Source organism: Oreochromis niloticus, linkage group LG15 (assembly GCF_001858045.2).
Source record: "Oreochromis niloticus isolate F11D_XX linkage group LG15, O_niloticus_UMD_NMBU, whole genome shotgun sequence".
NCBI lineage: Eukaryota > Metazoa > Chordata > Actinopteri > Cichliformes > Cichlidae > Oreochromis > Oreochromis niloticus.
Window position 1 is genome coordinate 35,946,718 of NC_031980.2, and position 144,179 is coordinate 36,090,896.

Sequence of the window (144,179 nt, forward strand, 5' to 3'; positions counted from 1 at the left end):
AACATGATAGAGTCGTGAGTCACCTCAGACTATAAATCAGATTCTGCAGTTAAATACAAGATTAGAAGTCAGTGTGGACACGTCTCCCTGTGGAGAAGTAGGGCGACACAGAGACCTAATTTCAGCTAGACAGAGTCATATATTATATGGGTCAGCCTCCCAGCCAGTGTTCACAGTTTGTATCCTTCCAGAAGGCATTGTGATTCCATGTCTCGTGTATTAATGGCTGTAATATGTCTAGGTGTAGCTCTTGAGACAGCCAGTTGAAGTATCCCACTGTCTGCCCATTGTGAGATGCCATATTCCCTGTGGTTTGTGACGCACCTCTCCAATGAATCAATCCCGTTCCCACCCAATCATTCACATGAAACTCAACATAAATATCTGAGAAAGGTAAAGAAACTTTATTATTATCTAAATAAATGTTGCCAAAGTTTGCATGTCTGCCTTCACAAGCATATGAACTTGGTTTAATATGATGTTGGCCCAAAAGCTTCACCTCTTCTGGGAAGGCTTTCCACAAGGTTTAGGAGTGTTTATGAGAATTTATGACCATTCTTCAAACACTGGTTTACAACCTCTGCTCTAATTCATCCCAAAGGTGTCTGTCAGGTTGAGATCAGAACTCTGTGCAGGCCAGTCAAGTTCTTCTACACCAGACTTGCTCATCTATGTCTTTATGGACTTTGCGTTGTGCACTGGTGTGCAGTCATGTTGGAACAGGAAGAGGCCATCCCCAAACTGTTCCCACAAAGTTGGGAACATGAAATCGTCCAAAATGTCTTGGTATGCTGAAGCATTAAGAGTTCCTTTCACTGGAATTAAGGGGCTGAGCCCAGCACCTGAAACACAACTCCACACCATAATCCCCCCTTCACCAAACTTTACACTTGGCACAATCCACTTGATATCGTGTCACAGTACCACAATGGAATTCACTGAGCTCCCGAGAGCAACCCACTCTTTCACAAAAGATTGTAGAAGCAGTCTGCATGACTAGGTGCTTGATTTTATACACCTGCGGCCTTGGAAGTGATTGGAACACCTGAATTCAGTTAATACCTTCGCCAATACAGTGTATATAAAAAGACACACACACATATGTGTGTGTGTTTGCTGTTCTCCTCAGTATTCAGTTCAGCAGTTACCTCAAAGAACTTTATTTTGTGAGTTAAAGAATGAACAACATCAGAGAGAAAACTGCATCAAACAGATAATCCCCTACAAGTGGCCCAATGGTGACAGCAGGAAGAAGGAACTCACTTTTAACAGGAACAGATCTCCAGCAGAAAGTCAGGCTGAATTAGTACAGCCTCTGAAACATACTCATAGTATAAAAATAGTGTCTTCTACCAGGTATTTCTGTACAAATAGAACCTGCCATTTAAAGATAATATTAAATTATTGTTAATACAATTGAATACAAAGTTTATTTCAAATTTCTGATTCTAATATTTCTAATTCTAATGAATGTCCTCAGCTAGTGAGATTCAGCCCCAAGATCAGTTCTAGTGGCACTATGTGGGGAAAGGAATCAATTAGAAATAAGTTAGAATAATTTCTATTGTGAGCGCCAGTAGATTTTGTGTGCTGCTGCTGCTCTGTGGATTTATCCAACTACATTCAACGTGATGTAAGCTAATGTTACACAAGCTATCGTGCACGTGAGAATTCAGTGAGTGAATCTAAGCAGCACCACAATCCAACCCAACCCGGATCATGAACAACACAGTCCCTCTGCACCAGTTAAAGTGCAAACCTGTAAACTTATAAAACCAGTGTGGCCTGCACTAAAACTACCTGGTATTTTCATGCAACCTTTGAATACCAGAAATGTAGTGTACTTGAAGTTGTTTTGCAGGATGTTTCACAATATAAAAAACCAGCAACACATCGTGTAGGCTTTGCATCCAGTATCTGTTTGATCTCAATGAGACTTTTCACCTGGGTAAATAAAGGATGATGAAAAAAAGAGGAAAAAATGAACAAGGGCATTACAGGAATGCTTAAAATTTCCAGTCTAACAAGTTTTGAAATAACTCCTCTTCTTCTTCTCCTGTCTCACATCTTTCTCTGTCTCTGAGTGGCGTTATCTCCTTCTTTTCCCCCTGGGAAATCTATTCCATCAGTGCGTGTCACATAGAACAATAGCTCATCACTTTACTGCATAAAACTTTCTAAAACTGCACAGTTCAAACCTGTTGTTTGGCTAATCTAATCAGCCTCAGTCAACAGCGCTGACAGTCTGTGGCCCAATTTCAGGTCGTGCCATTTGCACTGATGTTTCATCGCTTGTGATTCATGGAGTGATCCTCTGCTGTCATCATAATCTTCCCTCTTGTTTAGAAGTTACAGCTGTTGTGACACTGAGAGGCTGAAAACAGGGCAATCTCCAAAGGCCACAGATGGCGGTGGCGTGTGTGAGTGCATGTTAATTTGTGTACTGCTATGCATATGCAAAAACTTGGGTGCCAAGATCGGAGCATGATGAGAAATTGTAATGGACAGAGAGGGAAAGGAGGACAGGAAAGAAGACCCGAACATTTGCATACAGATCATTGTCCTTTATCACTATTGTTCTTGTCTGAAGCTTTAATCTGTTTCCTGATACTCCACCCATAATTTTTATTTTCCAGCTGGTGGTATTTGACTGTTGGTGTGTTTGTCAGCAAGACTATGGAACACCTACCTACCCTAAACTTTATAAAACACATCCAGACGAACACATTTAATGTTGGTGCTGATCTAGGTTACTTCTTTTAAAGCTGACAAATTAGGTCACTGGTATTAAAGCCTTTCAGGTTTAGTACAGTGTGAAATAGTAAGCCTGTGTTTGGTGACAAATTAGATAATGTGCAAATAGGATTCATGTGCACGTGACAGCTTTTTTATGAGAGAGCAGCTGCACTTAATGTTTTTCATTGATTATATTCACCTTGGGACTGACTATTGTTAGAAATTGTTGAATTGTTTTTCTCTGTCCTCTGAATGAAACACTTTAATGCATATTGACTGACTGTGTCAAGGTTAGACACGTGCTGTTGTGGGAACTCGTACACAGGACCAGTGCATCAAACTACTATTGAACCACACGTGAAATGAATTAGAACACAGCTATTCACCATAATTGTGCTTCGAATATGAAGCGATAGATAGATCTTGAAATTGCTATTAAAAAAACCCCATTTTTTTAACATCACTACATTGTCTTATAACCTGGATTTGTTGGCTTGCAGTGAATTTTAACTTGGTTTTTAGACATAGCAGAACATTTGACAGGTTAAGTGTTATAATTACATCTTTATTGTCATTTCACATGTACAGTGAAATCAGATGTAATCCTGTCAGTGCAAACGTCTGATTCATCCAACCCCATTGAAAGTAAATCTATTTTAAAAAGGCCATAAAAATATACATGTAAGTGTCACATCATATCACACATAAAAGACATTTCAGCTGAAACAATAAAATAATTCATTGTGTTAAAAAGTTCATTAACACAGCTCGAGCAGTGTTAATGAAGTTATTTCTTTTGGATAAAGTCTTTTTGTTAATCTCTTTGTCCTTGCCTGAGGGCAGCTGTTCAAACAGAAGGTGTCTGGGGTTGGATGCTCTGGGCTGTTTTGAGGCAGCGGGGACTGCAAAGTTCCTGCAGAGAGGGGAGAAGGCATCTGATGGTCTTCTGGGCAGTGGTGATGACTATCTGCAGCATTTTCCACTCTGCCACTGTGCAGCTGCTAAACCACACGCTGTTTCCGTATGTCAATATGCTCTCTATGGTAGAAGGACACAAGCAGTTTTTGGGTGTGTTGGTTCTTCCTGGAGATCCTCAGGAAGTGAAGCCTCTGCTGTGCCTGCTTCACTGCTGCTTCTCTGTCTGTGCTCCAGGTCTGGTCCCCTTTGATGTGCACGTCCAAGATCCGGAAGGCTGACACCCTTTCCACGCATTCCCCGCTGATGAAAATGGACCGAATGTCCTTTCTCCTGTTAATCATCAGCTCATTGATGTTGGGGGCGTTAAGGATCAAGTTGTTATCATCCACCCCAGAGCTAGGCCCCAATACGGTGGTGTCATCCACAAGTTTGATGCTGCTGCTACTGGAGTGGGCGAGTATGCAATGGGAAGTAGGGAGGGTGAAGAGTAGGGGATCATCACACAGCCCTGTGGGGAGTCAGAGCTGAGACTGAGGGCTGAGGAGATGTAGTGGCCGTCTCTCACCCTCTGGGAGTGATCAGACAGGAAGGTTTTTATCCAGAGGCAGATGGAGTGAGGCAGTCCCAGGTCTGTCAGTTTGCTCACTGGTTTGGAAGCAAGGATGGTTTTAAATGTTGTGCTAAAGTCCCCAATAATTAAATATTGCACAGATGCACAGCATGTACATAGTGCAACTTTGTATCTATTTCAATATAATGCTCTTCCAGGCTGGCTGCTGTGTGTTCCCTTCAGTCTCGGGTAAAAGAATAAAAACTAAAAATAAAAAATGTTATTGTGCATATTGAGTTCTAAAGACATTTATGGAGTGTGAGTGAGCGACAGTGAGTGCAGAACAAACTGTACAGATGGATGAAGGCCACTTATTCAGATTTTTAGTGGGCAGCCTGCCCGGTCTATGGGTGGGAGAGATACTAGAGAGAAAATAGGTGAGGGAGAGAGAAGGTGGAGGAGCTCTCAGGAAGGTACTGGCCTACATTTTTTTTCCAATTGGAGTGTTGTGCTGTCTACACTCTCATACACACAAACAAACACACACAGGTTAAACACTCCACGTACACATATTTCCACAAGGGTTACGTGGAGCTTCTGTCAGCTGAATGTGTTTCAGAAGCAGCAAAGGCAATATATCTTTGATTCGATATGGTCTGAATGTTCAAATTGGACAGACTGTCAGCAAAGTCTGCTGAATTTCAATTACTTTTCTCTTTCTGCCACAGCAGCTGTCACCATAAGCCAGCAGTTTAAGTGTTCAATTTTAATTACACACGGGCATTTGCCTGAATTTTTAATTATGCCTATCAAGTGCTGGTGGAACATTGACTGAAGAAGAGGTGAAATGAGTGCTCAAGGGGGACGGCTGCTGCTCCCCATCTGACGAGAGGTGAGCGGCAGGCTTAGGGAAAAAAATCCAGCGCAGATAAAAACAACAGATAAGAAACGCTGAAGGTCCACAAATACCGCTTCCTTTTTTGTGCTCGAGCTGGATAGAGGTGTGAAGGAAAACTGCTCCTGTGGTTTTAATCAAAATGAGAAAATCTAGCTTGTTACCAGCCCAGAAAAGGTGAAACAGAGGTGTATTAGTGCATGTAGCACGGACAGCTACAACTGAAAACATCTGGCTGCTCGAAAAGCAAAAAACAAAAATGGAGTACCTGAACCTGTTGCCTACAGCAAACTGAAAGAGAGCAGATATTGTCTCAAAAACAAGTTTCAGTGTAAGCTATGCTGATTTTTTCTACTTTTTTCAATTAAATGTAGGTTTTAAATTTGCCCGTCAGTGTGTTTTTGTTTATTGCTGCGATCTCTGCTGTCATGATTAAACTCTATGAAAAGCAGAAAAGAAACCAGCCTGTCATCTCCTCGCTGATTAACACAACAGGAACAGACCACAATACGCTGCACCCTGCTGTACAAGAAAACACCATTCAAACGATTGCAGATGTTTACAAGGACAAGTGAATGAAGGCTGTCACTGATGACAAAGATAACATCATTACATTCTTGCAAATATTCTGCCTATGGAGCTTTAACTGGGTGCAATGGCAAATTTGAGTGAAAGAAATGGGTCACGCCTGGCTTGCAGTAGAGAAACGAGCACAGACATGGACTGGTGTTATAACATAAGCGAGGTTGATCTGTTCACATATGCGTTTTTATACTTTACGTAAGTAAACGCATCCTTTTCTTGAAGTGTTGGCTGCTTTACCTCCCACACACACACACAAACAATAAGGACAAAGAATGGTATTAACAGCAAGACATTTTATTTAGGAAAGAGAAACACACACAATGTAACAACATTTTAAAGATTTGATAACTCTGCTGCTGTCACGGGAAGACTTTAAATGAAAAGGGCACGTAAAGCTTTCTCATTTGGTTCCGTCAAGTCAAATTTGATCTTTAGACATTAGCATCATCTGCTGAGGGGTTATTAAAGTGAAACATACAGACAGCTGTTGCTTTGGTAAGTACAGTGTTAGTACATCAATGCCATACACACCAGATTATTCACACTCTCCAAGATCTCAGTCAGATTATCAAGGGTGTAGTTGCTTGTCTGTCTGTCTAAGTTTTGTTGTCACTGCTTGACTGCATCTGCACAAACTAATGACAAATTAAAAGCCAATGAGAGCTCAAGGAGGCTCACAAACAGGGACAGACAGATGACGGATGCCTCACCATTGCATAAGTGCATTGGTCATTTAGCCAAATGAGCTAAAAACCCTTTATACAAAGTCTGAGTGTTTGAAGGACACAACAGAAACAACTGACATGGCAATGGATGCATGTAACACAGGAATAAGCACTCCACAATACTGATCGACTGACCAGTGACCCCGTCTGTTTCATGCATATTAGGCACATGGACAGCAGTGCAGACAAACAGTCGCATGCACACTCGCAGACACACGTTAATATGTTGTTACTGTGGAGGCTCTCCACTGTGAGTAAAGACACTAAAGCAAACAGGTAGGGGGAGAACCATGAAAGCGTTCACATCACCATTTAAAGGGAACGTGGCTAAAGCTAAAGCTATCCAGAGCTCAGAGCTAGCCACAAGCTTGGTGTGAGCCTCGGTATGAGCAAAGGACCAAAGCAGTTACAGGAAAGTTGTGGAGTTGAGTGAAAAATAAAAAAGGATCACTGTTCTGTTATTTGGTAAATTTATATGCAAAATAATCTAAGAAACGGACATTAGTTCTGTTTATATAAATAAAGCATTTTATTTTCAATTGTTTCAGTAACAGAAGGTCGTGTAACTCCAAACTGTAATCGTTGCATTAAAGAAAACTTAATTTTTGTATAAACTTTCAGGTGTAGTTCTTAGAAAGAAAATCAGAATTGGCAACAAACAAACAAAAACAACCTGGAATCAAAAATTGCAGTGAGTGAATCTCTAGACGACACACATATAACATTTTTTAGATGATGACACAAATAGGTTTGGATGTGTTAGCAGAGTACCAACAAGAAACTGATACACAAGTTTCTAGATCACACACAAACCATCACATGGATATATTGTATGACACTTACAGTACAGCTGTTGGCAGGGGTCCATAAGACCGAGCTCTTCCACTGATTCTTCTCTGGAACGTTTCATCCTTCCCTTTAATAATCTATCCTTTCTGGTACATGACCGTACTTTAAAAAAAATTGTACATGCTTTCTGATAGATTATCAACATCAAGCATTTTATGTCATTTTAAACAGTGTAATGCACTGAAACTGATAGTGATGTACACTGATAACAGCAATCCCAGTAAAACTAATGTAATCAGCATGTAACCAGTAAAGCCACTGACTCTGTTAGTAGTAAAACAGAAAAAGCTATAAGGTGTTGAGAACTGAAGACATTCTTTTTAGTCTTATTCCACTGTTCTTTTTCTCCTCAGCAGCGTGCTTCAGTGCTACATAAAGCGATTAAGTTTCTGATTAATATTGAGTGTTGACATTTCTTTGAATCTGAGCATGACTTCATTGAGCACAGCAAGAAAACTGAAAAGTAGGTCAGCGTCTGCAGTCACGCTTTTGGCCGCAACGCTCCTTCAGAAACGTGTGTCTGAATGAAGTGGGTCTGTTTGGCCTCGGCTACACTGCAAAGACGGGGCACAAACAACAGCCTTCAGTGCCGTCATTGTTAATCGTTATCTGTCCAATCCCTGTGGCCAGCTTTCTGCTGTCTCTCCCCACCCACTCACTTCTGCTTTCCTACCTGTAAAGACGTGTTTGAAAAGAGCTGTGGCTGACCCACAAAGTCCACGAAGAGCGATCCCTCTGGTTGCAAGAAAGAAAAAATACAAGTAATTGACAGAGATTAGCCCTCACCTGGTACGGTGTGATGTAGGCTGAACTTGGGACACTGAAAACTCGACGTGTTGGAGAAAGCGAGCCGAGGTCGGTCTACGCATTTGCTTTACTGCATTAATATTTCAACATCAGTTAGTTACTGCGTTAAATACTGTACACTACTTGGTGTACTTGATGCTCTTGTTTTTAATTTTTTTAAAAACACAAACTGAAACTGTATATATAAAAAATAAACTTCAATTCAAACTTTAACACTGCAATTTTTTCTCTCCACAGAAATAAAAGATGCTTCTCATGTGACATCATTATTGCACTGCTCAAGAGCTGTCTGCCATATTGGATGCAGTTGCTAGGGAAACATATTCCCCAACGAGTTGGCAGCTGATTCCTGGAAGTTGCTGGCTTTTGCTGGGTGAACTCTGTTTCATAGAAGGAAATACACCAAAAACCTCAGAGTGATTGCTTTGGTTGCTTGCAGATTTCCACAGTTGCTCGTACTTACATTATGCCCATCTGTAAACACTCGCTAACTACTAGCAGAGCTGCAGTAAAATCTGGAAAAGTGTGGCGCACCTTTCATGTTGTCACTGCAGCTCGGAGAGTAGCTAGCTGCTGTTTGTAGACAAATCCATCAGTTCCACACAAACTACAGGCGGCCAATATGCTAGCAGCCAAAGCAATTACAAGGTTTTTGCCAACCAGGAGAGGAATACAGTTTTCCCAAAGGTTCCCAGTCTGTGTGACTCGTGCTTTCGCAATTATTTTATTATTTTTCAAGCAACCACTCACAACTCCTTCACAGCTCCCTCACGACCGCTGGTTGCCACATGGTCACACACCAGTCTCTATGCCTGTGTGGCTGGGGCCTAAGTCACATCCAAACTAGCCAACAAATTTATGCGTCTGCGGAACATGAAAGAGCAGTAAAATCCTTCTGCAGTGACGGGCTAAAGTCCCACATGGACCTGTATACATTACATCATAATCTCATGTGTGTAGTACCTGAAAAAACAACCTCCGGTTAATACACCACTCTGTACGACTGTAATGCAGAGCTGTTTTCAACCATAATGACCACCTATGCTAAAATGACTTCCACAAACACCACATATTGGGTTTTTTTTTTTGGGGGGGGGGGGGGGGGGGGGTCCCCTTGGCCAGCAGGGGGCAGGGTCTCTGACTGCGGTCACAAAAGGGAACTGCCATAAAATGAAAACTCTCTTTCAGTTGTAGTATCAAGCCAGTGTAAATCTCAGTCGTCTGGTATAGGCGTATTACAGTTCCCATGATAGATATAGACCGGGCCATCGCAGCGATAATACAACTGAAATATGTCTCCATATCCGTGATCCCTCCACCAGGTGCACAGCTGCCGGTTCCAGCCACACGCCAAGGAGTAAAACAGTTCAGGATGCTCCATGCCGATCATGGTAAAAAAGTCTTGATCCCCCAGGTGGCCTCTAAAGCGATACTGGTCTGCTAGTTTGGCAACATTGCTGGGCTCCAACAACTTATTGTAAAGAGCCGAGGACCTCATAGCACCTAGGTCCAACAACATCACACCGCTGTTGAAGCCCGGGAGGCCGTCAGGAGGAGGTTCCCCGACTCGGGTCCGAGGCTTCTCCTTCCGGTACTGCCAGAAAGTGTGCCTGAGGAAAAAAGAAGAGGCGCCAGAATAAGAATCGGTCTGCATGTCAAAGTGCATTTGGGCAAAATGTGTGTAATAGTCAAAACACTTAAAAATGTACAGAATAGGTTGAATATGAATGTAGCATCCTCTGTATACCAGCTGAAGGGTTGGAGGTAGGGGAAAGTTGCCTTTTTTCAGACTGATGAATAAACCGATGACTTCATTTGAAGAAGAAACACAAGTAGTCATGACCTTTTGTTTCTTTCCTTCATGCATTTGTCAGGAAAACTATTGCTGTGGTTTAGGCGTCCCTATCAAATTTAGGGAGATCAGGATTTTTATGTGCTGCTTGTACCATTTTTATTTTTAGGGAGTGGGGGTGGGGATGAAGTGTTCGCTTCAAGAAAGTACAAAATGCTCCTTCTGTGTACTGACAGCTGGTGCAAAGATGTTTCGTGCCAACTGAAGACGAGGATGAATGGAAATGTGCTCTTACTTGCTTGCTTGTGCACACGTACACACAGATACAGCTTATTCTTAGTTTGGGCCACAGAGGAGGAAAGCTACAGTAGATGAAATAGTAACGCAGAAACAGAAAACAAAATTAACCACTCATTTAATCTCTGCTCTGCTGACTTTTTGGATAAATAAATGCATGTGGGCGGCAAAAAAATGAAAAAGAATAAATAAAAATCACACACAGTATACATTCGTCTTTCTCTGTGTGTGTGTGCAGTTTGATCAAATCTTGTGGGAGCAGGAGATTCTGAGTCACACTTTCGTATTATTACTGACCTATATTCAGCAGCTGTAGCTTATCCTCACAGTTTTATAGAGTGTGGTGGTTAGTGACTGGGGACTTGGGGCCCCTGTGGAGTATTTATCATTTTAAAGACATTCACTGGGTCTACGTGCACTGAGATGCATCCAGGGTGAACATGGTCAAGTCAGGGAACATTTACTTTTCTGTTCTGCTGCTTTGACAGAAGTATGCACTGAGTAAAATACATTAAGTACAATAAATGGCATTTTCTTCAGCATCATGATGGATGGTAATGTATGACTTCTATCATACTAGTTATAGACATAACAAATAAGGCAACAGGACACCGTCCTTTTTTTGGACAAAAATGCGTTCCAGAGTTTATGTGAACCTAATATTAGTCAAAATGTTCCTGTTCTTAGCTGTCAGCAAAGAACATAACACTGAGGGTAGACAGCAGGGTCAGAAGCTGGCAAACACCATGAAAGCATAGATCCATTCTGCGTTGTGTTAACGATTCAGAGCGGTGGTGGCGGCGTACGCATCTTTTGATGGCTGCTTCCAGCAGAATAACGTGCCACAAGTCACAAAACATCTCAAACTGGTTTCTTGAACGTGACAGTGAGTTCACTGCACTCAAATGACCTCCACAGTCACCAGATCTCAGTCCAGCAGGGTACCTTTGGGATGTGGTGGAACAGGAAATTCGCATCATGGATGTGTAGCCAACCAATCTGCAGGAACTGTGCGATACAATCATGTCAACGTGGGAGAAAGAAAAATCTCTGAGGAATGTTTTTAAGCACCTTGTAAAATCTATGCCACGCAATGTTAATGGAGTCTAACCGGGCACTGGAGAGGTATAGTCCCAAGTTTAAAGAAAAGCCCTTTAAACTTTAATGAAACGGTTCCCTCTAGGTTTGGAGAAGGTTAGAAAACTGAGCAAATAATGGAGAATGGCTCTCCATGCTGTGACACAAAGACTTTCTCTGGCTTTGTACCAGCTCACTCACACCACATTCACTCAAAAGTGAGCAAATAAGCTCACTAGCTCAGATTAGGGCTCATACTCTGTCAGTTCACACCTCCGTCCTCTCCTGCCTTGAATTTTCACTGCCAACCTTTCAAATCAAGTGTCTCTCTCACTTGTGAAAGAATGAAACGCAGTAGCTGGTGACAAGGGCAGTCTGTGCTGCCATCCTTTCCAAATGCATGCTGCAGTTTCTTCAGAATATGAAACAGCCTGGTTTCTGATAACTGCAAAAAATGTGCTCACCGACAGAAGGGAGTCTGGGGTGCGCAAATGAAAAGTCCGGCCCTTTTCGTCTGTAGTTCGGATGCACAAAAACACATTCAAATTCTAGGATGGATGCAAAAGAGACGCTTTAATAGAAGAGACGATAAAGAGCTTAAATTTAGAATAGAGTCATTAAAAAGCATGATTAAAGTCATTTAACACCGTCATGTTAAACAAGGTTTGGCGATTCTGTTGACTGAATGAAGGCATTATGGTAGACACGCTGTTCTTAACGATGATGCTGACCGCCAGATGCAAAATCTAATTTTATTAAGATCAATGACAAAGTGTCTCAGTGTCCGTGCTACCTTAGTCATCATTTCATATTAAGCATTCAGTATCATCTTACAGCAAAAAGGGGAAACATGTGGGATGCATCACACAATGGAGCCTCAAAACACAAAGCTTAAAGAGAGCAATTTCCTCGCTGCTCATTGTGTGCGCCCGTGGCTGTGACACTTATGTAAGTATGTCTCCGGGGTTTTCAAACATTACAAAGACAGCTGCAAGGGAAGAGACATGGGGCATTTCTACCAATAATGAACTTTTCAGGGGCAGGATGTGCTCTCAGTGTGGCTGGTGGGAGGATGCATTCTCCTGCATAATGCTCGGTCCATTAGCACCAAAACGCAGTGTGAGCTGAGAGCCCTCTCTCTGCTCGGCACAGGAAAACACTCGAGTGGAGAGGACGTGCACTCTGCCTCGCTAATAGCAAGTCTCAAAAATTTAAATATTATCAAGTCCATTAGCTAGAGGCCAATTAACAGGGCAGCATGCAGGGATAACAAACCGATAACGGATAGGCTTCTCCAATGTTCACTCAGTCTGGGTTAAATTTAATTAAATAAAAGGCTTCTTTCTTTTGGGGTGCAGAGTCAGTGCTACTTATTTAATCTGGATCATGCATCCTGACATTACACTGGTCATGACCTGTCGCTGCAATTGGAACAAAAAATCCTCAAAACAAAAAAAGAGAAAGAAAAACAATAAAAACATGATTCTCTGTATTTTCTATTGATCTCAGCCAGTGGCTACAGCAATATCCTCCAGAATTTCAGTGACGCAAAAGCTAACCGCTGTCAACACTTTTAAATTTCCTTTAAAAAGGAAAGAGGAGAAAAATCAATTGCAGCTCGGGGAACGTGCTTTTAACCCCTACAAACTGGAAGACCAAATATGCCAGTACAGTGAGTGAGTCACATGTCAGTGCAGAGACAGACACTGAGCTTAATGTGGAAAAACCTAAGTTGATATATGATTTCTTGGTATTCTGCTGCCGAATAAGCCTGTCCAGGCCCACAGGAGGACATCAGCGGGGATTCCCAGTGTTGGTAAACCACTGGGAAGAACAGAGATACCAGATTTACTGATTAGCATGCACACACAAACACTGCTTTTACAGTGATGGCACTTCTCCACCACACATGACAAGCAAGCATCAATCACATCCTGAGAGCAAACAAAGCATTACAAATAGCGTATAGGTTAGGAGCAAAAAATGTGGATGTAGGAACGCTGCGCTAGAGGAATTCCACTTTGGTTGGCGTGAGATATTAGGGGTTAGTCATAAGATTAATGCACATGCAGAGAAGACGATATTAATATCACACTTGTCACATTCAATATCACATGCACTTGAAATCTTAATCTACAACTTCACGTTGACAAGATTTCCTGTACTTTATCATACACAAGCACTCTGTGTACGATGTGTAAGCTATGTCTAAAGAAAAGCCTGAGAAATATCTGGTAAAAACTCAATGAAGAAAAGGGTTTAAAAATAGGGCAAAGAAAGCAAACTTGTGACTTGTTATCCTTATTTGGCTTCTTTCTAAAATTAAACACTTTCCGATTAATTGTTTTATTAGCACACAGTCTTCAAGAGCCCACAGGAAACCACCTGCCCGTGTTTGTACCAGTATAGCAGCTGCTCCTGCATGAAACTTCCCACCTGGCCTTGGCTCATTGAGTCTCACTATCTCACACACACAGACATCGACACACAAACACACACAGTGACGTCCTGTTTTGATGCTGCGCCGGGGTGGAAAACAGTGAAGTAGTCTAAACGGACCTGGTGTGTTTGTTTTATTATCTTGGAGAAAACTGGAAAAAAATCAGCTGAGGAACAAAGAGCCTGAAAATCAGGGCCCTTGTTTACATGTGTATTCACTCAGTCACACACACACACACACACACACACACACACACACAGAGTTAAATCAATGACTAAATCAGTGTACAAAGCTTGATGTGAGCCTTCACAGAAATATAATTACCCTTTGCAGAAACACAGACCTCAACAACTGTGATTGGTCAGTTTGATAGTAATATGCAGTCGTGCAGCAGCAGTAGTGATTAGCACAAGGCTTGTACCTCTGTGAAACAAAGTAATTATAGGCTTGCTTGCTCATTATGCTATGCAACAGCTAGTATTTAGCCAATGTATCCATGCGTTTGTCAAGTTTTCCTATCCCTGACAATCTGTGTATACACTGAAGTCTTCTCTCCTTCATATGTTCCACTAAAAGTAACCATTTTTTAAGATTTATTAGCGTGAAGTTCAGTTTTACTTCTGAGGGTGCAGACACCAGTGCGTACGTTAAATACTGGCAACCCCTCATAAGTATGGCAATGCAGCTACCCATCACCCTCCTAGCAGACACACTTACTGTATCCTATGTTGGTTTGTTCTCAAGTTATCGCATTCACAACAGTTTCAGAAAACTTACTCTGACCTTGAGGTCGAGGTTACTGAGATTCAAACTCATCCAAGGTTTTGAATAGATGCACCTATGAACCTTCCATTCATAAAGTTCAGAAATGCAACGATAAGAAAGCCAATAAAAGAATGCTGAAAAGACTGACCAGACATCTGTTACCACATTCCACTGCTTGTTTTAACGCCTTTGTATGTTAATAAAATATAATGAGCATTTAAGGCAGTTTTTTTAAAACATGTTTGCAGAGCCGAGGATGATGGGAGGAAAGAGATTCAATGTGGAGTGCCACATCAGAGCGCTGGATCCTCATGTCCATAATAATACATTTCCACTGCCTAACGAGGGCACTCAGAGTTTTGTACTGTATGAATCAAACTGGCGTGTTGCTGGATTCTGAGTCTGAGTGATGAACAGTTTGTTTACTCCTGGCAGTTCTGACAGAGAGACAAGAGATAAATATGAATTGTAGGACGAGAGCACTTCTTAACAGGTGACTCATCGTGGTTCCTGCCAAATCCTCAATTATTATTCTGGCATGAGAGACTCAAAATAACATTTTCACCACAGTTGTCATAACTTGGCCTTCTAAGTCTGACCTCATAGTTATGCCACTTGCAGAATCTCATTTTAAGCCAGTTATAAATCTAACTTATAAATCAGAGCAAGTGTAAAGCCACAATCTAGGACGTCTTGATGCATTCTCAATCATCCAGGAAAGTAGATCTCCAAAAGTTGAATCTGTTCATCTGGACGTAGCGTTTTGTGGGAGAAACGTTTCGTCACTCATCCAAGTGACTTCTTCAGTCTCAGCTGACTGCAGGTTTCCCCAAACCTTATAAACAGTATATTTGCATAATGACTGAAACCAGCCCACTGAAGGAACAATGGGCTGTGAGGTCAGTTCCTTAATCATAATTATGCAAATTCCCATGACCATTGATCAACAACCACTGACCAAAACCCACTGATCAAAGACCACTGATCAATAACCAAGAAGGCCCTGAGTAAATGTGGTTTTCCCAGCTGGACTTTTGTCAAAGCTGGAAAGGCGCCTAAAGAAAGCTCCAGCCGATCCAGGAGAGAAGGACAACCGCTGCCCAAGCGAAAACCTGTAGTGATCCTGTATGTGTCAGGAGTATCGGAACAGCTGAGACGCATTTTTTCTCTGTGGCTTTTAAACCCCAAAATACGCTGCGCCAAAAACTGGTCCACCCCAAGGATCGGGTCCCCCAACACAAACAGAGTAACATAGTGCACGCTGTTAAGTGCCAGGAGGATTGCCAGGATTTATACATCGGGGAAACCAAACAACCTCTAGCGAAGCGGATGGCACAACACAGAAGAGCTACCTCGTCAGGCAGGACTCTGCAGTCTATTTACACCTACAGGCCAGTGGACACTCTTTCAATGATGAGGATGTACACATCCTGGACAGGGAGGAACGCTGGTTTGAGCGCGGAGTCAAGGAGGCCATTTACGTGAAAAGGGAAAGACCATCTCTGAATCGAGGAGGGGGCCTAAGGGTACATCTGTCACCATCTTACAATGCTGTGATTGCAGCCATTCCCCAACTCTCTGAATGGGACTCATGGCCATTGATCAGTGTTCTTTGATCAGTGGGTTTTGGTCAGTGATTGTTGATCAATGGTCATGGGAATTTGCATAATTATGATTAAGGAACTGACCTCACAGCCCATTGTTCCTTCAGTGGGCTGGTTTCAGTCATTATGCAAATGTACTGTTTATAAGGTTTGGGGAAACCTGCAGTCAGCTGAGACTGAAGAAGTCACTTGGATGAGTGACGAAACGTTTCTCCCACAAAACGCTACGTCCAGATGAACAGATTCAACTTTTGGAGACACAATCTAGGACATTTCTCTATCAGCAAGCTTGACAACACACCCTGTAACAGTGACATCATCACATATACTTTACAACAAACCAGATTTTAGATCGGACAGAGTATTTAGGGACAGTCTGCCAGACTTTGACTAACTTAGTAAAGGCCTGTTACCACATGTGGAGCCCTTTCCACTTTAAAAACTCAAAAAATTTCCATTTGCATTTCTATATACTGGTTCTTTCAAAAGGACCCTTGCTGGTTTGACTGATTTTTTATTCCCAGTGAAAATCGCTTCTTTCCCCTTCTCCAAAGGTTTTTTTTCCCTTGTATTTGTTTTTTAAATCGTCTTCTGAATCTTAGCTGTGAAATGACAACAATTATTTATGAACTATGTTATTTATTTTCAGTTCAACTGCTGTTTCTTGTGTATCTCATTGGACTGTCAATCAGTGTGTTTAATTTTCAGATTTCAGTGTTGGTGAATTTTCTCCATAGTTGGAGAAAAGACAAATGACAGATTAGTACCAACCCTTGCTGAATGGCAAAACATGCTTCTAGAACCAAATCCGTTAACATGAACCTTTAAATCGAGGTATAGTTAAGACCTGGGTAGCCGGTCAGATTGGTTCAGCTGAGGTAAAGTCCAATACACTCTTAATAAATACCAGTTATGCAACGAGTGCTCGAGGTTCAACTTTCATTTCCATGTCCAGATGACAATATGAAAATAATAAACTAGCAACACTACTTGGAAACGATGCAAATAAGTTAAGCGCACTAGGATGATGCTGGCACGGCAGAGGTGAAATATGAGTCTCTGCAGATATGAGAGCCTCGTTTTACTACATAAACAAAGCATTTCCTCTTAAACCGTGTTTGTCTCCAGTAAATCAAGTTTTTCCATATCTGCCAAACACATAACAGACATGACTTTTTTCCAAAACCCTGAAAAGGATGCAGTTTCATAAATCAAATTCACCTGGTAAATTAATTTCAGATTCTGCAGGAATTTCGCCTTGTGTCAATATTTCACAATCCCAGCGTTTCATTTCACATGAAAATCCTGAAACTGCAATCAGAAAGGCTGCTTAATTTCCTGTTAAAGGCTGCATTGCAACTTTTTCATTTCTGCTTGTATCTGAGAAAGACAGACAGCGTTTAGGTTCCTGTGAATCAGTCTGGACACCAGACTTCTGATGTTCCTTCTCACTTAGCAACTGTGAGAGACGCCAACTGTGGGTATGCATGTGAGGCACAAAAAGGCTGAAATCCATCTGGGGTCAAGAAGAGCGACTGAGATTTGTACAGCGTTTTAACCTGTTATTAATATTTCATTAAAAATGTGGTATGTACACTCACACCACTGTCAAACATGCATGTATGCATGATCCAGATCAATTCAAGGGTTGCTTGTCACCTTCAGGGACTTTATACTTCATTTGACAGAAGAATTACCAGATGAAGATGAACTTCCTGCTTCCTGTCTTCTCTCTCTGCTTTCTATTTCTCTCCCTTTCCCTTACTTTTTGTCAGGCCAGTGGATTAAATCATGTTAATGTCACACTATCGGCCGAAAGGGGTACTGGTGACCAAAACACATATAAAACAGACATTGATATGTATCCATGTGTGTCCACATCTCCTCAGATCTGACATGATCTGCCCACATTCAGGTCCAGTCCGAAAAGGCTAGGCAGCGCCTGTACCACCTCCGACAACTAAGGAAGTTCGTGGTCTCGCCAGTGATCCTCAGGACTTTCTATGCAGGCACTGTGGAGAGCATCCTCACACAGAACATCTCATCCTGGTTTGGGAACAGCTGTGTTAAGGATCAAAAAGCTCTTCAGAGAGTGATCCGTACGGCAGAACGCTGCTGCAGGACTGCTCTCCCCTCCCTTCAGGACATCTACACCAGGAGATGCTGGATAGAGCAGCTCAGATATTGAAGGACCCGTCCCATCCCGGCAACAATCTGTTCCAACTTCTCCAATCAGGCAGAAGGCTCCGCACCATCCAGGCAAGAACAGAGAGACTCAAGAGGAGCTTCTATCCCTGAGCCACCTGGGTCCTAAACCAGAACATGCACCCCCCCCTCTCACAGCATCCATAAGTGACTGAGACGGGACTTACTCCTAACAAATCCCAGCCTGACTCTTCCAGACACTTTAACACCCACTTGCACAATGTACATTTTCAGATTTTCAGTTTAAATTTTCCAGACTGTCTATTTTATTTAATTAATTAAATGTACATAATTCACTTACTTGCTGCATATAATGCTACTTACTGCACATAATGTCCCCCTGTATATATTCATTAAATGTATATAATGTTCTCTCCCTTTTTGCATAGTCGAGGAGCGTGTCAGGACACATTTCACTGCATGTTGTACTCGTATAACTATGCATGTGAGAAATAAAGACTCTTGAATCTTGAATTTGAGTTAAGTAGTGAAGCCTTAGTCACTCACAATAGCACTTGGCATGTGCGGTCACCACTGCTGATGAACAATCATGATTTTTCATGACTATGGCATCAATTTTTAAAATCCCATGTTGCCTCATTCTCAAATTATCACTTTCATAAGATTTCTGACTTATCTAACAAAAAAGCTAAAATGCAGAAGCTAATTATTCACTAGCTTGTAGAACTATGATCAGCAGCAAAAACTGGAAGCAGTTGCTTTCTGTATGACTTTATCAGTGTCTCACATTGTTATAGAAGAGTTTTGGTCCACTCCTCTTGACGGTGCCATTTCAGTTCATTGAGGTTTACCTGCATTCGTTTATGCACTGCTCTCTTTTGGTCCCAACACAGTATTTCAGCTGGGTTCAACTTAACATGAAATAAATAAATAATAGAATAATAAAATAGTTTGGACAACATTCCAATGCATCCCTGGGTTTTTGTCACAGCCGTGCGGCCCGGTTTGTGGCAAGTGGGGGCCCGCCCGGGATTTGAACCCGGGACCTCTCGCAGTCTCATCTATCCAAACGACATTATTCCAGATGTCTTGTGGTTCATTTAGATGCAGCTTTGCAAACCTAAGCCCTGCTGCCGTGTTGTTTTTAAAAAGAAGAAGATTTCTTTTTGCAACCCATCCAAACAAGCCACACTTTTTTTTAAAAATTCGATTTGTACTGTCATGAACATAAAGCATCATCTAACATGCTGAATGAGGCCTGTAGAGTCTGTAGCTCTGGGATTTTTGCAGTTTCATGAGCATTGCGTGGTCTCACCTCGGGGTGAATTTACTGGCACGTCCACTCCTGGGAAGGAGTGTTAAATGCTTTGCACTTGTGAATAGTCATTCTCACTGTAGCATAATGGATGAATTGTTTGGAAATGGCCTTATGACCCTTCCCAGATTGATGAGCAGCAACAATTGCTTCTCTAACATCACTGCTGACGTCTTTCCTCACTGGCACTGTGTTAAAGACACACCTGAACGCTCCAGACCAGAAAACTGGCAAAACTTCTCAATTAATCAAGTGCACTTAGCTGTTTATTACCTTCTCATATGCTCTTTGTTAAATACATAATGACACAATATAGTATATGCTGTGTGCTACTGTAAATCTGAGCTTGTAGTTATCACATTTTTAGACCTGCTAGGAACAGATGAATTTCTTTATTACATCCAGACATATAAAACCTTTGAACTGAAACAGGGTGTAATTTCATTTTGTCAGACTGACACCTGAATTTTACTTTGGCACAATTTAAAAACAAAGTGAGGATGCTTTCTCGCCAAAAGTCAAAGCCCAGCAGTCGAGTCTTTCCTATGACAGATGGCAGCCTTTGATCTAGCCTGAGCCCGAAATTATACTGACGTATTGAGCGAACACTTGAAAGCAAGAGCGCCGAAGTAAAAAGCAGAGTCTCACTTTTATTCATGTGCATGTCAAGATGCAATAGACTGGTGTCAGTCTGAAGCTTCCAACGACTGGCAGGTTCAGGTGTAGGTCTGTACTGCTTACCTGTATACTGGCTGCATCTCTCTGGTGATCCCTATAACTGCTCCTGGAGGAAACCGGTGAAACTCTTGAAAAAGGTCCCTGATGTTGGTCCTGTACTTCAGGTCCAAGTCAAGCTGCACTATGCGCGTCAGACCTGAAATGGAAGCACAGAGGACAAATGCTGATACTAAGTTTAACAGATAATGGAAATAAATCGCCTATTTTAAAAATGATCCCAAGAAAATGTACTTCTGAGTAAAATCTCACTGAAGGATCCATTTCCGTGACCACTAGAACATCATTCAGCTTGGATAACAAGATTTAGTGAGAGAACTGGCCCTTCCAGGAATACCGAGTTAGAGGAAATAGGAGCAGACACTGACAGAGGTTTTGCTCCGAGGTGGCTCGTTTGGCCTCTCTCTGTGCAATGTTAGCACTGACCTAGAAGTAAGAAACACGCACGAGAAGAAAATGTGGAGAGGTATATGACGAAATGTGAACACAGTGGCATAGTATGCAGAGTAAATGCTTAACACTGCACCTTGTGGTCTGGGAAAGAACCTGTAACAACAGTAACCAGGATATTCAAGCCCTCATCAGTTCATTGTTTCAGCTTCCTATATTATTCTGGTTGGCATAGCGATGAAAGGATGGGAAATGCTCAGGAATGAGGCACTGTGGTCACAACATTATTATGAACTGATGAAAACTTAGACTTGTGTCAACTTCGGATGTAAAGTCAACGATGAACACCTACAGGCTGTCGAGTTAACAACATCTAAAGCCGATGGACTGAAAAGATGTGCCGACTTTCTGAGATCCAGGACACTTCAGAACATACTTTTTCTCCTGTTTTTAAATGTCTGGTGATTGCTCCTCAGTCCTACTAATGCGGTCGTACAGTGAAAGACAGTGACCTTTATTATTTAATGTTGCCTAAGTCATTAGAAAATCTCAGCTAGGTCACACATAAACATATTTCAGTGCTTCTGTCTGTTAAAACAAGTGACGTGAAAAGACGACGGCTCAGCAGTGCGGCAGCAACCCGTTTTCTGTGCTCTCCAAACAAGGAAACTGCACATCACAATGGCCGAATGTGCTGTGGCAACACAGAGGGGCTAGGAAGCGTAATCTCTGCGTGGTCAGCGCTGTTTGTTTGTACTAACATGGCTTAACGAGCGGGAATGTAACAGGAAGAGAGCCTTCAGTTCTTACAACATTGCAATGTGGTGGGTTTGATGTTGGACCAATAACTCAACACCAAGTCCTCTGAAGGTGAAAGTGCAGCTGCATGTTTACAAATCAACATTTATTTATTTTTACATTTTTGAGTAATGATAACACAAAGAACCCTGTTGTAGCTCCTACATTGCTATACGTCTTTATATTAATATCTTATATTATTATCTTTAATTATTTATAATTATGCTTTCATCCTGCTTTTAATTAAGCAAAATATGTTCTTGTGCTGATTTGTAATTTCTTGTTTTTCCTCCGTGATTGTTGTAGTGTTTGTTGTCCTCACTTAGGTCAACATCTGTTGTGTTCAAATGTGCTACACAAATAAACTTGACTTGAAAAATGTATTTGTATAGCAAATACGTTTCCTATATTTAAATCTAAATGTATGGTTTAGGATTAAGTCTGTGTTGGTCACAATGGCAGCTCTTGGGAAATAAACTGCCACACCGTCCCCTATATGTTGTTTACCTGCATCTTTATGTTGCTGCATTAGGTTCGATTTTTGTTTTCTCATTAGTAATGTTGGCATACAGTAAATATTAAGCAATTACGGTAAATCAGCCTCATGCTGTAATTGTAGAAAGAAAATCAATTTTGTACTTGTACAGGCCGCACGGGATTTTAAGCCGTATGCGTTTCACTTGTAATATGAGATATTTACACAGAAATATTACACGTGAGGATTTTTAACGTTTAATTTAATCCGTAAGGTAACAAACATGGTAACATAAACGTTATGGTAACAATCAAAAATACATACTGCAAATGCTTTTTTTCCTCGAACAGCGCCTGTAACACGGCTACCTGTAAGTATACGTACGTATCAGTAACACACAAATTACGTTGCTTATGGTTTTTTTTACGGAACAGTGCACAAACAACATTACAACGTCTCTTAACAACCGGTAAAAATACAGACCGTATATATACTACTTAGGGCTGCACGATTAATCGTTAGAAAATCGCGATCTCGATTCATACTTATGTGCGATCTCATTTCCAAATGACAACGATTTAAAAAAAAAAAAAAGACAACGACGATTGTACCGCATTTTGATCCGGGACGTAATCTGCATGAAAACAAGCGCTCACCCTTCCTGCTCAACAAATGACATGGGCGGAGCCTTATACCACGTGATACAGAAGCTGTGCCGTGATGCTCAAATTGGCAGGGAAAAAACAACGGAGAACACGTCAGGGATGACGAGAAAGTAACAGGAGAAAATTTGTGCCGGTCAACCACCCAAACATCAATAACGGGAACCTTATACAGCGCTTCCCTATACACGTCGAACTCCCGCAGGCACAAAGAAATTACGGAGGCTATCACTTATCACCTGACCAAAGATATGGCTCCCATCAACACTGTGCAAAACGAGGGATTTAGGAAAATGATCAACACCCTAGACAAACGCTACACAGTGCCATCCCGCAACTATTTTTCTATTGTTGCACTACCTGCTCTATACACGCAGTGTCGAGCAACGGTGGAGACAGAATTTCAAGCAGTACAACATTTTGCGGCAACCACAAAATGTGAGGCATTTATTGTTTTTATTTTTATTTATTGTTTTTATGTTCAGTTTCAACTGTTACGAAGTTGATGTGCAGTTAATAAGTGCAATAAATATTTATATTGGAAAAGAAAATCGTGAGAGAATCGTGATCTCAATTCTAGGCAAAAAAATCGTGATTCTCATTTTATGCAAAATCGTGCAGCCCTAATACTACTTATCATTTTGATTGGTCTACTGTTACCAGGCAAAATGTTTTTGGCCGCATGGAAAAAATATGCATTAGCCGCACATCAGTATAAGCCGCAGTGTTCACAGTGTGGGAAAAAAGTAGCAGCTTATGACCCGAAAACTACGGTACTTCAAGTCTGAAAGCAGTCAGTGTACACATAAGTCAAACTTCAATCAAACTTTTATGTGCATTTCCTTAGTTTGATTTGGAGATGAGCACGAGATTTGTTTCAATTTTTGTTGAAAACGTCTCTTAATTATTAAATTAATTAATTTCTTAAACTTGTATTTACTAATCTCCAAGCAGACTGAAGGTATCATTTATGAAACATATAAAATTAAACGCACTCATATAGAAAGAGTAGGAAACTTCTATATTGTTCGTTTATTTCAATTACATTTTCTCTACGTATATAATCTTTTGAAAAGAATCCGTCCCTGTGTGATCAAAATACAAAACTCTTTATTTCCCCAAACAGTTAAAGAAAAAATATTGTTACATGGAAAATATGTGAGTTGAGGTCAATCTGGGCCAGGTGCGTGGGTGCTGCATTTACTTATTTACTGCAGGAATAATGTCATTAGCGTGGCCTAGAGCCTGCCTGAGGCTCTGGTCAGATCTGGTCAAACTCAGGCACGGCAACAAAACAACAGAGACACTGTTACCTAACACGATATATATTTATTTATTTTTAAAGTAAGAAAGCGGGTCAACCTCATTAAGCTGTAATAATAGCCTTGATGTGAGCACTTACAGCCTATTTGTATGAGATGCTGTTTTCTGCTTTTACCAAGATTCACTAGGAAATGCCACCAAAAGTACGTTTCCTGATTCAGTATAAACGGTTTACTCCAAACAACGAGGTCCTACAGTCACAAACAGTAAAAATAAAATGGCAAAACAGGACAACAGAAAGCAACTGTACTGCATTCACAAACGTCATTAAGTCTAAGTGACAGTATTTTAGGCTTGCAAACGGCAAAACTGTAGACTTGAAACAAATTCCTGAATGTTACTCTCTGCCAGTATGATGCTAATAAGGTTAACATGTTCGCTAAATTGATGAACTCAAACCTTAACTCGTGCTGAGGACACCTAAGTCAGTTTCTAGAACACAAACTGTAAACAGAGTTTCTGGTGTTGTTCAGTGTGACCGTACGACCAGCTAGGCTCCACCTGTGTTCAATTAAGAGGCCTTCAAGACACCAAACACTTCACTGAAATTAAGCAGCATTATTACAAATCAGAAAACCTGCACACATTCAAATGTGTGATTTCACTGGCAGGTAGGTATACAGACAAAACCTTAACCCTACTAAAACTGTCATCGATATGTGTGACTGTGTCAGGTCTTTGCTAGATTTTTTCCCGTTTCTTAATGACATGACTTTCAGATACTGTTCATCTGGTGTAGGTCGTTTTTCGGGCTTGCCACTTCTTTTATTCTCCACTTGTCCAGTTTCCTCAAATTTTTTAAGGACACATTGTACAACACACTGAGATTTGGCTGAGCTTGTTGGGAGTTATCATGTTGGTGCAAAAATACCAGTTTAAGCCTGTCAAACTGTGTTATCGTTTTCAATTGTTATAGATTCAAATAAAGAAATGGGGAGGAAAAGATGTGTTCTTGCAACAGGCTGCTGCCTAAAACAAAGAAAAACTGGAAAACCATCTCTCAAGACAAATTACATCTGGCTCCTTGGAAGCAAAATATAAGCAAATGAGAGGTGGCTCAAAACCGCTGCTTCTTCCTGGGATTCAGATATCATCTTTGTCACTTTTTCAAAGCGGTTCGCACATTAACAGTGTCACTTTAACCCTGTGTGGAAAACAAAAGACGAGGTCGTAGTAGAGACTCAAGTAGCAGCACGTTTACCTCTCGAGGGGACACAAAAGCACGTAACACCTTTCCCCTAAACAGAACGAGTGTTTAGGAACCTTGTCATTAATTAACAGCTTTCCATTGTGCAATTGTATTTCTCGCCTACTCTCAAAGGACAGAGAATACATAGATCTGTTTTTAAGACATGTAATGACCTGCATGCTACACGTACAAAGGGAACATGCAACATGGTTTTCATGTCCTCATGAAATCTTTATGTTATGCTACTCTACTGTAGCATCAGTGTGGCGTAACCTGCACCTAAATTAATAAAATAACATAAGGACCTCAAAAACATATTGCATTTCTCATATGCGCTGATGAAACATTTTCATATTCAGGCTGTGTACAGGAAAGCGTAATAGAATTCTCTTTTGAAAACAGCAACAAATTTGACAAAACGTCCATCCTTCACACTTGTGCCATTAATCAGAAGCTTCTTTGTCTGCTGCTTATCTCGCCCAGTGATGAGGGCTGTTTTTCAGAGAAACAGTTACATCAAAGACTGGTGCCTAGAAAATAACCCTGCTGTAGCTTTGTGCATCACATACTCTCACCCCCACCTCTCCCAAAACTACCACATTATGCCCTTTCTAGATAAAAGCATTCTTTAAATAGAAATGTGTGACCACTTGGGCACACAGAGCAGACGTGCAACACATGGTTGATCAATAAGCGCTTTAAGGACACGATCTCCAGCGAGATTTTATGTGTTATTTGAATTATTCGCTTTAAACTTTGAGCAGTCTAAAAATTAGACAGTTGGAGCGAACGACATCTCTTAAAATTACTTAAAGGCTCATCTCTTTAAGCTTTCACCGGAACAACTGCCATCACCAACCATCACGCTGAACACGCTTCAGCTTCATCCCTCTTTTTCATGTTAGGATAAATTTAAACTGGAATACGGAGTAACGTTGAAAACATTTGAAAAATGTAAGCTGTTCTCTATTGTTGATCTCTACTGCATGCCCCATGCTGCACACCCATTGAAGTGATCCACAACAGTGCACAACAGAAGAGATCTCTGCCCACAGTCAGCACCCACACAGGAGGCACCGGTATGGACAGTAATGACAGAGCACATCCTTCCTTCCTCACTCCCCAGGGCCTCTGCAGCATGCCACGTGCATGTTCGATACCTGCCCAACCTGCTTTTTTCCAGCTGCGCACCAGCAAATTAAAGAAGTGAGTGACTGAGTTTATTTAAAGCTCGGTACGCCAGAGAACTAACACAGACTTTTCCGACATATCGTCACCCGTCAACAACAGCTTGCAGCTCTATATGTGAAACATGATCTGTTATGTACATTTCTCTCCTCAAGCAAAGGAACAAAGTCATAACTGAGAGGACGGTTGCTGTCAGAAAGGATAAGAACTAAAGGGACTAAATGGGATAAAATGTTCCACGTCTTACTTTCAGGCATGATGTGATGCATAGCTACAGACAGAAAGAAGATGGCGTCGCTGTAATAGGCTCCGGAGCCAGCGCTGAAATGCTTCTGCATGGCTTCCACAATAGGGAAGAGCTTCTGAGTCAGAGCCACGACGTCATGAAACACCACCTGCAGGAATATATGAACAAAATTGAGTCATGAAAGAAAGCTGAGAAAATAATATTGTTTTCAACAACTGGTGCAGCTTGAGGCCACTGTCCGGATTGGACAGGTTTAGTGAGCTCATCATCGTTAACTTCCCCCGCTTACCGTGTCGGTAACCGTCTACTCAAATGTTTATGTCATACTGAAATCCATTTACAGCACACTAAACTATTTGGACTAAATTATGACAAATACTTGAAGCAGTGAGCAATGCTGAGCTACGCACTGTGATAAGGATCAGGGGTGCATGGGATATTTTCTAAACAGAAGATCTGGACTTGAGCTAATGTGAAGTAAAGTAATGAAGAACCTGCCTGTTAGCATGACCCAATGAAGTAACGCTGACTCCACTATGGAAATCCTCTGTAAAGTCAAGGCTCACAAGTTCTGCTGAAATCTTTCCGTTTTGGTGATTTCAGTTCATACGATGGCTGAAAACAGCTGCACCAGTCCACGACCCAAATTCCATTAAGTGCTGCCTTCTTATGTCCAAGTTTCCCTTCATGCTGCCTCTGAGAGCTTCAAATCCCACAACATCTTGTACAGTAGATATCTCTACAGATTAGGGCAAGAGGATTTAAAAAAATACACTAAGTAGTGATTATCATTAAAGTGTTCTTGCAGTAGGAAAAATAAGTAAGTCGATTTGGGCTGGGCTACTTTCTGTTAAGGCCAGACACATGTCAGTGTGGCAAGAAAAAGTCTTAACCCACTGTGATTAGCGAGACTTGTGCATTGATTACTGCAGGGTTAGACGACGTGCATAGAGGTTTTTAAAGTAGAATAGTAAGCAGAGCCTTCAGATATCAGGTCCTTTTTTCTCTCTTTTTAAAAAAATTGAAACGGGCTCCCAGTTTGGATTTAGGAAACATGCACTCTCTTATAAGATTAGACTTAAAATGATCCTCTTTGATAAGGGATATAGTTAGGACTGCATCAGGTGACCCTGAACCATCCCTTAGTTATACTGCAATAGACTTAGGAAGCGAGGGGACTTCCTATGAGGTATTGAGGGCTTTACTCACCTCTTTTCTCTCTCTTTGTGGTTATACTTTTGCATTTTATCATGATTAAGGATTAAATGATTCAATTAGCAATTTTGGCTCTCTCCCATGATGTCCCGTTAGAGGTTTCTTCCTGTTAAAAGGGAGTTTTTACTTCCTATTGTTGCCAATTGCTTGCTCAGAGTCTCCCCTGATCGTTGGGGTTTTCTATTCTTTCTAATATTGTAGGATCTTTACCCTATAATATAAAAAACCTTGAGGCGACTGTTGTTGTGAATTGACGATATAAATAAAACTGAAACCTTAAAGCTTCAGGCAGAACATTTCATCTGTCGATAACTTGCCGTTTTAAAGCTGAACAGAGCAAAACAAGGAAAGGACTGAGCAAATAAATAATACATCCTAAGGTAGCCCTGCCCTAAAGATTCCCCCATCATGATTTACAGTTACATTTACATTGAATACGACGTGAAAGTATTGACTGAGACCTTAAATCTATCAGCATTCACTGAGGTCACAGATTAAAGGAGCCGTATGGTGTTTTTCCCACTAAAGGAATTAAAGGTTTAACTGTTTTCAACATACAGACAATATTTGATGACCTCCCCTGTACCCTTAAAGACGAGCGCTGACACCACAGCATACATCAAAGATGTAATCTTAGTCCATTCGTATAGTTGCTGGGTTTTTTAAAAGGGTAGCTGCATAGAGAGAGACCACCCTCACTAACTTCTGATGCTAACCCAGTCACTTTGTTCTATCAGCAGTCTTGAAATATGAGAGAAGCCACTCAGTTTAGGCTACGTCCACACTAATGCGTTTTCGTTTGAAAACGCATCGTTTTCTCTCCGTTTTGGCCTCCCGTCCACACTGAGACGGCGTTTTCAATTCAATTCAATTCAATTCAATTTTATTTATATAGCGCCAAATCACAACAAAAGTCGCCTCAAGGCGCTTTATATTGTACAGTAGATAGCACAATAATGAATACAGAAAAAAACCCAACAATCATATGACCCCCTATGAGCAAGCACTTTGGCGACAGTGGGAAGGAAAAACTCCCTTTTAACAGGAAGAAACCTCCGGCAGAACCAGGCTCAGGGAGGGGCGGGGCCATCTGCTGCGACCGGTTGGGGTGAAAGAAGAAAAACAGGATAAAGACATGCTGTGGAAGAGAGACAGAGATTAATAACAGATATGATTCGATGCAGAGAGGTCTATTAACACATAGTGAGTGAGAAAGGTGACTGGAAGGGAAAAACTCAATGCATCATGGGAATCCCCGGCAGCCTACGTCTATTGCAGCATAACTAAGGGAGGATTCAGGGTCACCTGGTCCAGCCCTAACTATATGCTTTAGCAAAAAGGAAAGTTTTAAGCCTAATCTTAAAAGTAGAGATAGTGTCTGTCTCCCGAATCCAAACTGGAAGTTGGTTCCACAGAAGAGGGGCCTGAAAACTGAAGGCTCTGCCTCCCATTCTACTTTTAAATACTCTAGGAACAACAAGTAGGCCTGCAGAGCGAGAGCGAAGTGCTCTAATGGGGTGATATGGTACTACAAGGTCATTAAGATAAGATGGGGCCTGATTATTTAAGACCTTGTATGTGAGGAGCAGGATTTTGAATTCAATTCTGGATTTAACAGGAAGCCAATGAAGGGAAGCCAAAACAGGAGAAATATGCTCTCTCTTTCTAGTCCCTGTCAGGACTCTTGCTGCAGCATTTTGGATCAGCTGAAGACTTTTCAGTGAGTTTTTAGGACATCCTGATAATAAAGAATTACAGTAGTCCAGCCTGGAAGTAATAAATGCATGAACTAGTTTTTCAGCGTCACTAAGAGACAAGATATTTCTAATTTTAGAGATGTTGTGCAAATGGAAGAAAGCAGTCTTACATATTTGTTTAATATGTGCATTGAAGGACATGTCCTGGTCAAAAATGACTCCAAGGTTTCTCACAGTGTTACTGGAGGCCAAGGTAATGCCATCCAGAGTAAGAATCTGCTTAGATACCATATTTCTAAGATTTTCAGGGCCGAGTACAATAACCTCAGTTTTATCTGAATTAAGAAGCAGAAAGTTAGCGGCCATCCAGGTCTTTATGTCTTTAACACATTCCTGCAGTTTAACTAATTGGTGTGTGTTACCTGGCTTCATGGATAGATAGAGCTGCGTGTCATCTGCATAGCAGTGAAAATTTATGCTATGTCTTCTAATGATGCTGCCTAAGGGAAGCATGTATAATGTAAATAGAATTGGTCCTAGTACTGAACCCTGTGGAACACCATAATTGACCTTAGTGTGTGAAGAGGACTCTCCATTTACTTGAACAAATTGGAGTCTTTTAGATAGATATGATACAAACCACTGCAGTGCAGTACCTGTAATACCTACAGCGTGTTCTAATCGCTCTAATAGGATATTATGGTCGACAGTATCGAACGCAGCACTAAGGTCTAGCAGGACAAGCACAGAGATGAGTCCACTGTCAGAGGCCATAAGAAGATCATTTGTAACCTTCACTAAAGCTGTTTCTGTGCTGTGATGAGCTCTGAAACCTGACTGAAACTCTTCAAATAAGCCATTCCTCTGCAGATGATCTGTTAGCTGTTTGACAACTACTCTTTCAAGGATGTTTGATATGAAAGGAAGGTTGGAGATTGGCCTATAATTAGCTAAGACTGCTGGGTCTAGAGATGGCTTTTTAAGTAAAGGTTTAACTACAGCCACCTTGAAGGCCTGTGGTACATAGCCGATTATTAGAGATAGATTGATCATATTTAAGATCGAAGCATTAATTAATGGCAGGACTTCTTTGAGCAGTTTTGTAGGAATGGGGTCTAAAAGACACGTTGATGGTTTGGAGGAAGTAATTATTGAAGTTAACTCAGAAAGATCAATTGGAGAAAAAGAGTCTAACTTAACATCGATGGTACTAAGAGTAGCTGTAGATAATATTACATCTGTGGGATGATTATTGGTAATTTTTTCTCTAATGATAAAAATTTTATTTGTGAAGAAGTTCATGAAGTCATTACTAGTTAACGTTAAAGGGATTGTTGGCTCAGTAGAGCTCTGACTTTTTGTCAGCCTGGCTACAGTGCTGAAGAGAAACCTGGGGTTGTTCTTATTTTCTTCAATCAGTGACGAATAGTAAGATGTTCTGGCTTTTGCGGCTTTTTCACTGATGGAAAACGCAGCGTTTTGAAAATGCATACATTTGGAAACGGTGCTTTCACGTCACAGTGTGGACAGCAAAAACGCAGACTTTCTAAAACAATGACACATGTTAGTCATATGATGCAGTCATGTGACCAATTAAACTAAGACAGCGGAGGGCATTATACAGCAAAAAGATTCATATCAGTCTGTAGATGCTCCAGATAGCTTTTCTTCAAATTCTTTAATTCTCACTCGCTTTTGCAACTTTGTACTTTTGTGTTACTCGCAGCAACAACTCCACCTCACTGTTAGTCCATTTAAAAAAACTCGGTGCTTTTCCTCAACATTCTGCCGCGACGTTTCAAAGAGCCGGAAAGTAAATAAGCGGCAGACAGATATGAGGCAGGTCGGATCTTCTTGTGTTTCACGCATGCGCAGTACTGGAACGTAAGCATTTTTTGCCATTTCAATGTGGACGCACAACTCTGTGAAAACGACTGAAAACGCTAGTGTGGACGAGGAAGCGTTTTCAGATGAAAACGCTGTTTTCAAATCTATCCGGGCTCGTGTGGACGTAGCCTTAGAGGGCCGAGAGGCTTTCAGGAGGTAAAGAGTTAAGGGATTAAATGTATTGTTCAGGTGGATTTGTGAAGAAAAGGAAAGAAAAAGGTCATAAAAAGTCCCAGGTAATCTGTATTGGTACAGGGAAACCTTATCAATTCCCAGTGCAGGCTTATGTGAAAGCATTAAAATACTGTGTCCTGGTTTAATGAACAGTAGTTATTTTTGCAACACACCCAGTTCCAACTTTCAAAGCCCCAAAAACTTCACACTGTTGTGCATGTTTATTCTGACACTCGTACTCATAAAATCTTACCTGTGGCACATAAATGGAAAGCCAGAGAGTTTTCACTTTTGTTTGACCGACAAAAACCAGGCAGAGAAACTTGAGCACATCATTCGAGCTCTGATGTTTTAAAATATCAGTTGATCGAGTAATATTAGCAGTGGACTTGAAAGGCTGGACATGTTTGGCAGCCGCCGTGTTGCTTTTGAAGGCGTGCCAGGACTGAGCAAAAGTTCCTTTTTTGACTTCTGTGGCCTGACTTGAGCAGCGCTCCCTTCAGAGAGCAGAGAGTTTGAAAAGATTCAGACTTTGCGCTTACTTAATGAGCAATAACATGTTTTTGAATGAAAAGCTACAGAAATTATGAATATATGTAACCTAAAAATGGAGGATGGATGCTTACAAAGTGGATTTGATAATGTGGACACAAAAGTCTCTGTCAGCATGACATTAACTTCAGGAATCTCCAGGAATATGAGACATTAACCTCGTCCTTGAACCTGAACTTTACAGGATAAATAGAAATCAGTGACCTCAAAAAGCCTTCTTGAGTTTTATTAAATCTATTTTATGCGTTGATCTTGTGTTTCCTAGATCATCCTGAGCGACTTATTGTTGCCTTTTATGCCCTCTTATCAGCTGCAGAATACTCGCACATTGTACGATGGCTCCGACACAAAAACACCGCCATTAGGAAGCAGATATTAACCCAGGAATTATATCACAACACTGCTTAATTCCTGCGAGCTGTTAGCACTGCATGACACACTGCTCAAGTGAGTTCCATGAAATATGGTTAGGGAGTAAAGTGCGTAACCTCTAGGCAGCGTGACTCTGCAGTCTCTCTGTTGCAAATGTCAAGTGGGTCATTTAATGTGCTGCTGCTGGGAAGCAACGTAGCCTAAAATACATACTTATCTAATCCTCGTGCTTCTTAAAGTTAAATCATTAACAGGAATGAGCCTCAAGATGAGCAGACAAAGATGTCAACACTGCCCTTGTCAGACCCCGAGGAGTCTCTGTCCCATCTAAACTGCTGGTATACGTTTCTCTAAGCAGGAGAGACAGCGGCTGTGCTCGCGTCGGTGACGGCAGAAGGCTGTTTTAGGATTCATGATCTAGAAACATGTTTGTTTTTTTTAAAATCGCTGGAATGATATTATGAGACTCATGAAAAAAAAAGACTGAATTTATGGAGCGTGTAACTTAGATTTTAAAAAAAAAACCAACAACAAAAAGCACTGTCAAGATGTGTTTACGTCAGACTAAAGGTGAGGGGGTCTGCAGTACAGAAAGCTGCTGTGGGTCATTTAGCATCTGAGATCATACTGAGAGGAAACCAGGGGAGAGAGGAGCATGAAGCATACGTGGCAAGCCAGAGATGTTTGAGATAATTACAGATTTGGGGAAGAGGTGGCTGGCCTGAAAATCTGTGCACAGCAGATGAACAGTATCTGAAAGTCATGTCTAAAAGGGAAAAAAGACAAAGCAGAAAAGACCTGAAACAGGACCTGAGAGATGGATCTGGTGCTTAGTCGATCCATCTACTGTTTACTAAAGCCTGATCACAAACAGTCTCAGTGGAAGGGTGGCTGTCAAGAAGCCGTTTGTAATGAAGGGAACAGGAGGAAAAGGCTGAAATACGTCAAATTACACAAGAACTGGACTGAAAACCAGGAGGTCAGGAGAGAGGTACAACAGTGGAGCTGCATTTCAAGCAGTGGTTTTGGGGATGTTGTCAAAAAGTGATGAAATCATGAATGCAGAAAACTACAGCCAGACTTTGCTCCACCATTCAAAATCATCTGTGAAGCGTCAGATTGGCAACTTCATTTTTCAACATGACAATGATCCCCAACACACTGCCAATGTAATAAAAGCAAACATGGAGTGAAAAACACATCAGTTGTCGATTGGCCTCCACAGAGCCCGGACCTTAACATTATTGAAGCAGTGTGGGGTCATCTTGACAGAGAACAGAACAAAGAAGAACTTTGAATGTCCTTTAAGAAGCCTGGAGAGCTATTCCTGAAGTCTACTTACAGAAATGGGAAGAAAACTCACCCAAGAGAGTTCAGGCTGTTTTGAAGATCGAACAAATACTGACTTTCAAGCTAATTAGAATTGTTTTTCCCTTCTATGCTGTATTTCCATGTGTGTTTCCACATGTTTCAATGAATCCGTGCACCCATTTTCCTAGCAAAATATAAAGATATGAGTGGTGGCTCAAGACTTTTGCACAGAACTGTATATCTAGAGTAAGAAGGACATAATTGTGACAGAAATAGTAAATGTGAAAGGAAAGAAAATACCCAGAAGTCAGGTTTAGCATTTCCGCACCAACACAGAGGAACTCTTGTCTGACCAAGTCCCTGCTAATGCTTTAAGCAAATATAACCCAAAATGTGTTTTTGACACAACATTTTTTTAATATTCATGCAGCAGTCCTCTGAGGACTTAGCTCTGCATAGTAAAACTTGTCCACTAGAAAGGTCTGAGTACGGTCTGATTGCAAAAGAATCAACTGAACGGGATCGGATCCAACCTGCAGCCACTAAACTGCCAAGATGCCAAGCTGAGCAGATCCCTGACCAATCCCAGCAGGAATGCGATCAGCAAAAGAGCAGTGGAACATCCACAGCAGATGTTTTATAAGATGAGACATTCCTGAGAAAGGAGGCCCTGCCTGTCGAGGAAGATCTGAAAAGGGAGATTGTAGTTTGTAAGCCAGTTTACGACGGTGTGCTCTTCTAGAAATACTAAACAGGAGAAAGTGGGTAAGATATGCATGTAACAGAAAGAGCACAAGAGGGGGGAAATAATCCTGTTTTTTGGCAGGAAAAACACAATAAGGGAGGGATATTCCCATGTGTGAGGCATCAGCTTGGCAGGAAAACACTGCCCCCCTGTGTTTCAACTGTAAATAGCAAGTACAGCCATGTGTTTCTTAAACGGAAGGATTTTTGACTAAAAGGTCAAGTAGCTTCATGGGAAGTACGTATCAAAGGAAAAAGCGCGCCAGCTCTATTCAGTGATTAGTCAAGGTGTTACAAAAGTTAGACACTTCTATCAGAAGCTCCCTTTTTAAAATAAAAATTATCCTTCTCACTCATTCAGTGCAAAAATATAAATACCTTCCCAGAAACTGTGTGTGGATCATGAGCATTTTGGGCTCTAAAAATAGGATCTGTTACCCACAAGAATTTACATAAACATATGTTTTGCCCATCTTATCTCTCCCTATTAGAAATAGAGATATCTTAGAAATATAAATCAAGCTGAACACACTTAGTCTGTCAAGTGTTTAACTGCATAAATCACTTACTCCTTTGTTTTGTTATTAACAAATATGTCAAAATAAATATATACTTGGTAAGAACACTAATAAATAAGTTAACAGCATTTACTGGAGTCAGTGTCAAGAAATACCTCGTATTTAAACGTTGCATCAAGGAAAAGCTCCTGCAGCATCCTCTTGCCCAGTTCTTGGCTGGCCTGGTCACTCACAAAGTGGAGAACCAACACCTCTCCTTCCAAGAAGTGTCCGTGTTTCACCATGGACAGCATGGCCACTCGGAATTTATCCTGCAAGCTCCGGCTCTTGTCCACTTTGGTGAACATCATTAGCACGTGGTACTGTTGGTAACCAGCTTCAGTGTCCGCTTTCCTGGACGTCAAAGCGTCGCCGTCTCCTTCTACACCTCGCTCTTCCCCTCCTTGCTCCTTTGGCTCGTCTGGGTGTGAGAGCCTGGTGTCCATGGTGAGGTCTGCATCGTTTCTGTTGGTGTTGTGACTGGCCTGGGTCTGCTTGATCCTCTTTGTGGTGCTGGAGAAATTCTGCCTCTCTGAGCCAAAGTAGTAAAAAGCTACAACAGCGAGTGCAGCAGCCAGGAGAAGCACCAGCTGATAGGACCTGAATGTACTGATCCTACCCATGATTCTGGCTACTACCCTTAAGAAGCCCATACCTCCCTGCTGGCGTCATGAGAACGGGAGCGTGAGTGGGAAAATTTTCACCATTTCATGTTCTTTGACTTCATAGATTTTCCACATTCTCCTGCAAGAGTAACAAAAACAAACATCTGCTTTAGTTTTAAGCTTTGGTGTGTACCATGAAACTAAATATCAGCCAAATCTAAGTGAAGCATTACGATTGATGATCTATTCTGGCTAAGCCATTAAAAGATGTTACTTCCATGGTCTTATAAATTCATCTTTGAATGTTTTTCCTTTTAATTCAATTCAATTTTTATTTAAATAGCGCCAAATCACAACAACAGTCGCCTCAAGGCGCTTGAGCACTGCTATTCCGATCCTGGGATACGCAACAAGATCCGGAGTAGAGTCCAGGGGCTAGAGGCGTTTGCTTTGGCTGTGTGTTGGGCGGCATTCCTTCCTTTTAATGTTATTGCCATCCTTAGTTGACAAAACAGCTGATTTATTATATTTCAATATTATTAGCCCCCTGAAAAACTCACCATACCACAAACCACTGTTGTGCTTTAACTTTGTAATGCTCAATGCTCAAACTGAGGCTTATCTTCCAATGTGACACAACAGTATGAAAAGTTCAGCAAAGGTTTGAGCTGTCCGTTGAGAAAGCATCACGCCAAAAACAAACAAAATCAGTTTAGAATTTAGAAAAAGAATTGTTTATGCCCACAAAGCAGGAGATGGATACACAAAGTTATTGCAGTGTTTTCAAGTGTGAAGAAACAGAAAAGTGAGAAGTTGCATCAAAAAATTCAAAGAGAGTCACAGAGTACAGAACAAGCCTGGCAGCCTGTGAAAGGTTTCAAAGACTCTGGAAAGAAAACAAGCGAGAGATGTGTCTAAAGACCCCAGAACAACTGCCAAGGCATGAGTGAATGACTTGGCCAGTTGGGAATTGTATTCTCAAAGAAGAAAATCAGCAGAACCCTGCAAAGAAATTGGACTGCAAGGTTGAAGATTAAGAAAAACTTGACTTCGGATGAACAGATATCTTTAAGACAGACTGAAGTGTACTAAGAATAACCGAAGAAGGATTATGCATATTACAAGCATGTCAGATGTGAAGAAACTAGAGCACCGAAGTAAACATTACAGGCTGGTCTGCACAAAGCCTGTGGGTTGAACTGAAGACCAAAGCCCATGCCAAAAGACCACCAAAATCTAGAGATTCACCAAAGAGAAGAATAGGCTGGGATTGTTGAAAACTACAACACACTATTACCACCAAAAAAAGACTATTATCATCAAAGGGGCTATTAATTTTGACCCCGGTAGTTGTTTGTTAAAGTAAGATCATGTAGACATCCCAAATAAAACTAGGATGCTTGGAAAATCTGCTAAAAATTCCTTGTCCTGTTTAACAGCACTTAGGAAAGACTTAAAAAGGCAAAATCTTTCATATAGAGGCTAATAATGATGTGCTCATCTATGAAAGTGTCTTGATTTTAACATGTTATTCTTTGGATCAGTGCATTACATAAAGAAAATAAATCAAATTAAATATTGTTGTTGGGCAAACAGTGATTATATTCAATATAAACACCAACTCTAACCCCAAAGATACAAAACAAAACACAGAAGTGCATCCACTTGCCTGTCTCATGCTCTTGATCTCTGTGGTTCAACCTTATCAGCTTATCCAGGGAGTAAGCTGTCCTGAGATCCCCTCGGTTTATGTAGCAGCTTCTGTCTCATTTACTAAATTTCATCCTCACGTTTTGAAAGATAAAACTAAGACAAACACTACGGAAACCTGTTGACATCCCGCCTAAAACGGATGCTAAGCTAGCCAGCAACGTGCCTAGATGTGGGTCGTTGAGTAGCCCCTACAGCGATGATTATTCAGTACACATATCAAGGGAATTAATCAGGGTTTGCTTGTTAAAAATTTCGCCGTATATGCGCAAATCGCTGTCGTCTGAAAACGATTTGTGTATAATAGCGTCGTTTAGGGTAAGGAGGTAAGAGTATGCACTAACATCAGATGGAGAAGCCACCAGCTAACAGCCTAGCAACAGAATCATGTGACATAACCTTAAACACACCCACCTGGTTTCAGCCGTATTCCGACTCGTGTTGCCTTTATGTGATGTAGGGAAAAAATAGAGCTATTTACTCTCCAGCGCATTTCTCTTGTTTCAGGTTTATGAAACACTATTTCATTTATTTTACAGAACATTAGTCAAATCAAGTTTATTTATATATCACATTAAAGCACAACAGACTTTGAGAATTACCTCAAAATGTTTAATTTCGAGATAGGCATCAATACATTTGTGGGCTCTACATTAGAGTCCACCTTCATAACCAAAGTGCCGGAATTTTATTAGTAACACAGTGCATTCCACTACGATCAATATAATTTTAGCCCATCTCTTGAAAAGATCAAACGTACGGCATATATTTTTGACTGTGTGGATTTGAGAAAATCCAAAATAAATTAAAACTTGTGCACCCCCATTCTGTTTTTTTCTTTTTTTTTGTTATAAAAGGACAGTTCAAATAGGTCATTACAAGCCCAAAAATGATTATGAAATTAATGCCCATGATGAGTGTATATTAACTTGTGACGACTGTACATGGAGGAAAAATTCTTAAGTACGAGTCTACAAACAGTACCTGAACTACCCAAAGCAACCTCACGACAGTTTGGGCAGTGGCATTGTTGTTCCGTGCTCACTGTCGTAGGGCTGTCCGGAGGAAAAAACAAAACAAAAAAACAGCCACCATTTATCTTTGGGGAAGATGCTAGCTTTTGCGGTCGCCTGATGTTTTTGTAGTTGTGAACGTTTACAGTTTTTGTCTTTTCTGTTTAAGATTCGGGGACGCTGCTAGCACATAGCTAGCTCGACTATAGCACTCGCAAAAATGAATTCCAACACGCACGTAATCCAGGTGACAAACGTTTCACCGAGTACGACGTCCGAACAAATGAGGACTCTGTTTGGATTCCTCGGAACCATAGAGGAGCTCAAACTGTTCCCGCCCGAGTGAGTATTGTGAATTATGAACTGGTAAATTGTCCTCTCCTCCATAATCCATGGCGGCTCACGCGGGGCTCTTGCTGAGGCCTACAGCATCGAGCAGGCCTCGCTGCACGGTAGTGCTAATGCTAATGCTCCCGCGTCTTTAGTGAACGTAGCAGCACTTGCTTCTCTCAAATTAGATATGCATGTATTTAAAAATGCTTCAATTCTTCATCCATACGCATCTGCTGATTATCACATTTGTCTATTAAGCAATCAAAAACATTTGGTAATCGTTTGTGTAAGTCGGTTATCTAACACATACACAGTAGGCAGCTATACATCCTGTTTATCGAGTTATCTGTATTCTCTCTGTCAGAAAATAAAGTAATAAAAATATACACGGGAGAAATAAGCATGAATGGCTTAATTTTAATAATCACCAGAGTTGCTCCTAATTATTTTGATTTCAAGTGGGACTTATGTGGCAGCTTTTCGTATAAAATGAGCTGTTGATTAGCATCCTAAACGAGCGACAGTGCAAAAGAGCAACTAATTATGACTCTTAAGGTTAGGGGGAGCAGTGGGAAATTTGGTTGCACGCCTGGTTGAGCTAAATTGGAATATTTCCTTAGGTGCATGCTTTGTTTAGATCCACAGAGGACAATAATGAGCTACAGTACACACTGCACAGTGTTTTCTTACCTTAATTCTCTCTGTGTTGTGTTTTCTCTGTTGAATTACACGTGGCTACTGGACAGGTATGAAATAATCAAGAAGGTGATTTTCCGGGTAGATGTAGTTGTAACTGTTTGAAAGTTTAATCGCCACCAGTTTTATACCAGTATTTAGTCTTATTCTCATACTATGGTGCTAAAGAGTGCAACAAGATCAGAAATGGCTGAAGAAAAAGGTTGTGTGTCACCTCTGGATGATACTGTGTTGTACTATGCAGAGAACAAGAGTCACTTCTGTGCTTATATAATTAGCTTTCTTGTCCCTGTGGACGCAGACAGAGTATGAAGAAGGCATGTTGTCTCTCCTTGTTTGTATTCTTTGCACAACATATCTGTATTTTCTTCCAGTGACTCTCCCTTGCCTGTGACTTCACGTGTCTGTTTTGTAAAATTCCTTGAGGCTGAGTCCGTGGGAGTTTCCCAACACCTGACGAACACAGTCTTCGTGGACAGAGCCTTGATTGTGGTCCCTTTCGCTGAAGGTGGGTGTCTGTTTTATTCCTTTGGCTGTGGTCATCTCTGAACGTACGTCATAATGCGTAGGTGTATTTGTTAGACTTGCAAACACTAGAGACATTGAGGTTTGTCTTTTTCCTACTGCCATGAAAAAGCAGCTAAGCTTTTCAGTGCTTGGCATTTCTAGGTATGTAAAAGGGAAATGTACATTTGTGTCTGTGTCTTACAATCTAGCTGTAAACTTCTCTCTCTGTTATTTGTGTTGTGGTTTTCATAGTGGACAAGTCATTTGCAGAGAGCCCCTTCCTTGCTGGCTGAAAGTGGTCCTCTGATGCCATCAGGAGATTAGAAAAAATAATGGCACCAGGCTCGCAAGCCCCTTCTCTCTCTTGTTCTGCAGTAAAATATTAACTTTATTTTTTTTCCTCTCTGTTCAAGGCATCTTTTCTTGAAAAAAAAAAAGAAAAAAAAAATAGCCTCACAACTGCTTAATCAAATTAGGGGATTTTGGAGGGTACAGGGTGCAGGGAAATCTAATTTCTTCACATGTTGAAAGGATTTTAATATTCTCAGATACAATGTGTGTCATGTAGTAGGCATTCACCAAATAAGGGATACCCCGAGCAAGTAGAATAGTGTCAAGGCAATCCAAACATATCTGAACCATTTCTGATCCTCTGTTTATATTTTAACCTTCTGCGATCTGTCCACCAATGGTCAAAATGTCCAGATGTCCAAATTTGGCAGCAACGTGTCATTAATGTTGTCTGTGAAAACTGTGAAAAGGCTTGTGAAAGCCATCAGATCCACAGTGACGTAGCAGTAAATGCTCTGCACGTACACACAGGTGTTTTGGTTATTGGTTGATTTGACCATGTTTTTAGGATCGGCTTGGTGGGGCTGTGATGGTTGGATCCGCAAACTCCAGGCCAGTAGATGCAAGAAAACCAGGATAAGATTTAGGGTGAAGCTCCTGAAAACTGGTCTGATCAGCCTAATAAGAGAAAACACCTGTGTGGATGTTGAATCTATCCCCTTCAAACACACAAGTCTCCAAACTGAACTGACTTTCTTTTTTTTTTTAAATGTACATTTCTTTAGCTGGAAATTTATCACACAGAAGGAAAAAATGAATAGCGGATCAAGATTTGGGTCTGTTTCCTTTTGTTAACACTGATCAGACTGGAAACCAATAAAAGAAAAAGAAAATGTTCGGGACATCCCTACACCAGCACAAAGCATGCGAAATAGAAGAACTAATCAGCTGTGCATGCTAGACTAGATTTTTGAAGGTGTTTGCCATCATCTGAGTTTTGGCCAGCGGGTGTTGTGGCAGTTAATTCTAATTTGGCTTTTGGTCATAATAAGCACAGAAACTGCCCTCGGCATTTACTTGCTTTATTTCCCAAAGCCTTGTATTATTGTTATTACTATATTATTATTATCATTATTATTATTATTAGTATTATTATTATTATTATTATTACACTGTAAATTTGCATTCCCAAACTTTCACTAACACAAGAGATAATTATGGTATTAAGCCTCTTGATGTTGCCGTAAAAAATGCATTTTTATTAACTTAATTTTTTAAATTGACCCTCTCCAAACATGACTCTGAACGAGTTGAGTGAATCTCACGTTTAACAGTGGTGTTTCTTTTGTTGTTGTGTTTTACAGTTCTTTTTCCTGGTTCAGCCAGCCCTATTTACCAGGCCCTGCTGAAAATGCCACCAACAGTTTTGTCTTCTGCAGCCTTATCCTGTTTCTCAAGTGTCCTTTCTGTTGTGTGGGTGGGTGTGTGTGGGTGCATGTCTCCCCCTCTCTCTCTCTCTCTCTCTCCCTCTCTCCCTCCCTCCCTCTCTCCTCCCTTCATAATGTAAAGAAACATGTCAGATTAAAAAATAGCCTGTTTTCAGATTGCACAGCCATGGATGATCATCTCATGAGATTTTTTTTTTTTCTGTCATTTTTACCGTTTGGTTCTCTTCAGCTTTGGGAATATTTTTCTTATCACTACCTTTGCAATAGCCTGTAATTGTTCAGTGTAGATTATTGTTTATTTATTATATTTTTTTGTGACATACTGCTAAAACCTGTCAGTACTGTATTTGATTAGCAGTACTTTACCTGGTTGTTAAGTGTTTGTTTTTTTTTTTTGTGGTGGGGTTGTACAAAAAAAAAAGAGAGAGAACCCACCAGAAAAAGGCTAGAAAAGGTCAAATGAGTAAGCCTTTTCTGTTTTTTGTATTGGTAATGGTAAGTGATGTTGAAATGTACCCTTGTGTCTACACCCAAATCATGAACTTTGTTTTCTGTATCTCAATGTTTTTGTGTGCTTTATAGCGAAGCAGCCGGCGCGAGTCGCTTGTTCATAAAACATCTAATGAAAGTTGAGAGCACATCCCACGGGACAACTGGCTGTGCTTGCTTACGTTTGGTTCATGACTTAAAAAACAAGTACAGGTGATAAAATCTTGGCAGTGTTGACCACAGTGTGTATTGTGACTTTGAAACTTATAGCTGCTAATCCTACAATCATATTCACAACAAAGCAAAACAGCAACAACAACAACAAAAGTCAGGGATCAAGATTTACAGACAAGACAAAAAAAAGTGGATTTTTGTTTTTCATTTTTTTACTACAGTGTAGTTAGACTGAGGTGGCTTGTCTGCAAGTCTTGTCTGAGTGTTGTCGACGTCGTCTTGGAAGATGTACTGAGATGTTCTTGGTTTTTCCTCCAGGAGTCATTCCCGATGAATCTAAAGCTATGTCGCTGCTGGCTCCAGCCAATGCTGTGGCAGGAATGATGCCTGGTGGAGGCCTTCTCCCGACACCGAATCCTCTGGCATCTGTGAGTTTTTACATTTTCACATAACGTATCATACAATAATATTTAACTGTTATTTAAAAAGTGGAAGAGGGGAAAAAGAGATTTGCAATATTTTAGATGTTGATGATTTTCTAAAACCGCTCCTAAATTCTCTGCAGCCATCAGTCAAAATTTAACTTTGAAATGGGCATGAATCTCCCTTATTGCAATAAAAGGACACACAGCAGACTTTTTTTTTTTTGTTCTTCTTGGTGGGGATATTTGGTAACATTGATGTCTAAAAGCACAGTAATTCATTCAAACTAAAGAAGCTGGTGGTGGTTTAGAGTTAGTAATGCTACTATTTGATCAGATTTACTTAGTGGACCACAGATTTTGACTAGCAGGAGCTTGGAGCCTGCTGAACACACTTTTCTCTGATCCATCACAAAGCCTCAGGCCCATTTGCAAGCACTCCTCTTTCTAAAGCACAATTCTCTGGAAATAATAAAAACGGTACATCTAAAAGTATCCTATTAAAAAATCCCCCCTCCAAAACATTACATAAATAAAGCGTGCTATGCTTTTTACCTCTACAATATATTCTAGTGTCTATGCCCGACATTTCAGATGGGAGCGACACCATTTGGAGGTCTTGGAGCTCCTAGCATTGAGCAGATGGCTGCTATGGGAATGCCCGGACCGAACATGAACCCCCAGGTGAGGATCAGTTACCTTCATAGCAGCGTTTAAGTTCAAGCAAAAAGTTCTTAGTTCTTAAAATAATAGTAATGTCCTCGTCTTCCTTTCTTTCCAGGCTCTTTCCGCAGATTTCCTGAAGCTCATGCAGTCCATGGATCCCAAGTAAGAAAAGTGCAGACACAGACAGGTTGTGCAGTCCAGTCAGCATACATATTTATTTGAGCAGTGTCTAAATAATTGATGCCACTTGCAGATTGAACCTTGCGGCCGGATTGAACTTGAGTCCGGGGCTGAAGGCTGACGCATCGAATAAGGAGATTGAAGAGGCCATGAAGAGAGTCCGAGAGGCCCAGTCTCTTATTTCTGCAGCTATTGAACCAGGAAGTGAGTGCGGTTTCAAAGCACGCTTCAAATAAAACTGTACCAGAAATACTTGCTTCATATAGGTTACGTGTTATCGGAAATTACTTCTCAGTTTACCTGTTTATTGATGTTTAGAGAGCAGTCAGTAAATGTATACTACATGTATAACGGGGTCTTTACTGTTGCAGGTAAGAAAGATGACAAGCGCAAACATTCCCGCTCCCGTTCGCGTTCACGGCGTAGACGAACCAGATCTCGTTCCAGACACAGGTAAAGACGCGTCCATGGCAATGTCGGGACAAGCCTTTTGGTTTCATAATTAGTTTTTTTTAAATATATATTAATTATTTGTAAATGTGCTGCTGCTTATTTTGAGCAGACGTTCGAAGAGCAGATCTCGGCGTAGGTCTCATTCAAGGAGCCGGAGGAGGTCCAAGAGCCCACGGAGGAGGAGGTCCTACTCCCGGGATAGAAGCCGTCGCAGTAGATCTAGGTCAGGAGCGCTGCTGTTATCCTGTTTCATTCAAAGTGTGCTTGGAGACCGGAGGTTGATCATTTCGAAACTGAAATTTGTTCAAAATATTTTTGAGCTTTGTTTTTTTTTTTTTTTATGTTGGCAGTGGGCAGCTCCAAGTTCTGAGACTTTTCAGGCATGAAAATGTTTGGTAATGTTTTTGTTTGCTTTCATCTCGTACAGAGACAGGAGGAAGGAGGAGAAATCCAAGAAAAGATCCAAGACTCCCCCCAAAAGCTACAGCAGCGCCAGGAGGTCTCGGAGCATTACTCGGTGAGGAGTCTTGATAATATGATGAAATGCAGGTCAGCCAGTTTACAGTGTGAAAGACCAGAAGCTGTAACTCTTATATAGACAGCAGAAAATCAAGTAAGTCCTGAATAAATGATGAGGATGTTTTTTATGAACGTTACTTATTTTACTCCTTTGTGTGTCTCAGGAGACACAGGCGAAGTCGCAGTGCTTCTCGCTCCCCTAAGAGAAGGGTCTCCAGGTCTCCGTCCCCCAGACGGTGAGCTTTCTCCATCTGATGTACAATGAAGTTAAGTTCATTTTGAGTGCCACAGTTTAAAAAATGTTTTTGTTAACTTTACAGCCACAAGAAAGAAAAAAAGAAGGACAAGGACCGTGAGAAGGAAAGGGACAGAGACAGGAGGGAGGACAGGGACCGCAGCAGAGACGAACGAGAGCGCTCCAACAGTAAGAAAAAAAAGAGCAAAGACAAAGAACGAGATCGGGACCGCAAGTCCGATAGCGAGAAAGGAGATGTGAAGGTATGTAGAGCAGGGCACTGTTTAGAGACAGGTGGCTGGATGCATTACTCTGCTCGTCATTAACATGATTAAATGTGGCACAGGTGACTCGGGACTACGATGAGGAGGAGCAAGGTTATGACAGCGAAAAAGGAGAGGAGGACGACGAGAGGAAGACCGACTCTGACTCCGTCTCGTCCCCGAAAAGCCAGGAGGAGATGGAGAGATCTGAGGGCCAAATCCCCAAAAAGTCCAAACTGAATGGAGATGATCACCACCAGGAAGACATGGAGATGAGCGACTAACAACGTCCAAACCAGATAGCATCGTCTTTTCACTGTCCTTTTTATATTTTTAATATAGGCCACGATATGTCTGTGCCTGATCGCTCAAAGTTAAACAGATTTTGTCTCAACTGTAGAAACACTGCAAAGGAGGGCAGGCGGTGGGGTGTACGGAGGGGAGGGGGCGGCAGAATTTTTGTAAAGATATAAGAAACAATTACTGAAATATGAAGAACATGAAACTTGGTTTTAAATTGTCATTGCTGTACTTTTTAAAGATTTTGTTATTGTTGGAGTTTTTGTCTTTCTGACAGTAGAATACGCAGCGTTTTCCTCTAAAAACGCAGCATCTGTAAATATTTTACTGGTCAGGACTTCGTCCTCATTCAGTCTGCTCGTTGTTTACCACTCACCGTTTTATTTTTTCCAAACGAACCATTTTGCTTTAACTGTGTAACGCACCCAGCTGTGTTTCATCTCTACTGACCTATTTACAACCCTTTATTGTACATTGTAGATTGAAATGTGTTGTGACAATGAAATATGTTGTCTGCAATAGAATTTCCAAAGGACACAAATAAATTGGGGTAAACTGTCAACTTGCGCCACAAGGGTCCTTTTTTTGAAAAATAGTTTCTACAATGGGATTTATTCTGTGGTTATGTTCTGGGTGCCTGGCAACTGTTAACCTTCACTCAGGTGTTGTCACGTTATGGTTCAGTCCTAATCGCTACATTCATGGAGTTTTCCACTGAAACCTGAGGGTAACTATACACACTTACTGTTGCCATGTACATTGACTTTGCCTGAGAATTAAACAGTTCACTGCATTGTGTGTGAATGGGAAGTTTGCAGAGACGCATCCTTATTTAATGAAGGAAAAAAGTACTAAATTAGAGGCATGCATGCAGTGGTGTGGAGAAGTCAGGAGCCAGCCAGTAAAATATGTTTTCTCTCAACCACTTTGCAGTAGTTAGAACTGTACAGAGGGTGGAGGTGCCACAATTCAGATTTGTAAATCAAGCCCACCTCCTGCACCTATTCTTTATAAGCCCCTCCCACCTCAGGTGCAAGAGCTTGTTTATCAAAAGTAATTTAATTCTTAAACTCTTGAAAGCATACAAAGAGTAATGCTTGAAGCTTTTTCCCTGAACTTGAGGGGTTTCTGACCATTTTAGGCATGCTTACAGAACAAAACAACTGAATGTGCATCAGAAGTTGGTGAGGATGGTCTCTGCCTATGCAGCTCCCCTTCGAAAAACCTGGTAACTGTTCCAATGGTCATCAAACCACATCTTTATTGATATATGTACTGAGGTGTCAACACTCACCATTAAGGGTACAAGGACAGGTCGTCATGTTTTACTTTATGTCAACTTTTTCTTTCCCCTCTTTTTTTCTGCTTTGTTTCAGAAACCACGTGAACAAAAATATTCTGAAAGGCCGCTGCAGATTCTCTTTTCTGCCCAGTCAAGCTAAAAACCAAGCTGCCTATCGCAGCTCCATTTTAGGTGAACAAAAACTGAAATACTGACTATTTGACAGCCATGTCTTGGTCCCACTGTCAAGTAAAGTGCAAAATAAAGACTTCTAAACTCACAAAAGTTTAAAAAAAAAAAAAAAAGTGTAGGATGCCCCAGAACGAGCTCAGAACAAAAGGATACCCAGATGAGGTGTCGTATCCGTGCCATCCATGTTTTAATATGACCAGACCAGAAAACACAAGAGTGCAAACATTATTAGATATGTGGCTTTTTATTTCAGTACATTTTATATGAAAATAGTGTCGCAGACTTATACAACAGTTTTTGCTGTACAACCGACATTTAGACATGGATAAATCATTTCCTACAGAAAACATGTCAAATCCAAGCAGCTGAAGTCGGGAAGGAGCATCAAATAAATGTAAAGCATTATGTCAGTAAAGAGGCACACTTCCACTAACTGCGCTTGCCTGTACTATAGAATGGAATGTGAAAAGTCAAACTGCATTTGGTTATCATACTAAATATGCATATATAAGCACGGTGTTTCAATAATTAGGATGCTGAACAACTCTGAGCCACCAGTACAATAGCAACATCCCACAGAAAGCTGTCTGTATCAACATTAAGAGCTCATGAACCATAGCAGCACCTAGGAAGACTCCTTAAGAGTTAAACCCTTCCTTCCTTTAGCATCCACCTTTTGACTTTTTACAGACTGATTTTGAGCTTTTTCACACAGCTGACAGGTTACTGGTTCCACACATCTCCAGGGAGTAGGAAGAAAAAAAATCTTACAAAACAATTAAGAGATTCTTTTTTTTCTTGTTAAAGCAACATAAGTATGTACAAAAAAGCAACTCCCACCATTTACAAACCAACAGTCTCAAACTGCTACATAAAAAATAAAAAAATTACACAATTCTTCTTTTTGCAGAGGATGTCTGAAACCCATAAACACGTAGGAATAAAAAAAGGAAGTAAAAGACAAATCAATAGCTGAACATGTATTTATATAGTGTGCAGGGGAAAAGCCTGATTTTTGTTAAGTGTAAGAAGAAAAGAAAAAAAAAAAAAAAAAAAAAAGGGCACGAATGCTGTACTTACTGATTCCCAGACACCTACTCACTGTACAATCCCCAGAGTTCCTCTTTTACCAGGACTGTGCGGTTGGTTACACAGTTCAAAAAAACAAACAAACAAAAAAAACAAAACAAAACAATATGATGAAGTAAAAAAACAAAAGGCTGGGTTAGCATAACTTGCACTGCCCTGTTGCTCTGAGACTTTGCAGTACCATTAAAATCTGCAGCATCGCTACCACTGCCGCCATTAAAAGTTAATATTTCAAATGCAGGTTTAAAGATTCAGTTTCACAACATGAGAGTCTAAGAAGTCAGCTGGAAGGCGAGTAGGTGTAGTGGATCCAAATAGTGCCTCAAACATTCACCAACTCTGTGCCAGTAAAAATCATCACACACACACACACACACACACACACACACACACTTTAAAAATGTGCACAGTTAAAGTGGAATTCTACAGAAAACTGATTTTTTTTAAGGATTTTGATCTACAAAAAGCACTCAGCCTTATACAAAACAAACTTCTCAAAGGATTATAAAGGCCACATTAAGAAAAAACTAATTAAATTAACCTCGCATCCCAAGAATATTGTTGTCAAATGTCGAGCTTATTCTTGGCATTTCAAACTTACTTCCAAATTAAAATAACAGACCCTTCACTTTCTTGTTTACTTAACATGGCCGTTATAATCCAATGTAGATGTACATATTTTTTTAAGTAACACTTTTTTAGTAATAATTCGACCCTTTTGGACATTTACATTTCATCCTTAATCATTAAATAGGAATAGTCTAGTGTGTTCTTTGATAGAGTTCTTACACAGGCCTGTAACACAGATTAGGACATAAATTATTATATGTAATTTAATAAATGTAAGATCATAAAATAAAAAAAGGCTGATGTTTTTTCACAAGTGTTTTTTTTTTTAGTAAGAAGGAAAAGTGAAAAATTGATCTCAAAATCAATTTCAAGTGGAATTCCTCTCCAGCGTCTCACAGTCACTCAGTGCTTTAACTACACATCAGTTTAAAAGTCCCTTTATGAACATTACTTACATACTTAAATACAAAGCATCAGCTGAGCTGCTGTTTTTCGTACTCGTACTCAATATACAGAAAATTCACCTGCTGTGTTTCTCATATTAACTCCAATGCCCCTTCACTGATGAGATTCTCACAGTTACCTGCACTTCCTGCCTTGGACGCTGCATCGAATCAAATCTAAAAGGTAAAGTTCAAACCTGCGACACGAGGAGATGTCGAACAACCCGCTACCTCGGATTTAAATTTAGGTGTGTTAGGCCGTCTGGTCGCCGTCTGTATTCAGAGTCGGGGTGGGCGAGGGGTAGTCGCAAAACACAGTTTTTATTCCTCATGTTTTTTAAATTCAAAAAGTACCCTCTGTAGCATAATGTTGCCTCGTTGCTTGTTTGCGGTTCAGTGTCCAGTGTGTGAGGTTAAAGGTCGGGGAAGCGGCTAGGGTCTTCTTTATAATCATTGGGAATGCTAAAAATGGATTCATCAAACTCATCGTAGCGAAACTCCTGAAACGTCACCGTGGCCGTGATCGTAGGAAACACGGGGATGTCTGCGGGGAGCCGAGAGCACAATGATATGAATGAAATGAAGAACACATCACATGAAAAAAGTTATGAACGTCAATCAGCAGACTACTGTTTGCAACACCATATAAAACTCTGCTTACCGAGCTTGACGGGAAAGCCAGGGGGGAGCTTCATCTGAACAAACTCCCTGAGTTTATTAAAGTGCTTGAAGGGTGCAATCACTTCCAGAACATTCAGTAACCTGAGGAACACGAGAACCCAAATCAACAAACAAAAACAAAGTCTATTTTACTAAAGCATTTAGGTCTCAACGAATGAATAATTTCCCCCTTTATCACCACTAAACAAACCCACCATTAGAAAATGATGCTGCCTGCTTTTTAATCACCACCTGGAGGGCAGCTTAAATGAAGACTTACGATTCGATGCTCAGAGGGAAGTCTTGACTCATGGCTATTGTGGCTTTGAAGTTTTTCTTGCTCTCCTTGCACACCAGCTCTCTTCCTAGATGAGGAGCTCTGAGACAGAAAATTTTATTCCACGATGAAGGCAGTTCAGTCGGGAAGAGCTCACAGCTCATTAATGCAGACACGGAAATCTACCAGTGTTTTTCCAGTTACTAAAACATGTCAACCTATGTGAATATTGCATTTGGCACACGTAAAATTCCTACGTTATTTATTCCCAAACACTTCAGACACCTACTTTCCATTTTCAGCCGTGATGTATTCTTCCCAGGATATAGTGTTGGGTGACGGGGGAGTTAGAGATTGCCTTCTTGCTGGCTAAAAGTCAGAAATAAGAATAAAAAGGTCATGGTTAGGCTAAAGTGTAAAATACTGAAAGGTCTCACTTAAAAACAGCAAGTGAAACTAACAGAAAAATGTTAAAACTGATCTAAGTTATGACATACAGATGTTTTTTGTCATTACTTTTATATCAACATTAGTGTTTACCCATACACCTTTAATTTTTCCCCACAGAGCAGTGACATACACAGCACAAGCCACTAGAGGGCCCCAACGCATCACTAAGCAGTATACTTTTATTGTGACATAATTAACAGCCATCCAACACCAGCAAAGTAACTCTATATAAAAAGCTAAATTTTAGCATAATATTAAAGCTAAATCAGTAATGACTAAAAGCAGGAATCAACCAAACTTAATCTAGAAAGTCCTAATTCAGTTTCACGTCATGACATTTTAAATCTTTAGTTAATTCAGCAGGTGAGCGTCACGAACGGTCACAGAGAAGGAGGAGGAGAAGGAGGAGGAGGAGGAGGAGGAGGAGGAGAAGAGTTGTTGCTGATGCTGTTGTGCCGGCCTTGAAATTAGATCCTATGTTTTTGTTCATTGTTGATAACAACTGTGTGAACCAGTGATCTTAACTGATAAACCGAGCTGTACAGTAAACAGCCTTCAAATGTTAAGCCTTCATCCTGTAATGCTGCCGTATCAGATTCATTCACCAGATCATTTTATCAGCTGAAGTGAGTTAATCTTCCCACGAGCAACGAAGGATCAAAGAGAACTTTCTTCAAAAGAAAGATTAAAAAAATAAAATAAAAATTGGAAACGTTTGGCGCTTGGCCTTCTTGATTTAATGTTCTTCTTCGGTGTCAGTTCATATTAAGATTGGACGATCTGTTCTGGCTGACTCTGAACTATGAGGTGCTTTGACAGTCTGCTGTTCCTAAAAATTAGCTCCCTGCTCCTGCCAGAGTTCAGATTTTTTTTTTTTTAAATCACTATTAAACCAGCCGATCTCTCTTTGTAAGCTGTGGTTGAGTACGACAACTAGGGCAGAAGAATCTGAAAACAGGTTCTGGATGATGAGACACCTCTGTGTGAAGAGATGGCTGACATAAGGTGTGCAGCTTTATTATGTGCTCTCTCACACTGTGTACCAGGCCTGGCACATTGTTGTGACGAGGACAGAGTACACACAGGCTGTGGAGACCCTGATCTGCTGGTATGCCAGACCTGCTCCCCCATCATTCCACGGCACCGGGGGGGTTTTAGCTTTCATCCGTGTGATCAATAGTGTCCAGCTCTGTTCCAAAGCCTCCCGCGCTCTGCCTGTGTCCACAGACTGACTTGTTCTCTCCTGCTGTAGTAAACACAGTTGCGTCACAGCAGCTGCTTATCTCATCCACTTCCCATGTGTCATTTTCCACAGGTGTGGAGGCGAGACTACTTTCACATCAAAACTAAAACAAAAAATGATATTCCTTCAAACTGTTTTCCCCCACTTTAAACAAGAGCAGGCACCAATTCACATCAGCACAAAGGTTTGACAGACAACAGAGGACACTTTGATGAAACGAAGTCCAACACAGAACACAGGACGGTCAAAAACAAAACAAAAAGCAGTGAGCGTCCATTGTGCGTCGAGAGGCTTTATGTTCACAGAGTGGTTGTCTTTATGCTCAGTGTTCAGGGCTTCCTCTCGAACATACTATAGTGAGGGGATGGTGGGTGAGCGGTGAACAGCTTAGTAGCTTTCACCACTGGGGGGCAGTGGTAGAATTTCAATCCATGCAGAGTGGCTCAGGGGGCATTTGTTCATTCTGTCTGCAAACAAATAAAACCATCAGAGGAACATCAGTGGGGATCCAGTCAGGAATTTTTCAATAAACCATACAAAGTGGCTCGACGGGGTCCGTTTCTGTAGGATTTATCTTTGTATGGATACGGGGGTGAGGAGTACTGTGAGGTTTATTTTGTCTGAGAGACTCGTGTCCTACCCCAATGTTCCAGCGGGACAGGACAGTTTCAGGATTGGAGTGGTGGTTACGCTGCAGGTATAAGTAAAGACAACGTTTATCGACAAAGTGCTCCGACTGGTCACCTAAATGAGAACTTTTGCTGGAGGTGTACAGGTGCACTCGATACACTGTTCTGTTGCTCCCAGAGAAAACTACCAAAACTTTCCCAAAGACAAGGATTCATGCTAGAACAAATCGACCCAAGTTAAAGGAATAAACTGTAACACAAATTTAACTACTTTAACTTCACTGCTGAATAAGAACCTGTAGGAAAATGAACTAAAGGAGAAATGTAAATTAAGTACATTGCAGTGCCTATCAAACCTTCAGCACTGTCTCTCACTGTAGACATAAAAATGGTTAAAAGGATGGTGACAAACACATAGTGATAAAAACTGCATTTCCTGGCCCAAAACCGAGTCACCCTTCACAGATTCAGATGTTAAGCACCTAAATTTAGTTTACTACCAAAAACCTTTGGTCTCCACATCACTTTTCATAAGCGAGAGGTCTTTGTTAAAATGTACTTAACTCACCTATTTAAATCTTATTAGAACCTAAAGTTTGAATTATTGGGAGCACGGCCACTTTGACGGATGCCTGGATGCCGCTACAGGCAGCTGCAGCTGGTAGCTGTCTGCTAGACTTCATGTCTCCAAATTCAAGTCACTGAGCTGGACCTCCCGACTATGATTGTAGTGTTTGTGTATTTTGGCTTGATGTGTGGTTAACTTTACAGTCTGTCCTAGAAGTCTGCTGGATTCTAGCAGGATACTAGTTCATTTGATGACTGTTATTGTGTACTGCTGCAATATAAATAAAATTGAACTGAAATGTTGCATAGCGCTCCATAACTCTGTGTCTGATAATACAGTCACAATTTATGGATGCAGATAGCTAACCAGCTTTTTGGCCATAGCTCATAACTTATTAATCCAACCTCACGTCTAAATATGCTGAAGTTTAGTTCTAAAGAATCGACAAGGTGATGCGATAATGCTAAAGTTAAAGCTTTAAAACAGGACTTCAGCTGCACATAAAATAGGCATAGCCACAGGAAGATGGTTTTTGTTTTTTGGTTTGTGAAGTTATCAAACAAAGACACATAAATCCCAATCCTAAAAATACAAATCAAGTGAAAAAGTATAATAAAAATGATTAAAGTGATTAGAAATCCTTAAATGTACAGAACTACTGTCTGTGAGATGTCATGGGGCACTGCGGGACTTGGTAAAGTTTAACTGAAAGGATTCTAAGTTGTAAACCACATGTACTGCTTTTTACACGTTCATAGAAGACGTGAAGCTTTGAGCACAAGTCCTTCAGCTTTATAGCCTTTCTTCTGTTTAAAAACATCATTCTGCTGAAATTATTCATGTCAGTGATGCATGACTCACCTCAAAGTTCTGCTCTATGAGGTTCCCTCCTTTGCTCAGACTCTCCATGATGGCTTTGTTCCTCAAGATGTCCTCCTCGCTCAGATGCTCTCTCCTCTTCCTGGACTCGAGCACCAGGCCGTTCACAGAGTAGAAATCGGCCAGAAAGTTTCCCACGCGCTCCTGGAGATTAATAAACAGATAAGTCCCCCCTTGCCACAGACTGACCAATTTCCCTTTCAAACAGAAGTCAAAAGGACAAAGGATTAAGAGGGCAAAAAGCAATACTGTCTTATTTCAGTCACTAACTCCACACGGCCAGATCTGTCTGTGTTGTTTTTAACCCCAATCCTGTTACCTGAGCTCCCTTCCTGGGGTCATCACTGCCTCCCTGATTTATTTACCGCCTTTCCTTCCTGGTGTGGGGGTTACAACAGGAAACATGACTAGCTGAGAGGGGGGACTATATCACATAAAAATTATAATAAAACAGAGAAAGGCCTCAATATGAAGATGGTATGTAAACACTGAGAAGCTCTGCTACATATTTACAGCATACAGCTAATATCTGATATAACCGTTTTCCTCTATTTGATGTATTTCTAGCACATCATCAAGAACCTGATTAAATGTAACCAGCCACAATATCCACCCTGCCAATAAATCAGTAGTAGCCAATATCACACGTTTCTGATATGTTGGCACTGGAATAAATAAAAATGATGAAGCTAAAGAAGAAAAACACCTTTGTTATGAATTAACACTGAATAGTTTTCCGCCAAACACTGCTCAAATTTCCCCGTCAGCAAAACAAGACCATCTTTAAACTGCATCGTCTTATTATTTTAGTAAGGACTCATAAATACACACAATTAACAAATGTTAGCAAAATCTGTTTAGGGTTCATGTGTCTGAGAGCAAAAAAACAAACAAAACGGTTTTGTATCAGTCCATATATCTGATCATCATCAAATATATGGTATCGGTCTTAAAATCTCATATCGGTCAGGCTTCAGATCCAGTTCTTTTAAAGGCTGCTGATGTTCTTTTCATGTTTTCTTTTGAAGAAAACAGCCAAAAAAACAAAAACCAAAACCAACCTAAAAATCAGATGTTGCAATGTCAATGTCACGTTACACACTGATACATCTGTGAAACAAACCATAAGTTTAATTTCATCAACTTTCCCATTCATCCCAGCCAGCTCAGTTATAAAGTACAAGAATTGGGTTCAAAAACTGACTATAGTTGTTATGTCTTAAACATGTAAAAATCCCTGAAGGTCCACAGTCAGGTACCCTCTCAACCAGAGCAGAGTTTCTAAAAGCTGGCAAATGACACCTACCGTCTTGTCTTCCCTGAAAAGCCAACCAGTCTGCGCCCTAGAGAACGTGATGGACTTGGTGGACAGTGTGGCGGAGTACACGTCGCTGCTCATCAGAATATCCACTTCTTCTTCCGTTTCCATCTCTGACTCCTTAAAATGTACAATAAATAAATAAATATAGCTCATTATTATGCATAGTGAACACCGAACAGCCACGTCCTAGTGCTGGAAACAATGAGGTCGGTTGGTTCCTCCAACTCTTTCTGCAGATCGCACAAAATGTTGAACTGTTGTAGTTTCCCCAGAGGGTTACTTCTGTTAACATTTAGATGCCCCGACCTTTTGTCTAGTGCTGTCATCAGGTCAAATATTCCAGCTAAACATAAGAAACACCAAAATATGTAGGGACACTGTTATATAGTTTACTTAAACACATTAATGCTTAGCAGGTGAAAGACTACCTTAGATTTAGTTGTCTTCACTGTAGAATCACAAACCTTGCATTTTTCAAGTCACTGACAAAACTTTAAATACGCTGCTTTGTTCTTAACAGACATCGCAAATTCAAGGGTTTCACACACCTCGTGGTGTATCCGCTGGTAGACTTTCTGTTCATTATCCAGCACAACAAAAGACTCGGAGGGAATAGCATTGCCGTTAAAGATGAAACTGAGGTCACCCCGCTGGCATTTCATGTCAGTGAAGTCTATCAGGGTTGTATCCAATCTGCATAAACACATCGTGAACATACATAGAGGAGACAAAAATCAGGATTATTGTGAGCTCGAGTTAACTTTTCAGGCCAGCAGCACAACAGTGTCAAAACTGTGAGCGAAGACAAAACTGTGCTCGATGCTACACTTTTGAAAGGTCGGAGACAATGTGTATGGTAATCACTGCCACGGGAGTCCAACAGCACTTTTCAAAATTGTCTTTGTGTTGTCAGAGTGGGTAGTCCTGAAATAAAGCGTGACGGCAAAGAGAATAAGTGATCTGCTTGTGAAGACTGCGCACAAAGCGGTAGGTGCTACGGGTAGGTACGATAGGCCTGACACACCGCCGAGCTGGTATGTAAATGAACTTGCTGTGACAGTTTTTTTTTTCCTTTCACCCGCTCCGTCTCTCGCTCTCCCTTTTTCTCCCTACAACTTCGGCATAATAAGAGGGCATTTTGAATACCAAATTAGACAGCCAGGAGCAGTTTCACAGAATAATGACAAGCTCCACATCAAGGTTACCTCATAAGGAAGAATGAAGACACGCACGCACGCACTTTCAATCCTCAAATAGATTGTGTTGATATAAACCCAAATGTAGAGGCATCGGTTTACGTGCGTGATAAAGGGGTGGCATGATTTGTCATATATGTATGAAAATCTATGTGCATATGCTGCAAATGTGGAAGCCAGCCCTCAAGCCTGCATAGCGTTAGATTTTTGCCTGAAAGGCGCTGGAGCACAGCGGCATATACTCCTACTGTAGATTCACTGTTGAGACTGTGTCAGCATGTGTCAGGGTGTGATGAATTTCTGCTGATGCTCTTTGTAGGCGAGCTACTCAGCACAGTAGACTGTACAGTAGCTTCATCTATGAGACTGTGATTTAAAGTGAAACACAGAAGGACGAGTTGTGCGCACAGAGGGATTGCTGTTCGGCTTCCTCGTACTGCTCATACTGCAGGCGCCGATTTCACACTCTAGTTAACAAAACAGAGAAACTGGAAGTAGAGAAAAGAAAGACGAGAGGATGCTGTGTACAGCAGCAGTTACAAATAAATCAGTAAGCCTTAAAAACAACAAACTGCACGAATAGCAGGCTTTCTCTGGGAAATGTTTAATATGGCAGGGCTTGCATCTTCTGGTTTACTTTAACAGGCAGCTTTAGAAGTGAGTCTTAGTTTTGAAATGTCAGAATGTTATTTAAATGAACATTTGTTGACAGGCCTTGCCTGATGTTGATGCCTTGTTTGTAGATCTTGCAGGCATCTGAAGGCAGGATTCTGGAGAGCAAAGGCACTGCAACATGAAAAGATACAGTAAGGATGTGTAAAATGTCTAAATTTAGAAAGCACATTTGAGAGAAAAAAAACTACAGATTTCAAAGTTTTGGTGGCATATAAACCTGGAAACTAGAGTCCCACATACCAGAAGTAGTTCAACAGCTAAATATTTAATAACTCACAGTCCCTATCGTATTAAGTAACTGAAGGCATGATACTCAACTTGCTGCTCCAAAGTACAGAAGAATAGTTGTGCATTTAAAACAAAACAAAACAAAACAAAAAAACAGAAAATAAAGACAGATATTAAGCACATAAGCAAGATGTACATGTGACACAAGTCTGTGTTGTTCTCTGAGCACACAAACCTTAAAAATATAATTTTCACATTAACTTTCACTATTACACCATCTCCACTGGCAAAGATATATCCTTATGCAACTATTTTACATTTTGTTACCATCATGTGTGTATTACATAACGCTATTCACCTTGTCAATAATTCACAAAGATACACTGAGTACACAGAAATCAGCCCAGGCCTACAGTCCTGGGTTTGGTCTGCAAGCCAAGCGAATGCTGATGCTTGAGCTCTATCGCCACACACTGTGCTCCATCTGTGAGGTCCGGTCTTATGATGTTTTACCTGATGAATCTTTGCTATTAGATCATTAAAGGTGAGACATGCATTTTAAAGAATGGCGTATTGGCTCAATCCAAACAGGCACTGTCATTTTCAGCTTGACGTCACTTAAAGTCCCTCATGATACACAGTAATCCATCAGTAACCACGTGAACACTGACTAAATCTGTTCTTCTCCCTCAGACTCCTTAGTGTTAGTTTTTCAGAACGATGACACGTGGTTCATTTCCACAGTGGGTAAATCCTGAGAAACTGTCAAAGGACAGCAGACAGAGAAACTTGACTCACCCCAACTTTGGAAGTCCCAGTGAAGCTCCAAGTAAAAGTCTCCAAGCTGTGAACACAGATAAAGAAAAATCAATAAGGAGTAAGGCTACGTGTTTCTACTGCTGATTATTTTTCCACAGATCTGATGAAAAGGCCAAAAACCCACAATGTCAGAGTCTGTCTCTCAACACTCTCCGACTTCCCTACCCTCTGTGTGCCTCACAGCCACCAGATTGAAAATAAATAAATTATTAAAAATACTCCTACTGAGTTACACCACAAGGACGATGGTCTTGATAATGACAGAACAATTCACCCACTGTAACACTGAGGCTTTCAATAGTGACATAGCGAGCTCTATGCAACAGAAAAATAAATAAAACCACAGACTTGGACACCATATTTGGTTTTATTTAAACTTTTTATGAGATTTTAGGAGCAGCAAGCCAGCGTTTCACTTTACATGAACCTGAGTATAACCGAGCCTCTGCTTCTTTACATAGCAAATCCCACCTCAGTACAGTCTAATTATCCTGTAAGGCTTGGATCACCGCCACAACCGGTGGTCTCAATCCACACGTCAGTAATGATGTCAGGCTGGCCGAGGATCATCGCTTCCCAGAGCTTTATAATCTCAGAGAGATGATGACACAGGGAAATCGCCGGTCTCATCATTTCAGGGAAAATACAGGCTTCGAGGCCTGTCAAGTACTCGAGACTTTAACACTTTTACAGTGAGGGAGGAAGGTCAGGTGAAGTGGCATAACCTCTTTAAACACGATAAAACGCAGAGTTTTATTTGCTCGTGTCCTGTTCTTGATTTCCTCGGCTTTACTGCACAGCTGACCTCGAGGCCAAAATCTCTAAATGATTAACGCCTACAGTTTGGCTACATAACTTCATGTTTAGCAATAACACCACAACAATGTTGAAAAAGGTTCTCACTCTGATAAACATGTATGTCAGTCTGTCTCCGTCTAAACATTTACAGCATGGATTTAAAAGTGATATAAAAAGGCACAAGAGACCAACAAAGCTAAAGGGATCATTTCACCCTGATCAACATGTCTGTGAATAGTTACATGTTTACAGTTTGTACATATGATGTCATACCACGCGGTCACAAGAGCGTCAAGATCTTCCACTCTCACCATTTGATAATTTGCGTGTATGCGTCCTTCCTGGCTCTGCATTGTAATGACAGTAATTTGTGAATGACAAACTTGAATGAGGTCTGCAAAGGCTGTGCTTACAGAATAGATCCCAGTGAAAGGAGAAAAGAAAAACAGGACTGAATTGAATGAGAGCACACTGAGAGGTAAAAAGATCTGATGACCATAAAACAAGATACCCCATGAAAGGGTCAGGAGCAGCAAGGACTATCAGAGACATTATAAAAGAGAGAAATGGTACTCGAAAAAACCTGTGGTTTAACTGACACAAATGCAAAGCAGAGACTCGCTGCAATTTCAGCTGTGTGGTGGCAGGCATATCTACTTGTTACAATAAAATGAGGCTGGTTTTATTGGTTTACTGAATTAATTAGCATGACATTAGTGCTCTGGTGAGAGTCATCGATGGTGTCAGCACTCTGGAATTAGCCATTAATGAAGCTGTAGAAGTATAACTTGAAGGTAAAAAGACTTTTTAAAACTTAATTTGAGTAAATGTATTTTTTTTAATATCCCATTGAGCATTTAAAATAAAGTTACGGCTCTAACTCAGTTCGTCTCGGGCAGAGGCTTCAAAGTAGCGGCCAAAAAACAAACAAACAAACAAACAAACAAACAAACAAAAAGAACCTGCCTTCAAGCATTTCAAAGCTGGGTGCAGAGTTGCACAACTGGCTTCTAGCAGGACTTTAGGACTACGTTACCTCTTTGAGGGCTTTCAGCAGTTTGGGCCTCTTGTCCTCCACGCTCTCTCTGGACTGTTGCTTCAGCTTCCTCAGCAGCGCTGTGACTGAGAGTGCGCACAGAAAGATGAGAAGAAAAACAGAAGAGAAAAAAGTGATACACCAGCTTTTTCAATACAAAAACATATTAAAGTGGATGGCACATAATTTTTTGCCATGAATATTTTTTATAACCTTCTGTTTTACTGGATCTGATCCCACTGCTAAACTTAATAAATATTCTACTGTGAGTTAATCAACCATGTTTAAAAAAAAAGTTTCACAACCATGTTTTGGCAACTTTGACCATTTTCTCCACACGCCCTGAAAGACCGGCTGTCCTTAATCACGATTACTTGGAACATTTCTAAAATTAAGGGTGCTGGGCTTCACTTCCATATGGGCATCTTTCAAGATTTCCCACAATCTGAGCGCCTTGGAGAACATCATCAGTTTTATTTTAACATACAGGTGTGGTGAAGGGACAGACAGATACTGTGCTTCTTTCATCCCCCAAAGCTAAAGTCAGGCTAAAATGTCATAACATCTGTTTGTATGCTGCACAGCAAAGGGCAGGCCTACATTATTAGTAAGGTTAAAGTTTAGGGCAAGCCGTTTTTAACGTACAGGAAATACTGTGTGCTTAACGGTTTCTCTAAGTGAATCATGTCAACAATGAAAAAAGTGCTACAGGCTACAGCAATTTTTACTGAGATTTACCAGCTTCCTGGAGCCAAATGGGGCACTCCCAGCATCATCCAACCAACCCTGGTGCGTAGCCTGCAGGGATCAAACCGTTCCAGGGAGTTCAAAGGGAGCAGCAATGGCAGATACAGAGATGCCTGTTAATGAGCTACTTCTTTAACCTCCTTAACGAACTAGGGGAGAGGAACGCTCACAGGGGGCTTTTAGCCATGATGGGTCACATTAACAAGCATTCTGCAGCACTGGCTGCAGGAGACTTTTGCAAAGGAAAACGCAAACGCAAATTTACAACAATTATTTAAATGTTATGTGATGCTTATTAGGGAGTGGGAGCATCAGTTGCTCACTGACATAACTGTGGTGCTTTTGATGAAGCCAGGAAGGGAATAAATGACAACACAACTATTCCAGTGATTAAGTCATGGAAGCAGTTATTTAAAAAAAAAAGGAAAAAAAAATATGTTTGGCCACTGAGAACCCGCCCGTCCTACATTTTAATAGGACTAAAAGCAGCAGTGCCCATATGGCATAGTCATTAGCCTGACCATCTCCTGTGCTCTCCTCCATGTCCACGTGGCGAGTCAACATACACAAACATGTTGTTCATATTGTCTAACTGGTGCTCCCCATGCAGCAGCACAGAGGGGCAGAGGGCTCAACGGTAAAACTAGGCCAAATGAGAGCACAGGCACGCACATGCGCCAGCCGGCACAGACACAACTACAGGATGAGGGTGTCTTTGTGGCCTGGCTGCCTAATGAGTGTAGACAAGCTCTGGATGGGGCTCCTCCTGATCCTCACTGCCTCGCAGCAGGACAAGGAAGGGAGTAAAATCTCACCATCTGGCCACAGACCACCCAGCCAACACAGACTGAGAAACCGATGCGGGCAGTTTCAACACTAAACCCAACTGACTCTCCACGCTGGCACTAATTCACTGAGATACTGATCGGGGCACTTTGCTGGCACTAATTAGTCGAGTGATCTCAGCAGTTTCACCTCCATGCTAATAAAAAGAGACAGAGTCAAGACAAAAATTTGCTTTTACATTACCACAAAGGGCATCTATTTAACAAGCACGTGGAGGGCTGCTGCTGGCAGGTCTCCAAGAATGTGGGGAAAGTTCAAAATGACACAGGCCAGAATATTAAATGGATGCAAAAACTTGCTGAGGTCGATGAATTTTGCGAGCTAACTCAAACGGCCGAGTTAACTGAAGATGACATATCACATGTAGGGAGCTTGATTCAATTTAGTTTCATTTAAACAGCTCTGAATCATATCAGGAAAATGTAATTTTTAGACATAACAAATAATTATAAGCTGAAACAGAACTCAGTTGTGCTTTACCATTGGTCATATTTTTATATGCACAATAATTTTGTTCTACATTAATTTGTCATTGAGGTTGTTACTATAAATACGGCTATAAACAAACCTTTGTTTGCAAATAAATGCAGAAGAATTCACTAGTTACAAGCTAAAATCAAACCATGACAGCTTTTAATTAATAAATAAGAAAATGAAATTTAAGAATCCTTGTGCTTTGCTGTGGCCTTAAATAAATAAATAATTGGTCGAGAACAAATCTAATGAGATAAGCTGTGCCGTCTTAAGGGAAACCCGGTCATCGATGATTTTATCCTGATGTTGAACTTATGCCCTCAGGGTGATATAATAGTAACGGATCATTTCAGCCAAAAGCAATTAGTATAAAGAAAAACAAGACACTGATGTATTTCTATAGTTTGAAATTTTATGTACATGTATGTATGAATACTGCTGATCGTTGGCACTCTCTCTATAATGAAGTGATCCGTGACTTGATGAATCATGACTTATTCTAATTCTAATCTATTCTAATGCCTTAATCATGGTTATTTATAAATTACTCCTAATAGCTCTGTAATTTGTGAATACAGGAAGAAACCATGTGAGAAAAACCTAAACTCAAGCTTATTAAAAAGACACAGAAAGAGAAAAGGGTCTTCTTAAGCCAAACTTTTCCAACTTAAACTTTTCTTGCCAAGTCTGGTTGTTTATTCAGGCTAGTGAGACCATTACTGCCTGACACCCACATGAAAAAGCAGCTCCCTGCCTAACATACAGTAATATGACTGAAACTCTCTTTGAACAAGTCCCTGAAGCTGACAACACAGCTGTGTGGCAGAAAGGCGAGCGAGGACTGAAATAGCTCTTTCTGAACCAAACACATGACAAAAACTATTTCTGAGCCACATTTTGTCTCCTCATTCAAACAGAAAGCCACACACCCGGGTGACAAACGCACTGTGTCGCAACAACCGCACAACAGACGTCAACAGTAATTTGTCACTTCATCAGCTAAAAATAACAATTAATCACATTCAACCAAATGTTTGCTTAGAAAAGAAAGAATTTATGTCATACAACTTATGAAAAACTACTAAAAACCAGATTTCAGAAAGAAAAAATGTTATCCTGTTCTCAGCACTATCCAGACCTTGATGTTTGCCTCACTGCAAAACAAACAAAAGTTCCCAGGTCTCCACTTCCTTCTCAAAGTCCTGACAAACGCTGAGTCAGCTCACACTGAACAGAGCTTTGCTAAGCCTGTGAAAAACATTTATTGCACTGTACAGAGAAAAAAATATAGAAGTTCCCTTCAGCACCTTTCTCCACTATATCATCATGACAGCAAAGTAAAGTTTTAGATATCACATTCCAAGTGGGAATTTTTTAATATATATTTTTTTATTGTGTGTGGAGTCAGCCTTTTGTAGCTGTCACAGCAGTGGCCAATGCCCTGCACTTTTGGATTAGCAATAAAAGACCTCAGGCAGGCAGAGTTAAACAGTCCTCAGTGGCTACATTATTTTGATTCAGTGTGAAAGAAGCTGAAGTCTCTCTCTGCTCTCCACACCTGTCAGTTGATTCAGGTGATCAGCACGCTGACCTGACCCAGGAGTTTAAAATCCTGCCGAGTTTTGTGTTTCCCTGAGTGCTGTTCTATAGAGAGTTGGGCCAAAGCCTCGCTGCACGTGTACAGGGAAAATGAATGTTAACTGCACCAGCAGAAAAAAGGAGTAGAGAATAGAGAGCTACACCCTTCTTGAAAACCTTACTGCAACATGTACCTGCATGGTCACCTGCACAAGAAACCTGTCAGCTGTAAGATGAAATGTCATTAGAGTTCATTAGAGGCTTCAGTCAACACACATACTTGGAGTCAGTTCATTAGAGGAAGCAGTCGATGGAGGAACTTAAAGCTGCCTCTGTTTATGACGTAACATTGGTGCGAAGTGGCTGTGTGGATACATGAATGAAAGATCAAGCTCTTTCATTCATGTATCAACATGTACTAAGTCATTTTTTAACTGGAACTTATTAACTTATATGTAAAATCCGAATGCTCTACTTGAGATGTTCCAATAGCTGAGAATAAAGTAGGCCCTAACCTGGCAGTTCTGTAGCAGTAGTGAAGGGTTGTAAAATAGTTTTAATACATTCACCACAGCTACAGACCCCACCACACTGAACAAACCTCAAGCCTTCCTGTTTCTGGCATCAAAAGCTCTAAATAGATTGCAGCTGAAATTCTCACTAGCAGAACACTACTAGCAAAACTGTAACAGCTCTCATTCAATCCATTGTCCCCCAGTCATTACAAAAATCTAACGTGACGTTTTGTACAGTGCCACGGGTACTCGTGACAGCGAAATAATACAAAACATTCTTACCGTTTCAAAACAAACTTTTGGGCCATTATGAAACGTGGGAGGAAAACACGTATGATATGGGCTTGAGCATAATCAGCCTATCAGGATTGAGGGAAATATCTAATGAATTGCTTTTCACTGGAATACAAAAGCCAGAGGGCCCTGAGGAATGCCCCCCTCTCTGAGGGACAAAAGAGCCAGGCCGGTGTGGTGGCCTCACTGCGAGGCGGCCGCGTGGAAGAATGTGCAGTGCCGTTTGTTGATTTGTATCTGTTGATGAAAACTTCTCTCTCTCGCCCTCTCCCACTGGTGCAAGCCTGATCCTCCGTTAAACGAGTTCACTGACCAACATCAGTTTCAAACCTCTGCGTGAGTGTTTTATCGAGCAATGCCAGCTACTCAGCGAGTCAGAGATACTTACTCATCTGTCGGTCTCCGTAGCTAATGGCCTCGGCGAGAGGGCTCCATCCCTGAGCGTTCTTCACCTTCACTGGTGCATTGTGGGCCAGCAGCAGATGGGCACACTCTGCGAGGAGGACAGTTAATCACTAAACACCAAAAGACAAACAGAAGGACAAACTGAAAACCCAAAAAGCCATACGGTATGTGCCTAACAAACATGACTCGTGAGCGCTACCGCAGCAAAGACCCAATAGTTTTCAGGCTGGCATCTTGAATTGACAACGAGCTGAAGGATGATTTCCTGACCAGAAATAATCTCAAAATGTGACAGCACCCAAATTTCATAGTCATAGATATTAGGAAATTAATGTTCCAGTAACTAATGATAAAAATACACAGAAGTAAAAGGTGCTTTGGGGTATGTTTTGTTTTTTTTATGCATCTTCATTTGACATCCTATTACTATGAAGCAAACACATAATACAATATATGCTGAAAACAAAACCATAAAAACTAAAAAAAAAACTACATTGATATTTTTATGGTGACTGGTTAATACACAGGAGAAAAACCCTGCGTCCAGCTCTCTAATTATGTGTTCGATTTTCAAACCACAGAGGAACTGAACAAAAATGAGATGCAAAGTTAAACAGCTTTACTTCTCCTGTTCTGCATGTTTTATCGGATGTGTTTACCTTAAACTGGCTACTCTGCAGTACAGGTGTCATCTGTTACATAGAACACATCTCTCACGACGTATCCAGGGTGTCCAGAGGGCTAGTTTGTGTATAGAACTGAGATGAGAGCTTACACTTTAACCAACAAGCCATATGGGACCTACAATTATGCAACACTTGGAATCTTTCCCCTTTTTTTTTCCTTTTTTTAAATTTTTTTTTTTTTTATCCTGCATTGCTTTAAATTAACGAAGGATTCTTAGAAACTAAATTTTGAGCAACAGGAAAAGACATCCCTTGGTACTGTGTCGTCACCCTCCGAGCTGTGCTTGAATTCTAACACCTGGAAAACAGCCAACGAGCTTCGTCTCTTTTCTATGGTGAGATCAGCAGTAAGTGCAGCACAAAATCCCTCCGCTCTCCGGGCAGCGTGTCAACAAACTACAGCCAGCCAAAACTGAAGCCTGTTGTTCCGGCTCAGCTGTCAGTTTTGTTGTGACATCACTCATTATAATGTTGGCATCTGTACAGCTCTGTCCCAGCACTGGTCCGAAAAAGTCACAGTCCTACAAATGCTAAGCAGGAGCTAAGTGCTAATGGTCCACTGCTGAGTGCATACGTGGGGCCTTTGCTGGTTGGAGCCGGAAGTTATAGTTGGTCGACCGGACCGGTCTTTTTAGTCATGGCTGTATCACGTGAACTCATTCAAATCCTCCTGACTTGTTTTTCTGCATAGATAATAACAGCTACCAAATACATCACAATATCACATCCATCATATACATACTCCCCATGTTTCATTAATGAGAAAGAGGCCAGGGTATCACACAGTCTAAATGGCGGAGGGGAATACAATCTGAAACTCTTCATATTAGACACATTAACCACACAACAAAGAGAAGCACGCTTCCCCCAGGAGTGTAGTTACAGAAATAAAAAGGGCACGATGTGACAGCAACCTAAGCAGTTAGGCTACATTCTCCTTATAAGCAGTTAACGGCAACACCAGTTGTGTCTAGTACAGCAGACATCAAGATGGAAGCTTGGCAAAGAAAATCGAGATGAACACAGACGCGGCGCTGGGAAGTCATTATGGTCACACCAGTGATGCAGAGTTTCAAAGACTTGGCTCATTACTAGCTTTAATGGATTTTCTTGGTAAATTTCTGCTTGATGCCGAGTGCTGTCCGAAAGCTGACCACTTCAAAAAGATTGACTAATACCGTTCATATCGCATGCTTGAATTAAATAAAATAGCTGCATTGGCAACAGGAAGACAGCTGAAAAGTGAATGAATAATGCAACAACAGCCAACATCACAGCAAACCCCAGTCTTTACGCATTAGTTCAAACTGTCACTCAGCTCCGGCACTCAGTCGCTGATAACAGAAGTTGATATGGAGGCAACACAGGCAAACAAACGGACAAGCGCCTGCTTTCTGATGTAAGCTTTGCATTCCCTCAAGCCTTTGACCTATATATCCCTCTGCTAAATCCAACGATTGTGTAATGATAACGACAACATTTAGCAGATATGCATTATATAACCACGAAGAGAACAGCCAGGCCGTGTGTCCTGAGCTGCACACCTTCAAGCTCCTGGTCTGAGTTTTGTGCTTCAGATGCAATAAGCAGTGTATAGTGTGGCATCATGGATAACCTTTTGTTTTAAAGGCACACAACACTTTAGTTCTATATCAGTTGTCTATGATGTGAATTAAATGCAGGAACTAAGTTAATCACCCCGAATTTTAGAATAAAAATTACAAACAGTTGCTATTTGAGGATCAACTCTAATACATTTCCATTACCTGTGAGGTAAACGGGACATCACAGCATGATTGTAGGTACATCATGTTGAGATAATGAAGGCTTTTTGTATCAAATGTGATGGGATACAACAGTAACAACAAAGACATGTGGCTATTCCACTGACTAAAGTGTTTGTTTAAACTTGAACATCCAGGCAAACATTTGTAATTCCAGGTTCAAGCATTTGTCTCCTGTTTGCTCTTATTGGTGAAATAATAGCATTGGTGACAGATTCAAGTTGTTACCAACAGAGGTATGATATTGAGCCATGGCTGTAGATGAAATGGCTTCAAACAGCAGCAAATGAGGATCTGTTTAAAAGCAGGTCAGGATGAAGGTACATAGACCTGTTTGTGGCAGGGCACCATTTGGTTCCAAGGACAGTTTCATAATCAACCTTCAAACATTTTCTGAGAAAGATACACACAGCAACATGGCGGTTACATCCACAGAGGCACTTTCAGAGATATCAAAGACTTGCATTTCTCTCAGGAATAAGTAACAATGTCAAACTGTTGGAACAGCCAAGAGTTCTGTTTTCTTATCGTAACAAAGTAACATGCAGGACCTTTTTAGTCAATTTACACTTTACCATGGACATGGTGCTCATGTGGAGACAAACAAATACTGTTTTATCTTTCACTGGTCACTACAGAGTCAAGGACACACACACAGACCTCTTTTTATAAATCTCCTATTCCTTTGGCTCTCTCCAAAAGTATCTTACCTGATAATTCTGTGACCTGAGCATCATATTTTTCCACAAGATTCCTAACAAATTAAATTTTCATACAATAATGTTTTGATTAGTATTTAGTTATCAGAAGTTGTTTAACCAAATTACCCAAATAAATCAAATTATCCTTTGTTTTCTGTCCATCATTCAAGAATGTTCACTTCTGAATTCATTTTTATCAGAGTGTCCTGAAAAACTCTCTGAAAAACCTGCAGTTGATCCAAAATGCTGCAGTAGAAATAGAAATAGAAATAGAAAGGATATTTGACCCATACAGCTTCTCTTCATAGGCTCCCTCTTAAATCCAGAATCAAATTTAAAATCCTTCTAACTAGATACAAGGTCTTGAATAATCAGGCACTATCCTATCTTAAAAGCCTCACAGCACCATACCCACCCAATCATGCACTTTGCTCAAAGACTGCTGGTTTACTTGGTTGGTGGTTCCTAGGATATTTAAAAGCAGAGCATTTAGCTTTCAGGCCCCTCTCAAATGGTAAATGGTAAACTCTGAGCACTCAAAGCACTTTATACAACTTAATTCATTCACCCATTCATACAAGCACTTTTTCCCTATGCTTTTTCTATGTAAGTGCTTTCTATCTAACATTCACACATATTCATACTCCGATTAATGCATCGGAGTGCAATATGGAGCTAGTATCTTGCCGAAGGATATTTGGTATGCAGACTGGAGCAGCCAAGGATCAAACCACCAGCCTTCCGATTAGCAGGTGACCTGCTCTCTCCCCTAAGCTACAGCCTCCCCTATGGAACCATCTCCCAGTTTGGATTAAAGACACAGAAACTCTCTCTACTTTTAAGATTAGGCTTAAAACTTTCCTTTTTGATAAAGCATAGAGTTAGGACTGGATCAGGTGACCCTGAATCCTCCCTGAGTTATGCTGCAATAGGCCTAAGGTGCTGTGGGCTTCCCATGATGGCTGTTTCTTCTACAGTTACTATGAGTTTACACACACCACTTTGCATTTCATCATTAGTTATTGTTATCTCTGGATCTCCTCCACATTCTGTTTTTGTCCTGTCTTCCTCCCATCACTCCCAACCTACTGGTTCTGCTGGAGGGTTCTTCCCATTTCTCCTTCCACTGTCGCCAAGTACTTGCTCAAAAGACGTTGTTTGACTGTAAGGGTTTTCTCTGTATTACAGTCTCTACCTTAGAATATAAGCATCTTACCATCTTGAGGTGACTGCTGTTGTAATTTGGCGCTATATAAATAAAATGATATTGAATTTTATACAGCCACGATCAAATCACGACAAATTTGGGATCACTTATCCCAATTTGGGCGGCATAGCTTCTATACAAAACAACTATAATGTACTGCTGTGTGTATATTTAGTGTTTTAAATATAAAGAAAGTTAGTTGACTGGATACAATGACATTTAAGCTGCTTGTTATTAGCCACCGTTTGCTGTCTTGTTCAATCTAATATGCACTTGTGTGAGCATCGATGAAGGAAAACTCCCTGTGGGCTGCTGGGCTGATTGCTCGTGCATCAGCTGCACAGACGTCCTGCTCAAGTCGCATTCAACTCATGAGTGAGGGAGCAGGATGGTGATGTAAAGCACTTATCTAACGCTACTCTCTGTGCACTGGCTACAGATGGGGCTTTTGGCGAGAGGATCTGATTGCTGTTAAAGCTCCCTACCTTCACCCTCCAGTTCTGATTAAGTCTGAGTACATTTTAAATGTTGATCTGGCTTTTTTTTTTTTTTTTTTTTTTTTTTTTAAAACCATTATTTACATACTCAGCAACAGTTTCAATAGTTTATTTGAGTCAAACAGGAAAAGAAAATTTCCTGTTTGACTCAAATGCACTATTTTAATCAAAAATAGGCTATCTTAAAATACTCCATGAAATGTGCATGTGTGTGCCACTTTAGAGTATATTTTCCAGCCAGGGTGGCCCACTAATGTCAAACGCTCAGTGGAAGTGTCTTGTATCTTTCAAAGCCATTTTTAGAATCTCACCATTTTATCTTTCAATTACACCCATTGGACAAATGAAACAACAAAAGAACGAAACAAAAAAAGAAACAAGAGTTTCCTTTCAAGGCACATGACAGGAAGCAGAATCCAGACAAAACTGTCTTACTCCTCTGACAATGACGTCAGCTTTCAGAAGTGCATTATGCTCTGCTTTGGATTTTCTTCGTCTTTCACGTGAGATATTCCACCTGTGCAACTGTTCCGGTCATGCAAACGAGCAGACAGTAGACTGCTGATATGCACAACTGTCATTACCACAATGGCGGACATATATGCAGAAAAGCCAGAAACAAAGAGAGCCTTGTCCTCTGCATCCCAACAGGCCAGCCACACCCAGGCTGTGATCTCATGCTGTAGCCTTCAGCCCGTCTGGCCTGAGCATCCCTAGAGGACCAGGCAGCAGCTCAGGCAAGAGACAGGCAACCTCATTAGCAAAATCAATTCCATGGCGTCCCGTCCACGACAACACTTCGGTACTCTGCTATCTGAATTACCAGTAGGTAGTGGCAGAGCCATCACACTGACAGAAATTGAGCTGTGCGAATGTGAAATCAATCGAAACGAATGCTTCAGTGACAAACACCACAAATGACAATGTGCAGCACGGGTAACCCTATGCCTGAATTGTTGATCAGGAGCTGACTGCAAAAAAGGCTAAATTAATTTTTCAGAAGCATGTTCTGATGTTTCCTTGTCATATTAAAATGCAGGCATTGAGTCTCGAAGGGACAGCGCTTTAATGTTTTATGTGGATGCTTTCAGTCCAGCCAGAGCAATTCATTCTAAAAACAAACTCGTGTAAGATTCCTACATTGCCTTGATGCATCATGACATATTCATTATATACTCTTAACTCACAGTTATTCTAAGACACCCTACACTAATGTGCAATGTGTTATATGTTCACCATTCTGAGAAAATACACATTGTTGTAGCCTCTGAAACACGTTCACCTCTTTTTCACAACCCAATTCGAACCGATCACAAAACCAAAGTAACCTCTTTGGTGCGAGAGACACTGGCAGATAACTAAAAATAACAGACTAAGCAAATATTATGGGCACTGAAAATTACATCGCTTATCTCAACTAATTACCTCCTGTGCCAGCTTCAAAGTTAAAGTATTTCGAGCCGGCAGTGTTACATCAATCAGAATGAGACTTTAACTACTGAGAGGGGCCTAATTCTTGCACTATCATCATTATCCAGTACTCACTGATTAAATATGATCTAATAATCCTTTGTGAATCTATAAAGTTGGGGAGAAAAGAAAAATCGCTCTTAAAAGATAAAGAAGGAAAGGTCTCTTGTTCCATTGTGATTTTGACCAGGCGAAAATACATTAACACAACCTCTTTATTCATGCATGAGCATCTTGCCTTCTGGGATCTATGTGGTGATCTGTGACAAATGTCTGGTGGTGCTTAGCCTGGCAAATGCACACACAAAGGGAGGGAAATAAAGTGAGACACACACAAACAAAAGATGTACGGGCCTACAGAGAGGCATGTTTAAAAAGCCACGGAGACAGAGACAAGGAGAGAAACCAAAATAAAGCATGTGGAGGTGAATGTTTCAACACGACTCACCTTTATGTCCCATCATGACAGCAAGATGCAGCGGTGTGTTTCCTGAAGAAGGGGAAAAAAAGAAAACAGAATTTGTGTACTGCACTTAAGAATAACAAAAACGAGCGAGAGACTTCGAAGAGCATTTTGCCTTTAGGGCTGTCACAGCTGGAGTGAATTAGATGTTTAATCTGGGAGGCAGCCTTTGCTAAACTCCAAATGATATGGTAAGTCTGTGCTTACTGTGCCTTCTCCTACCATGATGGCAATACCACTGATTACTACCCAACTGCACCACAAAGCAAGCTACATTTCAGAGGCAGGGACATGGCCCGCTAACAGACACAATGCATGTGGTACATGGTAAGCATTCAAGAGAGAAATGATATTTGTGGCAGGTGTGCAAAAGCCTCTACCCACTATCCGGCCAAACTGCAGGACCAACTCCTTCCGGCTTTCTCTTACAGAGGAAGACAGAGGTAGGCAAGCATCCAAAAACAACGTGGGGTAAATATGGGGAAGCGTGCCAAAGCTGGGGTTCAGCTAAAACTCACAAGGGATGCTGTGAGGAACAGCAAAGATTTGTGTACTGTGTATATGAGGATGTGAGGTCTGAGTTCACTTACAGCCACTGCTTGTGGCACCTTTCCATGTAGACAGTTTCAAATAAACCATTGATATTTTTTTAAAGCACCAATCCAAATTCAGCTGAAATGAATGAAGTTTAATCTGTAAACAAGTTGCATTTTAACTCGTCAACAATGCAGTGTTACGAAATTATTGTCTGGATTCAGTGGGACTATTCCCTCCCTCCCACAAGCAAGTGGAAAACAATTGTTTAAAGGTATTTCTTTAAGCAACTAAAAGAAATGTCTTCCTTAAAAGTTTTCTGAAAAAAAATCATAACAAAACAGCAAAGTGAATGGATGAAATGTAATAGTGTTAATATACATATCAAACAAAGCCTGCCTGACTTCAGTGATTTGATGGTCCAGCTTCAACTTATATCCACTAGAAGCTAAAATATTATGGGAATAAAGCCATGAATTCAAGATACTGAGCCCAGGTAACCATCATCGAGAAGGCAAAAAGGCTTAACAAGTTCAGATTCTTCAACATCACCAGAGTAAATGCCCTCCCCGTCTGCTACGTTGTTTCATTACAGCATGTCAGTGTTTTGAAGACAGAACACATTCCAGAGCTGACAGTAAGCACAGCCCATCCTTTTTTCTTTACATGGGAACCGGAACAAACCGACGCTGTAGATCTGTCAGTTAAGAATGCGTTGATTTGGAAAATGTGGCGTTATCTGAACAGACTTTGCCCTGCAGATGAGTTGCAGTCAAGTCTGGGAATCCCAAAGTTTCGCACAACACGCCTTGATGCGTCAGCCATAGGGCCCTGAACCAACTTATTATCCAGTGTTTAAAGATGACTCATGTCACAAGGAATACGTGATAAATTTGAAATGTGGACTGAAAGGCCGCTGGGACCTTTCCTTATGCAGGCTTGAAAGAAGTGAATTTGAAGAAATTACAGGGTATGACATTAAATTCAATTCAATTCAATTCAATTCAATTCAATTTTATTTATATAGCGCCAAATCACAACAAAAGTCGCCTCAAGGCGCTTTAAACTGTCCTCAATTTGGATATCAGTTATCCGGGCCTTGGCAATAAGAAACCTCGCCTACATCTAATGCTGCCGGAGAATGATGGCCTATTAGCTAAAACTAAGCTCCACTGGACCTTGAAATTGGCAGTTCATTGTGGGCTTTTTAAAGCAGCTGAGATGAGCAGTTGTTAAACTCACCATGGACGTCTTTCTGGGCGATATTCTGCGTCCGTATGAGCGAAGACAGTCGTCGGACATCTCCTTTAAATACACATTCGTGCACCGGAAAGTCCTGCCCAGTACGGATAATGGGGTTTTTGTTGTTGTCATCGATAACATCGGATGTTGACAGTGTGTTGGTGTTAGCATTAATCTGGGACTGTTGGTTCTGCTGCTGCTGTTGCTGTTGCTGTTGTTGTTGTTGTGTGGATGAAGACTTGATTAACTTGTGGTTGCTGAAGATTTTACTCGCTCTGCTCTTGTTGTTCGTCCTGGAGGCTGTAAACGTCCCGGTCGCAGCCTCTTCGTCCGGCTCCAGTAAGTCCTCGTCTTTGCTCGGCCTGTGGTCCTTGCGCAGGGAGCGGATCTTCTCTCCGGTCATTTTCTAAACGGTCGACGCTGACGGAGCAGAGGGTGTCGTCGCTGACGATGACCCTCCGGGCGAACTGATGCGATTCGCCAGTTGGAAGTCTTCGCGCAAACACTGGAAACTGCACAACATGAAAACACTTACTTCTCCCACGGACACGCAAAAACCACAGTTTGCTCGAGGACGAACAAGTAGCACCCCCCTCGTGCCGGTTTCTTATGAAAACAAATAGTCTACTCTCCTCCTACCGCCCCAAACTGTCGACGGCTGCAGTACAACATAAGCGGCTCCAGTTGTACGAACGCTTCGGCTGATATCTTCCGGCTCGTATTATCGCGAGAGTTTGGGAAAGGTTATTACCGGCCACTCACTGAAGCCGCTCCTATTTTATCAAAACACAGCCTACAGTAGTGTAAAATAAACACGTTTTCTATTATTTTACTCACGTATTTGAGTTGAGTCCAAATTTAAGAGCCATATATTTTACATTTTAATCTAAAATTACATCTAATGTAGCTACACGAACACTGAAATCCAACTCCCACACACATCAACTACCCATCAGCTTTGGCCTTGTAACTTAAAGCGTTCAGACTCGCGAGTAACCAAATTCCTCAAAAAAGGAAAAAAAATCACCAAAAAACTACAATTAATTCTCTCCTGCAAAGTCTTTCCTCGCTCCTCTTTCATTTTTTAAAATTACTTTTAATTTAATTTTGCTTTTTCCAGGCTGTTAATTCTGCCGAACTGGAGGTCGCAACTTATTTAAATTCTAAACATATTTTATTTTTATTATGTACTGTGCATGAAGGCACTGCATTCAAAAATATATCACCAAGGGAGTTACACTTTCTATGATTTTTTAAAACTTACATGACACATGGGAAACAGCCAGCAACCCCCCTTGCAGCTAACATAGTGTTTTCTCGTTTATCCCAACAATAATTAAATATATTTTTTATGTATATAGTAAAAACTGTCTGCTCATAGGGGCTTGTCTTGTTTTATATTTTCATAAAAGCTGTGTGTACAGTACAGTACTTACCACCTCTTTATGCTAAATCACTTTAAAATATTAGTCTGCTCTCTTGTTCTCTTTTGTTTTTACAGAAAACAAAAACTTGGATGAAGGACAAAACTTTGTAAAGTAATAATTTAACGCTGTGGAACTGCTATTTTTATTTAACACTGCACTGTTTGTTTGTAGAGTTACAAGAGTTACAGGCATGCTTGTTATTCATAAAAAGGAGCCTATTGCACTCATTATTGGATTTTAAATTTTTATACTGCATTACTGTGTCTTCTGCATTTTACTAAGGTCTTTTACCTGTGTGTAATCTGCCAACGTGATCTGCAATATATACTGAATAATAAATTCAACATAAAATATTATTTATTCAGTAAAATGTTAAGGTACTTTAATTTTTTAAAGGTCAGAATCATACTACAAAATACATCAATGTACATTGATGACAATAAAAGTTCTACATTTTAATGACCACATAGTACATCAGCTGAATGTTTTTATATGGAAGTGTTAATTTCAGCCACAGCCCTCAGCTTTAAAACTTTAACAGTTTAGTGCTGGAGATGGAAATCTTACATGTAGCATACTCTCTGTGGATCATCTGCATTGAATAGCTCAAATAAATAACCAGGAATACCAACTTTCAAATGAATCTATAGTGGAAGATCTATACTAAGAAGAACAGAAATAAACATGTACTTAAAATTGCACCCAGATACCTCAGTGAATGCATTTCGTTATCACCACTGTAAGTAATTATTTTATCATCTATTTCATGTTATTATTTAGAATGAAGTGTATGGCCAAAAGCCTGAATGAACAATGAACATCAATTCTTTATGACAATGATGGGTGCTTCAGGAAAAAAGAAAGGTATTTAAAATACAAGAAATATGACAGATTCCATTTCATAAATAGTCATAAATTTATTTAGAAAAAAGCAAAACAAAACACGACGGTCTCTAAGCCCTTATTTACAGAATTTTTGTTCAAACTGTAGTGCGTACTTTGCCAAAAAAAAGGCCATAGCAGCAGCAGCTTGATTTGTTTGGATACATGCAAAAGCATGAAATGTCCACAGTTTCCTAAAACAAAGGTGATATCTTGTTTACAGTAGTCACAGTCACGTGAAGTTTTCATGTGACTGTGCATTCAAACTAAATACACCCTTTCTGCTTCCACAGGAATTATGCGAGTAAGTAGCAGCCAGATACTAATCAAATGGACTTGATTTACTGATTATCTGGAAGTGTAAAAGCAGAAGTTTTCACAGTTTGTGTTAAAACGGGGCAATCGTGGCTTAAGAGTTGGGAGTTCGCCTTGTAATCGCAAGGTTGCAGGTTCGAGCCCCGGCTCGGACAGTCTCGGTCGTTGTGTCCTTGGGCAAGACACTTCACCCGTTGCCTACTGGTGGTGGTCAGAGGGCCCGGTGGCGCCAGTGTCCGGCAGCCTCGCCTCTGTCAGTGCGCCCCAGGGTGGCTGTGGCTACAACGTAGCTTGCCATCACCAGTGTGTGAATGGGTGAATGACTGGATATGTAAAGCACTTTGGGGTCCTTAGGGACTAGAAAAGCGCTATATAAATACAGGCCATTTACCAAAACAATGCAACAGTCTTTCCAAGAGTGGATTCCCAGTTCAGACCGTGCAATGCTCAGAGAAACTGCAAAAAGCCCAAGACCTACTCTTCAGATTCTGCAGACTTCGGTTAACAAATTCAATGTTTAAGTTCATGACAGTACAATTAGAAGAAGACTGAACAAGTATAACTCGTTTGGAAGTATTAACTTATGAATAAGAACTTCAGCACTCACAATTTCATGTATAAAATCTTTAATATTACTAGACAATAAGAAAAAAATAAATGCATTTTAGCACAAGGCTTTCCTCAGCAGTTCTAATGCACATGCGCAGCCATCCACAAAACACTACCGGGACCTAATCCCTAATAGGCACAGGTGGTAACAATTAATAGTTTGTCAGCATGCAACACTGGCAGTGCACTCCAACCACAGACCTAAATCATTGAAACGTGTACAAAACAACACGCTCCATTAACACTGTCTGAAACACACAGCTCCCATTAAATGGTTTTTTGGGGTTGCAGTTGAGCCTGTTGGTTTTCTAATTTGCAAAGGCTGCCAGGAGAAAGCCTCTTCTCTGTAAAAAGGTCATGGCAGCACAGCTTAGGCATTTAAATAAACCACAAAACTTTTTGAACAATGTCCTTTGGACACACGACACCAAAGTGGAGATGTTATAATTTAATAATGCACACACAAGCATATCAGGACAAACACCTCATACCAACAATGGCAGAGGGGTGATGAATTGGACTTATTTTCACCTGGACATCACCTTCATGGGTACCTTGCATTCATCGCATCGACCATGAACTTCTCTGTAAACCAAAGTATTTTAGAGTCAAATACGAGTCCAGCTTGATCCCAAGCACAGCAGTAAATCTACAGCCGAATAGCTGGAAAAGAAAAGAATCAAGGTGGTTCAAGGGCCCAAAGTTGACTAAATACTGTATCAGGAACTTAAGAAAACTGTGCACAAACAAGTGCACACAGAACTCAATGAAGTGAAGCAACGCTGTAAAGAGGAGTGGAACAAAATTCCTCCACAACAATGTGAGAGACTGATAAAGTCACACGGAAAACGATTACTTCAAGTTACTGCTGCAAAAGGTGCTTCTTTAAGCTACTAAATCACAGACTGCACAGAGTCCTCTGTTTTTCCACAGATCGTTCCATACCAGAGCACACCCACTGTCTACGTGCTAAGTCATTGCCATACATAAAAGAATTAATGAAAAACAACAACAAATACTTAAATCTGCATCAAAAACACCTCTATCGTGTTACCACTGTCTCACTGTCACCAAAATGTTGTGACTACACCAAAAAAGATAGTTCTGATAGAAAGATTACATTTGTTGTTTTCATGAAAGAAAAAAGCAAATAGCCAGAAATTTTCCTATATTTATTTGATGTTGTTTCCACTTTGAGACCACACTAACTCCACGCGATTGTGTGAATTTGCTCAACAAACTGCACACAATAAAGCAAAGCGGACTGTTCTCGTTCAGAAGTCATTACAGAGCACTTCCTCCCCCTGTGGTTCACCCCTGGAAACACAGCTTCAGATACAAAAATGTTTTTAAAGAGGAAAAGAAAATAGCGCTAATAAAAATATGATTGGATAAAAAAAATGCACCAGATTCTGTGAATTGTGCCACCAACACAAGAACTTTTATTGCGGTTGCTGAAAAATCGAGTATCCCCCCCCAAGTCTGTGTTATTGTAAAGTGACTCTGTTGCTTTTATAAATCACTGTCTCTGGGTAAATATCTGAATCCTAAACCCAGAAGGAAACAACGTGCAGTAGTACATTCGTGTTAAAAAGTAGCCACCGTGTTGGAAAAAGAGGCGCGGACCCTGACTTAAAAAGCAGGAAACATTGCATCACGACGAACAGCGTAAACAACGTGCATGGCCACGTGGCCTGGACGCCCACTAACCCCCAGCAAATCAGCGCCACTCCGCGGTTTGTGTCGAGCGCTGATTGGCTCCGAGCGACAAGCGCAGCGCACGGCTCCATTAAATGTCTTTTACCATTACCGGGCACGGGTAATGCCTACTCATCTTCAGCCCGCTGTGGTCATTTTTGGAGCGCACTGCCATGAGTAACACGAACAAAAAAGAAGAACAAAGCGATTTGTTCGCCGGTTTCCACACGGCTTATAAATCCTTTGCAACAGATGCCATCCACGTCGGTCAGGAGCCGGAGCAATGGAAATCTATGGCTGTAGTACCGCCGATTTCCCTTTCTACCACGTTCAAGCAGCACTCTCCAGGAAAGCACGCTGTAAGTACCCAGTTACTTTAGGCCAGGTTAGGATCAGACTCGTTGCAGTGTTAGGGACGATATGAAGCCCGATGGTTTCTAAATGTTTGTATATTTTTAGGTTATTCTTATTCTTATTATACTATTATTATGTTTTAGCTCTGTATGGAGGCGTGTCTTGTATTATTTTAAGAATGCCTCTTTAGGTAAGTAAAGTTAACGTAAAATCTGTGATTTCAAGTGTTTTTAACCCACTTCATGTGACTGACTGCGCACTCTGTTAAATAAGAAACTACCCTCAGTCAAAATATGAAGCTCGACTTGTATTGTAATTCCTTCCTGCGTGTGATAACCAGCCCATGGCCATCCATTACTGAGAGTCTAGACTAGAATCCGCCTGTGTTAGATAAATAATGTTTTGTTTCCGCTCTAACATCATTATCTCCTTTGTTTCAGATTGTTAAAGTCGTTTTTTCCTTCTCATTGCTTCTGGCATTGATTGGCTAACAGATGACAGATTTCTAGCACTACACTGACAAAAAGAGGCAGGACATTACACAGGAACGAAATTCTCGAGGGCAGAGGTCACTAGTGTCAGTTTTCATTGCTTAATGTTTCACAGTTGTAAGACTCCTCATATGTAATGCGTTACCAGTTAAACATTTGTTTTTAGAGTTTTTGCACTCAGGTCTAACATCTGGTTATTTCCTAATCAGCTCATTTCTCCGATTTGAACCAGTAAATGATCAATGGAATCTAAACATAAACGTGCAGTAGGTGGGAGCAGGGCGTGATATGGAAACGATGGCTTTCTTCACACAAACCACTTAAACGCTTTGTTTAAAGCATTCGTTTGATTTCACAGGGAATTAATTATCCCAACATGTCCTTTTAATTATGTGTTTTGGAAATTACAAAGCACAAAGACACAGCTTCTATGATTTTAAAATCATCATAATCATCATTACAAAGACTTTGGTTTTCTTAATTAGCCCCACATCACCTCCATTAGAAGTGGTAATTTTTTTTCTCTCCAAATATTAAAAAACTTATTTTTTTCATTTCATTTACATCTTTCTGATCGTAGCAAAGCAAGCAGTGTTTTTCAAAATCAAGGAAAAAGAAGGAAAAACCCGACTATGTTTTAGACAAAAAGGGTGTAGGCAGAAGCAACAGCTTGTATGTACCTGCACCATATATATAATCCAACCACAAAGTATTTTATAATAACATTAATAATAATAAGTCAAATATCTATATCTGTGGGGTTTTTTTTTTAATACCTAAACTTAACAAAAGTGCCACATACCAAGTCATCACTGACCACTAAATAACTGCATCCCCTTACTGTCTGAACAGGTGCACGCAAGTATTATAAATGTTGACCGTGGTGATGGAAATGTAAAAACCTTGTGTTGATGTAGGGCTTCGAGTATAGCCGGAGTGGAAATCCTACCAGAAACTGCCTTGAAAAAGCCGTCGCTGCACTGGACGGAGCAAAGTACTGTACGTCAGCCAATCATATTTCGCAGCAGTGAATTTAAACAGCATGTCATCATTTTACTTAATGTTTAATGCTTCAAAAATGACAGTCTTCCAATTTTAGTCTTCTCTGACATGATGATGAAAATAATTCCTGCTCTGACAACTTCTCACACCTTTTCCCTGCAGGCCTTGCTCTCGCTTCAGGACTAGCGGCCACAGTGACGATCACTCACATGCTCAAGGCAGGCGATGGAATCGTCAGCATGGATGACGTGTATGGAGGTGAGAAACCACTTTGCAACTTGGCCAAATGTGTAAAACAAACTCGTTGAGCTATGAGACGTTACCTTGTTTCCTAGATTACTTATTTATGATGTGGTTTAGTGATATTAACAGCGATTTTTTTATTTTTTTAATCACAAGGCACAAACCGCTACTTTCAAAGAATCGCAGCTGAAGTCGGCCTGGATGTGTCTTTTGCTGACTGCACAAAACCCCAATTGCTCAAGGCTGCCTTGAAGCCAAATACTAAGGTATGTCAAAGCAAAAATTACATTTCAGAAGATTTCAGAACATGTGTTGTTTGTTTTGTTGTGTTTGGGCGCACCTTTTAGGAGACTTTTCCATTTTATCCGCAAAATAAACACATGCTGTTGTACTAGTGTCTGGTTTAACTTGTATGTTGCATAATAGGGCGTGTCTTTTTTGCTTTAAGCTAACTGAAACGGTCATTGTGAATCAGCAGTTCAAGTGATTGGATGATTTTTCTTTTTCTTCTGGAAGTTACCCCCATCCCTCCGCCCCCATGTTTGGTTTGACTTATACAGTAAAATCATCTCTTTGCTTACGTAGCTGGTGTGGATTGAAACACCCACCAACCCCATGATGAAGGTGGTGGACATCAAGGCCTGCTCCGACTTGGTCCATGAGCACAACAAAGACATAGTGGTGGTCGTGGACAACACCTTCATGTCGGCGTATTTCCAGGTGAAACTTGACCCACGGTGCATTTTGTGCGCTGTTGATTATGTAACAACAGTTCGATAACGTTCTGCAATCAAATTCCAGTTCATGCTGGAATAATTCAGGAAATGATTTACTCTTGTTTCTCTTGTGCACCTTTAGCGCCCCTTGGCTTTGGGAGCTGATATCTGCATGTACTCAGCCACCAAATACATGAACGGTAGGTCCGATTTTACTAACCTAACATTTGCATTAGAAGTCGATGCAAACATTTTGTGATCTTAGTCATCTAGAATCTGTTGCACGCTAGAATGGATTAATTACTTTAGTTCTAAAATGTCTCCAAAGTGTAACACTGAAATGGGTAAAATAAGATCTTAAGCTTAAATGAATAATAATTGTAAAGCATTGCTAAGATGCTAGAATGTCCACGTTGCCCATCTCTACGATTAAAACAGAGCAACACATGCAGTGATCACCAGTGAAATTAGAACTTTTGTCAAGGTGTTTGAATTTGATGCTCACCCAGTTATAGTTTTGCCCCACCACCATCACACAGATACAAAAGAGCAACAAAGTCAACTCCAGTATAAACTCTGTGTTTTGGACTTCTCTTTATTGTTGTGTAATTTGTTTGGCAGGCCACAGCGATGTGGTGATGGGTCTCGTCTCCATGAACAGGGAGGATCTGTACGAGCGACTGAAGTTCCTGCAAAATGGTGATTAAATACAAAGAGTGCATGAAGTGTGATTAATTTTTTTTTTTATTTTTATTTTTTTTTTTAATGGAAATATACAATAAACCTCTTTATATGCCTCCATGCCACACACTGTATTTGGAGGCTAAAGTTCTGACCAGTTTAAATTCTCTTCAGTAGGAAAGTATTTGTTGATCTGGATTTTGGGAGGCTTTGTAACCTCTTTGGATTTTCCTTTTCTTCATGTGATCCCGCCTCTGCGTCAGCACTGGGTAGTGTGCCGTCTCCTTTTGACTGTTTCCTGTGTAACCGTGGATTGAAGACCCTTCACCTGAGGATGGAGCGGCACTTTAAGAACGCCCTGGCTGTTGCCAAGTTTCTGGAGGCTGATCCGAGGGTGGAGCACGTCCTCTACCCAGGTGATTTGCTGTAAACATTTTAAAATCACACATACCACAGACTTGTCAAAACATGCCTGTCATTATCTCCAATCTCAGTCTTTACAAGGAAACTCTTGCTGATTTAGCTTTAAGCCTTTTTGGAGGAGCCTGCAAAAACCAAGTTGCACAGTTTGTTGCACGTTGTCTTTTTAGGTCATTTGAGTTCACATTGACCAATGGTGACCTTCCCCAATGAAACACTGTCTTTTTTTTCTTCTCGCAACTCTGGTGGTCCTGCAGTTAAACTATAAAGGTCTGACCTTTCCTGGTTTCATCTCTTTATGCTTTGTTTGCCAGTTAGTAGATCAGTTAGACCATGTTTTAATTTATATATTTTTAAAAACCTCCTACATTTGTAGGAGTTTTCCTTTATTGTTGTTTTCACTGACACGACAACATTGAACCAAAGAACCATTGTTCTTTAAACCATTGTCACTGTCGGTCATTTGAGTTCACGTTGCTGAGCGGTGACGCGTCGCACACTTTTTCTTTTTTTTTTTTTGGTTTTCTAGCAAAATGCAATCCCTGCCTTGGTAATGCGTTGCCCTCTATTTCTACGAAGTAAATATATAAATAATTTTGTATTAAAAGTAGCCAACCGAACGTGTCTCATCCACAAATATTTTGTCCCTCCTCTGTGCTAATTTTTAACTAAGCAAACTGATTATTCTGCACTTTACCTCCAACTTACTTTGGTGTTCATGGGTAAATAACTAACTTTCATCTTGTTGTGCCGTTTTTGCCAATTTCTAAAAGCTGATTGTTTTCACCTGGACAGCGTTTTCAGTGGGAGAAACATTTCATCACTCATCCAGGTGACTTCTCCAGTCTCAGCTGACTGCAGGTTTCCCCAATTAAAAAGAGAGTTTGGGAATGGCTGCAATCACAGCATTGTAAGATGGCGAAAGACGTACCCTTAGGCCCCCTCCTTGATTCAGAGATGGTCTTTCGCTTTTCACATAAATGGCCTCCTTGACTCCGCGCTCAAACCAGCGTTCCTCCCTGTCCAGGATGTGTACACGTCCTGGACATCAACTTTTGGAGATTTACTTACCTGGATGTTTGAGAATGCATCAAGACGTTTTTGCCAATTATTTACAGCTTTTGCCTATAAAATATAATTTAGCCAGTTTTCTTATTTAAATTAAGCCGTACTTTACCAACTTTTTCTTTAAAATTATATTTGAAATTTTGAAATATGTCCTCCCTCTTTTGACACAGGCCTGCCGTCTCACCCCCAGTACGAAGTGATGAAGAGACAGTGTACTGGGTGTCCAGGGATGATTGCCTTCGACATTAAAGGGAAACTTGAGCATGCTACTACCTTCCTCAGTAACCTCAAAGTAATTTGGCTCAAAGTTTTTATTTATTCTGGTCTGTTTGATTTTGCATTTAATAAGCAGGTTGCTGGGCTTTAGGAAAATTGTGTGCGATGTAGTGCTGTGAAAAAATAAATACACCCTTACTGTGTTTGTAGGGATTACAAAGAAATGGTTTAGTCGAGCTACTGTCTCTTCTGGCTTCCTGTTTGGACCTCAGACACTATAATTTCACTTTTATAGTATACAACCATTATTTTGCACAAGATTAAAATGTTTACCACAACAGCTGTCGGGCATGGTGGTGCGTGGGTGACGATTTGGACTGAGCATCTTGCACGCACCAAGTCGACCATGAACTCGTGTATATATACCAAAGTATTATGGAGTCTAATGTGAGGCTATCTGTCACACAGCTAAACTGGGGCATGCAACAGGACAATGATCCTAAGCACAGCAGCAAATCAACAACAGACCAAAGAGAGAAACAAGGTGTCGCAATGGTCCAAAGTCCAGACCCCAACCCGACTGAAATACTGTGGTGCATGAATGAATGCCTGCAGACCTCAATGTAAAGAAGCCATTTGAAAAAACGATTACTTCAAGTTGTTGCTTTAAAGGTTCTATAACTACTGAGTCATGGGGTGTACTTAGTTTTTCATGGACTGCATAGAGTCTGTATCAGGATCAGATTCCTTCACTGACCGGACCGACACGCACACAGACACAGTGACATTTGTTTTTCTACAAGACACATTACAAACTTTCCAAGTTGATAATATTTCACTACATTATAATAGCCATAATTAACATGTAACATTAGTTTATACTTGCTGCCAAATTCATCACATTTTGTTCACACTGGAAAAACATTTGTTTCATGTTAATTTGACCAGTTTTATTGTAGTATTGGTTACAAGTGGACCATTGTGAAGCAGCATGATCCAAGAAGGACAGATTGTGGATTTCACTGTGTATGAAAGGCCTACGTAAGCTTGCTGTTAATGTCTGAAAATGATCCAGACCACAAATAACAGCGAAGAGTGCTGCCTTGGCTTGTTTCTGTTGTGGGTTACTAATTGTCTTGTTCATTTGTTGTAATTCCCTTGAAACTTTTGTGCTCGACTGTATACATTAGGTCCTGTGCTGTGTTTCACTTCATCTTCATGTCCTTTGTGGTCTTATTTCAGATGTTTGCGATTGCAGAAAGCCTCGGTGGATATGAAAGTTTAGCAGAACACCCGTAAGTGTCACTGTAGTGTTTTTATTCTTGGTAGTGTTAAAAGTACACTCCTCTGTAAATGGTTTACTGTAAGCTATGCTGCAGTCTAACACAGACCACCACAAGGGGGCAGCAGAGACCAATAGATGAGCCCTATCAGACTCTCTCAAACTAATTGCAACACTTTATGTCCATTATAAAGTCACTGTCTATGCTCTCCATTAGAATCTCAGCATGTTTTTCTGCACACAGCTCATATGTAATCCTTCTCTATCATACCATTCAGGGCGATCATGACCCATGCATCAGTGCCAGAAAATGAGAGGAATGTGCTGGGCATCAGCGACACCCTGATCCGGCTCTCCGTTGGCCTGGAAGACGAAGCTGACATCATCGAAGACCTGGATCAGGCACTGGCTGCTGCTGTAAGGATCAGACATTAAGCTTTTGTTTTCTTTCTGTGTTGTGGTGGCATCAAGTTTGCGGGAGACTTAAGTTGACTTCCTGAGAAGGTTAACTTCACGTGTTGGGCACTAACCAGTTTAAACATTTTCAGGGAGTTTATTAAATTATGACTTGGACAGAATAAACTAGAGCATAACAACATGTAAGTTTATTTAGATATGTCTTCTGTCCTTTTTCTGTTTCTTTTCCCGAAACAAATATCCAGTGGAAATATAAACCAACTGAAAATGTCAAGTTTTCATCCTTTGTTTTGTGGCTGCACCTTTTATGTAGATTATTTGAGGGCAGACATTCAGAAGCGTAACTAAGGGTTTACTTCTCAGGATTTTTCCTGTCTCAGAATATGTGGGTAGTCAAGCTAGTGCTTTAATGAATAAAATATTCCCTTTTTTTTTCTACCAAAAACCTCTTTTGGATACCCTCTCCTCAAATGGATATTTGCCTTTTCTCAGTATATACAGTGGAAATGTTATTTTTAACTTGTGCATTGGTCCAGCAGAAACATTGCCGTGTTCCCAGAATTCATTTTCAAGTTCATTACTCAGTTTTAAGCTGTCTCACCGCAGCGCTGTAGTCTATTGCTCTCAGACCTAGCAAGCTGTGTCCAGACATCTGCATCTTTATCACATCTCGTCCTCTGGCGGCTGCTGTCGACGTCTGATGTTTTAGTACACCTCTCTCACTGTCTCTGGCCTGGCACAGTGGCTGAGAGCTTATTAAATGTGCTTTTCTCTGATTCATCGTTGTTCTGGTTGGCGTGGATAGTTTAGGGATGTGAGTTCTGGTGTATTTTATGAATGGATGCAAAACAAAACACCAACAACTCGTTCTGATTTACGTTCACCCAAATTGGACTTGATTCTGCTGCATTAAAACTCTGAGCTCTAGCGCGCTGGTTCGGGATGATTCACCGCTAATTCCCATCCACTAACTACGCTGTCATCAGCAATGCATTTGAATTTCCTAAAATCTTGTTACGACCTCGTTTAGTTGTACCCTACATGGCACTCTGTACCTCCTGTCCTCAGCATTCAGATAATGCTGCTGCATCCTTCTGCTGCCCATCTGAAGAAAATGGATATTAAATGGAGACAAATATCTCTAATGACTGTCTGTGGTCCCAGGAAAAGGCACCTCTGATTTGTGAAACGTTTAATTGGATAGGATGGCAGGTCAGATGGGGGCAGACGGGTAAATTTCCAGTCGAGTTTTATCAGGAGAAAGTTGACTGTGGACATCGGTTGGTCAATTAGTGATGTAGTTTATGATGATATTTCTCTAAGATCCTGGGTTTGGATTAGTGACAGGTTTTGTCTTTGGCCTATATTAATCTAATTCGGGCTTGTCTTTATTGCAGTCATTTTGGCATCCCGTCTTAGCTCATCAGAGAGTGACCTTTTTATTCTTAGGAAAAAAAAAAAGAGAGAACCTGGATGTGGATTGTACATTTTATTGATGTAATTTATGTAATAAATAAAATGTTTTCTGTTCTCTTTAATAGCATCCAAAGAAGTGAAATGTCTTCAGAGGGTGGAGGAGTCAAATTTGGGATGGAAGACCCGAGTTTCCAACATGTGGGACCTCAGCTCAGTGATGTCGCCTGTCAGGGAAGCTCATCCTTGGGGGGGTGCTGATTTTTAGACTGGTTTTACTTTGTTTTCATGTTTGTTCTGTGCTTTGTTTTTAATTAGGATTTTTCGAAGGCTTTAATCAGGCAAAGTCCTGCTCAGTTAAGATTGATGAAGCACGAGTTACTGCTGGAACAATGTCATACAGACATTTTTCTGAATAACCTTGCTGTGAAACTGTGTCTTCAGGTTGATTCCTGGTATCGATGTGCAGATTTTCTGATTTTTTTGTATATGCACTTCCAACTCACAACGTAAATCATCCACCTCAGGGCACTATAGGTGGCAAGATAAGACTTCACAAGATCATCTGCAACCTACTGACCAAATGTTAGAAGTGATAGTGGCTCTCACAGTTTTGGACAGAGATTTTTTTTGCCATGCAGAACAGTTGTTTTACTTAAACAAGAAGGTGAACAAAAAATACTGCATGCCCTTTTTGTTTGGCCAAAACTTTGATATAAATAAACTGTCACTAAGAGAGGAGGCAGCTCCAGATATCTGCTAGTAAACGTGGGAGGGTTTGGTATGCACAAGTGAAGAAGTTCCCAGCAGTGACTCCAGTTGAGGTCTGTGTAGAAACAGCTGAATGTTGTTACAGGAACATCTCTGAGAATTAAGCTTGATAAAGAGCTTTGTGTGTTTTTTAAACAAGAGGTTGAGACATGTCAGAACTCTTTTGGGGTTTGTCTGTGCGACAACACACACGCCATTTGTGCAATCCACTGTACTCCCACATCACAGCTCATCATTTACTGTAATCGAAAAAATCCATTAAAATCAGTCCAAGTCCAAATCTGTGCCCGTCTCACTTCCTCTCAACCATCCTGCTGTACAAGCACAAGTCTTGTTGTGAGTGCAGCATCAGCAGTGGGGTGGGGGTGCATGGTGGGGTTTTAGCTGATGAGGTAGTTGGCATCCTAAAAAACAAACTATTAATGCAATTTCCAACTTAAGGTGTCAGATCTTCTGCAGAAGACTGATCATTACCCACACGTGCAGTCAGTAATTTTATGTAATTATTAAATGGAAAAAAATGTATCGTGTTCATCTGTATACAAAGATTAGTGTGTGTGACTATGTCTTCCAACAAATCGTCGCTTTCTGATGAACCTGTAATTTATCCATTACACAGAATGAATATACACAGAAAAATACACAGAAATAGGGAAGTGGTTTGTGGAAACCACCATATTTGAAAGCAGTGGGTGGAAGCACCTCTCCTTTCCGACTGGCCACATACGTGAGCGGCCGGAGGGACATTTCACTTCATGCCTGCACCTTCAGACTCATCATATGAGAGTTTATTCACTGTCAGAGTAACAGTGTTTCACTAACAGCAGCAAAAACAGTGACAGAAAAAGTTCAGCATATCCTCAACAACTCACTTCAGTATTGCTGTCATTGTTCAGAAGAGAAGTCGTTTACCTAGTTTTATTCCAGACTAAATAAATGTGGATGCTTCTCACTCCCACTGACAGCTGAGGTAAGCGGTGGACTAACAGCCCTCCACAGACGGGGATAAACTCTGGGATCTGTCTAGTTTCAGTCCAAAGTAGCAGAAACATGCTGGGCAGCCTCGGCCATTATGGGGAACAATGTGTGTATTTAATGTTTTTGATCTCTTTTGGCTAACAAAAACACGTTAGTCCCATAGCAGCTGTAACTACGATTATGAACTTGAATTGAGAGGGACAAGAAGGGGAACTCAGTGGACCAATCTACAGACCTCTAGTGGTGAAAGCTTTACACACTGTAAGGTTTTTTTTTTTGAGTCTGAGAATATTATTTCTGCAGCAACCATTTGCCAAAGTATTTAAAATTTGCTGAAATCTTTAACTTAACAATTATCCTCACACAGAAGCCTCACAGAACTCGTTTAACCTGGCATGTCCCATTAGCTGTACCCGTGTGAACTCAGGGCTAAAATGGAAACGGGACTGGAAAACAGGCTTTGGATTAAAAGTAGAAGGGCTACTGAAGTGTTTGAAATTCAGCTCTCAGCCCTTTTATCCATGACTTGGCTTGAATCTGTCACTCAGTGAGTGGTTAAAATGGAAAACGTAAGTACACATCTGAGGTTTTCAGCTTCATTTCCCCTCATTTAGACAGAGCCTTTTTTGGGGCAATGCTTATCACATTCACCTTAACCTTCAATAACAAGCCTGGACTACTGTGGAAACGTCATTTCTGTGTGTGGCTCTTGGTGTTTATTTAACAAATATGACTAATGGATTAGATTTCCTGCTAAATATAGCATGTGCTGTCATCATTTTAAACAAATCGGGACTGAAAATGTGGACAAAGTCTTCACTGTAAGCACTGAAAAAACGACTGCTCTGACCCTTCCATTGTGTGCTTTCAATCTGTTGCACCACTTACTTGCCTTCACTGGAGGGTCTCTGCTCTTCATCATGTCTGACCAACAGTACTTTCGTGTACACAAATCTGAGAGTAAAATACTTGGAGTTCAGATGTCAGCTTGCTCTGTTTTGAAATATCAACTCCAGTTCCCAGAAATTGACTACAAACTGCTCATACGTGTGTTCCAGTGTGGGCAGCGCTGTGTTACGGAAAGGTATCAAAAAATGATAGAAGCAGAAAGACACAAGAACTGTTTATTTTTCTTTAGAAAAATTCTATATTTTCTGATCTTTGATGGATTCTTTTCACCTCCAGTAACCAGTAGCCTTTGAGCCATTTAAACTTGGACCATTAAATGAACAGCAGCATGGAGAGTAGTGATCTTCAGTGTCTTGTCAGTCAAAAGGAACATGCTACTGTTAGCCAGGAAACAAACCAACACAAATCCTCCATATAAATGGAAACTGTTAGTCTTACACTTTGGAATTGTTACAAACAAGATGTGCTGTCATGAGTTTTAGAGGCGCTGGAACATCAAACTTACGATAGAAGAAGAAGCACTCCAAGAGCACAAACCTTCGGCAAGGCAGCTCACTCTCTGGGCTGTATTTAGCTTTAAGGGAATATTGTTATATTTTGTATATATTCAATTGGTTTTCTTTGTTGTAAGCCAAATTTTAATGGACTGTTAAAATGATCCCGTTTTACACTCGTGGAAGATTTTATCAGAATTTGTTCAAAACCTTACAGCTATTGTGTTTACAGACAGAAAGAATGACATGCACGGAAACATTACAAAAAACATCACATCTTTTGTAGAAATCTTGGCTCTGTCCTCATTCAGAGTCCAACTGTTGTTAGATTCTTCTTACTGTAGCTCGTCAAACTCTGCACAGAACATAAATATAACCTGCCACCTCCTCAGCCTTACAGAAAGACCCTTTGTTCAAAGTTCACATTAACAAATTAAGTCTAGCAAGCCCAAAGTAAGTCTGATGTGTTTAGTCAAAAAGCATCTGGTTTCAAATTTGACTTTATTTGACTGAAAAGCAGAATTTAATTACACGTTAGCATGGTCATTAAAATGCTGTTAGAGAAGGGTTTAAAGCAACCAAGTCACTGTTCTGCTCAGGCTGCTGCTGAGACAAAACACAGTAGTAGCTTTAAGCCAGACGTCCAGATGCCTTTTGACCTGCCTATCGCCCTATTAATGTGTGCATAATGATGATGAGGCTCACTTGGCATGCACTTTAAAAACTTTCTAGACCACATGGCCAACCAGAATCCAGTCTGTTTGGTCTCTGTCTGGTCTAACATTAAGACATACTGTAACTCCGAACTGAACCAGTTTGTTTGTATGATGCATGTGCCGTGTTTCTGTGCTGCCCATTTGAATTACTCTGCGTAAATGAGCTTGTTGGTAAAAACTGCTTTGTGGTTGATTAAAGCTCCATCTGTTTCCAATGTCAGCCAAGAGCTCTAGTGGAGAATAACTGCAGTCAGCTCTGGCATTTTTCACACTGAGAAACTATAAACAGTCTCACACAAGACAAATTCTAGGCAAGTAAAGCCGGGTAGGACATTGGAATAATTTCCACACAGTCTTCAGCACTGAAAACAAGAATGACTGTTTACAGTGAGTTTGGATAGATTCTGGGAAAGCTTAAATATCCACATTTTTAAACAGCACAAACAATGACTTTAGTTACAATTCTTTTTAGGTCTAATGCAACTAAAAGAATAAACTGAAGCGATATTGACAGTGTCTTTGAAAAGGAATAATTACATGTCTGAAGGGTTTGTTGTCGCCATTTATTTCTCAACCTCTATGTTAGGCAGGCAAAGAATATAATTACTCCTGTATTGATTTTAAATAATGTCAATGGCGTTGCTGTTGTGGCAAAACCAGAAGCTGCAGCAACTGCTGTTGTTGTTGTTGTGCCAACAATGGAACTGGAGCCAAGATCTAAGGAAAAATAAATAAAAAGTCAAGTACAGTCTGGTCGGTCTGAGTAAAAACAGGCAGAAATTGAAATTATTCTGGCAGGAAGCCAACAGAATAGTGCTGATGCATGCATCATTTGGCTGAAACTTCTGTCTGTTGTTGTTCAGAGACTTCATAAATTTATGCTCAGACAATTTCAAAAGCCAGCAGCAGACAAATTAAAGTATATTGCCTTCTTTTTTTAAAGAAACTGATTTTCTTTATTTCGCACTCACGCAGATTGTAAAAACTAAATAGGAACAACCAACTTCAATATTATTGATCATTTTATTAAAAAGTAAATACATTTGTTTCTTTTTTTAAAAATACACAGACACAAACTAACAAACATGTAAGCATAGCTGTTACACAGACGCCAAAAACTTCAACATGAACATGTAGGGATGCAGTGTAGAAAAACACAAGAACTAGAGCACAAGTTTGTATTTATTTGGCATTTTCTCTAATCCACACAGGGTCAAATGTGTAAATATATCCCTAATATAATGTCCCTTAGCAAACTGCCCCTCAGCCAGACCTTTTTGGTGGCCAAGCTTCTGTCTGGATATTTGACCACTCTTGTCAGATTAGGTAGAGTTATCTAAATTGGTTAATTTCCTGGCATAGACCTGGATTTAAGCGCAGTGCAGAAATTTTCAATAGGTTGAGGTCGGGTGAAGGTCATTCTTGATGCTTAATATTAGCCTGCTTGATCCATTTGAAAAACCAAGCTTAAATTGTTTATGGTCTATGAACATATTTATTTTCTCTGTGAAGTTGTATAAAATAAATTTTATACATTTTTATACAACAAGTATACATTTTGGTTTGTAGGAAATGTTTCACTTTTAGAGGCAATCTCAAGTAGCCATTCCATTAACTGAAATAACCACTGGGATAAAACATGAAAGCAATTTCATTTGTTCGTTTGAACAAGACTCTTCCATTTATGTCATAGCTGAAAAGCCAGACATAAAACCGGAGTGAAAATTGAGCCATCATTGAGCAGCGAGATGTGATGACCTTTATCAGTAAATACAGTCATTTCTGGAAGGTATTAATAGCACTGCATTCACTTGCTCAAATTACAGAAATAGAAATATACATAAGCTATAAGTTCACACTGTGGTTTCTTTCTCTCCGTGGCAACAACTGCCCACTTTCTGTGTAAATCGAATGGAAATGTCAGCTTATCAGTTTGCAAAAGGTAAGAGGATGACCTCTTCAGCTAAAGGTTAGAAGGATGTGGGGGAAGAAATTATTCTACTGCCCAACAGTCAATTGAATTTTAGAAAACCAACCTAGTGCCAAAATTATAGCTTCCAAATATCAGTGCATGTCATAAACAGCTTTGCAATGTTCTTTGAACAGACAGGACCAAAGAGGAGACATTTGGCTACAATGCACAGCGCCATGTTTGGTGAAAACCTGACAGAGCAGACCGGTGTAAACACTTCATACCAACTGTAAGCATGGTGGTGGAGGGGTGATGATTTGGGCTTGTTTTACAACCACAGGACCCGAGCTTCTTGCAGCTGACTGTGAAGGCATCTGCTGAAGTCAAACTGGGTCATGCAGCAGGATAACAAGCACGAGCAAATCTGCAAGAGAATGGCTGAAAAAGAGAAGACTCAAAATGTTACAAACCTCAGTCTGACTCAAATGCTCTGGTAGATAAGATAAGATAACTTTTATTAGTCCCACACATGGGAAATTTGTTTTGTTACAGCAGGAAGTGGACAGTGCAAGTTACATTACATTAATAGAATAAAATAGAATACAAATACTATATACAACTGAGTAAAATACAGCGTTGTCAGAAAAAGAGTATTGCACTTAGTGTTACTGCTATTGCACATGTGTGGATGTGTGTGTTTGAGTTGTGAAGTCTTTGTTGTGGAGTCTGACAGCAGTGGAGGAGCTGCTCAGTGCTGTCAGAGTCTCCTGCATGGGGTGGGAGATGTTGTCCAAATGGGATGACAGCTTAGCTATCATTCTCCTGTCACTCACCACCTCCACTGCGTCCAGAGGGCATCCTAGAGCAGAGCTGGCCCTCTTAAGGCCCTCTGGACCTTGAGAGTGAGACTGATGCATAAACGAATATCCATAAATTTCAATGAACTGAAGCAAAGCTATAAAGAAGCGTGGGCCAAAATTTCTCCACATTAACTTGAGAGATGAAAAGTTGTGCTGAAAATAACTACTTAAAGTTATTGCTACTAAAGGTGTTTGTATAAACCACAACGTCGTGGTTTATACTTTCTTTTTCACTTGACTGTTTATGGCACTGAGGCGTTACCTTGCAAGGTCAGTGCATGGGGTTACATCACTTGAGGCTAAAATCTATACCAGCATAGCATGACTTCTTGTCATCTACACACCTCGCAATAGATCAAGCAGAAAATTGCCTCGTTTTTTATAATTACACTCCATCTGTTGGTTATTGAGACTTTATATGTTTTCATAAGGAGCCATCATTATATTGATGTTTGTGTTGTCTCTCCAAAGAGAACCTGGTTCAGCAGGAGCACATCACGTCACAGAATAGTTACTCCTATAGAGTCATTCCCGAGCAAGGAAATGAGTTGTCAGTGTTAACATGGAGGAGACGGTTGCATTGGTGGGCTGAGATGGAGGGAGTTGTTTCCCCTCTCCTGACCTTGTCACAGGGAGGTATCCCATCAATTATTCACACTCAGCGGTGTGTTGTGTTCTGTTTTTGAGTGAACAGAACAGCTTATTTCTCTGGATCTGGTTCGATGTGATGCAACACCTGCAACACCTCGACCGCCCGGGAACTTATGCCAGGATCCTGTTTGTGGACTTTAGTTCGGCTTTTAACACCATCGTGCCTGAACTTCTCTCTTCCAAACTCTCCCAGCTCAGCGTGTCTCCAGCTACCTGTCAGTGGATCACCAGCTTCCTGACAGACAGAAAGCAACAAGTGAGGCTGGGGGAGATCACCTCTGAAACTCGGACCCTCAGTATTGGTGCCCCTCAAGGATGTGTCCTCTCACCACTACTGTTCTCCCTCTACACTAATGACTGCACCTCCAAGAACTCTGCTGTTAAACTCCTAAAGTTTGCAGATGACACCACCGTCATTGGCCTCATTCAGGATGGTGATGAGTCTGCATACCGGCAGGAAGTTGAGCGGCTGGTACTCTGGTGCAGTCAGCACAATCTGGAGCTGAACACTCTTAAAACTGTAGAGATGACAGTGGACTTCAGGAGACATCCCCCAACTCTGCCCCCCCTCATCATGTCAGACAGCCCTGTGTCGACTGTGAAGATCTTCAAGTTCCTGGGTACCACCATCTCCCAGGACCTGAAGTGGGAGACCAACATCAACTCCATCCTCAAAAAGACCCAGCAGAGGATGTACTTCCTGAGACAACTGGGGAAGTACAGTCTTCCACAGGAGCTGCTGACCCAGTTCTACACTGCAGTCATTGAGTCTGTCCTGTGCTCCTCCATCACAGTCTGGTATGGTGCAGCCACTAAACAGGACAGGAGCAGACTGCAGCGGACTGTACGGGCAGCAGAAAGGATCATCGGTGCCCCCCTGCCCTCCATCCAGGATCTGTACCTCTCAAGAACCAGGAAACGGGCAGGGAAAATCATCACAGACCCCTCACACCCTGGACACAGACTTTTTGACCTGCTGCCCTCTGGCAGACGGTACAGAAGCCTGCAAACCAAGACCACCCGACACAGGAACAGTTTCTTTCCCCTCGCCATCTCCCTCCTAAACAGTTGACCTGTCACACTGCTCCCCACTGCCAGACTGCAACTGCACCTTATGTACATTCTGTAGTATTCATTCCACCTCATTTCATTTCTGTATTTTATGTACATAAGTTTAGTTATTTATAGTTGGTTTACACAGCTTTGTGTATGTATGTGTATGCATGTGTAATGTATATATAGACGTGTGTGTGTGTGTGTGTGTGTGTGTGTGTGTGTGTGTTTTACATTGCTGTGCTTGATAGCCACCATCTACCGGAACCAAATTCCTTGTATTTGTCTGCACATATACTTGGCCAATAAACACGATTCTGATTCTGATTCTGATTCTGATGTGATGTTCTATTTGTTTCCCAGAGGTCCTTGCCTGTGCTGCTAGAAATTCATCATCTTGTAAAAAGAAAAAGTAGTTTGAGTAAAGTGCACCCGTCTCTCTCCTCAAAGATGAGTCTTACCTCACTTATTTCTCCTGCCTGTCAGATTTTTACACTGTGCAATATTTGCAATATTTGTTTTTGTTTTTGTTTTTTTTCTTATATTTGTTTTTTTTTCTTATATTCGACTGTGCAATAATCACTGTGCAATATACTCACTCAAATGAGCAATCCTATTTATCCATATTGTATATTCTGTATCTATATATGTGTATATGTGTATATATGGTGTATTTATGCTTATATCCTTACTCTCATTCCCCTTAATGTATCTGTAACATGCAACTTCTTTCAGTGCTTTGCTACTGGAAACTGAATTTCCCGGAGGAACCCACCCGAGGGATTAATAAAGTTTCATCTAATCTAATCTAATCTAATCTAATCTAATCTAATCTAATCTAATTTATTCTCACTTTACTACAACTTTAAACGAGCCATGAAAAAGTATTCGTCCCCTTCTTAATTTCTTATTTTGTTGTTTTGCTGTCATGCTTACATTTTTTAGATCATTAAACAAATTTTAATATTAGATATTAGACAGCTTTAAAAAAAGAGGCAAAGCAGATAAAGCTGGATTAGAAGCACCAAATATCCTTTATTTAGTGAAGCAGATTCAGCAAAGTAACTCATGGACAGCTTAAACAATTTGATTCAGTTTCATTTATATAGCGCCAAATCACAACAACAGTTGCCTCAAGCCGCTTTATATTGTAAAATGCTGAAAATTTTCTTTTAATATTTTTTTTTAGTGAATTCGTTCTTTCCACCTTGAACTTTAGCCAAAAGTTTCTTTGTTGAAAGAAAATCTTTCTACAGAATCACTCCCAACAACTATTTTTGGTTCCAGCCAGCACCTTTATGTTTACCACAGTTCATGGGGACAGCAAAGCGTTGCACATCTCGATACTTTCCATAAAAACATATGTTATTCTTGGCTCAGACATACAGAAATGGGCACCGACAGCAAAACTTACATAACAAATAACACCGACTGTATATTTCCTTAAAATCAAATTTATCCAGGACATTTCTGTCTCTCCCACATCTGATATGTGGATGGATATCTTTAAAAAACACATTTACATGACAGTAAATGCAAAATCCCTTAAAACAACAAAGGTCAAATAGGATTAGTTGACACAGACGTTTGCTTTCAGTATGCTATAGGCCTCAGAGACATTTACCTTCATGTCCACCAGTTCAGGTGTTTTGGGTGACAGTCACACTCACTCATCATCGCTCTCTGCTTGGCTGGATTCATGTACAAGATCAATACAAGGGGAGTTTGCTGCTTTCTCCAATGCTTGCCAAGAAAACAGTCCTTCTTCCTCTTATCAGTCTCCCATCTCTCTTTAATGTTTTTCCTTATATTGTTGGACAGTCATGACTTTATTTCCAGTGTACTTTGTCCAATACCTCATAAATTAGATAGACTTAGTATAGGCTTAAGAATTTTTACTCCCTCTAGCAGATCGCTACATGGAGAAACCTTTTGAATACAAGCGCGCTCATCCACAAAGGTGTGCACACAGACACAAACTACACCTTTCTTGGCTGCTACCTCAAAGCACACTGTGTGCTGTCGTTCTTGCGTGCTACACAATAACATTCAATATTTAGTATTTACTGTCATTTACACTTAGCCAGATTATTGCAGTGGTGCTGTGTGTATTATGTTGCTCTCTCTTTTGCTTGTTTTCACTTTTTTCTTTTTTCTTCTCTCAACAGGTGATCCAGGAGATTTTTTTTCATTTAAAGTGCCCTTTCTCACTGTCCCCCTTCCCCCTGTGTTTCTTTCCCTCCCTCTCTTTCTTTCTCTCTCCCTTTCCTATCCCCCAGTCATGTCTGTCCTGTCTGTAACAACTGAAAATAAAATACAGTATAATAAAATAATAATAACAAAGGTCAACCAAATGGACCAATACGGCAAGGACTTGATGATCCACTTGGCAAAGTAAATCTGTTGGGCATCTTTCTTGGCCTTCAGACAGTAATTCTGATGGCTAAAGAACCAAATGGGACAGGCAGAAAAAAAAAAAAGGAAAAAAAAAAAGATCTTTTTTTTACTACTTTTCTAAGTTGTACCAAGTTTTTTAGTTTCTGGGGCTGTGGTGATTTTTCCTCTTCATGTGGTCACTGGATTGCAGGCAGTTGTGGCATGAACAGTGATGGGAATAACGGCGTTACAAGTAACGGCGTTACTAACGGCGTTACTTTTTTCAGTAACGAGTAATCTAACTAATTACTGTTCGTTACAACGCCGTTACTGTTACTACCAAGAAAATGCGGTGCGGTCGCGTTACTATTTTTCAACAGAGGGTTGAAGCTGTGTTCAGCTTACCGCATCTTATATCAGTGGCATGGAAGTAGCTGTCTACATAAGTAATCTGGGCGCTACAGCTTTAAGCAGCTGCGCGCGCTCGGTCCCGCGGACGGCAAACACATTTTGGCACAACACCTGGAGCTAAGGGGCAAAACAGTAACTTCAAACTGCTATTACATAAATGAAACTGAATTGAATTGAAATGAACAGAACAAAATAAACGATCATGTTGTTTATTTATTCACCGTGCACAAGACTTCCTGATTTACTTTTTACTACTAATGTTACCAAAGAGCAGCTGTCAGATGCCTGTCAGAGCTATCAGAGCCACGTGTGTCCTGGCATGAGGCTTGTATACACGATGTTCCCGTTCATGAAAGGACTTTTCTCTTGTACTCTCAGGCACTCAAGGGGAACATTCACTCCTTTGGCGATGGTGTTGTGAAGAGGAAAAGGTTCGTGATGCTGAGCTTTAATGTACAAATAATGAAATCCCTAACGACGTGATTTGTACCACTTCTGAGCTGTAGCAGAAACCCAGAGAAAGAGCATGCCTGTTTTTTTTTGCCACAAGCAAAGTGGTGGATATGTTCCTGAGGGAGCCCATTATAGCATCTGGAGCTGCAGATGAAAGGCTTGCAGGGGATGTGATCGCTGCGTGTGGGTTGTTACCTGCTGGTTACCTAAGATTTTGTCATTTATCTCAGTCTGTTTTACTATTTGATTTGTTTGTCACAAAAGGTCGACGATAACAGTGTTTTATTAATGGAGCAACTGAAGATGTAACTTCAGGCAGTTGAAGTCACAGAGTGTGCCCTAAAAAAATTCTCCCAGTGACCCGAAGCAATCAACACTGATGATGCCAAACAGCAGGCTCTCTTTTCAGTTTGAACTTAAGGAACTGTTGCACTCCTTTGGTGAAGCGTCGATAAGTTAAGGACACAAAACAGATTCAGAGCTTTGTTTGTCCCTAGCTCATACAGCATACACATCGAAATCTCAAGCCTGACCTATGAGGGAGTCTGGGAGTCGATGGCAAGGCCAGTGTTTAGAAATACTGATTTATCGGTGGCTGTGCCAATATTGATTGATAATACTGTCAGAATGATTTGTGAGTCCCAGTCTAACCAAATCCTGAAAATGCTCTTGAGACTTTTCTAAAAATGACAAATTAGGTATGTGACCACATTATGAAGCACATTATAAAATAAAAGTGATACATACGAGCTGTGACTCATACTGAAATATACTGAATTTCATGAGTCACCGAGACTGTGGGATAGTCCACTGTGTTCAGTTGACTCTGTGGATTCTTTTAAAAAGCAGTTAAAACATTTTGGTCTAAACAGGGTTTCTGATGAGAATTTTTATTGAATTATTTATTTATTTTTTAAACTAAATGTATTTTTGTTTTTATATGTCTTATTGTGTCTTTTTAATAGGCTGTCGTGGCACTTAATGTTCTTATTTATTTCACTCTTTCTGTGTGTGTGTGTGTGTGTGCAGCACTTTGTGACTGTTTGTCTGTGAGAAGCACTTAAAAAATAAATTTTACTTAATTGCTTTGCTTTACTTACGCTTGCACCAGGTACATTGCTCGGGTCCTGTGTCAGCTCTTCACTGTTTTTTTTTCTTCCTGTTTCTCAGATATTGTTCACTTGCTGTAGTAGTTTTGTTTTCTTAGGCCTGCCACTTCTTCTTCTGCTATCCACTTATCCAGTTTCCTCCAATTTTATAAGCAGTTTGTCAGCTTTCTATGCCAATGTTCTTGGCTGATGGCACTTGGAGTAAAAATATTGTTTTATGCCTGTCAAAATGTGTCATATTTGGCATTTTTCATAGATTTAGTTTAAAAAAAAGAACCACATTATATGTTTTTGTGACAGGCTGCTAACAACAAAGTACTTATGTGTAGAAGGAACATTAGTTTATTGCTTGAGTTCCCGGTCTTTTTTATGCTTGAATGATTCATAGGTCAGTGTTAAGTGGCTTAACAAACAAATAAAAGAACAAACAACTCCAAAAAGCCTGAAGAGCTATTGCTCAAGAGCACTTTAAAAATGACTCCTGGCATCGGGCTCCGTGGAAACAAATTATAAAAGATATAAGAAATGGTTCAAGACTTTTGCACATTACTTTTTTGTACACTTTATTGTAGATTTTCTGTTTTTGCGTTGTGACATAATGTTCTGGTCAGCCAGCAAGGAAGTGTAGGTCAGTGCATTGGATCCATGTTTTCACTTATATGCAGCATTGTCAGATTACCCAAACCTCAGCACCATTTTCAGCACTACCTGTAGGTTCTCTGGTCTTTTTTTCCTCCAACCGTATTAACAGTGGTTTGGTGGTCAGTATCTTGATGCTGAAGACTTTCATTATTATATGAAAAATGTCATAATGGATGGTAAAATTTAAAAACCTGGCAAACTTCTAGATGTTGGATAATAATACATTAATTATCATAGGAATGCATGTGCTAATCCAGTTGTTTCTTTATGATATTATTATTTATAAACAGCAGCCTCAGATTTGCCATGACCTTTGGAAAAACCATCAATAACCATGTTAACGCTGCAGTTCAGTGTTCCTGGAAAAATCTTGGATAAATATGGTAAATGCAGTAAAGTGGGTCTATAAAGAGTTCTAAAGGCCAGGGGATGGCTTATTGAGTAGGAAAAATATGTTAATCATAGGCTATGGCCTTCAGTCAAATGAACAAGTGGGAAATTCAAAGCACTTAATGGAGGAATATTGTTTGAAATAATGGCTTTCTTCTCTGCAGTGGAGTGCACCAAAGAGCAACATACATATTTATGCAGATTTTTATTGTATCTTGGCACTCATTCTTAACCCCTGTGTAACATACCACATACCACATTTCAATCTGCAAATACAAACTTGCACTCATGTCAGTGTGCTTTTCTATCTACTGAGGCAGACGGTCAGCTTACAGGACAGTTGAAGATTGATTTTTTTCTGCTTCATGATTTTAAAAATATATGTGTATTAAAGTTTTAGGCTAGGCTGAAGCCCACATTGACATTCAAGCCTTCAGGATGAAAAGGGCAGGTCTAATAGCGTCGTTCTTTCATGACATTTCGCTGATGTGGACTTTTCTGCAAACACTGAACAGACTTGTTTAAAATTTAGCAGGAGCCACAGACCCACAGCAGACATGTTGACTTGTCACAGTAGATGAAGCACTATGAAAAAATGACTTTAATTGCTGTAGTTGTTAATGTTTAAAGGAACAACTGTGATTCTTCTGCCGTGACAAGTCGAGATGACTGCTTTGAAACATCTGATGCAGTAGGCAGTCATTAAATTACGCTGCACTAAATATTGAAGATTACAGTAAATGTTACACATTTACAAACAGATACAAAACTGTTTCCAAAACAGCTGGGACCTGGCAAGAAATTTAATGATTTGAAAACCTAGAGACAAAACAATGAATATTTAAATTCAAAAAACACTTTATTTATCCCCAAGAGGGCAAATAAAAGAGAATGGAGAGCTTCACATGAGACACAGAACACCAAACAAACACAAACATCAAAATAAATCATTCTGTAAATAAACACAAAAAGTCAATATAAATGCAATCTACAATAACCAGTCATAGTTCAGGAACAGTGTGCTGTTCATTTATAAAAGAAGTAACTTGAGAGGGATGTTGTCACAGATCACCCCTGAGACTCGACTCCACCCACTCAACCCTGTCTGCACACTCTTCAGTCCTCTTGTGCATTGTCTGTTGCTTTGGTTGACCCCAGGTATTTAAACTTATCTAGCTTCAACACGCCTTCTCCTTACAGCTTCACTGTTACACCTGTAACTCTCTCATTCACACATGTATTCCCTGTTGTTTTTTACTGACTTCATTCTTCTTCCCCCTGCAGCACTTCCTTCACTTCTCCAGGTTTTTTTCCACCTGCTCCCTGTTCTCACTACAGATCACAATGTCATCGACAAGCAACATAGTCCAAAAGATACACCCTGTTTATTTTTGTATATATGGGTCATTTTGGATGCTACAGACTGGCAACCTGTCCAGGGTGTACCCTCCCTCCCTCCATCCCTGGACGGATGGGTCATTTTGGACAATGAAACTTTTTTTGTTTTGAAAGAACAGCTTTAATTTGAGAATTTATGCATCAGCTGTTTAGGAATTAGAGCTACTATTATATATAATCCCCCTTTTTGAGAAGTGCTTATTCTGAGCATCCGAAATCCTAAATCATGAAAGGAATGATTGGCTTTTAAAACAAGAGTCTCCTGTTTTTTAGAAGGTGTGATGCAATACAGCAGTAAGATGCACCTTTTGAATGGCATTACTTGTTGCTCTGCTAAACACCCAACACATTTTAGTCTGAAACCCAACGTTTAGTCGAGTGAGTTGATTTTCTTTACTGGTGATTTTCAAAATTAGTCGCAATGGATCTGAGTAACATTTGCATTCAAAGATGCAATCTACTTTGGTACTGAAATTAAACATGTGTTTGCAGATGAGTGCTGTACAAGATAAGACCAGACACAAACCAGCTGTCGCACACTCAGGCCTGTCACACTTCCACTGGCTGATGAGCAGCGTTGCAGATTTATTGTGTCATGTCCTCCAAACTCTCCTATGATGGGTTATTGGTCCATAAAAATGTGCCTGCATAAACGAAGACGTCAACACGATTTACGTTCAAGAGAGCTGAAACACTTGATGTTGGAGTGGGCAAGGGTCAAAAACCAAAAACATCAAAGAGAATAAAAATGAATCAAATGGTAGAAAAAATAAAAAATAAAAACAAGAAAAAAAGGCTTTGACAAAATGTGGAGACACCTTCCAGCCTCAAACATTTGATTATAAATAAATAAATAAATAATTAAACTCATCCAAGGAAAAAAAAGAGTTAATAGCCTGAATGAAAAACCAATAATGGAGGAGAAATTATTAACTGCATTTTGCAGTGGAACAGGTGGAGGTGGGTATGGTGTCACTGTGGGTGTTGATACTAAAGCAAATACTGCCAAACTCATAGAGTTTTAGCAAAAGAAGAACAAATTAAACTGCAGCCTCTGGTGACGTCATAATTTACGGTCATTTTGAAGTTTGATGAACACAAATGAGAGTTCCTGACTTTCATGCAGAAAACATGTTTCCAATAATCTACACAATGATTTGCATAAAATATGGACATATAATACAGCAATAAAGTCTAGCTGTCACTAAAAAATAGTGCAAAAAAGTAATGAAAGGTGTGCTGATATTGTGCTGTACCAGGTTGTTCTGCTATGAAACTTTCCTTTTCACAGCTTGCAACCCAAATCTTAAATCACAACTTCAAGCAGAGAGTTGGAGAAAGGAAGCAGGTGTGAAGAGTCAGGAACATAAAGTCGAGCACTTGGACCTACAGGGCAAATTTCAGTTATAGGGTTCTTTACCAAACAGACAGAGCTGCAGTGCTGTTCAGTTTGATGCCTGAGAACTCTTTACCCCATGAAAGCATACTAGACCCTTGATGCTCTTTTCTGAACTGAATGGTTTCTGTCACATTTCAGCTCTGCTTATAGAACAAAGTGACTGGGTTTGAATCAGATGTTAGTGAGAGTGGCCTCTGCCTGTACATCTAACCTTGAAAAGCCTGGAAAATATTCCAATGGTCATCAAACCACATCTTTATTGATATATACTGAGGTGTCAAAACTCATTATTAAAGGTAGAGGTCGTCATTATGAGGGAAAGAGTTAAAAGAGTTAGAAACCATGACATGTTTTAGTCACAAAGGTCACAGAAGCCATCAACTGGCATCATCTGGAGTCTGGTGTTTTTCCGCTGTCATCCTGTATGTCCACCTTGTGGGCGGAGCCTTAGTTCCTCACCTGTTCTGCTCACCCACCATCCATTAACAGCAATGAGTGAGGCAATACTCAAGGCCAACGCAGTAACTCACTCTCCGTCAGTTCGTCAGCTACCTCTGGTGGTAACCAGGCCTTATGTCTATGCTCTGTACTTACCTTGATTTCCTTGTGCTTCCAGTTTTAGTCACGACGCCATTTACTCACCTGCAGCTCAAGACTCTGAACACTGGTCACTTTAGCAAAATTCACTGCATTGCTCCATAACCTGCCTCTCAGAAACTAAGCTTCTCACTGCTCTCACCTGCCTGTCACTCTTGGATTCCTGGAAAAATAAGGTTGCAACTCGTCTCGGAAGCTCACCCTCCTACCCTCTCGAGCGCCCCACGCTCTCCTCCTGCAAGTAAGCCTGCAAATTCAGTATTCACCTTTTCCCCAGTAATTTCTCTGCCCACTCAGCATCTAATCTCACTCTCCCTCTGTTTCAGTGCCTTCATGTCAGAGCTCCTGCTACATTCCCAGGTCTTGTTATCTTGCATCTCTGTTTGTTAAAAACTTATCACTGTCCGACTTGTGTCTGCATTTGGGTCCACTCCCACGTACTGGCCACCGGCCCAGCTTGAAATCAGTAGAAGCAAAACTCTTCTACAGCCTGCATCTCGATCTTCATTTTGACTATTATCACACAACTGTACGGTTTTGTGGCTATGTTGGTCGATTGGTCCTGATACAGACATTAGAGGTGATTTCCATGACACACATATACACACACATACACACAGACACACTGCTGTTGTGGCTGATTATGACTTTAATGGCTGGACTGATGTAGTTTCAGGTTGTTATTTAGTAAAAGCTCCACATCATGGTTTGATAAATAGGAACAAAAATTGCTAAGTGAGTATGAAAGCCGATATGTTGTCATATCGTCGGTGTCTACATACAAAGCAACGCAGTTTGGAGGATGAAGACTTGCGTGACAAATGTTTTATGTGATGTCTTTTTCACATTAACCTTGTGACGCTTAAGATCTTGATTAATTTCTGTACTGCAAGGAGCTCTTTGCTCTGTGGGCATAATGTTGAAAAAGGGCTGTTTTACAAAGATGGAAGACACAGACCATTAATGCTGAATTTGCATTCTTCATAGTCTTTGACAGCACCAATTTACTGCCTGTGACAGTGCCGCTTAGACTCCTAGACCATGCAGAAGTGGAGCAGAGAGGAGAGCTTATCACAGCTTTTTCCATTACACTATATGGGTAAGATAAATTACCAGCATGTTCTGCTTTTCAATTTACTTTGTTAGGGGACAAAATAAAAATTTTTGTGCCGTAGATCATAAAACACCGGGTGCATTAAGCCAGACCTCATTGCATTAAAGCATTCTAAAGCTTCAGAGTCCAAATATGGACTACTAAGATTTATATTTGGCTCTTAAGCTGCTTGGTCTCCCTTTTTGTTTTCACTTTTGTAGATAAAATAATTTAAATGTGTCTGGCCAAGTTAAAATTGACAAAAAATTACAGGTGCACATTATATAGTGTGTAAAAGACGGACAGAGCAACTGTGATTCATTTCATTTAATAAAACTTTATAAATTCCATCAGTGGAAATTTATCAGTGGTGGTCAGCTGCTCACAGACTCATTACTGTCCATCCCATCCTTAAAGTCCATCGGGTCACTCACTTCCTCCGCCCCCCTCCTTCCTCCCTCTCCTCCAGAGTTTCCGTGCAGTCTAATTACCTGGCGGCAAAAGACTTTCTTAGTCTATCTGTGCAGCAGCTCTGAGACAGCAGGCTGTTGCTGTATATACTCTCCCACTGTGTGAAGGCAGAGTGCAGAGGGTGGATAGTAACCCCCATGACTGACTTAAACCTGAACCATGCTCTCTGCTCTTGCTCTGACCTCCACAGGGTCCATCTTCAGCCCAACAACCTGATTATTCTACTCATTCTATGTTCTTCTTGTTGGTACCACTGCATAGAGAATCCAGCTAGCAAACACCAACCGAACTCTGTAGCAGCTTTGTGCAGAAAAAAAAGATGCTAATCTTCATAGGAGGCAAAGATTGGTGTTCAGTTTGCAGTTGAGTAGGAGCCATAGGTACTTACAGGACGTGAGTCTCAACGCCCTCGAGAAGACTGGCTGAGAAAGGGGCCTTTCATGGGTATATTCAGCTGCAGATGGTTCCTCCCACACCACTGCTCAAAGTTACTCACCTCTTTCCTGTATTCCTCCTCCTCATTTACCATGATGCATGCAACTATGCCTGATTCATCTGAATATTTCTGCTAATATGACAGAACTTGGAATTGTATTGGAAGTCATAAGAGGGCTGGGGACACTCATCACCATTTTGGTTTGCAAAACCTGACATGAGGACTAAGGGCATGTTCTGCTAGAGGAAAAGACTCATCATACTTTGTTTAATTACCTATTTACATAAATTAGGACCATCATTTACAAAATGAACACATTTTGTATTAAATTAGACTTGAAATTAGCAAATAAAATCATAAAGTCATTAGGAAAATCACTACTGAGGTCATAGATCAAGTGAGCTTTCTCATCGATCTCTATGCATTTGAACATGGGCTATTTTTACAGCCAGAGGAGTCACCTCATGTCGGCCATTGAAACAAGGCATTTTAAGGCACTTCAGATTAACTTTCCAGAGGTTTGCCTATTCTATATGCAGTGCAATGAAAAAGAATTTGCCTTCTTCCTGATTTATTTTTTAGCTTATTTGTCAAGCTTAGATGTTTCAGATCATTAGACAAATACCAGTTCAATAAGCAGAGATCATTAGAAAGAATGAACATGATTTATTGATGAACAGAATTTCGATATAGGTTTTTGGCAGTTAGACCTGTCTCAGTGGAACAAAACCGCAGCTGTGAAAGGCATTAGAGCAGGATCCCCCCAGAGACGAAGGTGGCTTGAATAGAGCCTGAGTGAAGAAAGGCAGTGATGGGGAGGAGGTGGGTTGCACGCAGGCGTCTGCATAGGAGAATGACAGATGCACAGTTAGATTAAAAGTATGTGGCATGAATGTTGATTGGCCTGGAGAAGGCCAGGAGAAGGTGATTGGACCAGACCAGTGATGACATGATAAATGGTGTGATAAAGCTTAGATGTAGACAAAGATAATAAAAGCATCATTTCAAAAGTGAATTTTGTATTCACTCTGTTTTCTTTGTCTAATATTAAAATGTATTTGATGATCTAAAACATGCAGCTGGGATAAGGACAGATGGACATTAACTCCAAAACAAAGCAAATGCCTGCTGTATCTCAGACTGACAGGGGCTTTGCTGTAAGCTGCAGATATTTTACATCCATGAAACACAGATATGCATTATAGTGGAAAATTCAAAGATATTTATATAAATAAACAGAGCAAGACACGATCTGCTGTCAGACAGCATAACATAGACTGAGACTCTAACCCAGTGATGAAAGTAGTAATAAAACCTTTGTCAGTGCAAACCAAGCATTTTCTACTGCTACAGCTTTACATTAAAAGGGTTTAAGAAGTCACAGACAATAAGTTTGTCAGTGAATGTAACACTCAAAGTAAACAGTTAAGTCCATAAGTTATTGTACAATGACACTTGGATACCACCTTAGTGGATTTCAAGTCAAACAATCATGATATGATTTAAGAGCAGACTTTCACTTTTTATTATGGTGGAAGTGGATGAAGTGGATGATGACGGTATTATTTCCATGGTTAGGAAAAACAACTTCTAACCAAGTCAAGAACACTCTCGAGGATTTATGGATTTCAAGAGACGTCTTCCTGAGTGTAAATGCAGAGGGTTTAAAAACAAAGTTTTTAAACCCTCTGCACATTTATACCTTACGAATCCTGAATAAAATCACTATGATGTGTAGCTTCTAGAGTATTGTAAAAAAAACAGACCCCTTTGAGTTTACAGCTTCTGTTTAAAGGATTTCCTGTGTGGGTATTTGAATAAAGTCTGACTTTACCCAGGGGCCTAACATCATGTTAAGCTTTTATGCGCATTCATATTTTTTTGTGCTTCTAAATAATGGTCATATTTACAGATAAACAAATAAATCTTTAAACTGTCTGTTAAATGTGGATGTCTGCTATGCCACAGGGTTATAATGACCTGTTGAGTTTTCCCACAATGCCACAGCTATACACTCATGGTCACTTTATTAGGTACACTGTGTTAGTACTGACTTGGTACTTTGCTTCACGTAGTTGCTGCAGATTTGTTGGTTGCAGATACAAAATGATACAAAATAGATACAAGATGTGAAGCACATCACAAAGTTGCTGCTTTAATATCTGGTGACTCTGGAGTTCATTTCAGAACAGGGAACTCACTGTCATGTTCAAGAAATCAGTTAGAGATGACTTTTTCACATAGTGTGTTATTATGCTGGAAGCAGCCATCAGAAGATGGGCACATTAGAGCCATAAAGGGATGGACATGCTCAGCAGCAATGCTCAGGGAGGATGGAGTGTTTAAATGCTCAGTTGCTACTAAAGGGCCCAACGTGTGCCAAGAAAATATCCCACAGTGTGAACGAGGCAGGGTGGATCCATGCTTTCATGTTGTTCATACCAATATCTCATGACTAATTAAAAAAATGGGAATGTGAGTAATTAATTCACAGAAAACGATCAGCTGTTTCAATGCCAGCCTCCCAAATACTATCACGTGAATTACCATATTTGGTTTTTCCTTTTGTGTTTGCGCTGGATCTTTCCCTTAGAGTGAACTGTAATAACTTTTGGAAAATACTTTGTCACAACATAAAAAAATATTTGCATTATGGAAAATTCAAAGATGTTCATTTAAACACATTAAGTCACTGTCTGTTGTCAGTTGGCACAAACAAAAAATATGCAAAAATGAAATCAGATAGGGGGCAAATAGTTTTTCACAGCACTGTAACTGCTGATGATAAAACATCTAAGAAAATTCCCTCTAATGACGTTCGCACATAGATATTAACATTCAACTTAAGACCTTTAAGTGCGGCTGATGAAGACCTGAGAAACTTTATTCCATTAAAGTCAATTAAATTAAACAAATAAATATTATTATGTATTTTTTTACAGGGCACTATTTGAATTAGAAATAAATTGCTTAAGTGATTCTTGACATTATTCTTGACTGAAATCAAACTGAAACTCTGGTGAAGATAAGAGAGGGGAGCTTTTATTATGAAATACAACTGCTCTTGATATCAGATTAAAACGCGTTTAACTCCATTATCTTTCACCTCATCAGGACTCCTTTCAGATTTTTCTGTTTCCTTCTGTTCTAAGTCACTTGAACAGACAATTCCCTCCTGCAGCCTCTTGACAGCAGGTAGAACTTCCACCACCATCTGAAGTAGCTCAAGGATCACTCCTCAGTCGTACTCCCCCAGGTGTCACTGACTAATCAGCATGCTCTTTCAGCTCCCAGAAACTGCAGCACAGTTTCTCCTCCTGAGGATGATGAATATGCTGCCAGCATCCAGATGCATCCATCCAACTGTGTGAGGTTCCCATGATCATATGAAAAAAAAAAAGGATGCTGTTGATGATGAAGAAAAATAGGTTTGTTTTTATGCATTATACGGATGTGACTGTATTCTACTTTACTAAAGTTCATTTAACTTTTTAATGAAAAATGCTAATAAAAGTGATGTTAATGAGTAATGCCAAATCAGTGTTACTCATTAACAAAAATGAAAATATGATGCACAAACAGCTGTATATCGCACACAGGCTCTCACCGTGTCCTTATTTTCCATGCCAGCTTCATTTGATCCAAGCTGAGCTGAAAATAAACAGAATTTTATGGACCACTGTTCTTTGTGTTCAGTGAGTCAGTGAGAATTTAGTTTATGACTTCAATGAAGTTTTAATCTGACCCGGGCGTCGTAAATAGCTACCATCTTCTGTCTCCTGCTGACACAGGTTTCTGAGAAGATGAAACTTTTTATGTAGAATACGTTTTAACAGTGCCTGTGCAGCCTGTGCAGTGACTGCATCAACCTGCAATGAGCTGTAGTGAGCGAGGGATGCTGGTTTATGCTACTGCAGAGACTCATTTAGATCAATCATTGAGCATTTCTGAAAGAAAAACTGCATCCCACCCCCATTAGATAAAGAGTGTTTCCACTTCCAGAGCACACTCATATACCACCTTTATTCCTATAATTAATTACTGACTAATACAAAGTCTTCTGTAAGCCAGCAATAGAATCATAGAAAAGAGGGGGTGTGTAATGTTGAGACACACATGTTCAGTACCTTGAACTTGCAATGCTTGTTTTTATTTGGTAAACTTATTCTGTCCAGGGGTGTCTCCAGAATCTTTTCATCGGGGTGGCAATACGAGGGCCTCGGTGGCGCTCCTGATTCTGACTCATGCTTCAATTCCTGTATTGTTTGGAGTTTAAATACCTTGTTTAAATGTATCCTTCATGCTATTTTAACTATACATACTTTTCACATTCTTTGTTGCTTGTAAGGTTTCCCTTGAAAAAAACAAACATGCAAAAAATCCCCCAAATCGATTCTGAGACAGTCTGCTGAAAGCAAGCAAAGGTGCAGAAATCCATTTGCTGCGATGGATGGAGGCATTCAGTTACCTGCGATTCCTCTCCATCAGCTTTGACCTTTTCCATAATTTCTCTTCTTGCAAGTAACACGGACACAGTCAGCCGTCACTATCAAAACTATAACTCAGACGCCACAAGAGGCCATTGTAGGCACCACCACCATCAGTCACTATATTGATACATGCTAGTGTCAACACTACGTTATGTATTGAGTCATAAAGTCATCTGGCTGGAGATGTCGTATGCAAAGCGAATATTCTTTGGATTTAAAATATAAAACAACAGCAGCTATCACATCCCGTGTATTTCCTGAACACCTGTTCTCAACCTGCTTCAAAATTGCATCCCAAGCTTATCATCTTGGTTTTTACTATATTGTTGTTACATGGGCTTTATTGCTGTGTATACTGTACGATTTACATAATTTTCCCAGCTCCTCCATGGTAACGGTATCATGATATCCTCTATAAAAGAGAAACACAGCAGCATCTCATGACCCTTAATGTTAATTATAACCTGTTATCTAAGGCTCTCGGTGAAAGCCTGAAGTTTTAAATGGTTTGGCGCACTTTAACAACAGATGTGAATCATTTGTGAATCAATCTATCATTTTTTTATATTAATGTGTGTTTTTATTTAAAAGGCCTATTTGTTATACAGATATTTAATAATTACTCTCTTAGATTTACTTCTTATTTATTCATTTATTCACAAATAGTGGTGGTTAGCAGAAAGGAGTGCAGGTGTTTAGACCATTAAACTGTCATGATAGGCTAAATTTGGGCAAATGTGAGGAGGGTCTGTGACAGGATCTAAAAGTCTTGTGGTTTGTTCCTTGTATGACGTGGTTAGTATTTGCCAAAAGTTGTACAAAAACTGGCAATATTGTCGTCGGTCCCAAAAGCTTGATGAGCTAGCTATTGTGGTCTGTCCCCACAGGTCAACAACTAAAGCCCAAATTGCTGAAGCAGCCTATGCAAACCTCCATCCACCACCAACCATAACCTACAATCCACATCAAACGTAAGCAATGGAAGAAAATGGTCTGATGTGATGAACTGTGGTTTCTTTTATTTCATGTTTGTTTATTGTTTAGTTGTGGAGAAGTGAGCATCAGCATGCACAGTGGGAAGAAGGCAAATGGACTGTGTGGTGCTCTGGGCAATGTTCCGCTAAGAAGTCTTGGGACCTTTGGGACATACCACCCACTAACATACTGCACATATGCCCTTTCATGGAAATGATGTTTCCAGATGGTAGTGGGTTCTTTCAATAAGAGTGGCCTGATGAACAAACTGCAAAGATTCTTCAGGAATGGTGGGAGCTGAGAGTTTGTGGACTATTGCATGTCATTTTGATACTTATATGTGAAATATAAAGCACAGAGACATCAGAATCAGAATCAGAAAGACTTTATTTATCCCCAAGGGGCAAATAAGATACAACAGAGCAGCATGACGTTGAAGATAAGGACAGGGCATAAACAGGCAATAAGAATGAGATTGTGAAGTGGCAGTGTATTTATCCATGCACATGTAAATCTGTTTGCTTACAATCTTAAAGTTTAGAGAAATCTTTGCTTTTATAGCTTTAAGTACAATCTAAACATGGCCCTTTCAGTAAGCAACAACACCCATTAGTTAGGCTAATAGATCTCATTCATCGGGTCCTGCCCTACCTGACTGCAGCCATATGGTAGAAAATACAGACCAGGTCAGGCACAGGAACATTGATATGGATGATTTTATGAACACGTCTGTGCAACCAGCAGTCAAATATTCAAGGTTTTCCCTTTGGCTAATTTGTTTAAACAGGAGCTCGAGCTCCCTTGGGCAGTATCACCATCTGTTGTGGAGGCAGGTTTTGTCTCGGGGCAAAGGCACTAATCACCACAACATTCACAGTTGTTAGAGTCAAAACTGATTATAGGTGTGCAGCACGTGTCCCTGTGCAGCGTGACTTTAACTGAGCAGTTACTACACAACATGGGGGTTCGTGTATGTACAGCATATAGTTAAGACAGAGTGGGAGACATGCTGATTTAGTGTTTGCAACATTGAGGTCAACAGAGACTCAGCTGGAGGTTTGGTTCAGTTACACAAAATATGTGACAAACTGAGGATATCTTTTATTTATTTATTGTCTGGATTTCTGACAGTTGAACCACAGAGAACACTCTCTGTTTGAAGAGGTTTATTTTTTTGTTTATTTATAGTTTTTCCCAGGTTATTGGCGGCCTTTCACTAATTTTTCAGGTTTTTGTAGCTGATTTAACTCAAGGGATGAACCACTGTTGTGACTCACATAGCAAACAACTTAGCAAGGAATCAATTTAATTTTAAATTGTATCTTTTGGCACTTTGCTGCTAACAGCCTGTCATAAAACACATCATTTGTTCCTGTTTCTTTATTTTAACTTTTGAAAAATGCCAAAGATAACACAGTTTGACAGGCATAAAATTGTATTTTGGCACCAACGCGATGATTCAAAAAGAGCTATTAGATGAAAAATTGTCAGAAAAGTGCCAAAACCAAAATGTATTCAATATACAATACCATCTGGAAAGCATATGATTGGTAACAGATTCATTTTCAGCATGAAACTGATCCCAAACTCACACCTAGTGCAGTAAAAAACATACCTGGATAGAAAAGCACACAGTGGAGAACTATCAGCCATGGATCGGCCTCCCCAGAGCCCGGACCTCAACATTACTGAGGCAACATACCTCATCATCTTTACAGAGCAATCAGCAAAAGGAAGTCAACATCCAAAGATCTTTGATTGCTGTTCAAGAAGCCTGGAGAACTATTCCTGAAGACTGCTTAAAGAAAACAGAAGGAACCTGATCTAAGAGAGTTCAGGCTGTGTTGAAGAATAAAGATCATCATACCGAATATTGTATGTTTTTCCTCATATACTTTATTTCCACATCTGTTTGTACATGTTTCAATAAGGAAAATATGGAAAAAATAATGGAAAAAAACATTTTGGGGGATTCAGTGTTCAGACCACGTGTGAAAAATTGGACTTCACTACGCTACGTTAAATTAGCTATGATTTGTTGCTGTCAGAGGAAATTTAGAGTATATTAAAACTTCAAACTCTCAGTTTTTATATACAAAAAAGAGAAAATAAGTTTGTGGGGATAGGTTAATTGATTAATCTAAATTGCCTATAGGTGTGAATGGGGGAGTGAATGTGAGTGTGAATGGTTGCCTGTCTCTGTGTGTTAGCCCTGCGACAGACTGGCGACCTGTCCAGGGTGTACCCACCTCTCGCCCCATGACAGCCGGGATAGGCTCCAGCGACCCTGAAAGGATAAGCAGAAGCAAATGGATGGATGGAAAAAAGAGAAATTATTTCAGGGCAAGAAAGAATATTTTCTGAATATATAAATATCAGTTAAAGAGACAAGTTTTTTTGTCCAAGAAATACTAAAGTCAAATGCATTTAAGTTAGCAAGACACAATGGTACTAAATTATTATTATTTTTTTCTTAGCAGAAAATGTGTTATATGTTGTATTGTCATAGTTCTCACAAACCCTGCAGAACTACAAAAATATATTGATTGTCACTTGCAGCTTTCAGCATGACCATTCGCAGACTAGAAAATCAGATTCACTCATCAAAACATGCTTTTATCACACAGCAGAGCATCTGACATGTGCAAGCTGAAGCAATTAGCATCCATTTGGTCCTGTGTAGGCCCAGTGTAATTCATTTAGGAAGAGACCCTTTACTGAAAAACTGTAAACACAGACAGAAACAAGTGAAATGAAATATCAAGGGTTATGGAAAGATCTCCTATTTATTTGAAATGTGCTGTGTGAGTCAAAACTGAGCTGACATCTTTATTCCTAAGTGCCACTAAATCCCAGTTATATAAAATATATCGTACCAAGTGTGATTATTGTTGTGCCACTCGCTTATTTTCTGTTTTATTTATTTATTTATGAAATGTGGACTTGCTTGGTATTGATTTTTAGCTTTCATACAACTACAGTGACAGGCTCTCATGAGATTGCTTGAGCAGCAGTGGTCTACCACTAATGGTAACACAATAACCAAAGTCAATGGCCTCCATGCACGAAGTCAGCCATCCATTTCAAGGTAATAGGTTTATGATTTATTGAAAGATACGTTACTAATACTCATATGCCTAACACTCTGTGATCGAAAGCCCTGCCCTCTGTTTAGCACAATGGTCTCCAGCGCTGACCGTTGTGCCTTTTTTATTAAAAACTGTGAGCACAGTTTCTAATCTGACCTTTACTGATTTATCGCTGTAGCTGCTCCATTAAATTCCAATTCCACCTGAAAAGCTGGCTCACATGTCCATGTGCCTGGGTAAGATGTAACATGCTGAGTGTCTCAAAGGCTGAACTGTGTCCTCATAACAATGGTTGCCAGGCCAAACAGAGTTGCTACGCAGGGCTTAAGTCCAGGAAAGTGCATGCACCCCCTTCTATTCATGCCACGTCCTGAAACGCTTTGGATGATACAGCGATAGTGCTTGTTTTTCCTGCAGTGAATGAGAGGATTCACGGTTAAATTTTACTGATTACATATTCTGATTTTTTTCCCCTTCATAACAGCTGAAAGAGAAAAAGGGCCTGTGGTTTTAATTCGGACATTAGGAAGCCCTTCTCACAGTGGCAAATTCATACCATAGTGAGGCTCAAAACATATAATCCAAAGCCACAGCTGATCTATCAGAAATACCCATGGCGTTCAATGAAGTCATCCTCTAAATTCCATAGAAACAAGAGCACAACAAGTACTTTAGCAGTTTAACCAAACCCATTAGCTAGCAAGAACTGAGCTTGAGTCAGGATCCTGCTGACAATGGGCCATGACTTTCCTTCATGTGGAGCAATTAGACATCAGCCAATCACATTGTGACATGAGTGCATTAGTGACATTTATGCATGTCCACGTCCAACCAGAAGTTCACGCTCTGTAAAACTATTTGATCACTTTACTGAACCACCTGCACAGAGACCTCACATTTTCCAGTGTCTGAGTACGAAATGCAGATTTGAATGTTCTGTTTCCACTTGTATGCTTAATGATATTAGCCTCTTCTAGCTACAGGACCACTCATGATGTCAGTCATGTTTGCTATAAAAGTGAATGAGTAACACTTCATTACTGCAAAACAACAGCGTCTGAATTTCCCCGAGTCAGGCTTCTTGTTCTGAGCAGCTCTCACTGGTGTGTTGCTGTTTAAATATTAAATGCTGCTTTTCTGAGAAACTAAAGGTCAGCACACTGGGTCTCATGGAAAAATAAGGATTATATGGTCTTTTCTTGATGCTAGAACAGAAAAACTTGTGGTTTCCCTGCTCAGACAGCCATGATAGTTTCAGGATTTCAGTGTTGTAATTTTTTCTTTTAATGTAGAAAGAAAATCTGACACACAAGACAAAAAGAAACATTTTAACAGACTGAAATGAAAATATTGTAGTTTCTAAAACATGGAAAAAGATCAAAATCAATAGGTGTTATTTAATCAATTTCAATATTAGAAATAGTGAGTGTATGTGTGTATGCACGAGTAGGGGAAAATAGTTATTAAAGCTTGTTTTCAATGTATAACACAAAAGTTTTCCAGGTGTTCTCGCATTTATCAGATGAGTCATGAGAGTGAATCTCATTTTCTCAAGTCTGACATCCAGGTTGAGGTTAATGCTGTTTGCAATCTAATCCAGTAACACAATTTGTGTCACACAGATTAACTCTTAAATGGAAATTTGTCTATATGACAGAAGCCAGGGATAACAGGTGGTGTTGAGGTTGGACGGGGTAAATTTTAATGGATTGCTATGATTCCCATCCCTCCGTTATACTGTTTTGTTTTAACACAGTGTGCTAGCTTTAAAGTGAACATGTGAATATTCAGACATTGGCACTGGCACTCTGATCAGAGCCTGTCACTGTAATAAGAGCAAGTACTAAACATTCAGGGAGCAGGTTCAGTTATTAGCCTGTACCCACTGACACTTTCACCAGTTAAATTACACACATTACACACTGCGCTGTTTATGGGACAGGCCAATAAAGCTAATGTTTGCTTGGCAATATCGTATCTAATTAGAGTGGGTAAAAAATATTGTAGTATATATAATATAATGTATCTGACATCACACTCGATCAAACGAATGCTTTAAAAATAACAACACATATCTCAAAAACACGAGGTTACGCAACAAACATTTATGACAAAATGGACGCTATTAGGTTAGCCAATCAGATTGCTCACAGTCACCCTATTCATGTCATGGTCCTGGGTCATATGACCCCGCGTTTTGTGTTTATTATTATTATGTATTCTGGTTAAGACTTTCTAGTTCTTTGGTTTTGGTTTCTGTGCTTCCTTGGTTTAGTATCTAGTCATCCCTGCCCGTGTCTTCCTCTGTTCTGTCAGTATTTCCTGTTTTACTTTGAAGGTCCGTGTCTGGTGTCAGTGTATTCAGTTTGCATCTTCCCTGTCTCGTCATGTTAATTGGGTTCAGCCATGTCTCCCTTCTGTGTGCAGTTTCCTCGTTTCCCTGTGTATTTATAGTGTGTGTCCTCTTGTGCTCGTCAGTGGTCCGTCTGAGTTTCCTCGGTGTGTTTCTCCCTGCTTGTCGTTCCCCATGTTACCCTCTGCTCTAAGTCCCCTCGCTCTTTAGGTTTGTTAGTTCTGGTTCCTTGTTTCTTAGTTTTCCCAGTGTAGGTTTTCCTTAGTTTCCGTCCATGCCTTCTCCGTTTCTGTTTGTATCCTTACCTTATTAATAAAGCTCACTCGCATCACAGCCGTGTCTGCATTTTCGGTCCTTCTCTCATAAACTCCACACAGCTGTTGCTGCAGCCGTGAGACATTCATACATGTGTAAGGATACAATCATGCACACTGACTTCCTGTTATTAGAAAATGTTGAAAATATCAACATGTAGAATATCTTCCTTCTCTCGAAGCTGCTGCTCTCGAGAGTAGACGTTACCCCTGGAACGACTATGACTAGCTTTTTAAGCTCTTTTCTAAACTGAATGGTTTCTGTCATACTTCAGGCCTGCTTATGGTACAAAATGAACCTCTGCACCAGAGGTTACCTATGATGCTACTCATGGAAAACCTGGAAACTATTATCATGGTCGTCAAAGAAGGTCTTTATTGATACGTACTGAGGTGTCAAAGCTCATCATTACAGGTGGAGGGGAGGTCATGAAATGTTATTTTTATGGACTAAAGAGCTAAAAAGGATTCATCTGCAAATGTTCTGGCCCGTTTTCAGCAGAGCTTTTGAAGCATGGTTGCTAAGTGGTTAGCACTGTCACCTCACAGCAAAAGCAGGGCCTTTCTGTCTGGAGTTTGCATGTCTGGGAAATCTAGTTTCTCCCATCATCCAAAGCAGACACTGCCAGATTAATTCTCCTGTCACTGTGCCTTTTATCAAGGGACGGGCCTCTGGCTGGGGCGGGTCCCTCCCGTGCTCCAAGGGGATGGTTTGAATGCAGAAAATGCATTTCCCTAAGGTGATCATTTAAGAACACCATGTTAAAAAACATTCGAGCATGCCAGCATGCCAAGAATGAGACTTAGCAAAGCAAAGCTACACTGTGACGAAGCAGCTGGTGGCTGCTTCAAGAGGATGCTTGGAATAAGTCATTTAACAGCTTAATAGTGAGAAGCCTCAGGTTATAACATATGGGCTGCACATTAATATATATACTGTGCCAGTTAATATCACTGGCTGTTACTCACAACAGAGGAGTGAAAAACCAAAGACTGTGACTCATATGAAAAAACTGCTAAATCATTCAGCCCAACTTCTGTGCCCTGCCTGACCCAACAGAATGCGTCAGTCCTCATTATACACCACACATTTTAATGTATCACTTTAACGATGGCACCTAATTTACAAAATCATTAATAATTCAGGAAAGACTTGAAATGACAAATTTTGTTATGCACGATTGGGGCTATTTGAATAGTGAACAGTGTATTCCAGGAAGGAATATTTATTTATTTATTTTATTTACTGGTTATGTTTGTCATGAACATCGTGGCCACCATGCAACATTTCAATCTGCGCTGCGTGTTTCTCCATGTTTTTCTTCCTGAGAGCCGTCGTTCTCAGCTGCCGGTTCAGAGAACATTGCATTTGCGTTTTTTTCTTCTTTTTTTCATTTCAGGCTTCACAGGGTTGTCAGGAGAGGACACGTACTGTGCACAGTAGTAACCCATTGTTTGAACAATTGCCAACATTCTTCCATGACAGCTCAGTGGCAGGAAAGCAGTTTAGCACTGCTTCAGTAAGATGAGCATCCATCCCATTTTCTTCTTTCATCTGATCCAGTTCAGGGTCACAGTGGGGCTGGAGAACACCATGGATGGGTGGACAGTGTGACGCAGAGCTAACAAAGAGACACAGGTAGCCGTTCACACTCATGGCTAATATGGAACCACCACACCCTGCAGAGTTTGAGACCCACGCTGGCAAATTCTGCCCTCTTCAGGTGAGCTACCTGAGCAAGAGTTCACTCAGAGTCATACTGAGCTGTCCAAACATACTTTTGACTTACATTTTCTGTTTTAGGAGACGGCCAGATGCTGACAACGGTAACATCTGTGGTTAAATACTTTCTAAAGTTAGTTATGTTCACATTTACAAGCTTCTGTGCGTCTTATTAATGGTTTGTTAGAACCCCCCCCAAATATTCATCCATTTATTAGATATTTTATATCATGAGTAAATGTTGGCATTTTTTCAGTTATAAATCTGACGACATATACGTTAACTGCATTTATGAAGCAGTGTATAATGTGAACGGTAGAAAATAAGAAATAACACAGTGAGACAAAAAAATGAAAAGGCTCTAGAAGCACGAGCAAGTTTCTGAAAAACTGTAAAAGCTTTCAGAGGATAGTTATTACAACTGGAGATATTTCATGTATGAACGTCTCATATTCTCGAGCTGTGTAGAAAATACAAACTATATACAATGCTGCTTTGTATGTATATATGTGCTTGTGCTGTGTAATCGTGTTAACTCTCTTAATGTAATTATTGCTTTCTACCATGGAGCTGTCCAAGGTACTGACCCTGGTTCAATTACTCAGTAACAGCAACGGCAGCTGGAAATGTTTAAGCAAATAACGGTCAGTGTAATGTGTAGACTGGCTGTCTGTGAATGTACTATGAATATGTTTGTACGTATATGTTAAACTTTCGAATTCTACTATATAATAGACATTACTACATGTCATTAGATACAGATAATCTTCACTGATCATAATAAGGACAGGACAGAAATTTAGCTAAGATGTTCACTTAAGACACCTAAGATGTTGAAATTAATGAAATAATGAAAGCTTCAGTACACACACACACACACACACACACACACACACACACACACACACACACACACACACACACACACACACAGTCTATGAAACAAAATTACAAAATTGTTTGCACTGATGTTAGTGGCTATGGGAGGAGCTACCACAAGGACTTCACAGTTGATTAACACATCCACTCAGCACATTATGTCCCCCATAATTTTATCTTCTTAAAAGCTACCCTACCTTATGTAGCTCACTGTAATCACAACCTAGTCCAAGAGCTCAAAAGGCAGCTTTCATTTAGTTTTGTCATTAAAATGATGGGATGGAAAAAATCTTTTTTGCTTTTATAAAGCAGGACATGTCTGCAGCACATGCTGTGTCAGCTGGTATTCCCTTTTGGCTTATAAAGCTGCCACTAAATTGAACCACAGAGATGACATATGGGTCTGGTTTGTGTCACTGCTGACCCTTGCTGACGGCTTCTTGGCTCTTTCACTTCACTCCGTGACAATCGGCACACACATGAAGTGATAATAAGCTGCAGGCCACTTCTGCTGCCTGAATTTCACAAAGAGCCATTGACCTCATAACATGGGTGGACAGCAACAGAGGCTTTTCTCCCTCATTTCTCCCTCAGTGTCTCACCTGCTCCGGGGTGAGACATTCCTGGAGGGATTAAAGGAGTCCCTGCTGTACAGTGAAGCAAAGGAGATTTCCTTTTATAGTCTATCAGACATGAAAAAGTAGAGCATTAAAAAAATGCTCTCGGTAGAGCACAAACTTTTTCCAACCCTAAGCAAATTTTTAAGCTTTAGAAGCAAAAGCCCCTAAAATAGCTGCATGATTTATCACCTTTCAAGTTATGGCTCATAATAACTATTAAGTTCAGCTATAGTAGTCCCAGACACGAAACAGAATATGATAAAATTAAGAAACCAATTACATTAGCAGATGGAAATGGTGGATACATGCATAGAGGAATAACACCGAAAAAAGGTTAAGAGTCACAAACTACGCTCGAAGCTTCAAAGAACCGTACTCTTGACGTTTCACAGGAATCAGAGGCATCATCGCTTGAATTGTACTAGACTGCAACTAACCAATATTTCACTATTATCTCCATCCCACTCTGACAAATTAGTACTTTCTACAGAGATAATTATGGCAGATCCAGATGGTTTTGAGGAACAGGAGGGCTCCAAGGAGACTGTGGCAGTTGCCATGGCTCTGTGCCATTTGGGTCCATCATCCTCAGAGTTATTGCAGACTGAAAATGCATTCTCATCTATTTCACTGTAACATCTTGCTAATGGATCCAAAGACTTATGATTACCCAGGAAAGCACCAGAGCAGCCACAAACACATACACACCCACACACACATTCAATAATGGTTTTACAACATTCAGATTTAAAGACGTTGGAGGTGTGAGTCTTCTTTTCTGCTAATGATAATCCACAGACTTTACAGCAGGTGCTGATTGGCTGTGGAAGGACTTTTTCTTTTTAATTATTGAACTTGGACCAAAAAAGGAAGAAACCGATTATTGTTGGTCATTCAGGACAAATACTTTCAAGCTTTTGTGTGTTTGAGCTGCATCAGTGAAAGTGAAACTGAACTGAATCTGGTGTATAAGTAAACACACTAGGTTGATGAGACATACTAAAAACAAATGAGCTTAAAGTTTGCTTCAGAGAAGCCATAGAAAACACAGAGCAGGTTAAAACTCCACTTAGCAGCAACACTAAAATGCCCTCCATCCTAAGCAGCAGATGCCTGCCTTTTATAACCTTGAGCTAGATGTCCTGAATATATATAGTGTTCATGCCCCTGACTAAATAAATAACTATAAACTGGATAAGGACTGGAAATCATTTACAGTATATCCCTTTAAAAGGGGCAAAGGTGGATCTTACTGTACTTGAATCCATGTTTCACTTACTCCCCTCTAAACAGAAGCAGGAAGGTAAATCACTGGTGAATTAGAGGGAAAAAAACAGCATGAACAGTTACTGCAAGAGCCTCTTTTGTCTTGCAAAGGCAGCCCTGTAAAGTTTTTCCTCTCCTTGATTTATTACTTCTTCAAACTCTTTTGTATCTCAAAGAGACACACAAAGTGTACTGCTGCTAAAAACTGTGTGATGCAATATCATTTTGGTAAGATGTGTTTTTTCTCTCTTATTGCAGCTCTGCACCTGCTCGCTGAATGAAAAGGAAATTAAGATGCTCACTTAATCATTACATTAACTGAAACTGTGCAACTTCTGTCAAACAATGATAAATTGGAACCTCAATATCTCCAACAAATATCGGAAAGTGTAAGAAGGATCTACAATACACAACAACAGAAAGGTGTTTTGCTCTTGTAGGGTGTGTATGGCTGCAGCTTTCATAATACTGTAAGATTCTTTGCATCATTGCCTCAACTGTCACTCAGACAGAAGTTCAGCACAGTTCCTTCCTGTGGAGCTTCAAGAAATTCTTCAGCTTTTTTTCTGTATTTTAATACATTTACTGAGCATTGATGATGATTTAAATGTAAGTTACAGTAGTGCAAATGCAAGATTATTTTCTTGCAATTATTCTCATTTATTCTCATTCTCATTCCAGCTGAATGAAAAAAAAATTCTGCATGACAGAAATGCAGCAGGAAGCACCCGTGTGATGCATGGTTCAGTTACACTGTTCATTAACTAGAGAAGTCACAACACAGCTGAAAAATTTAAATTAGCCACATGAATCTGAATCATCCACATCCCACAGCTGAAGAAGACAAAGCTCAACCTCTCTGTCACACACTCCTTTAAATTCTACTTAACATGTGCTTAAGTTTTGTTTCATATTCTGACTTCTGGTGAATATTTATGCACTTTTCATGCACTTATTATGGAATGAAGGAAGCTGATGAAACCAAAGATTAATGTCTCTGATCTAATATCCAAGCAAACATGTGAAACATGGTCCTGTTCTGTCCTTCTGAAAAGTTACTTTTTTATAAATGTCAGTTTGTTCATAAAGTTACAATTAAGAAGAAACGTAAAGAAATGAAAATGAGCAAAGAGGAAGGGACAAAAATGTGAAGAAATGTTTCTTCTGGAGCCAAAACAAAAACCTTAAACTGCAGGATCTGACAACAACTACAAAGCCTAATTTGGTAGGAAAAACTTGTAGTTTTATAATTTAAAAAGCAGAAAAGAAGATTCACCTTTTTTTAAAAACAAACAAACAAACAAACAAACAAACAAACAAACAAACAAATCATTAACTCATAACATGCACCTAACCCAGAGAAACAGCTCTTGGTGCTGGGACTTATAATGAAACTCCACTAATGAGTCAGATCTGCACCACACACAAAGAGAATCAGCTCTCATAGTGGCCTTAATACTACTGCATGTGTCCAGTGTCGTGGTTATTGTAGGGTGACTTTCTAAACCAGATAATGAAAACATTATTTAAGCCACAAATCAAGCATATGCAAATTTGAAAAGACTTGGATGAAGGGCTGTCAAGATAAGTGAAAAAAAGAGATATTAAAAAACAAACAAAATCAACAACAATGATGGCATTGTGCACTATTCAGTAAAAATGTTTAATTTTAACTTCTCTTACTTGGCTTCCAGGCAAATAATCGAGCTAATTCTTGAGAATAATTGTTCACTCAAACAGGTTTACAGCAGGTTTACATTCCTTATTTAAAGTTTTCAAAATGTAAAAGTTCAGGATTTATTTATTTGTTATTTGTTATTGTTTACAGGGAAGGCAACACGTGCTTAAATGAGCTTTTAATTGTTATACTTTATATGTGAACATAATGTAAAATACAAAAAAATAATCCAGTTTTACTTTGTATTAAAAAAATCTTTCTGTACCAGCTGTTTTACAATGTTGTTCACACTGTGCACGTATACTCATTGGACATTTTGTTAGGTACACCTGTTCACTTGTTCATCAATGCAAATATCTAAACAGCCAGAAGAGCAGCTTCAGCATGAAGCATCACTCTGTTAGCTAAGAACAGGAAACTGAGGCTGCAATTCCCACGGGCTCACCAAAACTGGACAAGAGAAGACTGGAAAAATGTTGGCTGGTCTGATGAGTCTCCATTTCTGCAAGGATAACACAGCACAATCAAGGTTTAGCAAATAAAGTGTCAGGTGGGTGTAGGTGATTTAATTTTCATTAATCTAAATGCATAAAGAACCTTACACTAAATAAAAATGATCTCCTGTGAATTTAGAAAGGCTACAGTAAACTGCTTGCATTGATTGACTTGGTTAGAGGCTAAAATCAATGCAGTTTTACACATTATACTTGACTTTCTGCTCTTAGAACTATTAATATTTTATCTAAAAGTTGCATCTTTAACAAACGGTTATGGATGTAAATCTTTGACCTGCCACCTTTCATTCATTTTCATATATCTTGCCTGGCTTGTCTTATTGTAATAAACATGTTGACAGCTTTTGTTTTAATTAACAAACTGCCCACGTTTGTCTTTAAACCATTGCGCTTTTAGTCTTAAAGTATGTGTTTTATTTTGTTCTAAATACTCAAATGACATTTCTTGTCATAATTTACTGTCTTGTAATCAGTTTTTGCTCATTTCACTTGTGCACGGCCGTTTTAGTGTCTGTATTACTGGTTGGTTCTACTGATCAAGAAATGAATAATCACAGAGAACTAGTGAGAAAGAGCTCTGTAGTAACAACAGATCACTAACAATCACTAAGAATGCACCGACCTTGTGAGGTAACTGCTTTAGATCAATAATCGTGTCAATGCTCAATAGAAATATTTCATCCTTTTTGTCAGAAAAACATGTTTGTAATTCTCCAAGTTCTCAAACAGGCTTGCTGTGTAACACATGTAACAAGCTATCTGCTCTGACATATGGAGAACACAATTTTTAATGGGAATTGACTGAAAAGGCTAACAAATATGAAGTGAGTCGTCACCTTGCCTCAGTTTAGCCTTCAAATGTCGGTGTGCTTCTACTGTACTTCAGCCCGTAGGATAAAAACAACTGACCTGCAAGAATTCAACTGGATACGTTATTTGAGATTTTAGAGTTTTTGAACTGTGACCTGCAATAAAAGCTCCTCTCAAACTCACATTTAAAATTCAATGACACAATCCTCCCATAAAATGAGTCAGCATACTCTGCTACGTTTGCTTTAATAACAGCCAAGACAGTTTCAGGAATAAATGCTCTTGGGAGCCACTAGACACTCTTGGCAGGGGTAATAGGATGGACGTGACTTTGATGCAGACTGCCAGACCAAGCGATAAGTTCGTGGCTTGAGATTAGATTCTTACATCTTGTACTTGAAAGGAATAAAAATGCACTGCTGATGTTTGAGGGCATGGTTCGGAAATCGTAAAAAGGGAAAACTCGTCGGCATCATTTTGTGCAAGTGAAAAAACAAAAGGACAGATGTGACAGTTTTGTGGACATGAAGCCAAGACACGTGTTGTGTTTACAAGTTTACATAGACCGAAACTGAATGTTTATGTGCATCTATGATAGCTATTACTCCTTCAGGCCAGAGGAGCCCCTGTGGAAGAGTGTGAGCAGTTTTGCTGAAAACAAAGTTCCAAAAAACGAGCCACCGTCACCAACATGCAACTTCCTTTGTATAAGTGAACACAGATAGTGACTGTTATGTATTTAGTCAAAGCAATATATTGTTTAGTGGGACTACTTTCTGTTATAAGCAAGAGAACACCAAGTGTGGTGTATATGCGCATTGATATGCCTGTGCCCTTCCACAAAATGTTTAATAAATTTCAGAAGATTCTGGGTCATTACAATACAATACAACTTTATTTAGAGAGCACATTTAAAAACCAACGGTATACCAAAGTGCTTCATAAAAAGACCGAAAATAAAACATAAATTTTGTAAATATTATAGGACATTACTGCCAAATCAGCACATTTTTAGAACATTTTCTTCTCGACAGTTTCTGATTTGCATAAAAATGAGTGCTGTTAAAATGACGTTAACGCCATAACCGCATTAACGGGGCAAATCTTTGTTAGCGAGTTAACACTGATCACCCCGTGCAAGGGGCTGCATGGCGCTAATGCGTTAACAAGCTAATTGCGCTAATGCATTAACAAGCTAACCACACTAACGCGTTAATGCATTGTTGCCATTGAACTCACTGATTCATAAATGAATCAGCATCGGTAATTCAGTAATCTCTGAATGTTAGCTACTTAAAATATGAAAAAAGTCCAGCACTCAATCAAAAGACTGCAAAAGAACTTATCAAGGTTTGGCTGTGTGGCAGACAGGATGTAGGACCCAAATGCAGGACTCACAGACAACGAAAGAATGAGTGGAAGCTGGAAGCTGGGCTTAAATACACCATTGGGTTAACAAGGGAATGGAAAACAGGAGGGAAGCACAGCTGAGGAAAATCTGACATAAGGAGACAAAAGAAGGAAAACAGGGCACACTGACATAGGACAAGGACTATCAAAGTAAAACAGGAAGCACGACACATAGACAAAGACAGACTCAAAGAAACCATCTTAACACTGCGATATGACTGACTCTGGAACAGAGGGAACATAGCGACACGACTAACAAGACATGAGATGTGGGACCAGGACAGGCACAGAGAAAACATGGGAACAGAGACTAAACAAAGACTAAGAAACATCCAAAGGAAGGAAGAATTAAGATCACTAAGCACAAATAAAAGAAGAAACGGTTAAGAAAGAATATTAAATACTGGGTCGCAGACTCAGTACCGTGTCACAACTAGTGAAAGTTCTGGATGCCACATAGTTGAATTTCACAATACTGCAGAATAACGCATGTAGAAATTCTTAGTCAAAAAAATGAAGATAATAACATTTTAATTAAGTTTATAACTCAAAAAATAACTTAAATATGTGAATATTGTTTCATTATAAAAATGGGCTCATTAATCAGCAATTTTTCACAGTATTTTCTTTATGAAGTTTTTATGCAAATCAGACAGTTGAGCAGAAGGCCCGTGTTTATTGGAGAGGGAATGATGTTTCATTGTATTTCTCTTCATCTACTTGATTTTGCATCTTTAAATGACATTGTGTCCTGTGTGTATTTACTGCTGAGCTAAAGCTATAGACGAACATCACTCTTCAGTAGAAGATGAAGTTTTGATCAGATTGTCAGTGCACATCTGTTGTTTTTTCCCCATCCTGTTTTACCACCTTACAAACATCTGTATGGCAAAAATCCCCCACTGAATCTGAATTCATGATGAAGAGCCATTAAATAAGAGATGAGTGAATTATTTATCCAGCAGGTAAATCGAATGCAACAGTACGACACAACACCAGAACAGCCTGGTGAAACTGGTCAAGCTTGACAGAAATTCAGTGTGTCACTCTTTTGAAGCTGGCTGGCTTTGTGTTGCCCTGCAGCAACAGCACACAACAGCTGTTCCACTTAAGCAGCTGTTTTTTATGTATCATTTTAATATAAAAAATAAATGAATAGGTGAAAACATTTTAAATAAACACGTCTACATTGCATTTTCTCTTGTGCCATGTTGTGTTTAGGGAGACGCTCACAGATGTTGTTTGGATTTGTGAAACAGCATTCAGTTTCTGACTGTGTGCTTCTCAGGATGTTTGTTTTGTTGAAGGAAGACAGAAGTTTAAAAACTAAGTAAACATCGTCCACATGAAAACATTTGAGACGCTTGACCCAAAAACTGAACTTTGTGCAAATCTGTTCTTGTTGTTGTGAAATCAAGTACAGGCCTTTTATTATCTGTTTCAACCCATGAAATTATGAGTTATTAATTGCAATCCTTTTTTTCTTTACTTGCTCATTGTTTTAGCTTTGCATTTACAGTTTGCAGTGTAAAATCTAATGTGCACACTGACCAGAACATGGCTTATGAGTCTGGGCTGCTGAGCCAACGAGGTTCTGTCTCGATTGATTCATTTCAAAAGTCATTAAGTTACTCAAACCATCCATGACACTTTGCAGTCTAGCCTAGCTGTTGAAAAAGCATCTTACATGCAGATGAATATGCTGATTAGCACTTCTAATCACTACATGAAATAACACTGACAACACAATGCAGTACTTTACTGTTGCATGATAGCGGTGTCTCCTCCTCACAGGAAGTCGCTGCTAAGCTACATGTAATGTGTTCAGGTTGGGATTCCCTTCACTCTAGAACTGTGGCTTCATTTGACCTAGTCTCTGCACCAGCGGTGCTAATGCATGCGGCATAGAGGTGAGCTTCATCTAACATTCACAGATGGTGTGATGATGGTGTTTGAGGAAACTCAGGTGGGGACATGTGTACCTAAGTAAATCCACTGCTGCTCCAGGCAGGACAGTGTTTGCTTAAATGAATCCTGGTGAAGTGACCCATTTGCTGCAGCTCCAGTGCAAAATGTTCCAGACTGTATCAGGACCTGAGATATTAGCATTTTGTATTTTCAAATGAGGCGTATTTGCATTTCATTTTGAGATTCTGTTTTTATTTCAGTGCAGGGTCGGCGAGATCACAGTGGGGATTTTAATGAGTGACTTTAGTTTATATTATTCATAAATATTTAGCTTGGATTTAGTGTGCATTAGTTTTTGTGTTAGCTGTACTTTTATTAACTATTATAATATGGAGAGTATTTGTCAGGGGAAACATTTAAGAATTGATATTGCAATAAAAACACAGCACTTAACTAAAATGAAAAACATTTCCTGCATAATTTATTTTATTCCAAAAATATTTTCAAAAGTCTAGTTTTTATTTTTATTTTCAGTTAACTAAGATGTATTTTTACTTTAGTTTTAGTTGACTATAATAATCTTGATCAGAACAGAAGAGACGCGTTACAAGAGAGCGCTAGTCGAGCACATTAATAGTTCAGCGCACTAAGTGACAATCTCACAGCAGTGATAATATTAAAACACTTCATCACCAAAGCTTGGTAATTGTTTTCTATCAGCCTGCTTCTTGTTTCAACCAGTGTCATTATGTCATTGCATCTCTTTTCAAACCTCGTTCCAATCATGGTGGTGCTGAGGAGGAATTATACAGACTTGCCACACATCTACATGTCCGCTTGTCCAGTTCAGGGTCTCTGGAGGCTGAAGCCTATAGCTGGGATAAGCTGTGATAGATGAGACAGACAAAGAGACAGACAAACATTTATGCTTACATTCACACCCAGTGCACCACGGTGCTGACCAGTAAACCAGTGTTGCCTCTTTCTACCTGAAATTGAAGAATTTTCTGTCTGTGTAGAGATACATGCACTAGACTAATGCAGAAGGTTTAGTGCACTATATAAATATTAGAAGCCAGGTTCTTAATGAACTGATTAACTCATAGACAGATGGAGCTTACTGCACCTCAGCAACAGTTTTTCACTTTAAATTAAAACATTACCATAACGAGAGACTGTTAATGTCTTTTCTCTGCTTCTCTAATTCTCAGCAATGGCTCAGTGAGTTCAATGGAAATGACTTTCCAGAGGAAATCTGTAAGTAGCTCATTTCTATTCCTAACTTAGTTTCAGGATATTGTATTAGGCTCTGGTGTAAAACAGCCATTATGAAATAAATAAGTTGGGACTCTGATGATAATTTGTCAGATTTTTGTCCCCAAAATGCACAAGACGCATGCAAAGCTCTCATTTCAAAAGCCTGCCAAACTGGCTCCAGCTGATGTTTTTGTGACCCCAGACAGTGACCTTGTTCCAGTGAAGACACAATAAATGACAGTAAATTCAGTGATAATGTGATATGTGGGATTGAGGATGGCTGAAAAAACCACAGGAGGACAGAGCAGATTCCAAAGACTAATAACTGTGAATAGAACATCGGATGTCTCTAAAAACATTACTGCCTTTATTATCCACCCACTCTCAGGGATTTGTCTGAGAGAATGAAGCCTTCCTGTGACCTCTTTGAGTTTTGGAAAAATGCCTTTCACTTGACTTTATTTGTGTGGCCTCGGTCTGAGTGTCTTTGCTGCAACACAACCACAGCAAATAAAAAATCTTGTTGGGAAACAAATAATTTAAAATATGTGAATGTGTCAGAATGTGTGTTCTTTTTCTGAGGGATCAAAGCAGAGATTTTACTGGGTGGAGCCCTCCCCAAGTCTCCGATTGACATTATTGTTTTTGCCTGTTACCAATCTGGAGTCTTCTTCTGGATTCACTGAGCTCTCTTAACTGGACAAATATGTAAATCATGTGTTTCAGCCTTATGAAAGCCAGATGTTTTTCAAGAGATGTGATCATTACCAAGGCCAACGCTGCATAATCGTGGTGTATCACTAACCTGTTCTGCTCTTCTTTCCCCTTTTTTGTAATTTCATTACCATAAGGAATACCATCCATCTATCCATCCTTCCATTTATCGTACTGTCCAGGAGCTTATCCCAGCTGTCACTGGGTGTGAGACAGGGTACGCCTGAGCCACATCACCAATCCATCAAAGACAGACAACCATTTACACTCATTCACACTTATTAAGAATCATCAATTAACCTAACATATAATGTCTGTGGGCTGTGGGTGAAACTGTCAGAGGCACAGCGAGAACTGGGGCAAAGAAATGTCCTGGACTTCTTGCTGTGAGCTGTGGTGACCAGTACAATGAAAAACATGAATTCCACATGGCAGGAACTCAAGTCCTGCAGTCAAATGTTGCTGCAGAGCAAAATGAGGCAAATCTGAAATGAACTGGGGCATCTACAATAACCCTTTTCCACTAATATCGACTCAGCTGGAGATACAAACGATCTGAGTCAATCCAAAATTGGCTAACCACTCGATGAGTCATGAGGGCAGATGAAAAGCACCATTTTGAAACCTGGCAATGAGGGAAACGGCTACACAAAAACCAACTCTGTCGTCCTGGAGTTTGACCAAAAGTCGAACACTGAGGGTCAGTTATACCAACTCAATGTCCATATATCCATATAACCATATTTTCACAATTATTAAATGCAAAGCTGAGGTTTTCCAATAGCTTTGATCAGTGGCACCCAAGTGAAGCTTCTCAGACTGACATGAGTCAGCAAAAGTGGCCAGTTCTAATTGCTTCTTCACCAAGTGCATTGCATAACAGACTAACTATCATGCAATGCACTCAGTCCATACTCGCAATTAAATGGCAAAACAGCAAGAATCTAATAGAACTAAGTCAGCAGTGCTCATTATCCCTACAGCAAAATCCATCAAACACCTCCTGATCAAGCAGAATGTAAACTTTCCTTTTCCCCATAGACCGAGCTCATGCTTACACACTTGTGCTTATCATATTTAGTTTAGCCATGTATCTAAAATGTAGCTAGATTTTGGTTAGCCTCTTTTGCAAATGCCATGCACTTCTCTACTTCATACCATCCAAGGGATAAATAAATGCACAATGAATGGAGGGTTCCAAAGTTCAGTCCTGAGGTTCTGCGAGCAATGGGAAGAGGGAGGGTGAGGATTATAGAGTGTTATAGTCACAATCCAGGATGAAACAAGGAGCTTCCACAAATACTTGGGAAAGATGCTTCCAGAGGATCTGTTACAGCACTGCCTCAGGCAGCTGACAAAATGTGATGAGTAAGAGAAGTAGGAAATATTGTGGAAGAGCATACCCCTCCATAAGAGATAGAAGAAGTGGCTCAAATCAAGAAATTCTACCAATGGATTGAAAAGTCTCAGAGGCTGTGATCATGGCAGCACATGAGCTGACAAGAGCTATAGGCACCAGATCCATCGAGGCACAGCTGACAGGACTAAGTGGCAGGATTTGCAGAGGTGCTCCTGATGTAGTCCAGTGCAGAGCAGCAGGATGTAAGTTGCAAGCTGGGATGGTGTACTGTGTTAAACTGCCTGGGACAGTGAATAGAAGCACTTGTCACACATATGGAGAGGAGAAGTTGAGAAGAAACAGCTAAGATCCTGTCAGATTTCATGTCCCAGACAGACAAACAGCTGCCGGCCAACTAACCTGACATGGTGATGGGTAACAAGAAGCAGAATCCTACTGCGCTGCATTGTTCCAGCGCGATTTGTGTGGAAGGTGGTCCACAGTCAAATTGACCAGACAATACTAACCTGCACATGCATTTGGAAAGACAGAGAGATTTATCTGTGGCTGTATAAATCTGGAAATTCAGACTCTTCTTTACACTGGATATTAGTGTTTAACCAAAATTAATCCGATTTAAATGTCACTTTTCTGATGTCTTTCCACTGTGACCAGAAACTGAAGCAGTTTTCCATTTGTTCAAAAATATTACAGCCTTGATCCTTTCAGTTGCAAGTAAACCACAAAGGCAGTTGTAGCCTGATTAGAGCAAGACAGGAATCTGATAGAAACTCAATAAGTGACCTTGTACTGTGGCACAAACTGGCAGCATGCTGAACACTCATAAACGTTGAGGGCTACATCAGAGTTAAAATGCATATGAGGCTAAACTGTAGTCTTTATACACCCTTGACCTTCCCTTTAAAAGCATCCTGTCCATGCACGGGGATCTTTTAGAGTCACAGACGCACAAAAAAACACTGGACTGAGGATATTATTCCATAACTTCCATTAGAGTTTATCTTATTTGCATTCATTATTTTCTTTTTTTCAGGAATATTTTGATTTACATTCAGTGTAGCTTAACAATGGGTTCATTTACTTTCTGCTTTAGATCCATTACCTGGTCGATTAAATACTCACATTCATTAAGCGCCAATGCTAATGAATCCCTTATTGAGCAGCTCAAACTGTACACCGGGCTTTTCGTTGTATATCAAAGCCATCCGGACAGGTAAGTCTTTGCAGTAAGACAGTAAAACTTTATTATGTAGCGCGTGGATCAACCTAGACATTTACTTAGACCACCGATCTTGGTAACTTAGCATGTCGCACTCATGTCACATTACAGACATGAACACCAAGAAACTGAAGACACTTGTCTTGTCATTTTGTTCAACTCAGCTCTTTTCTTAAATCTCAGTTTTTAACTAGATATTTACAAAAACAGATTTTTATTAAGAGTTATATAACAAATTTAAAAAATCCAGAGCTGCTTCTATGGTTTGGATTTTGTTTGGACTGTTTTTTCTGTGATACATTAATCTGCATGTTGCTAAAAACACTTCCTTCAAGTTGTAAAAAAAAAGAAAGAAAAAACTAAAAACTCCATATTGCAGTCAAATGCTTAAATAGTACTTATACTTTTAAAGCACTATGGTAGCTAATGTTACATTTTCTGCAAGTACTCTCAAATTGATAATGATGCCACGTTTGATATTGATTCAATTATTCTATCAGAACAAAGCTTGCACATCCTGTTCTCTTTGTCACTATGGGGAGAAATTAAGCATCAGACCTCACATCACATTCACTGCAGGGCAGATGAGAAATGAATAATAAGAAGAACTGTAGCTGAAAAACAAATAAGGCTCCACTGTTGTGAAACAATGAGACTGAATCCCAAATGATTTCTGCCTGTGGAACTAAATACGAAATGGAGAAAAAAGGTCCTCTAAAGACAAGAAAAGCCATATTCGTTGTTTCTTTACAAAGAAAAAGACAAGAACAAATTGTTTTACAAAGAACGAGATGGTGTGTCCTCAACCTGTGTTACAGCAAGTGTGTTGGTGCGTGGGTGTAAGTTTGCTCACACCCACTGGGGCGATGGGTTGTGTTTGGCTACTTATGTCTCAGGGTGAATTTCTGCCACCGTTTAATCTGCCTCATTTAGCTCCTCTCACTCATTTTCTCCTTTATTTGCTCATTTTCAAAGTGTGGGGCTGATGTTGCCTTTTAGACAGAGCTGCTTGCCAAGCAGACAATTTTTTTGTCTACCCAAGCTTTCACCTCACCTTCCCCAAACTCCTCAGGGGGTTAGACAAATTTGGATACTTTGTATTTCACTTCCTTGTGCTTGACAGCTGTGAGATTGTGACATGGCCACAGCTGAAAGGATTCACTAATTTACTTTCCCTGATGAGATGAGATGACAAAAGAAAAAAAGAGCTTTCAAGCAGGTAAACCCCAAAAATGCAAATGGCAGGATGTTATTTGTCATTTGTGACAGAAAACACAATATCTTCAGGTTTTTAATTGTCTTTTAGCCAAAATAGTATCACTGTAGGCTGAAACTGGTCTCAACACTTCTAACGCTGACGTCTCTGACCACTGTAAAGCCTAAAGCCAAAAAGTAAAAGCAGTCATTAACCGATTTACATCCTGACTCCTACCACGTGATCTTTAACGTTTGGAGGGTTTATTAATGGCAGGTTGTAACAAGGCAATGCAGCCTTTGAAACTACTATCTCTGTGCACATGAAAGGATATCGAGCATTTGCATGAAGTCCTAGTTTTGAGAAAGAAACAGTGCACCTTGCTTTGGGATCATTTTTCGGAACAGAACTTACAATAATTTTTTTTAAATCATAAAGCTGGTTTTAAAATGTTACATTTCAGTACTGGGCTTATTAAAATTACTGTAGTATCAAAGTCAGTTGTGATATATGCTTCACTGGGTAAGCACAATGGTGCTGTGGTTAGGCGTTTCACCCCACAGAAAGAAGGTCCTGGGTTTGAACCCACGGGCTGGCTTGTCTGTGTGGCTGCTTTCTAGGTACACTGGCTTCCTCCCATAGTCCAAACACATGTTGTTCCATTAACCTGTGTAAATCTAATTGTAAATGAGTCTTTGTTAGACCTGCGATCGACTGGATAGATATTAGGATATATCCTAACTCTCATGACAGCTAGGATGGGTCCCAGCCTCCCCAGGAATTAGATAAGCCGCTATGAGTGTCTGATGTTACCTTACTGGCTGGAAATATCATGACAAGTACAAAAAACAGACTTACTCTCTGCCCGAGGCTGCAACAAATAGCTAATAATTGACTGTTTTCACCACTGACTGATTAACCATTGTATGTTAAAAATAGGAGTAATAGACAAAAGTACCTGTACATCTAAAAAAGACGATTGCTGTATAGGCACAGATAGAAAACATGTGTAATAATGATCTGTGTTATGCCACAGAGCTTTTGGAAAACAACATGATCTTTTGCTATTCAGCCAACCTTTGCCCAGGGATGTGATTTTATTGCATGGCAGAATAACACTGTGCTACTGTGACCAAAAATATGAGACAAGACACATTAATCCATAATGCAGAAACCATCAGAGTTAAATTAAAGGCTCAGCCATTATATTTAGCTTCACAACACAAGATGAGCCCTCTTGCATATTGCTGCAAGAGGGCTCATCTTACGATGCACTCTCATAATTGCATTAGCATCAGATGTGTAACTTATAGCTGCTGTTTAATTTTCAGTCCTCAGTGGCCTGTGGTGTGTTTACTGACACATTAAGTTTAAAGTTGAGTGATAAAAACACACCTTAGATTAGAAAGTCTGATTTAATAACCCTACAGACAATTTACTTTTATTCCTGCACACTTAAGCTACAAGCTCTTAATCTCCTGTTTAAAGCCACACATTTCCAGGTCTCATTAGGACAATACCTCTCAGTTAGAAGTGAATTCGTTTGAGAAATTACAGGCTAAATGAGTCTGTGTTGTTAAGCTCCCAGGTTAATGAAACAGGAGGAAAAGCCAATGAGGTGACGCTCTGAAAAAGATGCAGAAAAAGAAGCGTCCATTAGTTAGACAGCTACAGCGTACTTTACTGTCACCACAGCTTTCACTTGGGTCATGAACCAATAATTAGTTGATGAAATCAATTTACTGGTGCAGTCATTTAATGAGGTTTCTTGTAGCTTAGCTTTAAACTTTGATGCCGTTTCACGTGGTTGATACTTGTTTCGCAGCACTGTCGTCAGAGAAGAATATCTGAAAACCTACTGTGCACTATTTGCTCTGCACTGAACAGCAGGCAGAAGCAGTTAAGGCTGTTTAGTGAACACAACAGAGACAGACATATCACTGCACAGAGACCTGAAATGGATCCATAAGATGACAAACACTTGGCATTCATTCATCAGAAGCTCATAAATGTGTCCAAAGTAATGAAGTTGCATTCCAACTAGTTTCCTTTGACCACTGATTTTAATTAATTCTATTTATATCATATACTTGTTTCAGCAACATCTTCTTGCAATGTATTTTACTCTTCCGAAGTACTCTTCTTCTTTGTGGTTGTCTTCCCCCCCCCCGATTAGTGCCTTTGACCCCACAACCGTGAACTAGATAAGCCGAAGAAGATGGATGTATGAATGGATACTTTCCTTTCAATATGCAGGCCAACCCCTAGTGCTCTGGGTCATTCCTTCCCCCATGTGCAACCTAAATGTTCCGAAGGCTGAGTGTGTGCAGGTCCCTGAATCTGATCAGTGCTTGGTCTTTGGGACCTGTGCTATCAAGGAAACTCACCATAACCAGGATACTTACCACTATCTGCCTTACAGATAAGTGAAGATTTAGCAGTCACATGAAGGGGGATTATCAACGTGATAAGGGGTGGCACTGCCTGCATCTGATTGGTCAGATGCAGGCAGTGCCACCCCTTATCACATTTGATTGCAGCAGAGTGTGTGATTTTATAAATAAGATGAAACTATATTATTATAAAAATATTAAGCAGTTAAACATAATTTATGATGAAAGTAAGGGTGTAACGCTCTGTATGAATTGTGTGTGCACTCAATTATTTTGGCCAAAAAGATTTGCAGTATAAAATGAAGCGACTGGGTAAGTAAAACCACTTACCAGTATTACAACTCTACTATTAAACATGGGAAAATCTCATGGATTAAAATTATTAAATTAATGTTTAGACAGTTTTTATTCTTTCAGCCTTGGCGTCAGCAGTGTTTAATCTGAAAGCAAGCAAATGAAAAAAGGTGCTTTTGGCTGCTCCCTTGTCATAAGGTGTTAGCACAACAATTAGCTCCACATGTTTGATTTGGCAGACTTTTTAAACCAGATGTCCTTCGTGACACAAATCCCTCGTAGAGGTGTGTCACAAAGGGCACTGAACAAGCGAGCATTCTCTTGCCAAGCAAACATGAAAACCTCTACAGTACTGAGCCACAATGAAAGCAGGCAAAAAATAAATATAACAACAGAATTCCAATATAGGCCTAGTCTGCAAATTTAAATATAAATTATTGTAAAATGATTTGCAGCCAGTAGGAAAACATTGGAGAAGAGCTGTATCTCATCAGGGTAAAACAAAGACTTGAGATTCCATTAAAAACCTTTTTAGACCCTCTTACTGTCTGTGCACCGAGATCCAAGAGATCTTCTGGGAATGATGGTCCTATTTTCCGGAGAATTGATTGATCAGTAGTTGTGATTTGATTCCTATTGATGTCTAATCTCGAGTAAAAGCTGCCGTGGCGATATACCCCAGTTACAAACGAACTGCCTCGGTAATAAGGAAAACCCAAGACTAACCCTGAAGTTACCTGGATAAGCTCAAATCCTGCTTCATAATGTAGACGTTTGCTTTCCTCACATGTCTCCTCCTCTTGTGTCCTCCTCCTGCTGCCAGCTCTGACAGGACCAGAGCCCTGGGCTCCTGCACAAAGCAGAGCACGGCTAATAATGTCAGATTCATTGGGCCTGGGATTGATTTATTTTAATTAATTGGAACAGTCGGGCATTTCTCCTACACTTCTGTTAGATGTTGCTTTCTGTTTCATTTATTCCTTTGTGTTGAGTAGCATCTACCCACACACACTCTTGTCAATGTTATGGTTTGTCCTTAATTTCCTCTCCTACTTGCATCTTGTGTTATTGTTAAAGTTTCACTAAAGTTTTCTTTTGTTTGCCGTCCCCACCTGGCATGTGTCTTAATTTGTGTCTTTTATGTGAAATAAATGGAGCAGCCATTTTTAACTGCACACTTAGTGTCACCTTCCTCTTGTGTTGAAACTGTGTTTCTTCTAATTGGTTTAGAGAAAAAACTTGTGAAAAAACAGAGATAAATTCAATTTTTTTTTCTGTGCACTTGCAGCTTAACAGGCATATAAATGCTCAGATGTGCACACAGGTTTTTGTGGATAAAAACCAGTAACCAACAAGGCCTGTATCAAATGCTTTGGTATTTTTTCAGAGAAGCTAACCGAGTAAAGGCTCGATCCGCAAGACTTTATGTTTCGTCGCACCCAGACTTGCTTGAGAAGTAGATTTTGTGAGGTTTTGAAGCTTGAAGTGAGTGGTCTGGTAGCATTTTCACACTACAGCCACTGCTCTTACTGCGAGCAACTTATTTTACATCAGCGGCCTGATGATAGTGATAACTGGTCAGTGTGAAATCTTCAACACTGCTTCAAATAGTAGGTAGAAAGCAGGGTGTTGAGAAAGTTCTAGTTTCTCCTTAACCCAGATTAAACCATGATTGTTCTCCGGTTTGTACTTGCACTTTACACTTCACTGGATTTACTGAAACATTGCCACAGGGTTCTGAGGATGACTGTGTTTTTGGTTTTTTTTGCTTTAGTAAGAACAAAGAAACTCATGTTATCCTACTCCAGGCATTTATAGGAAGACCAGAAATGCATTTGGTGCAGAGACAATGTAATTTACTACTAAAACTCATTAACTCCCAAACTCCCATGGGGAAAAACCAGTGCTGCTGTTGCTGTTTGGGCAGGTTTTTTTTCTTCTGGTAAGACTGTGTTAGTGATATTGGGAAACCCATCACTTCTTGAAGAGAAGTCAGTTATTGAGGCGATTACAGAAGCAAAAACCTTTTTAAAATGAAATTCATGAGTTACTTGGTCTGCAGGCCTCAATCTAAAGAGCCACAAGTCGATAACATATGGATTTGTGTCGTTCACCTTGTCATTGGGTCTGTCACTCTGTTTTGAGAGTAAAATCTCATAAGCCAAAATTTCCATTAAACTGATTTGTACTGTTTAAACAAGGTGTGGTATACCTGAAAATCACATTAAAATCCATCAGCGTACCTTAATATGATGCACAAACCTCTCCTGGACCATTAGGAGTTTAACAATCAAATTTAGCACACAAGTACATCTTAGGCCCCTGGAGGCTCTTATCTGTAAAATGTTGCCATGTTACACAGAAACCACCTACTCAATGGCTGATGACCCATTTTTAACATTTATACCATTATAACAACTTGTAAAAGCACTTATCATTTTAATTTTATGATAGTAACAAAACACCTACGAAGACAATAAAACAATAAAAGTTGTTGGGAACAGGTGTGGCACATTAGTGCAAGGCTGGGAGTGTTAATGAAGCAGTGCTATAATGCATACTGTTTAATGAAGCGAATATTCATAGACGCAGTTCTTTATACTCTCTTACTGTGAGAGCGACACACACAGTGTTCCAGGAAAAAAACAAAGTAATGTAGAGTATACCAGCAGGTGAGCACGGGACCACGGTTAACCTCCCTCACATACATATACAGACAACTGCTGACGAGGTAAAACAGGATTAAACAATAATAGTTGCCCTGATCAACCTTACTTAAACCTTATTTATAGTTATAATGTAATGAACTGGTGTGTTTAGATGACTCTCAAAACTAAGCCTCTGTAAACTTCACTGGATTTAAATGTTTTACATAGCACTAAATCAACAGCTAACTGTCACCTCTAGGCACTTTGTCTTTACCTTAAAATACAAAGGCCCCCCCCCCACAGCAGCCATCTGTGCAACTGGGTGGGAGTGGGGAGGGGAGACAGGACAAAAGACAAGAACCAGAAATAATAATAAATGATTAAATGCAGAGTGGTGTGTAAATACTGACTGAACAACTGATAAAGGGACACGCCACTGATGAAGCATCATGGGAAGCCCCAGAGCAGATTATTCTACTATGTCACGTTTTGGGGAATACGGCAAAGTTGTAGGCGAGGCCAAGGCACGCAGGTTGCTGGAAATTTGTACAAATGCATAGCACAGAACTCAAGACAACCATTGTGCCTATTCTTTATCAGAAAAAAATCCCAATGATGGTCAAGAAAAGGTAAGTTTGTGACATTTAAGCTTTGATACTTGTCCTTCTGTCAGAAAAGAGTGAAAAATGTAGTAAGGGCCAGCAATGCAGAGTGCTGTTATATAGATGGACGCCTAGATATGACTTGTTAGTGATCTGTGCAGACTGGAGGATGTGACGCACATCATATCTTCCCTACAGACATTCTCAAGGCACATAACTGCACTCAGCCAAATGCCTCAATGCTATGACTTCAGGGCAGCCAGTTTAAGCAGACTAAAAAAGGGGGCATATTTTCACTAGTAGCAGGACTGGATGTGTCAATATGGCAAAACAAGCTGCCTACAATCCTCATTCCCAAAGTGAGCAAAATAAAAAAAAGAAAGTAATGTAGAAGTCAGTGATATTTGTCTTGCACTTACATTACTGCCTTTATTGCATTCTTCCCCCGAAGAATATGGCGGCAGTAAAATTTAGCCATGATTACTGTGTTATGTTGACTCTTTATTTTACTGCGTTTGTGTATAATAGTCAACAGGGAACTATTGCCATAGTGTTACCAAGATTTACTATTTTTTATTACCAAATACAAATAAGGTCTCTGCCATGTGTAAACAGCAGTCACAGCTGCTACATCCTTCAACATTTTGCATTGTATTTGCATGCATCCAGGAACTGCGCCATCACGAAAATGCAAATTAAGTTCAGTGTGGCTTATTGACCACAAGCAGAGTCAAGCCCTTAAATCAATCAAGACGAGGTCACTGATTATTGATGACTTGATCTCATTAATATACGGTAGGTGTGTGGTCAGTCAGAAAGCAGTGAGCCATGCTCGTGTTTAAAGAGTGCTCGCATTCAGTTCAGTTCTGTTCTATTTACACAGATACATATTACAACAACAGTCTCTTTAAGGCACTTCATATAGTGAGAGACCCAGAGTTATTTATCATTATCTCTGATTCGTGACACAACTCCATTTATCCAAGCTTTGGAATGGCACACAGCATTATTCTGCCACCATAGGGATTAATGTCAACTCTCCTTAAGTATACAGCATGTTGTCATGACAACACAGGTAGCACACACCATAATGATAATGCATGATGGTTTCAGACATTTTACGCACATTTCATACACTAGGAAGGGGTTTTAGGAGAACCTCAGCAATTATTTTAGAGAAGCAGTTGTTGTTGCCATTAACTCTAGGAAAGGTTATAAAGCTGTCTCCAAACAATATGTCATGGCAAGTCATTCTAGAAAATTGGAACCAAAACCCAAGAGCCACATCTTAGATTCTATAGGCCTCAGCTAGCATGTTAAATACTTAAATTCATGACTCTACAATTAGAAAGAGACTGAATAAGTAGCCAATGAAGTGTTTGGGGGAGGTTTCCAGGAGAAAACCTGTTCTCACAAATTGACCATGACAGCACAGGGTACATTTACAAAGCTGCATCTGAGCAGCTCTGGCAACCATCTGACTACAAGACGAACTGCCAACTCTTGAGCCACGATCGCCCTAAATGTTTGATGTAAAAAAAGTTTATTAGAATCATTTTATATATTTTTCCATAGCATTACATTTGAATTTAACAGTTCAATCTTTCAAATAACGGACAAATATTTATGAAATTATGATACATTTGTGAATGTATTTTAACAATCTAAATATGCATATGTACAGACAGATACATTTAAAAAACAAGAAAATTATGTTTTATTACAGTTACAGTGATTTTATATTATTTTACATTTGAAATGTGAAATCACAGTCTATTTATGTAAATTTCATGATATTCTAGAAAAACAGTACAAAACTGTAAAATACACAGTACAATACTTTTATATTACAATTTTTTTTTTACAGTGCAGAGGGAGCTTTCCCACCAAACCATGATTTGGCAAGGAGGCAGGGGAAATCAAAACACTGAAAGTAGAAACCTATTTCAGTTTGAAGGTTTCACGGATCAGAAGATGATTAAAAACCAAAGAGGGTTCTTTTTTACCATTTGATAAAAGCACCACAAAAGTACCTGTTGTACTAAGACAGTACTTCCCCTCCTGTATATATGCTCTATTTTGTATACATGCTCAAAATAAATGCTCATTTGTAATACACACCTGCCAGTGTGTGTATTTTCTGACTGTGGACTGTCATCAGGATGAAGAGGTGGCTTGTGAGCTACTCCACTTTCTGTTTGTGCTGCTGTTGGCCCATTAGCTTAATTGAGAAGACCAAAGTTATAATACACCAAGAGGTTCTTTTTGCACTGAAGTGAAACTAAGTGTTTAAAACAATGGAAAGTAACCACTGCAGCCATTTTCTGTGCTTTGCATGCTCCTTTTTCTCGTTAATATTTCATGTCCCTTAACTGCTTAAGCTACTTTCCCATCGGCATTCTGCATTTGCACAGTCATCAGGCTACGCTGCATCACTTTTCTGGAGTTTTACACACAATCACATCTGAGTTGTTGCATAAGTTGCATATCCCAAATTTTCTTTTTTGCATAGTAAAATATGCAAACTGACACCAACACAGTACTATTCCACTTTCCACTAGAATTTCACTTTAGCCTACAGCCAGCAGTGTGTATTTGCACTTCCAGTGGCTAAAGCCTTAACAGCTCTGGTCTTCATCTTGTGAGTGGTGTCTCGAGATTAGACATAATAAAAAATATTATAAATCCATAGCGTGTGTCTCTGTGTGTATGGCTGCAAAAGAGCCCTTAACACAACTTTTGTTAACAAAAAACAAACAAAAAATACAAACATAGAGATGTTTAAAATGAGACATTTTGTTGTTTCATTACAAACATTAGGTCATTTTAAATTTGATGACAGCACCTTAAGCAAAAAAGTTGGGACTGGCCAAGAAAAGGCAAGACGAACATTTAGCAACTCACCTGTTTAATTGGCAACAGGTCAGTGACATAGTTGGGTATAAAAAGAGCATCCTACAGATGCAGAAATTTTTGGAAGTAAAGAAAACTGTGTCTACAAATTGTGGAAAAAATTCATAATAATGTAAAATTCCAAAGACTTTGAATATCTCTTAATATACAGTTCATGATATCATCAAAAGAATCTGGAGAAATTTCTGTGTGCAAAGAAAAACATAATCCACGAATGCTGTTTCTTCTGTGGGCCAAAGCTCATTTAAAATGGGCTGAGCAGAAAAGTGGAAAACTGTTCTGTGGACAGACAAATTGGAATTAGATTATTTATTTATTTTGGAAAACATGGACGCTGCATCCTCCAGACTAAAGAGCAGAGTTCAAAACTCTAAATCCCTCATGGTATGGGAATGCATCAGTGCTTATAAAACTGGCAGCTTTGACCTGTGAAAAGGCAACATCAGTGTTGAAAGGTATATACAGGTTTCAGAGCAACATATGCTCTCATCCAAATGACGTCTTTTTCTGGAAAGGCCATGCACATTTCAGAAGACTGTGCTAAACCAAATACTGCAGCTATTCTCCAAAGGTTGATTCTGTTCATCTGGACATAGACAGATGTTTCGTCACTCATCCAAGTGACTTCTTCAGTCTCAGCTGACTGCAGGTTTCCCCAGTCTTATAAACAGTACATTTGCATAATGACTAAAACCAGCCCACTGAAGGAAGAATGGGCTGGGAGGTCAGTTCCTTCAGAGAAAGACCATCTCTGAATCGAGGAGGGGGCTTAAGGGTACATCTTTCGCCATCTTACAATGCTGTGATTGCAGCCATTCCCCAACTCTCTGTGACTGGGACTCATGGCCATTGATCAGTGGTCATGAGAATTTGCATAATTATAATTAAGGACCTGACCTCCCAGCCCATTGTTCCTTCAGTGGGCTGGTTTCAGACAAAACATCTGTCCCACTGAAAATTCTATTTTCAGATGAACAGAATCAACTTTAGGAGATTTACTTACCTGGATGATTGAGCATGCATCAAGACGAACTGCAGCTATTATAACAGCTTGACTTCAGAAGAGTCCAGATGCTGAACTGATCTGCCTGTAGTCCAGATGTTTTACTACTTGAAAACATTCTTCGGGTCGTAGAACAGGAAGACAAGAATGGCACAAACATACCTCTGTCCCAAATTTCTTAAAAAAGGACCTTGTTAATTTCTTGAAATGGTGCATTTTCTCAGCTTGATTTTCTATTTTTAATAAATATGGATTATGAGATTTTTAGATTATTCTTTTTACATTTTTTATTTACATAAGACATAGCATTCTAACTTTTTTTAGAATTGGGTTTGTAAGTTTAAAACATAGAACTCTGTGCAGAAAAAAGGTGATTCTTGGTACATTTGTTACGTTGTAGCTGTGTTTGTAGAAATACTTCTGTATCTGCCCAGTCAGGAAATGTCTTTCCATGAACCATCTTTGTCAACAAACACAAAAGGAATTCCTATCTTTTGTTGTCCTGAAGTGCTTCATTAAGCTCAACAGCTCTCACAAGGTGTAGTAAAGGTAATGAACAATCTCAGATAAAAGCTTTGTGTCAGCCAGCATAATATTTGAAGCTGTGTAACAGATATTAATTTGGGCAATAATGGCCTGCGCCTCCACAGACCTCTCCCCACTGCAGGTATGCTGTCCATCACATTATAGCAGACAAATTAGCTGCAGTACCAGCATCCTCATATTGTGTCATTAGGCATCTGAGGCTCTCTGCTATTTTGCAGTGAACAACATAGGCTATAGCTTCTCTGGCAAAAGCTGAAACATGCTATCAAAAACCAAAAAAACGCCTTAAGATCAGTAAAATCTCATTTGCTTTTTTGAGTCAGGCACTGGAGTCGCCCTTTTTTATCCATCCCGAGCTCAAACTCAAGGATTATATTTTGTGTGACAACATTTCTAGGTTTAGTATTTCAGCTGTCGGGTCACACTGGGTCCGTGGGTTTCGCTACTTGTCACGGTCAGTTGTCCTTTACACTACCGACTACACTGACTCATAGCCGCCTCTTTGGGGAATAA

General features: G+C 40.1%; 4 protein-coding genes and 1 long non-coding RNA gene across 12 annotated transcripts; 2 read left to right on the forward strand and 3 right to left on the reverse strand.

The window, feature by feature from the left end:
* Positions 1-5,960: 5,960 nt before the first annotated feature.
* xxylt1 (xyloside xylosyltransferase 1) lies at positions 5,961-37,776 on the reverse strand. The gene is made up of 5 exons (XM_019346285.2): positions 37,312-37,776; positions 35,154-35,781; positions 26,529-26,676; positions 20,263-20,395; positions 5,961-9,675 (listed from the first exon to the last, which is right to left on the reverse strand). The coding sequence occupies exons 2-5, from the start codon at positions 35,688-35,690 to the stop codon at positions 9,279-9,281; spliced, it is 1,215 nt and encodes a 404-aa protein (XP_019201830.1). The 5' UTR covers positions 35,691-35,781; positions 37,312-37,776; the 3' UTR covers positions 5,961-9,278.
* A 557-nt stretch (positions 37,777-38,333) lies between these two features.
* Positions 38,334-45,903, forward strand: LOC100709636 (serine/arginine-rich splicing factor 11). 8 transcript variants are annotated; one of them, XM_019345667.2, is made up of 12 exons: positions 38,334-38,707; positions 39,769-39,902; positions 42,622-42,731; positions 43,299-43,409; positions 43,507-43,553; positions 43,645-43,775; positions 43,943-44,024; positions 44,134-44,247; positions 44,452-44,541; positions 44,708-44,779; positions 44,864-45,041; positions 45,125-45,903. In XM_019345667.2, the coding sequence occupies exons 1-12, from the start codon at positions 38,586-38,588 to the stop codon at positions 45,323-45,325; spliced, it is 1,392 nt and encodes a 463-aa protein (XP_019201212.1). In that variant the 5' UTR covers positions 38,334-38,585; the 3' UTR covers positions 45,326-45,903. The 8 variants fall into 8 exon arrangements, with proteins under 8 accessions (XP_019201212.1, XP_003455403.1, XP_025754775.1 ...); XM_003455355.5 differs by having other exon boundaries at positions 38,335-38,707; positions 43,320-43,409; XM_025898990.1 differs by adding an exon at positions 42,223-42,342 and having other exon boundaries at positions 38,337-39,902.
* Positions 45,904-47,043: 1,140 nt separating this feature from the next.
* On the reverse strand, positions 47,044-73,856 carry LOC100709909 (ankyrin repeat domain-containing protein 13C). The gene is made up of 13 exons (XM_003455356.5): positions 73,140-73,856; positions 71,349-71,390; positions 64,539-64,643; positions 59,697-59,782; positions 57,842-57,887; positions 56,860-56,926; positions 55,493-55,637; positions 54,930-55,061; positions 53,606-53,767; positions 50,144-50,223; positions 49,858-49,956; positions 49,579-49,679; positions 47,044-49,461 (listed from the first exon to the last, which is right to left on the reverse strand). The coding sequence occupies exons 1-13, from the start codon at positions 73,540-73,542 to the stop codon at positions 49,331-49,333; spliced, it is 1,599 nt and encodes a 532-aa protein (XP_003455404.1). The 5' UTR covers positions 73,543-73,856; the 3' UTR covers positions 47,044-49,330.
* Positions 73,857-78,150: 4,294 nt separating this feature from the next.
* On the forward strand, positions 78,151-87,424 carry cth (cystathionase (cystathionine gamma-lyase)). The gene is made up of 12 exons (XM_003455357.5): positions 78,151-78,429; positions 79,833-79,914; positions 80,080-80,175; positions 80,317-80,426; positions 80,746-80,880; positions 81,019-81,076; positions 81,498-81,575; positions 81,821-81,973; positions 83,216-83,337; positions 84,504-84,556; positions 84,822-84,960; positions 86,502-87,424. Exons 1-12 carry the CDS (start codon positions 78,244-78,246, stop codon positions 86,514-86,516), a joined length of 1,227 nt encoding a protein of 408 aa, XP_003455405.1. The 5' UTR covers positions 78,151-78,243; the 3' UTR covers positions 86,517-87,424.
* Positions 87,425-106,135: 18,711 nt separating this feature from the next.
* On the reverse strand, positions 106,136-108,927 carry LOC112842373 (uncharacterized). The gene is made up of 2 exons (XR_003214114.1): positions 108,599-108,927; positions 106,136-106,333 (listed from the first exon to the last, which is right to left on the reverse strand). It is a non-coding gene; the product is annotated as an uncharacterized LOC112842373 (long non-coding RNA).
* Positions 108,928-144,179: the final 35,252 nt, after the last annotated feature.

What these genes read in the sequence shown, in the direction of transcription:
- xxylt1 (XM_019346285.2), bottom strand. Translation starts at nt 35,690, where the DNA reads ATGGGCTTCTTAAGGGTAGTAGCCAGAATCATGGGTAGGATCAGTACA. An exon ending in ATGCAACGTTTAAATACGAG is followed by an intron (nt 26,677 to 35,153) that starts GTATTTCTTGAC and finishes ATATTCCTGCAG; the next exon opens with GTGGTGTTTCATGACGTCGT. An exon ending in GAGATGCAGCCAGTATACAG is followed by an intron (nt 9,676 to 20,262) that starts GTAAGCAGTACA and finishes TTTTTTCCTCAG; the next exon opens with GCACACTTTCTGGCAGTACC.
- LOC100709636 (XM_019345667.2), top strand. Translation starts at nt 38,586, where the DNA reads ATGAATTCCAACACGCACGTAATCCAGGTGACAAACGTTTCACCGAGT. An exon ending in AGCCGTCGCAGTAGATCTAG is followed by an intron (nt 44,248 to 44,451) that starts GTCAGGAGCGCT and finishes CATCTCGTACAG; the next exon opens with AGACAGGAGGAAGGAGGAGA. An exon ending in AGGTCTCCGTCCCCCAGACG is followed by an intron (nt 44,780 to 44,863) that starts GTGAGCTTTCTC and finishes TTAACTTTACAG; the next exon opens with CCACAAGAAAGAAAAAAAGA.
- LOC100709909 (XM_003455356.5), bottom strand. Translation starts at nt 73,542, where the DNA reads ATGACCGGAGAGAAGATCCGCTCCCTGCGCAAGGACCACAGGCCGAGC. An exon ending in TTTTCAGGGAAGACAAGACG is followed by an intron (nt 53,768 to 54,929) that starts GTAGGTGTCATT and finishes ATTAATCTCCAG; the next exon opens with GAGCGCGTGGGAAACTTTCT. An exon ending in ATCACGGCTGAAAATGGAAA is followed by an intron (nt 49,957 to 50,143) that starts GTAGGTGTCTGA and finishes TTTCTGTCTCAG; the next exon opens with AGCTCCTCATCTAGGAAGAG.
- cth (XM_003455357.5), top strand. Translation starts at nt 78,244, where the DNA reads ATGAGTAACACGAACAAAAAAGAAGAACAAAGCGATTTGTTCGCCGGT. An exon ending in GGAGCACGTCCTCTACCCAG is followed by an intron (nt 81,974 to 83,215) that starts GTGATTTGCTGT and finishes CTTTTGACACAG; the next exon opens with GCCTGCCGTCTCACCCCCAG. An exon ending in CCTTCCTCAGTAACCTCAAA is followed by an intron (nt 83,338 to 84,503) that starts GTAATTTGGCTC and finishes GTCTTATTTCAG; the next exon opens with ATGTTTGCGATTGCAGAAAG.